We start from the raw sequence: 128,036 nt of genomic DNA on the forward strand, positions 1-128,036 counted from the left end.
TAACTCAAAAGGGTGTAGGAGGGAGAGAAATAGTGAGGCTACAGGCTGAGAGGGAGGGGAAACAGCAAGGCAAAGTGTGGTGTAGTGGTTAGAGTGTTGGACTGGTATTCGGGAGATCTGGGTTCTACTCCCCAGTTGGCCATGAAGCTCACTGGGTGACTTTGGGCCAGTCATTGATTCTCAGCCTAACCTAAAATGGAGAGGAGGAGGATCATGTAAGCTGCCTTGGGTTCCTTGCAAGAGGAAAAAAGGTGGGATATAAATGTAATAAATAAAATTGCAGTGGGGAGGTAGAGGAGAGAGAAGGAGACAGGCTAGAGGCTGAGGGAGGGAGAAACAGCACAGTACAGAGGTGGGGAGAGAAATAGTGAGGCTAACAGCTGGGAGAGAGGGGAAAACAGGAAGGTAAAGAGGTAGACAAAGAGCAAGGCTAGAGGCTAAGAGGGGGAGAAACAGTGATCTAAAGAGGTGTGGGGGGGCGGGGTAGAAATAGCGAGGCTAGAAAGGCAGAAAAGAAGACTGCCCTAACATTTTCCAAGGCTTTATTAAAAATTATTTTTGAAGGGGACAGGGTGTGGAGAGCTTCATGGAGCACCCTTGGCGGTCCCGTTGGGTACCATGGTGCCTGGAGTGCCACGTTGGGGACCCCTGGTCTTGAGGCTACTCCATCCAGCAGACAGCAACCCATTATGGAGCTAGTTTTGTTATCCCGACATCACTTGCTCTTCAAACAAATGCACTCAGAACAACTGGCTGTGGCCAATAGGTCCTGACTTTTTCCAGGACAACATCCCCCTCACTCCCACCCCAAGTCGGGAGCATAGGAAGCTAGCTTATACCGAGTGTTATTTCCTGCCAGTGCTTTTTCTTCTGCAGAATTTTTTCCCCTTAAGTTCATTGGTAACAATGAACAATGTTTTGCCAATTGCAAAAACTATCTTAAGCAAGCCTGGCAGTTTCAAAGTTGTAATTAAGGTTTTTCAGGTGATTATTCCTAGCAAATATGAATGAATATAAGTGTGTGTGTGTGTGTGTGTGTGTGCGTGTGTGTATGATTGATTTGTAACTGGGGGGTGAGGGTTGGGGAATAAAAACAACAAACATTCACCAGGAATGATGACGTATTGTACTGTTTTTTAAGGATTGCACCAGTTGAAATAGATGAGTGGCTATCAGCATATCATGCACAATTCTTTGGGTTGTTAACATGTATTAGTGTGTCAACAGTTTTCAGTATCTTTTTAAACAATGTAAGGGAAGTACCTGCTATTGTCTTCAATTTTTTTACAAATATTCTGATACAATTTCCATATCAGGCCTGGGGAAGTCATTTGGGATGGGCTTGATGGGGTGGGGAAGGCCTGTGCACAATAAAACCACCAAGTACATTATCCACTTGGTGTGTTGGATTTCCCATTGCAGAGGTCATGGGACAGGCAAAGCTGAGCGAGCTGCTGCCTCAGGTGGATCATCCACCTGGTGTATTGGATGGGGTGGTTTCGCCTGTCCTGCGCTTTCTCCCATCTTGGACTCCTTTTCTCGTTAGAGTCGCTTGCCATGGGACCTTTATGATTGTTTTGAGTTTATTAAAATCAGCGTTCCTAAAATCCAGGGTATGCGTTTGACTACACTCGGCTTTTGCTTCCCTTAGAACCAAGTACTCAAGTATAACATGGTCACTTTCCCCAAGAGTTCCCGTAACTGCTACTTTATCCACTAAGTCATCTCTCTTGGTTAGGATCAGGTCAAGGATAGCCAGTCCTCTAGTTCCTTCTTTCTGTAGGAGGAAGTTATCCGCCACACAAGTCAGGAATTTCCTGGAGGGGTCACGTTTTGCAGAATTTGTCTCCCAACAAATATTGGGGAAATTGAAGTCCCCCATTACTACTACATCATGCTTCCTTGAAACACTGGCTATTTGCTTTTCAAAAGTTTCATCCTCGTCTTCTCCTTGATTGGGTGGCCGGTAGTAGACTCCGACCACCATGTTCCTTTTATTCTTTGCTGCATTTATTTTAACCCAGATGTTCTCGATGGGGCTACCAAGCTCATCCTCCTGTATTTCTGTGCAGAGATATGTATTTTTCACATTTAGTGCAACCCCACCCCCCTCTCTGTTCCTCCTGTTCTTTTTGAACAAGTTATATCCTTCAGTTGCTGTATTCCAGTTATGAGATTCATCCCACCAAGTCTCAGTTACACCTATCAAGTCATAATTTCCCTCCTGTATTAAGAGTTCAAGTTCGTTCTGTTTGTTTCCCATACTCTGGGCATTAATATATAGACATCGAAGACCATGTGCTTCATAATCTGGCTTTCTTCCTACATTTTCCCCATCCCTGTTCTGCATAATATAACATTTAAATCACATGAAGGGTGCAGTCCTATGCATGTATAGACAGAAAAAAGGCCATGCTGGCTGGGGCATGCTGGGAGTTGTGGGCCTTTTTTTTCGGTCTAAACATGCATAGGATTGTACCTGAAGTCTGTTTTAATTTTTTAATTGTTTTAATCCCCCCTCAGATATGTACTTGTGTACTGAGACAAAATATTAATACAGCTTTTTTGTTTATTAGATACAAGTAAAGTAAACATGCTAAATTATTAGATAACTCTCTAGGGCACCAGAAAAATGTCCGATGCAAACGGAAAACATTCCAATGCAAATTACCTCATACAAATTGGCCTATTTAGCTGCCAGTTCAATTTCTTTGCCCCTGGAAAACCCACATCATTGTTTTTTACACCAACTGGCAACCACTTTCCAGAGTTTTACGCAGGGGTCTTTATTTCCCAGCCCTCCCTGGATATGCCAGAGATTCAGCCTGGTACTTAATGCATTCAAAGCATGCACTGTGACGCTGAGCTATGGGCCTTCACTAATGAAGCAGCCTGGTGTGTATTAATAGCCTGTGGGTTTCGCATCAGTCCAAGAGGCATGAGATAGGTCTGATTCTTTGCATATCCTCCATCTGAGAGCTAAAAGTGGGTACATTACACAAAATGTATGGAGCATACTGGCTAATTTCAGGCGAATCAAGCAGCTACACATCACCCCAAAGAGTTGCCTTCTAGGTGGTTTTAACTATCTTGTGTGCATGTCTGTTTGTGTGTGTTGACAGATATTTTCCCCTCACTCTTTTCCTCAGGGTGCTGGTGGTTGTACAAGGATTTGGAATTAGCGGTGTGGGGGGACACACAGGGAAATTCAGCTGCATCTCTGCATTGGGTGTGAATGGATTGTTCAATCGCTCTTGTTATGGTGATGCAAGTGAATTACCTGTTTGTTTGTTTAAAAGAAGAGGCTGCCTCTTTTATGTCTGTGTGAGTCATTGCTCCAGTCAGAAGTCATGCCCCATCAGTGACTCATACAAAAACGCTTGAGTTGAACATAGGTAGCTGCATTGTAGTAGCAGTTCAGACTATTTGTCCATCTAGTCCAGTATTGTCTGCACTTTCCCAACACCTGCTACCTGAGCCTTCCAAGTGGAGGTGCCAGGGACTGAAGCTGGGCCTTTTTGCCAGGAAAGCAGATGCTAGGCTGCTGAGCCATAGCAATGCTGTGGCACCTCTGATGTTAGGTAAGTCTTGCTCTTCAACATGAAAAGGTTTCTTTCTGGAGTGTGTTGTGAGTAAATAACCTGTTCATTTAATTCAGAAAAACGTGTGCCAGCTATCTGAAGCTTGGGAAACACTGAGAGTCAGGATTTTGGAGAAGGAGGGGAATATGAGGCTCACAATCTATAGCAGTAATTAAAATGAGCTGTTGGTCCTTAGTCCTGACTCAGACTTTTATCTTCTGATCTAGCAGCCTTGTCTGTTAACCCCAAGTGGGTGACATGGGCTGAAGCTATTCAGACACAAGAGAAATTTACTCTGGATATGCTTAGAGGCATTCTTTATTACTTCTCATGTTACTTCACATGAACTGAGGACCAGTAGTAAAAATACGCTCCAGGGGGGGTGGGGTAGGGACACACACACGACACTCTCATCTTCTGAGACTGAACTTATAGTTCAGATTAAGCTGCCATAAAGCTCCTGCCATATATTCTTAAAGTAAAAAGGATATCATGTATAAAGTACTGTCTCCCGGTTTAAAATATATACATCATAGTTAATGAGTTGGTGATCCTGAAGAGTCACCCTGCGCAGTATCCAGTGATGTCTTTCTGCTAACGCAAATTACTTTGTGCCAGCGTAAGAGACCTCTAGTGCCAAAAGTAGGATTAGCTTGTGCAATGGGTTTCCCATCCCATTAACTTTTTTGAAAGACTGGCTTAATTCTTTTGTATATATTTATTTTGCAACAACCAACCTTACAGTTGGAAGTCATGCCTTGCTACCTTGCTTGCCCAGAATGTAAACTGGAAGCATTGAAAGACCAGTCATACAGCCTGGTTGGCTGGTTCTAAGCAGATGGATGTCTCCTGGCTGCTTCATGTACAATGCAGTGTAGTGCTAAATCGAGGGCATCAGCTGTAGACCTCAGAGAAGCATGACAGAAGAGAGTGCTTTGACTTTATGGTAAATGTGCAACATGGGGTTCCACTGATGGTAAGAAATCCTAGCAATGTGTAGTGCTATACTATCCCACTCTATAACTTCTCAGTGCTGCTTACTGCTTCTGTGCTTGGATTAAAGCTGTAGCAGGAACACACATCCATTCTTGGAATTTTCTACATGAGGCATTTATTGTGCATTCCCTACTTACAGGTTCTTTAGATGATGTCGTGACCCTCCTGTTTTGCTTCTGTTTTTAAACAGCACTTTCAGCGAATTCTTTTAGAGCAGGGAAAATGTGGTATTATTTGTGAAAGTGAAAGAGAATGCTTTCTCCACTTGGGCAATTGCACTATTCTGCTATACTACAGTGCCACCTAGAGGTTATGTAGCAGTTATGTAGTGGAAAAGCAGGAAAGGAAACACTCTTCATGTAGTGCTCAGATCTCAAATCTCCGATAAAACCGGAAGTAGATACAGCAGATTAACAGCCTTGTGTGGAAAAACTCTAAATCAAAAGGCTGATTTGACAGCATGCCCTCCAAGGCCACAGAGCAAGCTGTAGCTGCAACTTCTACAACCTCAGTCTTTCCAGGAAAGATCATTCTTTAGTGTGACCTCATAGGATGATTTATATGCTGCTGCCCTTACCTGTCTTGGACAAGTAATGAGAAAGGCAGAAAGTTCCTTCACATGAAGTTCGTAATAGATAATAGCTAAATTCATTCCTATGAAGCAAATTGAGATTTATTTTTAAGTATCTCTATATAATATTTATTGAATGAATCTATGAAAAACCACATCTGCTTTAGCAACCCCACCCCCCAAATTTAAGGGACTAGATTTAGTAGATAGGGTCCCGGAAGAACTATGGACAGAAGTTCGCAACATTGTTCAGGAGGCGGCAACAAAAAACGTCCCAAAGAAAAAGAAAGCCAAGAAGGCAAGATGGCTGTCTGCTGAGTCACTGGAAGTAGCCCAAGAAAGAAGGAAAGCAAAAGGCAACAGTGATCAGGGGAGATATGCCCAATTAAATGCAAAATTCCAGAGGTTAGCCAGAAGAGATAAGGAATTATTTTTAAACAAGCAATGCACGGAAGTGGAAGAAGGTAATAGAATAGGAAGGACAAGAGACCTCTTCCAGAAAAGTAGAAACATTGGAGGTAAATTCCAGGCAAAAATGGGTATGATCAAAAACAAAGATGGCAAGGACCTAACAGAAGCAGAAGAGATCAAGAAAAGGTGGCAAGAATATACGGAAGGTCTGTACAGGAAGGATAATAATATCAGGGATAGATTTGATGGTGTGGTCAGTGAGTTAGAGCCAGACATCCTGAAGAGTGAGGTTGAAATGGGCCTTAAGAAGCATTGCTAATAACAAGGCAGCAGGAGACGACGGTATCCCCGCTGAACTGTTTAAAATCTTGCAAGATGATGCTGTCAAGGTGATGCATGCCATATGCCAGCAAATTTGGAAAACACAAGAATGGCCACCAGATTGGAAAAAATCAACTTGTATCCCCATACCAAAAAAGGGAAACACTAAAGAATGTTCAAACTATCAAACAGTGGCACTTATTTCACTTGCCAGTAAGGTAATGCTCCAGATCTTGCAAGGGAGACTCCAGCAATTCATGGAACAAGAATTGCCAGATGTACAAGCTGGGTTTAGAAAAGGCAGAGGAACTAGAGACCAAATTGCCAATATCCGTTGGATAATGGAGAAAGCCAGGAAGTTTCAGAAAAACATCTATTTCTGTTTTATTGACTATTCTAAAGTCTTTGACTGTGTGGATCATAACAAATTGTGGCAAGTTCTTGCGGGTATGGGGATACCAAGTCATCTTGTCTGCCTCCTGAGGAATCTGTATAACGACCAAGTAGCAACGGTAAGAACAGACCACAGAACAACGGACTGGTTTAAGATTGGGAAAGGAGTACGGCAGGGTTGTATACTCTCACCCTAACTATTCAACCTGTACGCAGAACACATCTTGTGACATGCTGGGCTTGATGAAGCCAAGGCTGGAGTTAAAATCGCTGGAAGAAACAGTAACAATCTCAGATATGCAGATGATGCCACTTTGATGGCTGAAAGCGAGGAGGAGCTGATGAACCTTCTGACGAAGGTGAAAGAAGGAAGTACAAAAGCTGGGTTGCAGTTCAACCTCAAAAAAACCAAGATTATGGCAACCAGCTTGATTGATAACTGGCAAATAGAGGGAGAAAACGTGGAGGCAGTGACAGACTTTGTCTTTCTAGGCGCAAAGATTACTGCAGACGCTGACTGCAGCCAGGAAATCAGAAGACTTTTTAGTTCTTGGGAGGAGAGCAATGACAAATCTTGATAAAATAGTGAAGAGCAGAGACATCACTCTGACAACAAAGGTCCTCATAGTTAAAGCAATGGTATTCCCCGTAGTAACCTATGGTTGCGAGAGCTGGACCATAAGGAAGGCTGCGCGAAGGAAGATAAATGCTTTTGAACTGTGGTGCTGGAGGAAAATTCTGAGAGTGCCTTGGACTGCAAGAAGATCAAACCAGTCCATACTCCAGGAAATAAGGCCAGACTGCTCACTTGAGGGAAGGATATTAAAGGCAAAACTGAAGTACTTTGGCCACATAATGAGAAGACAGGATACCCTGGAGAAGATGCTGGTGCTTGGGCAGGTGGAAGGCAAAAGGAAGAGGGGCCGACCAAGGGCAAGATGGATGGATGATATTCTGGAGGTGATGGACTCCACCCTGGGGGAGCTGGGGGTGGCGAGAGCCGACAGGAAGCTCTGGCATGGGCTGGTCCATGAAGTCACGAAGAGTCGGAAGCGACTGAACGAATAAACAACAACCCCCAAAATTGGGATTTACTCAGTGGCTAGCTAGGAAAATTCTTTGTATGCTCAGAGGCATCTGCTTCCTTAGTAGAATTTAATATGTTCCAGGGCAGCCATGCTAGCTCAGGGTTGTGGGAGTTGTAGTCCAACACATCTGGCAGGTGCCAGGTTGGGGAACACTGTGCTAACCTATTTCAGAGATATCAGAATTTCCAGAATTACTGAAAATATTGGACAAAAACTATTAAGACTCACAATTAAAAAAATAAGTAAGAAAATTAAGCAAGAATAAAAAGACACAATAATGATATCAATAATTGGAAAATATGGTTAAACAGTGGTCATGCAGCAAAATTAAATTAAAATTACTTTGGCTGCAATCTTGATAGAGTAAGGGAGCAATCCTATGGCCACTAGACGCTGTCTAAAGGGCCATAGGATATGCCCATTTCCAGGAACCGACCTTGGATCCTGTGCTCCGAGGTTGGTTCCCAGAAAACTGACCTCCCTCCTCATCCGCGCTGCCTTGGAGGCAGTGTGGCGAAGCCCCGTCCTCCACTCTTGGAAGAGGAGTGCAGAGCAACTAAAAAGGGGTGTTCCGGGGGGCATTCCAGGGCGGAGAGAGCGGAGCTGCGCGTATGACACATCCAATGTGTCATATGGCAATTTCCTCTCCTGGTTGCCCACCCCCCCGCAGCTAGACATTCGAAAACTGCTGTCTAGTGAAAAATAGCAGGGCAGGAGAGGCGCAGAGGGAAAGATCCCCCCTCCCCGTGTCTCTCCTGCCTTTGGATAGACCAAGAGGTCGGAGGCAGCCGCCTATCTTGACAGGATTGCGCCCTGGGGCTGCTTAGGTCCACCTAAAGTCAATGCAATTTAAATAGCCTACTTGTGTGCAGGATTGTAGCCTTTGTGAATAATGAAGTTCTTAGAAGTCCACATTTCCTTGGAAGAAGGGTGTGATACAAATGCAATAAAGAAAATTTGGTTTATCAAGGTTTGTATAACCCACAACTGCTTCATTTATGTAGGTTTTAGGAGGGTTTCAGGGAATCTGTTAAAAAATGGCTTAATTTCTTTCTTTTCCACTGCTTATCATTTAGATTTTTCATTAAAGCAGCTTCCCATGAAGGAGCTGATCAAAAGGTTACAGTGGCTAAACTTAGACTGACTCAAGTTTAAAATACCTAATTAGGGAGTTGGATGATAAATAGCTTTATGACCTCATGCAGGCAAGATACTGTTATGTAACTTCTGGACAGAACTTTGTAACCATTAACCAATCATATCTTTGACAGACCAACATACAGGTTTGTCAGCAATCCTTTGTCGGCTGGAAGAATAATATATGCTTCTAATAAAAATGGCTGGTGAATCCCTGGGAGAATCATTTGGATGAACAATCTAGAAGACCTTTTAGAGTTTGATGGTGAGATTTACCATATGGCCTTCTGTCAAACTGGAGATTTATTGATTCCCATTCTCTTGATGTAATTTAATTTCATTTACACCATTTATATTGATTATTTATTTATTTATTTATTTAAATATTCAAAATATTTATATACTGCCCTTCATTACCAAATCACAGGGCAGTGTACAAAACTCATTAGGACAACAATTAAAATACAATGCAAAGATAAAAACAAACCCCAAAATAAACCCAAAATCTATTAGGGTGCAATCCTATCCAGATTGGCGGCCGCCTCCAAAGTCAGAGGCGACTGCCTATCCAAAGCAGGGCAGGAGAAGCACGGAGGGAGGCATTTCCACTTTCCCCGCCCTGGAATGCCCCCAGCCATGCCCCTTTCTGGCTGCTCCATGCTCCTCTTGCGAGCGTGGAGAACGGGGCTGTTCTGTGCTGCCTCTGAGGCAGCATAGAAGTGCAGGGAGCTCAGTTCTCCGGGAACTGACCATGTAGCGCAGGCTCCGAGGTCGGTTTCCAGATAGCATGATATCCTATGGCTGTCTAGCCACTGTCTAGTGGCTATAGGAGTGCTCACTAATCTAGGTATTAAAATGAGCAAATGTTTGTATAAACAGATGCATTTTCAACAGGTGCCAGAACACCATTAAAGATGGCACCCATTCACATTGTTTCCCTCCAAACCAAGTTTCCAAGGTGGCTTACAGAATAAAACAGTTAAAATTTACAAAAAGAAAAAAAAATTAAAATAAGAGCTCCACAAAACTTGGCAGAATATGAATCAGTTTCACTTGCTTCTGAAAGGAGACAAATGAGCCAGATGGTGCATGCCATAGTTTGGGGCCACTGCAGAATTAAAGCTTCATATTTTAACTTCAAAACTTCTCAACTGATTTTTTAATCTTAGAACAGAATTTCTGAAAATATGCCATGGTATTCTTCCAGGGAGCCTGGCAGGAATGGTCTCGGAGTCAACTGTTTATGGTTGCTCCAGTCATTCCTTAAGGGTAAGATGGTGCTGTGAGGGTTGGGTGTGGGGAGGATTGCCACTGATCCCTGTTGAACTCTGGAAACCCATTAACTTATGGGTTTCCAGAGATTTCCATCTAAACTGTTGGGAGAGATTGTCCAGAGTTGGTTGCTGATGATACCCAGGCCAAATCTACACTGCCAATTTAGTGCTGAGCAGGGGAATTACTAGGTTCTTAAAAGATCTGGGGCAGAGGCCCATAACACAAATTTGCGCGCGCATGCACGCACGTACGCACGCGCGCGCGCACACACACACACACACACATATATAATCATAGAATCATAGAATAGTAGGATTGGAAGGGGCTTACAAGGCCATTGAGTCCAAACCCCTGCTCAATGCAGGAATCCAAGTCAGAGCGTCCCCGACAGATGGCTGTCCAGCCTCATCTTGAATGCCTCCAGTGTGGGAGAGCCCACTACCTCCCTAGGTAATTGGTTCCATCGTCATATTACTCTAATGAGGAAGTTTTTCCTGATGTTCAGCCAGAATCTGGCTTCCTGAAACTTGAGCCCATTAGTCTGTGTCCTGCACTCTGGGATGATTGAGAAGAGATCCTGGCCTCCCTCTCTGTGACAACCTTTCACGTACTTGAAGAGCGCTATCATTTCTTCCATCAGTCTTCTCTATTCAAGCCTAAACATGCCCAGTTCTTTCAGTCTCTCCTTGCTTGTAGGGCTTTGTTTCCAGTCCACTGATCATCTTCAGTGCCCTCCTCTGAAATCTCTCCAGTTTGCATCCTTCTTAAAGTGTGGTGCCCAGAACTGAACACAGTAATTAAGAAGAGGCCTAACCAGTGCTGAGTAGAGAGGAACTAGTACTTCACGTGATTTGGAAGCTATACTTCTATTAATGCAGCCAAAAATAGCATTTGCCTTTTTTTTGCAGCCACATCACATTGTTGGCTCATATTCAGCTTGTGATCGACAACCATCCTAAGATCCTTCTCACTTGTAGTATTGTTGAGCCAAGTATCACCCTTCTTGTAACTGTGCATTTGGTTTCTTTTTCCTAGGTGCAGAACTTGGCATTCATCCCTATTAAATGTCATTCTGTTGTTTTCTGCCCAGCGCTCCAGCCTATCAAGATCACTTTGAATTCTGTTTCTGTCTTCCAGGGTATTAACTATCCCACCCAATTTTGTGTCATCTGCAAATCTGATTAGCATTCCCTGCACCGTCTCATCCAAGTCATTAATAAAAATGATGAAGAGCACTGGGCCCAGGACTGAGCCCTGCGGTACCCTGCTCGTTACCTCTCCCTAGTTGGAGAAGATCCCATTGATAAGCAATCTTTGAGTTGGATTCTGTAGCCAACCGTGGATCCACCGGATCGTTGTTTCATCTAGCCCACTTTGAGCTAGTTTGCTCATCAGGATATCATGGGGCACTTTGTCGAAAGCTTTGCTGAAGTCGAGGTATATGATGTCCACAGCATTCCCACAGTCCACAAGGGAGGTGACCTGATCAAAAAATGAGATCAGATTCGTCTGGCAGGATTTGTTCTTGACAAATCCATGTTGGCTTGGAGTAATCACTGCATTGTTTTCAAGGTGCTTACAGATGGATTGCTTTATAATCTGCTCCAGAATTTTCCCAGGGATTGATGTCAGACTAACTGGTCTGTAGTTGTGTATATACATACATGAGTCTAAGCGCATGTCTAATATATGTGTGTGCGTGTGCGTGCGTGCATGCAGTGTGCTTGCATGTGTGTATAGATTACATATATAGATACATACATACATAAGGCATGTGCACTGACCCCCCACCCCACTTCAACTCAGACCCCGATTCAGCATTTTGGAAAACATCCCGCTTCTGCTCTGGCCAATTTGTAGCTTCAGCTCAGCACCTAACCTGAGTCAAGGTTTGGAAAAATGAGTCTTTATGCTTCCTGTTGACTACCATGGGGAATTAGAAAAAAACTGTAATTTTTTTTCTTTTGGTCAGAACTGGATGATAATTTCAAGCATAGTAGCCCCCTAGAAGGGGATTGCACCTGCCCAATGTCAGAAAAATAGATGCAGAGTTTAGATTTTGTTTTTCTTTTAAAAGGACCTGCCAACAACATATTAATTCCTTGGAAGAATTAGATAAGTATTTCAGGATTCATTGCCCCATCAGAGGAGAGCATGTCTGCAAATTTTCAGAATGCTAGCCACAAGGGTTTTTATGCACGGGTGGCCTAGACATTTTGAGGTCTCCAAAAGAGGACATACTTCTGTCCCTATTTTCCTTGTGGACCATTGTTCTGAAAATTACAGACAGCCTAGAGTTGTCCCTAAGTAAGAAACCAGCAACGTTTCAGAAGGATAGGTGCAGCAATTCATGTGGAAGGGGAGTTCTCCAATTTGGGGGAGGGAGTGATTTGCTTTCCCCTCCATTTACCCCTTCCCTAATAGTTTTTGGGTACATTTGTATGAAAATGCACAGGTCATAAGAGGTGTCCCCCAGGCAAGAAACCTGCAAAGTTTCTAAAGGATATACATGCATTCTAATTTAGAATTACTAGAATTTATTTACATTTCACCAGTGTTAGCAGCAGGGGAACATGGGTGGGAATGTTCTTAAATATAGAGTACCTCTGAGCATGTGCAGAATGTTTTTCTTTCACCACTGAGCACTTACATTCTCCCCCTACCAATTCTATTCCCTTCCATACAACCATCCCTCCTCATCCTACCACTCTCCAGCAACTCTTCATCAAAACAGATGTCTTGTTTTGTGCAACTCCTCTCTACCTCCTCCTTGTTAGGCACAGAGCTCTCACCTTCCTCCCCATAACTTCATTTGTGCCAAGACTTCACCAGGATTCAGCCAATGAGTCTGTTTTCAAAACTACAGCTAAGTTATGGGTAAATTCTGGGCATGTACTAAGTGCCTTTCCCTCACCACTGAAGCTAGAGTTCATGCAAAAAAAAAACCCCCAGACCCACAAATGACAAAATATGCATAGGACTGAGCTGAAAGGGTAGTCAATTCATTGGACGGAATTGGGTAGGCACTGTATTAAGCTTGCAGTACCATGCTCACAACTCAGGACTTATTTCTGAGTAAACATGCCGAACATCAAGGTGCAAACCTCCCTGGAAAAGTAACTTGTGCTGGAATCCTATGCACGCTTTCCTGAGGGTAAGCCTCATTAAACATAATGGGACTTCTCAGTAGGCATACGTAGGATTGCATAAATTAGCAATATTTATTTCCCCTCCACTTAAAAAACAACCCAAAACTTCCTATTTTTTTAATTAAAGCTTTCTGTTCATAGGAACATAGGAAGCTGCCTTATACTGAGTCAGACCCTGGGTCCATCTAGCACAGAATTGTTGACACTGACTGGCAGCAGCAGCTCTCCAAATTTCAGGCAGGATTCTTTAGTTAGCCCTACCTGGAGATGCTGGGGATTGAACCTGGGACCTTCTGCATGCCAAGCATGTGCTCTACCACTGAGCTGCATCCCTTCCTGTTGCTGGATAATGGCAACTGACAAAAAAAACAGACCCAGATTTGTTTCTCTGCAACCATGTGAACCCACTCTTTTCAAAGACCTGAGTGAGGAGAAGGAGAAAAACCAACCCCTTTGTCTGTTTGTATAAAGTCAAATACAGTCCAGAACTTTTCTTGCCTGCCAAAGAGAATTATCTTTAAGAATTCCCCAAGATAGTCTCTGGGTGGAATAAAGAAGAGAAAGAACAGGATAGGGAAGGGAAAAAGAAAAGAAGAATGGTGATTGGAAATGTGTATGGGGGTGGGGGGTAGAGAGAATTCCCTAAGCCAAGTGGCTCCTCTCAGAGAGGTAGTACTTCAGAGGAATTTAGGAGGCTGTGTAGGGTTTTCAAGGATTGCACGTACTTAAATGAACTTTATGAGGTGAGGTGGCTGAGGGCTTTTTCTAGCTTTTTTAAAACTGTAGAACCTATTTAAAAGCCCCAGCAGTTTCTCGATCACAACACCACATAGTCCTAACCCTCCCTTTGAGATTATTTGAGTACTACAGCTATTTAGGAGAAATTAAAGTGGAGGGGGAGAAAGAAGTTTGTGGAGGCTGACTGGATCCTTTGCTGTACTGAAGCTACTAAACTTCTGCAGAAACCAAAGGTTCAAGTTGGGGCAGTAAAATCAGATGCTGTGTGAAATACCAGTATTTCACATGGAGCTCTTTCTTCCCTTCCTTCTCCCTCTTCAAAATTTCATTGCAGGCAAGCTCCCAACAGTGGGCATGGAAGAGCAGAAAAGAAAAGTAGGGGGAGAGAGGTTTTTTGCACCTAAAAAAACCCTACACCAGAGATTAGAGATAGTGCCCTCCTAATGGTCACCTTAAACACCTTCTGATTGGGATCTCTAATTAGGGATGTACGAAAGTCACTTACCTTTTCGAAGGGTGACATTCGTGGGGGGGGAGGCGCTCCGTCCCTCCCCCCGAAATTCTGGCTGGGGGGGGAGGCGCTCCGTCCCTCCCCCCCCGAAATTCTGGCCGGGGGGGAGGTGCTCCGTCCCTCCCCCCCCCCGAATCCTGGCCGGCCGGCTCCGCAAATGGTGGCGGCCGTAGCCGCCGCCGTTTGCATCCCTGCAGTCAGCCATGATAGGCTACGTAAATGTTTATGTAGCCTATCACGGCTGATATAAAAGAAAAAAAAATGCATGTATGCAAATGGTGGCGCCCATGGGCGCCGCCATTTCTGTTCCTTATTTTGGCACGTCTTAGTCTACGTAAACATTTACGTAGACTAAGACGGCGAAAATAAGGGCAACGCAAATAGCGTAGATTCTATGCTATTTGTGTTCCCCTTATTTTCGCCCTCTTGGTCTATGTAAACATTTACGTAGACTAAGATGGTGAAAACAAGGGCAACGCAAATAGCGTAGACGCTACGCTATTTGTGTTCCCCTTATTTTCGCCATCTTATGTAGACTAAGACGGCGAAAATAAGGGCAACGCAAATAGCGTAGGATCTACGCTATTTGCGTTCCCCTTATTTTCGCTGTCTTAGTCTACGTAAATGTTTATGTAGACTAAGATGTGCCAAAATAAGGAACGCAAATGGCGGCGCCCGTGCATGTTTTTTTTTCTTTTAAATCAGCCGTGATAGGCTACGTAAACATTTACGTAGCCTATCACAGTGGTTTTTTAAAATCTAGCCATGATAGGCTATGTAAATCTTTACACAGCCTATCATGTTTTTTTGTTTTGTTTTGTTTTTAACTGGAAATGGCGGTGGTGGCCACTGCCGCCGCACCGCCACCGGAGCTGCCGCCGCCAGGAAGATCCGCCCAAGGTAAGTCCTATCCCGGGGGGGTGGGGGGGTGGCAGACCGTTCCGCCACTGATTTCAGGGTACTGAATGCGCTGGCATTCGGCCTCCCCAAGATTCGTGGCGAAATTCTCTGACACCCCTATCTCCAATCCCTGGGTGACTTGACAGTTTTTACTTGTTGTTTTAGACTTCAAGAAAAGGAAATTTTATGCATGTCTAGCGCAAAAGCCACTGGATGTAACTGTCAGAAATTTGGTAGGTTCAGTCAGCTCCATAGGGCCTGTTTAGGTCCCCAAATTCCATGAATTTATGTTGAATCACAAAAAAAATTACAGCTCTTTGCTTTGACATTTTCTCGGAAAAAGCAAATTTTACCTGTGGCTAGCACAAAAGCCACTAGACCTAACTGTCTGATCTTTGACAGGCTCAGTCATCTCTATAGGGGCTGACAGGTTCCCAAATTCCATGCATGTATGTTGAAGCACACAAAAAATATATAGCTGTTTGCTTTGGCACATTTTCTTGAAAATAGCAAACTTTACCTGTGACTAGCACAAAAGCCACTGGACCTAACTCCTGAAATGTTTCATATTCAATCAGCTCCATGGGGACTACCAAGCCTCATGTAGTGTCATGTTTTTATCATACAAGTGCCATGTATTTATCATACAAACTAAAAAAGTTATGGCCATTTTTGTTTTCCAGTGCCAGTCAATGGGAAAATGTAAAAAAAAAAAAGCAATTAGTACAGCTCAAAAGATACGGGGCACAGCTCAAAAGATCTGGGGTCCGTGCCCAGGTGAGCCTCTCCTAACGACGCTCCTGGTGCTGAGTGACAGCACATCAGGGTCTTTCATGACAGATGACAGGGTCACCAATCTTCAGCAACCCTGCACTTCCCTATGGAAGAGACACATTTTTGGAAAGTGCGTCTTTTTTCCTTAAACGTGGCTCACGCGTGATTCCGCTACACTGTGCCCCATCCCCCTGCATTTAATTCTGGGCATGCCTATTTCTGTGACCAGGCAGTGACCTGATCAAAGGGTGGGGCATCCGCCTCCCCCCCACCCCATTCCCTCTTTTTCCCCATCCATAGTAGGGCTGCTTTCCCATTCACAATATCTAGTCTCTTTTTCCCATTCATAGTATCCAAGTATTCAAACAATAGTGTTTCAAGCATTCACAATAGCTCAGTAGCTGGTTTCCTATTCACCATATGTAGCCTGTTTTTCCCATTCAGAAGAGCAGTAGCACTGTTTCAGGCATTTACAAGAGCGCAGTCACTGTTCTCCCTATTCACAGTATGTAGCCTGTTTTTTTCCATTCACAGTAGTGCAGTATCTTTTAATCTTTCACAGTATCCCAGTGGTGGATGAGAGGGGAGAAGTGTTAGGTAAACTACAGAGGCTTAATTCAGCACTTCCAGTACTTCCCTGAACAGGGGAATGTGGACAGAGGCAGGGAACAAGCCTCTCTCATTCGCTGAGGAGCACCTATGTGGTTAATGATGTTCAGTTCACCCACCCAACCCCAAAGTATGGTGATTTCAAGTGCTGTGTGACCTGTGAAAGCAGGGTTTTAGATAGTGTATACTCCACTTTTCTTGCTTCGTGTGCCCCTGATGGACCAAAGCGATTTCATATAAATCCAGATATAACCAGAAAGTGCTTCTCATTCCATTTCCATGTAGATGGAGCCCTAGCTCTGCTTCTCCTTTCTGCCAGATTTCAGTGAGGTGACAAACATCCTGAGCTGTTGTTTAGGATCATTGAGAGACTGGATGTGGCAAATAGGCTGAGATGGAGGTTCTGTTGGTGTGACATACAGTCAGCTTGGGAATAGATGTTCAGATGGTGTTGGATAGGGTTGCACTCTTCCTTAAAGCCCAGGTTCATAGCTTGTAAGTGAACTTGGGTCTGGCTTTGCTCTCACATAAACAGGTAGCAGCTGTGTCCACCAAGGTGCTTTTGCACAGCTACAGTTAGTGTATCAACTGCAGTTTTTCCTTGTGAAGATGGAGCTTGCCTTGGTTACTTACTTCCTGCTTAGACTGCTTTAATGTGCTGTATGTGGAGCTGCCTTTGAAAAGTGTCCAGAAACATCAGGTGGGGCAAAATGCAGCAGAATGCTGACTGGAGTGGAGAGACCAAGGTTCAAATCTCCATTCAGCAATGAAGCTCCCTGGATGACCTTGGGCCAGTAACTATCTCTGTCTAAGTCTAACTTATCTTGAAGGGTTGTTGTAAGGATAAAATGATGAGAGGAAAGAACCATGTATAACACTATGCACTCCTTGGAGAAAAGGGGGAACTAAATACAAAATTTAGACCCAGGGTTTCTCCACACCAAGCTTTTTATCCAGCAGCTTACCGGGCTTCTGCTTCTGGGTTCTTCGCAGGATTAGGATCAGCTCCATACACGGGCTGACACGGGCTTTTTTCCAGGACTTCCAGTTCTGCATGTTTTATTGTACAGCCACTAGATAGCACTGTGTTATAGCAGAACTGTGCAATTTCACACAGCCATTAAATCAGATTAACATTTATTACTGCAGTATCCCTTATCTTTTAAAAACTGGGATAAAGGTCAGAAAGCGCAGGAGATGCTTTGGAGGTTGACGTTGTCGTGTAAAGGACCCACAAACTTGCATGGGTGACCAATCACAAGCGTGCAATAAAAGCCTCATGTAGAAATGCTCCCAGTTTGCAAGTCACAACAACCCATGGTTTGTTAAACTGTGCGTTGTTGAGAATGAAGTGGAACCTTCATGCTAGTTCTTGCAACCCAGTTTCTCCAGCTGCAGCTGGGTGTAGCTAAACAACCCACGGTTGCTCCATGGTTTGTTCTTCAGTTACAAGTATGGGTCGTTCCTCTGCCAACAACCTCCAATTCCACGTTTGGACATTACAATAAACAACACAAGGACAGAATGTCTCTGGGTTCTTTAGCTCAGTGGGACTGGGTGGACAGCCATGAGCTAGTCTGCTAACTCACTCCTGCTCATTCACAACTACCCAAGGTTTGATATGTGAACTGGACCTGGTAATCCCCCCCACCCCCAGTCAATGCATTGTTTAATTAATCAAACCAGTGGTTTCAAATGTACAACAGTTTGGTCCATCTAAGTCTTTTGCTGCTTTATCACAGTGATGGTCTTTTCCAAAAGAACTGGTTTTGTGCCAACTTTTTGTTGGCACAAAATATTTGTCAAAGTAACTAGTTCTACTGCTAGATGCTAGTTCGTTTATTAGCGATAACAGCAGCACCAACCATCATAGGGGAGTTGTCAGGCCCCCAGCACCCTGTCAGGCCCCACTGCTAATGCCAGCCCTGCCCATCCCCTTGCTGAGTCTGCAAGCTGCTCACCATTAGTTTTCCACAATGCCCTGAAGCAATGGCTATGCAATTAAGATGGTGGCTGTCTCACAGCTGCACATGCAGATTGTAGCACCGCTGCTGCCTGCCAACAGCAGGAAAGCCCACCTGGAGCTGACCCTGAAACTTATCTATGACTTAAAACAGGTGTTCAGAACTCTTTCAGTCTGAGGGCTGAATTTCCATTTCAGGGAAACTTTGGGGGGCTGCATTCCAGTGGTGGGCAGGGCTGATGAGAAAAGGGGTGGAGCCAAAATACCAAAGTATCTAGCTTGAAGCTTGTCCTGCCAGTAACTCAGCTTTAGGACAGGCATTTCAACCTTTTAGAATAGGGAAAAAACTGCACAAAAGCCAGGAAACCACCAAATGATTGGTGGCTGGCGGAAAGGGGGTGGGACCAGGGAAGGGGGCTGGATTTGGAGCCCAGGGCTGAGGTTCTGCACCCCTGACTTAAAAGCACAACTGGCACAGGGCTATCATACTAGGAAACCTCATAGATCTTGAACATGATATGTGTGTCATTCCTAGCAGATTTGCAACACTGTTCAAACCAAACGTGGGAATAGTTCAGTGTTTCCATCTCTCCCCTTGTCTATTATTCTTGTTGCACTGAATTCTACTTTTCTGAAAATTTTTCACAATATGAACATGATATGGGGCAAAGTCAAGGTCTGAATGAGACCACAAGTCAGCAAAAGAGGAAACTGACCCCAAACTGATGTGTGAATACAAGAGGCATAAGGAAACTTGCTGGAAACAAGCATACTGTGATATACAAGCGTATCAACTCAATGCCCTTTAAAAGCAAAGATAGCCCAAACCTCAGCCATCTCCAGTGCTCCAGTTCCTCTTGTGTCTATTAGCAACTGCTGTGTTGAGCTTGTTTCTGTTGCGAAATGAATTGGTCACAGTGCATTGAGCTTAATCCCTTCCTGCACATGGCACCCTATGCCAGAAGCCAGTGTAGTGTTGGACTTGGAGTAAGGGGACCTGGGTTAAAACACCTGCTCAGCTACAGAAGCTCACTTGGTGATCCAGGGGCAGTCACCATCTCCCAAATGTAACCCACTTCACAAAGTTGTTGTGAAAATAAAACAGGTTAACAGCTATGTATGCTGACCTGAGTTCTTTGAAATATAATGATCATGGTGGGAAGACTCCGGCGGTGGGAATGGATTTTGTCATTTGTGTAAAAAATGTGACGTGAGCAGGTGTCCACTTGTGCAACAGGAGTTCCACTTACCCTCTTCCCTTATGCAGCCCACATGCATACCCTCCAAGGTCCCCCGACCCTCAAGAGCAAATTTGGGGAGTGGGGATTCGATCCACCAGTGGTATGTCCATTCCATTGGTGGAAGGACACTGCTGGATACAACCCACAGTGTCTCCAAGTGTATGAACTTGGCCCATTACCTTACCTGCCAACAAAATTGACAAAACTAATAGCCATTACATAAGAAGACCAGATGTGTTGTAATGTCTAATTGCTTTTCAAGACAGGAAGTGGAGATGAATGCTTTAGCTGGCAGAAGCAAGAGAGGATGAATCCCAAGAATGTTTCTGACCTTATGGTATCATGACTTAAATGCTCCTAGAATAGCAATGACTTAATGGCACCAAAGACTAGCAGGAGCTGACATGGAGAATGTGAGCTGACAGTGCTGAGCCCAAAATACCCTTTCCTCTGTCAAGGTTTTTTTTTGCTCCTAACATATCCTAGCTGTTAAACTCTGCAGGACTGGCAACAATAGGTTTCAGGAAAGGAATGCATTGCATCAGAAACCTCTGACTGAGGAAAGGCATATGCTGTTAGATGTATGCACACACACACAGGACTTGCAGCAAAATGTTGTGGAGTGTGGAATGCTCCTAGCCAGGGTTCCAGTGTGTCAGGCATGTCCACTTCCAGGAGATGCCATTCCATTCCCCCTGCAACTGTCATTCAGCATGCTGTGGTCACGTAGCATGTTTAGTCCACCTTGTGCTGTTTATTTCTTGGGGGCAGGGAGTGGGTTCCTTTCCTTAGGGTGCAATCTTATGCATGTTTAGGCAGAAAAAGTCATACAACTCTCTTGCATAGGATTGCACCCTTAAGTTTTTTTTCCTAAAGATTTTTTTTGTACTTCTGCAAACCATGGGGTTCCCCCAGTCAAGCCTGCTGATACCTCCCTTGTGTGTGGGTGGTGCCATTTTGGCTACATATGGATCCATACTTGCCTCTAAACATAGGTAATAGAGGGAACAAGTGAAACCCCTCTATGTTGCTATGTATCATGTTGGTGTGCAGGCATTAGGAACACAGAAAGCTGTCACACTGAGTCAGACCATTGGTCTATATAGCCCGTATTGTCAACACGGACTGGTAGCAGCTCCCCTGGGTTCCAGGCAGGATTCGTTCCTCACCTTCCCTGGAGACGCTGGGGATCGAACCTGGGACCTTCTGCATGAAAAGCAGGTACTCTGAGCTACAACTGAACTACAGCCCCTCTCAACTGTTATTTGAGTCTACAGCTGAGAGGGTTGAAAACTAGAGTTAGCATCAAAGACAGGAATCCCTGCTCTTACGTCAGGTGCAAAAGATTTCTTTTTCGTTTCTGAACAATTAAAAATGCAACCAATCTGCATGCAAATCAGCAGAACATGAAGCTTCTCCATGTAACTGAGTACTTGCTTTGGCTTGGGAGGAGGTGTGGGGGACAATTTAAGTAGGTCCACCTTTGACTAGCAATATTAACAGTGGACTACATTGTAACGCTGCTGTATGCTACTCTCTCTTGGCACAGGCCTTCAACCTGTGCAGTAGGGGTACAACTGAACTATACTACATGATTGTATAATTCAGTGAAGCCAGATTCTGGCTGAACATCAGGAAAAACTTCCTGACTGTTAGAGCAATACGACAATGGAACCAATTCCCTAGGGAGGTGGTGGGCTCTCCCACACTGGAGGCATTCAAGATGAGGCTGGACAGCCATCTGTTGAGGATGCTCTGACCTGTATTCCTGCATTGAGCAGGGGGTTGGACTCGATGGCCTTATAGGCCCCTTCCAACCCTACTATTCTATGATTCTATGACACTCTCAGCCCAACCAGCAATGGACAGCACTGAAGACACATGGGCATCTGTTCATAGGGGCAAGGGGGTGCAACTGCCCCCTGCCCCCGGATTCCAGTCATGACATCATTGTGACAGCGGCTGGTCATGCTGCGCCTGCTCCGTCTACCTCTACTTTCAGTTTCCAGCCTTATGGCTCAGGACAGGAGATCAGTAATTAAACACGTGGCGCAGGGGTGGGGGGGATGCCCTGGAGTTTAACCGGAACTGTAGGATCACCTCCTCGTAAGGCAAAGGGGTAGTCGCAGGCAGCAGCACAACCAGGCTTCTCCACACCGAAGTAGCTCCATTCTGGGAGCGGCAATAGCACCTTGTGCTGTGCACACCTGTCCCATCTATCTCTACTCTCCAGTTCCTCACAGCATGGACGGGCGAGGCCTAGCCAGGGGAGGTCAGTAAATTAAACCTGGGGGGCAGGGGGTGGGATTTCGTTGAGCTCAATTGAGGGGGGCTGCAATTGAAATGGTAGAATGTGGACCTGAAAGGGGCAGTGAGGCTGGCTTTCTGGCAGGCCCAGCTAGGCAACACCATGGCCTGTTAAGCCTTTGGTTTGGTAGTCTCTGGGAGCATTTGCCTCGTAAAGTATCCCTCGCTGACTGTGACTGTGGAAATAACTGAGTTCCTGTCCTGTTCCACTTGGCATTGGCCCCTAGCTGAGTTCACTTTCATTGAAAGTGAAAGAATGAGTTGTTTTCCGGCACACAGGTGAGGTAAGGTTGAGGAAAAACACAGGAACATTGCCCATCTGTGGAGGGGAGGGGATTTGCTTGTAAGGACAATCCCGGCCAGTCCCAAAATCACAACGGAAAATGCACTCCTTATTTACACTTGCCTTTTGTGGCTTAACCCCCGACCCCTGTAAACAGGCATAGGATTGGCTGCGAGGGGGAGCGGGTGGGGAGCTCGGATTCCTGAGTCTGAAGTCAGAGCACTGTCTCCAGCCTCGGATCCAGGAATCCGAGATATTCTATGGCCCCCCAGACTCTATCTAGGGGGCCATAGGATTGCTCCCTTACGTTCTTATACCAAATTAATGGCAGCAATTCAAAACTATTCAATAGATGCGCCATCCCTCATAAAGGGATCATATGCTGGGTTGTCATTAGAAGATAACTGCTATGAATAAGACATCATAACAAGCTGGACAGTTTTGGCAGGAGGGAATTTGATTTGGCATACAGTTGCATTACACTCAGTCTTGCAGTTAACCGCTGGCTCACTCATCTGTACCAAGTAGTTATTCCTTCTGAGAGATTAATATGCCACATTCCACTGCACAAACCATATGGCAACAGATTAGAGAAGCACAACAGCAGATGTGCTGGTGGGCTGGCAGTGCATCTGTATGGCCAGACGAGCCTTGTGCATCTGTATGGCCAGACGAGGTTTTGATTACAATTTTTGATTACTATCCTTATCATCTGTAGCAAAGGGCACCACCAGGGTCTTCTTGTCTACTTTTCAGAATCCTTCCCCTAGCTCAGGGGTAGGCAATGTGGTGCTGGCAGGCACCAATGCACTGCTGGACACATTTGTTGGCCCCCTCCAAGGTGCCCTACCTCTTCCAGGTTTTTTTGTTTTTGTCTTACTGGCAGCTGGGATCGCTTCAAAGCAACATGAGGATCTCCTGCTGCTGCCATCTTCATTTCCTATGAATGCCTCTGGGCTACATGTTAGGGCTCAGAGACATTCTTAGGAAATGAAGATGGTGGCAGGCCATAGCAGCCATTTCATGGTGGTGCTCAGGACAGACAGATTGCCAAATGTGCCTACAGACCGCAAATGGTTGCCTATCCCTGTCCTAGCTGTACAGTTCAGTAAGAACTAGGACTACAGCATCCTTCACTCCCATCCCAGTTTCACTGTGGTTTAATAGAAGAGGGGCTCATCTCCTTCTCAAACGAACCTCTTTCATCTAAAGCAGACCTCCCATTCTGGAGATGATGTCTGGCTCTGGCATAGCTCCCCCCCACCTGGACTGGCATCATGGCTCTTCTGGATGGTGCTAGTAGAGCCTCTGAATCTTATGATTCTAGCCCCAGCAAGGAAGAGCAGCTGGTTTACTTTCCTTCACTTGGCTCAGTCATTAGAGTTGGTGCTGCTTTCCCTGTTTTGTTGTTGTGGGTAGGGCATATCCATACAGTTCCATTTCCTGCTCCATTTCTGTCTGCTACTGCCACCCCTCGGTCCCCATTATGTCTGTGGGAGGCTAGTGTATATGGTAGATAGTACGCAGACTTGGACCTAGAAAAGCCTAGGTTCAAATTCACACTCTGCCATAGAAGTGAAAGATCCCAGTCCCTCAGCCTCAGTGCCATCTTGTAAAATGAAGGTAATCATAATTCAGAATTATTGTATTGATGAATAAATAATGGGTGATAAAGCAGTCTGCACACTGAAATTACTGATGTTTGCAAGATTCCATATTGCACTGTACATACAAACAAGTGCAATGTTATGCACATTTACTTGGAGGTAAGTCCCACTGAGTCCAGTGAAGTTAATTAAGTGGGCACAGGACTGCAAACTTAGGGCGCAATGCTATGCATGTTTAGATTGAAAAAAGTCCTACAACTCCCAGCGTTCCCCGGGGAATGCTGGCAGTTGTAGGAGTTTTTTTTGGTCTAAACATGCATAGGATTGTGCCTTTAATCTGTTACTAGCCCAAGATTTCACAAACTGACACCATCTGCTGTGCTATTGCACAGATGGTTAATTTTATGTTGCTGCCACTTGTGACTAAAAAGCTATCTGAGGATGAAAAATAGAGCTAATAATTACACTGCCTGCTAAATATTTCTAATTTATAAATGAGCAGGGGACAAAGTCAAAGTATCTGCCACTTGGATAAATTTTGAGAGAGAAAGCAATCCTTATGGTGAATATTAAACACAAAATGGCACGGGTTTTGAGAAAATTCAGTACAAGTGGCAAACATTATTGGGAGATCCTGACAGTTTGAAAGAAAAAATAATTTATTAGTGTTTTTTAAAAAAAAAATTACAGGGCTGATACCGTCCCTCCTTGATTTATCTCCCCCCAACCCCGTATCTGGTTGTGTGGTGTTAAGATAAAAGTTAGCCTACCCTTGAGAAAAATAGTAAAGATAAAATGTATGATCAACCAAACATTCCAAGGGATTGTAGATTTATTTGATCTGCATCATGACTATGAGGTGGATTCACACTCTACTGTTAGTGTACACATAAGCAGTCGTGATCCATCTGGAACGTATGCATCCATACACCAGCCAAAAGAAGTGCACTGTGTGGTGATCACTGATATGGCTGGCAAGCATTTCTGCAATCTTAGAGGTGCTTTTCTGCACCATCTGGACTGCTTACATGTACAAGAACAGATTTCATGTATGAAAAAGTCCTTAAAATATTAGTTTAACAAGAGTGTTAGGTGATGTTTAGTGGTATCTTAAATGTCAGAATCAGAAACTAAGAGGTTCACCACATGAGGCTGAAATCCTGCATCTTTACCAGGGCTTTCTACTTCCAGATTCTTTGTGGGATTACAACCAGCTCCTTTACACGGGCGGACACATGGTTTGAATCGAGGAAAGTCCTTCCTCAGCAAATTCTATATGTTTCTATATGTTTCATTTTACAGCCACTAGATAGCGCTGTGATAATGGCGCTGTGCCGTCATTACACACAGCTGATAGAACGGATTAACTTCCCTTGTCGCTTTATCTCTGATCTTTTTGAAAGCAGGATAAAGGTAAGAAGCACGGGAGATGTCCTGGGGGCTGACAATGTCATGTAAAGGACCTGCAATCTTATGTGAGTGGCCAATCATAAGCGTGCAATAAATTTATTGTGCAGAAATGCTCTAAGGAGGGAAGAGTAAGGATGCTTCCACCAAGGAAGCATCATGCCAGTGCCCGGACTCTTTCAGATTTTTACAGGGAGTCCAGACGATGTCATCTTCATCTTTGTAACCCTCCTGTTTTCCCACTGCTTCTTCCATCTTTTTTCTTTCCACAAAGGGTGCTTTCAGATGGAAGTCTCCTAGTGCTATCAGTCAAAAGACACTGTGCAGTTAAGACACTGTGCAGCTATTCTGAAAAAAGACAGAAGCGGCAGTGTGAAAACACAGGAAGGTTACATGACATTGGCTGGACACACACACACACACACACCCTCCTATAAAATTCCATTAATGGGGCAGGGCAACTGCATGATAAAAGCCTATTCTGGGAGCACCCAAAAAAATCAGTTGAGGAAAAGACGGAATAGCTGCACAGTGGGTGCTTCCAGATGAGGTATTTATTGCATCACCACCCAGCCTCATTCACAGACTTGGGGGGGGGGGGGGCAAACGTCTGCTTCCACTTCCTGCTGCTCCTTCCGTCCCTTTTTTCTTACTGCAGAAAATCTGTTAAGCAGAACAAGATGGAATACCTGCGTGATGCTTTCCTATTGGTAGAACTAGGAGCCCTCGTCTGGAAGCTCCATCAGATGATGTAGCCACAACCCCATGCAGACCTTAAGAGCAGCGCTGTGCGGCTTTAGTCAAAAGTAAGCCCCACTGTGTGCAGTGTGAGTTACTCCCAAGTAAGTGCGTATACGGTTGCAGCCGTAAGGAGTAAACCACACTGGAATAAATGACAGACGTTGGAGTAAACACGACTAGCTTCTCTTCTGTATTTCCTCCTACTGCTGGCGTCTAGAAGAAACTGGGACCAGCTTTATCATCATCATCAAGGCATCCCCCCACCACTCCTGTTGAATCCCACTTTTTAAGCGCTACGTTGCCCCTCTTATCTCTGAGAGATAACGCAGAATGCTTTCTCTCCGGCAGGAGACAAGCAATCAGCCCGCGAGGCACTGATGCTGTAATAGCAATCATTTTGTAGAAATTACGCATGATGGGGTTGAATCATGGACCTGTACAGAAGAGGAATCTCGTACGGAGTAAAGTTACATTCCTCCCACAGACGCTCTGTCTATCCCTGTTCATCTCTCCCCCACCACCTCCTCTCCCTTCACAGGGCAGTAATCGCGGCGGCGGCGGCAAGTAGACAGAACGTTCTGCTCCTTTCTCTCCTTCCGGGTGGCGCTCCATTCCATTCTCCGAGCAGCAGGAGCGAACGAGCGCGCCTGTGGCGGGCTTTGTCCCTAGACGCGCTCCGTACTACCGATGCTCCCGGCTTTGCTCCTCTCGGAGCCTCTTTTCAAGATGGCGGCCGCACGGCTGGCTCTGCGCGGCAGCGTCTCTGCAGCCGGGTCGTGAGTGATACCTCCGGCCTCGCTTTCTGGACTCCCCGCGCGCGCTCTCCCGCTCGCCGGACCGGGCTGCAGAAGAGCTCCTGCTGACGCTATGCTAGGATTGGTGCACGCATGAGAGACGCCGCCGCCGCCGCCGCCGGAGCCATGGAGGAGCCGGAGCCGGAGTGCAGCTCCTCGGCCAGCAGGTCAGACTTCGAGGGGGCTTCCCCAAAGCAGCGCGTTGGCGGGGACCAGGGGTGAGAGGGGTGGTTACTCACGTCTCTCCCATCCACACCCCTCGTTTAAGTTGCAGCTGCCGCGCGGCCGGCGCTTTGCCCGGCAGGAGGTTGCTGCATCTCCTGCCTTCACAATAGGCACCGCTGCTGCAGCTTCCGCCTACCCTGCTGTTTCTGCAAGGGATCTTTCTCTGAATGCTGCTGCATCGGCTGGAAAAGCAGGGTGGGTGGGTGGCTGCCCGATGTTCAGCTTCACCACCACTACTGCTGTCGCCGACCCACACTCCAGCAGCCCGTTTGATTTTAGTTGGATTGCCTCTGGAGGAATTGGGTCGGTACGTCCTGTTTTTTGCCCTTAGAGATCAGTAATGCTAAAAACGAGGGGCAGCCGCTGATCACATTTCTCTTTTTGTTTTGTTTTGGACTTGGTGTAAGGGAGCATCTCAAAAGTTTTATGTTCTGGATTAAGGGACATTTATTAAAACACTAAGGTTAATCCAGATACATGGTGTGCTGGGTTTTTTCTTCTTCTTTCCCCAGAATATCCTTTTCAGGCCCCTTCTTCCACGGCTCAGATGAGAAACAAAATGTATACATGCAACAGCCAGGTGCTATGCATATATTCTAAAATGGTCATAGAATTGCAGCCAAAGTTCCTGTCATCCTTTAGTGTGAAAACCGTTGCAGCCCCTGCTGCTGTTTCAGCCCCTTTTCCCTACAGGAGAAAGTGTGGAGGCAATACTTTTCTGATAGCTGTTGCAGCTGTTGATGTAACAATGAGAATAGCAGCAGTATGACTGAGCTTTTTTTTTAACATTGGTGTAAGTATGTGGTCATTATTGTACTGAATGCATGAAGGCTTTTAGTTGAATTCTTTAGTTCCAAAGTGCTTCTGAGTACCCTAAGAGGTAGATTAACAGAATTGTTTTTTTTTAAATAAATAAACAAGGCTACATTGGTCTCTACTTATTGATTTCTGTCTCAATACTAGATCGGAATGTAGAGTGCAACTAGCAGTTGTAATTTAAATATAAATGACAAAGATCTTGTGCGCTTTTGTACAAAATCATAGTATCTCAGTGATTATCTTTTTTTTTCTGAAGCTCTTCTGCTGTTGGCAGTGATGACCCGTTCATTGCTGCTTCCTGAATATGTTGACATTCTGTCTTTCAAAGTATCCCCCAGATATTTATTGTTGGCCCTGTAGAGTGAGGGTTTTGGTTTAACTTGCCCATTCATCATTCGATTTGTTCATAAGTTCGTTTAATGAGAATTCCGCTGAGAACTGGGATAGCAGAATTAAGTTTTGGATACACATTCAGAGCACAATTTTGCATTTCAAGTTCAAACAACAATTTAAGCCCCCTCCATCCAATTTCAAATGTGAGAAGGAAAATGCAAAACACAATGCACTGTTTTATCTTCCTTGAATATTGATAGATTTAAATGAAAACAGGTGTGCATATTCAAAACACAGCTCTACTGTTCACTTTCAAAGTCTTGCACGCTTGTTTTGAAATGGAGGTGATACAGACTAGATTGGATGTTGCATTACAAATTGAGGCCCCTCCAACACTGTGCTTTACTAGTTTATTTAGGGTGCAATCCTATGCATGTTTAGACAGAAAAAAGTCCTGCAACTCTGGCTAGGGAATGCTGGGAATTGTCTAAACATGCATAGGATTGTGCCTTTCAACAGGAAAGAAATTTAATTGAAAGAAATGAAGACAGTAAGTGCAAGGCAAGACTAGGCTTGCCCTGCTCTCTACTTTTGGACACTCACTATCCTGACCTGGATCCCTAAATCTGTCCCTCCTCCACCTATGTTTCCTGGGAGCAATGTACACCACTTCACTGCGTATCTCTTCGCCTGTAACTCCAAACTTTCTTCAGTAAAAATAATAATCTATTATCTCATGTTATCCTTTGAACAGTCATGTTATCCTGTGAACAGCCATTGGATAGAGTGATAAATCTGAGAAATAATGGCTTTCCCTAGGCAACTCAGTGAACATTAATGGATGAAGAGTGAAATAGAACATCCAACCCTAGAATCAGTTATGCCTCCTGAAGCTTACTAGAGGGATGTGAAATTGACAACATAACCCTCTGTACATGGAGAATGAAAGTTTCAGTACCATTGGGATAGGTGAGGTTGCCTTGTCTGAAATTATCCTTTTTTTTTTATAGAGTCCACATATAATTGCAAACTTCATATGATAATTGCATTGCATAACCATAATTACATTAGTGGGAATTGATCTTTAAAGGTGGGAATGAAAATAGCTTCATGGGTCCTGTCAGGTTTCCAGCTGACTGTCAGACTACTGCATAACTCTTAGTAATTCTCAAGCAATTATTTCTCTTGCTTAGATAACATCCTGTTGATTCATTTTACTTCTCACCAGTAGGCATTCAGGAAATGCCTCCTTTAAAAAAATATAGCAGTGTGTACTATCACTACAAGATGGATAAAGTACAAGAAACTCAATTTTAGCATCTGGAGGGAAAAGCTAGATCCACATTTACAAAATTCACCTTCAGTGACAATGAAAGTCCCCTTTGTCAAGTGCTGAAATAGAAGTCATGATTTGTTTTTCTGGTAGGTTGAAGCCTTTTATTGATTGAGCTGGTGTGAACATTCCAACTTCTTAGGGAATAATGGCGTCATAATGTTTGCAGACCTGCTTCTGTGAAGAAAGGGGGAATTGTCAGTTTAGCTGGAATTAAACATCACACAGGCTCTAGGGAATCTAGTGCTTGTGTGGGGACAGTTGAGGACTGGGAAGAGGCCCCAGGATGTAGAGAAGAAAGCGTGTGTGCGTGGGGGGGCAGAGGCAAGTTTCAGCTTTCCTAACCTGGTGCCCTCCAGATGTTTTGGATGGCAATTCCCAGGACTCCTGACCATTGGCCATGCTTGCTGGGGCAGATGGGACCAGGTTGGGGAAGGCTGGTCAAGATCCCAGCATCACTGCTGTAGCTGTAAGAGTTACATAGACGGGGAATTGTGGCCTCTGCTATTTTTGTAGCATTGTGATCCAGCAACCCTAAGGGGGTAAAGGTGAGGACTCAAAAGCAGGGGTTTCGGGAATGGAATGTGGATTTCACATTCTGATATAAACTGACCAACATATTCCTTGGATACAGGCTTCTAGCTAGCCTTCGTACTTCTGCTCACACAACTGGAGTTTCGTGCTAATATTTTTGTAGCAAACTGTCTTCATTTTAAAGTCTTCTTAGGCCAATCTGCATGTTCTGCTTCTTTATTATAAAAACACTAAATTATTTAATGGTATAACAGGCAACATAATTTATATGATGGTAGTTTAAATGTAGAAGTGTGGCAACAAACACTGTGTCTACATGAACATGCAATACTATTTATTATCAATACATGCAACCCTCAGGGCTTACAGTATTAAGTGCTTAATGCTGCTCAGGTGATAGTGATTTACATATTGGATTTAATGAAATAAGTATGAAAACTTCTAAACTTTTAAACAGAACCCAGCAACTTTGACCCAAGCCTTCAGCAGCAGTGGTATTATCCGATGCTTATGTGCTAGACAGCCCTGTCCTGAATTTGTTTATTCAGAAGTAAGTATTAGTGAATTGGGCCTTAATTGCAGCCTTAGTGAGACAAGTGAAACAGAACAGTTTAGTCCTTCCCTCCTGCCTCTGAAAATCCCTCTAAGCCTTTGTTATGCCACTTCCAGAGGGATGTAGCTGCTCTGAGGATCCTATGCACAGCAGCAACATGAGAGCGTAAGTCAGCCCTGTTAAATCAAATAAAGGGATCTATCTAGTCTTGCATCCTATTCCCAACAGCAACCAGCCACCTGCTTCTGAGAAGCCCACAAGCAGAGCATAAAGGCAGTAGCCCCCGCCGCCATTGTCACTCCAAACAACAACTGATATTCACTGGCATACTGTCTCTGAACGTGGACGTTTCACGTAGTTATGTCTAGTACCCATTGGTGGACCTATCCTTCATGAACTAAATTAAGCTACTGGCATCATATCTTGTGGCAGTGAACACCATACATTAATTATCCCTTGCTTGTGTGAAGAAGGGTTTAATTTTGTCTGTCCTAAAACTTGTGTAAATCAGTTTTACTGGGTGATCCCAGGTTCTAGTATTTAGTGCACCTAAACCCTGAAAGACATGCACAGATGTGCTCAGTATTGTGACTGACCCAGAGTAGGGGTGGAGCTAGCTGGCATAAGATACCATGTTGCAGTTGCCTAGCATAGTATGGAATCAACCCAGTGATTCAGCTTTCCCTAATGCCGTGCTCTCCAGCTGTTTTGAACCACAACTCTCATCAGCCCCAGTCAGCATGTCCCGTGGTCAGGGTGGCATTTGTAGGAGGGCACCAGGTTGGGGAAAACTGAATTACTCAATGGTTGCTTTTGAAGGTAAGAAGTACTAATATGAAAACTTGATTTATAGGTCCTGAGTGGTTTCATTCCTAAGGATTTAGACCTCGATAAATCTAGTGAAACCCATAATTGGTGGTTATGTACTTGCAAATTGGGAATGTAAATTAAGTGCATGTATGTGCACACTTACTATAGAAGTTTTTTTTTCCTTATGTAAATCATTATCCATATTGCGTACCAGGCAATTTGTTTTTCAGTGGTGTGTGATAGTGGCACAAAGCAAAAGGACAAACCTGTGTGTTTCCACTGTCTTACAAGTGGAATACTTGATCAAGGGCTCTTTTTGTGCTACCATTCTACATTATGGGTGAAGTAGACCCATGCATTTTCTGTTTAAGATTACTTCTTAATATATTGGTATATTGGATCTTGCTTATAAATAATCTGTGATTTGAATATGGATGTTGGTGTGGTGGTAATTGATTTTCAACAAATAAAAATGAATGCTTCAATTAGTTTTTTCAGGGTGAGCATTGTGGGTGGTTTTTCAAAACAATTGAGGTCGTAGTCTATGTTGTAGATGCTTTGTTGTCTTTGTTGTAATTTGTATGTACCTATGCTTTAAATATGGATTTGTCATCGTTTCTAGAATATGCAAGTTAAGTAGACAGGGGGGTTGTCTGTACTGTTCTTGTACTGTGCTCTTATTTATGAGATGCAACTGGGAATCAGTGAAGAAGATCCTGCATAATTTTACCCAGAACAACCTTGTTGGACAAGTGGTGAAATCATGGCGCCTCGCATAAAACCCGTTGTGAGACTGGCAACAAGGGAAGAGGGCTCTTGCCTTTTGCCCTGCTTGCGGGTTTCCAAAAGGCATCTGATTGGCCACTGTAGGAAGCAGGCTGCTGGACTCAATGGCGCTTTGGTCTGATCCAGCAGGGCTGCTCTTATGTCCTTATGACTGTGGACTTAGTTTCTAAAAGCAGGAAATTTGAAATGACTCTCTGTGCATTATTAATAATTTAGTTTAGAAGCTGAGTGTTTTATGTATAGTATTTTGGAGATTGTTTTGTCACGAATGGCAGGAGTTGATAATCTATAATGATATCAAGGGGACATTAGTAAAGGTCAGGGGTGCGTTCACTGTTTCAGTTTACACTGGAGTCTTATAAGGGAATTCATGGCATTCATATTCCAGACCTAGCATCAGGCTAGCATCCTCCTTAACTACCAAAAGAAACAAACAAACAAAACCCTCATGTGCTGTCAGTGTTGAAGCATTTTTTAGCATGTGCATTCTACTACATGCATTTTTTCAGAATTCTGTCCATATTGTTATATGGGTGTAATTCTCAACTGCTGATATGAAAGTGTTTGCCATATAATTTTTGAAACTGGTTTTAGCGCAGGATAAATGTGATTATAGGACTGGAGAAAGAGAACAAAGCTGATTATGTAAATTAGACATCAGCCTTGGAATTTAATAACTTGTACAGTTGAAAAGGTGTTCCTGATACATTCTTCTTCTCTCTCTCTCTCTCTCTTTCTTTCTTGCCATATACCAATATGTATATTATGCATATTGGTATTATATACCAATTCAGAAATTTGGCAGATGCTGTACTGAAACATTTGGTTGCAATTTGTGAGTTTTTACTAAAAATGCCTAATCCCTTTCATTTCAGGTTTGACACTCCCACCTCCACCCCAGTGGCTGCTTGTAACCTATCTCCATATTCAGGAAACTAATTTTGGGCTGTCATTAGTGGCTAAGCCAAAAATTTAAGTCACCAGGTTTGTGCTCCTTCTCTCCTGACTTGGCAGGAAAGGGGGGTGGGAGGCTTGCTGGTTTGGCTCTGCAAGGCTGAAATGCTGTGGGCAACTTGGCTGCAAATAACCAAATAACTCCCAGCCTTTCTCCCAACCTTGCAGGTGGGGAGGGGGCAGGGATCACAACTCAACTACTGGGATGATCCCTATCTGCCTCTGCAGCTTCATGTCATGCTCTCGTCACGCCAACCAGAGGATGATGGCACAGTTGCATTATGTTTTTAAGGACAGGCATTATGTTTTTATGCACTGCAGTCTGTTGTAGACGTGTGCAGTATTAGAAGAATGCTTTTCTGCTCAGTGAGAAACACATGGAGGGCTGCCTGATATGCGTTCAGTAGTCATAGCAAAATGGATTACTTTGCATTATGTGGCTGCCTCAGTTGTTTTCATGTATGTTAATTAGTGCTTTCAGTCTCAAGGCTGCATATATTGTTATGTAATGCAGCAATATTGGCCCTTCTGGAATGTTGACTACACTGTGGTGACAAAACAGTCTCTCTCACTACGTTCAAGGAAAAGATTTGGGTGAATGTTGGTAGAATTTTATACTTAGGAGCAAATGGTGTAACTGTAATTGAAGGTGTTCCGACACTTTGCCCTATCGAATTGCATACAACTTAAAAAATATGCTTTTGGTAGTTGTAATGGGTTGGATCCAGGGTAAGTTATTTGTACTTGTCCTGCTGAAATCAATGTAAAAAGTTAGTCATGACTAGTTGAAGTCCCATTAATTTCAGTAGGAGCTGTTCAATTAACCTAGTCTGTAAATCCAACCCAATATGTCTTAAACTAAAATTGTTCTAGGTTTGCTTACTATTGGGCAACATGCAAATAAAGTGTGAATAAATGTGAGTAAGCATTGGTTTTTTCTATTCAGAAAAGTTGCTTCCTAGTGGAAGACAGTGGAAATGTAGGTAACAGATTACTGATAAACATTTGGTAAGAAACACAGTCTCCTAAGCTGCTGGAAGAAGAATGAATGGTTAAAGTTCTAGGATGTTTATTTTGTATATTTATAGGCTACCCTATAAAGTTCTCAGGGCATCCTGGCCTGGCATCTGACTCCCATAATTTTTGTGTGGTTTTTTTGTTTTTCCTTTAAAGTCATCATGGAGCAACTTCACCACATTGTGTGGGAAAGCCTTTGTTTGAAATAGCCCTATGTGAAATATGCAGAAATTGCCACAATGGAAAGCGTTGCTAATTTTCTCTGCATGATACCTTTTCATAGAATCATAGAATAGTAGGGTTGGAAGGGGCCTACAAGACCATCGAGTCCAACCCCCTGCTCAATGCAGGAATCCAGGTCAGAGCATCCCCGACAGATGGCTGTCCAGTGTCACCTTGAATGCCTCCGGTATGGGAGAGCCCACTACCACCCTAGGGAATTGGTTCCATTGTTGTATTGTTCTAACACTCAGGAATTTTCTCCTGATGTTTAGCCGGAACCTGGCTTCCTGTAACTTGAGCCCATGATTCCGTGTCCTGCATTCTGGGATGACTGAGAAGAGATGCTGGCCTTCCTCTCTGTGACAACCTTTCATGTACTTGAAGAGCACTATCATCTCTCCCCTCAGTCTTTTCTTCTCAAAGCTAAGCATGCCCAGTTCTTTCAGTCTCTCTTCATAGGGCTTTGTTTCCAGTCCCCTGATCAACTTTTAGAATCCAAAAAAGAATTGGATTCATCCCAGAATCCAAATCTCTCTCGTCAGCACTACCTTCGTAGCCAGTCATTCACCTGGAGTATTTTTCCTTCCCTTTCTATCCCTCTTCTAACTACTGGAAGGATGGATGAGAAAACTATTTGGGCCCCAAAGTTCTTGAAGTTCCTTCCCAAAGCTTCAACATCTGACGTGATTTCTTCCTAGCTCCGCTTGGCGGTATCATTTGTTCCCACATGGATGAGAAGAAAGAGATACCTGTCAGTGGGCTTTATGAGTGCAGGCAATCCTTCAGTCACGTCTCTAATCCGTCCTCTTGGGAGACAGCATACCTGGCGAGTCCACGGGTCTTTCTGACATACTTGGATTTCGATCCCACGCAGCAAGGGGTCTCCTACTACTCTTCATGTTGTTGTAGGCCTTGGTTTCATCGCTTCTCCTTGGCTGACCTTCAGCCTCTTGCTTGCTCTCACACAGGTTCCCCTGTAATTCTTCCTCTGCAGGCTGTCCTCCAGTCTCATCCTCAAGTACCTGGAAACGGTTCCCTAGTTCCACTGCCTCCACTGGTGCCGAGTGTCTTCTAGTTCTTCTGCTCCTGTCACCCTTTTCCAAGGAGTATCCTCTACTGCGTTTTTCCTCACCTCAGCAGTTTCCTCTTCTGCCACAGCTTGCTGCTGCTGTTCTGTACTTCGCTTTGCTGCTGTAGTTCCACCACTCTGTCCAAGAACTCTTTGTGTTCTCTTATTCCCTGAAGGATCGCCACTTGCCACTCCAGTCCTCTTACTTTTTCTTCCAGCAGTGTGATCAACTTGCACTTGTTGCATGTGTAGGCCATGTTGTTCTTGGGCAAGAAAACAAACATGGCACACACCTTGCAGGTCACCACCACTGGAGAGTCTTTTCCTTCCATAGTCTCTATTCCCTTTTTGTGTCTAGCTTTCTGGTTGTTCTAGAGTAGCCTGTGCCTGGTCCTCTACTCACTGCAGGTTAAAAACAGAGTCCCACTGGTATGGAAGTGTGTGTAACAAGACAATTAAAAAAAATGAAAAAAAAGTTAAAACAAAACAATGAATAAATAAAAAATTAAAAAATGTTAGGGGCCTCCCCCTTGAGCTCCCCTGCAGAACTCCCCTGGCCAGCTCCTGTTTGCTCTCTCTGATTGCTTGCTTCTGTAGTGCCTGGACCAGCTGGAACAGCTTCCTCTGCTCTGCTCAGCTGGGAGGCAGGAAACATTTTCATTTTTCATGTAGAAAACATATGGTATTATTGCCAAAATTGGTTGATGTAATGCCAAATCATGGTTCTGTGCTCCCTCCTCCCCTCATATACTCAGATTTTTCCCCTGACTTCTCATTCATGGCAAACTGTAGTGTGCCATTGCATCTTACCAGGTCAAACAAGGGTTTGTGCAAACCATAGTATTCCTTCAAATCATCATTGCCAACCACAGTTTGAGCATAATTTCCAATTCTGGTTTGCAGGCAAATTATGATTTGTTCAAACTGTCATTTTTCTGGTTCCAGATATAATGGCAAATTATGGTTTGCTGCTAAATTGGAAATTGGGGTACAAGGGAATGTGGGAGCTCATGAGGCCAAGTTAATTCTTGTAATGGCAAAGCATAATTTGTATTAAGTCTGAACAAAGTCACTGAGTGAGGCCTCTGTCTATTTGGTTTTGGCTAAAGGGTCAAGTCTTTTCACATCATCAATATGTATACGTTTGGACATTCCATTCTGTTGTAATTATTTTCTCATAGTTAAAAGTAATCAGTCCACCCAGTTTTCATGCTTCAGAAAAAAACTTGAGGACTTCTGTTTTCCAGGTCTGTCCTCTTGGATCTAGCTGGTGCCTTTTCATGTTGTGCCAGGCTTGATTTCTTCCTTTCGGGTTGTCTTCTGTGGTTTTACCACTGGTTTTGTACAACTACAAAATGAAATGTTGCTAATAGCTGAATATAGGAAATCAAAACTACTTGGGGAAAAAACCATGGGTTCCATTCCATCCAAAGTCACGTGAGTAGACTTTCACTTGCACAATGGGACTTCCCCCTTCCTCTCACCCCTCTGCAACCCTGTCCCCCGCTCTGGCCCTTTGGAGCAGAATTTTGGGAACCTGCAGGGGCAGAGGGAATCTGTTCCACCAGTGGTGCCAATTCTGTTGGCATGGGATGAAATACCATTGGATTTCATACCATGTTTGAGTGCACAATCAAGAAGGCAAGATGTACAGATTGGCGCACAATGGGTTTTTCTGCCTACTTGTATTTTTTATCCCATAAAATTGTGCTTATGAACTGATATTTTAATTGGAAGGAAGAAAGAAAGTGTGGAAGGAAGGAAGCATACATGTGCTGTCTCTTCTGTTATATCCTAAAAATCTCAGGAGGAGGAGAAAGAGGAGGGTCTGTAGTCAGAAAAATGGAAAGTCAACAAGTAAGAGTTCCCAACAAAGCACCCTTGGGAGTGACTTTCCTGCTGTTGCCTAACCCTAGTGAACCCTGTTCTGTACAGAGAATTGGCTCTATAGTGGGAATGGATATACTAATATAATGAGATCCTTGGTCCCTTCTTACCATCCACTGTGCAAGAAAGAGAGCTCAATTTCTCCACAAATCATTTTGTTAACCCATTGAAAGGTTTGTCCTATATTTTTAAGAATAACATTGAAACTTTATTTTCAGGTCATTCCCCCACCACCACCCTTGATCTGTTTTCATCTTATATAATCTTTTTTTCTCAAGTTCATAGGCAAGTGCTGATCTGTATGTAGCCAAAACAGCACCAGTGGTACAAGAGGGAGGCACTGGCAGGCTCAGGGGAACCCCAGGGTCTGTACAAATACAGCTCTCCCCCGTGGGGGGATCCCCCAAACAACCCAGTGGGACTCGGGGAGCACAGAGTGAACAGAATGGACTATCATGGAGGAGAGTATGGCTGGCTGGCTGGAACAGTGAACAAGCATACTTGGCACTGGAACATTTTGTTGCAGGTCCCATTTGTTAATACAACAGTTTTAAATAATTGGCTAAATTATAGGGGGCAGTGGGTTGAATCTGGTGCTGAACTTCTACCAAAACAATGGACACTTCTGTTAGCAGAATGTTTGAGGGCGCACGGGGAAGGAAGGGAAACGTCTGTTTTTCAAGCAAATGTCCATTCGTGTAACGGATTTAGCCCTGTATAAATGGAATAATATAACTATGGTGTAGGTAATTCTGTAAGAACATTGGCTGGATATGAGTTGATAATAGATACTGTGAAGATTCTATGTTGTGACTAGTTCACATTTTTGTACAGTGTCTGTATAAACTGGAATAGGTTTGTGAATGGTGCCAAAAAGGTGTTGTTATGAAAAAAGGAAAGTCAACAAGTAACAGTTCCCAACAAAGCACTCTTGGGATTGACTTTCCTGCTGTTGCCTAACCCTGCAGAACTCTGTGCTGTACAGAGAATTGTACAGCAATTCATGCCTTGTACAAAATGCTGCTTAGAGTTGGATAGGCAATAGTTCACAACTTGGAGAAAAAACAAGTATACAACACAGAGGCATGAAGGCCAAACTGCCCCTGTCAGCTTTTAAGCCATGTCATCAAGAGGCCTAGAAGGTTGAGAAATATCTGGTAGTGAAAGGGTTTGAGAAATGCATCCACCAGTTCTGCTTCTCCTGCAGTTACAGCTGATGCTCTGTTTTATGATCACTAGTTGCTACAACCTGAACTGTGGTGTTGGAGGAAAATTCTGAGAGTGCCTTGGACTGCAAGAAGATCAAACCAGTCCATACTCCAGGAAATAAAGCCAGACTGCTCACTTGAGGGAATGATATTAAAGGCAAAACTGAAGTACTTTGGCCACATAATGAGAAGACAGGTTATCCTGGAGAAGATGCTGATGCCAGGGAAAGTAGAGGGCAAAAGGAAGAGGGGCCGACCAAGGGCAAGATGGATGGATGATATTTTGGAGGTGACGGACTTGACCTTGGGGGAGCTGGGGCTGGTGACGGCCAACAGGAAGCTCTGGTGTGGGCTGGTCCATGAAGTCACGAAGGGTCGGAAGCGACTGAACGAATAAACAAGAAAGTTGCTACAACCACCTTTCTTTTGAGGAGGATTTGTAGCTGTAAATCAGTTGGTCAATTATTGCAATTATTATTATAATACAATTATTATAAGTGTTTTTTTAAATGGTGATGTGGAAAATGGATATAAGTCTTCTTTTTCCTTTTGTTTGTTACATTATTGTATGGTTCACTACTAGCTTTTCCATCAATCTCAAAATATTAAATCTTTTGTTTGCTGTTTAAACTAAAGTTCATGTCTGTATTAAAAATTTAATATGGAGAAATTTATATCTATCAGTTTCTAATTGTGCCAGTTAAAGAGAACTAAGAGTTCTGATTATATTCTTCTGTTGTGAGAACATGAAGAGCTGCCAAAAATGTTAAAGGGCTGTATTTATTTAGCTGGTGCTCTCAGAGGCACGGAAGTCTGGTAAGTGCTTAAGTAATTTTAAAATTTTGCTTATGGCAAGAATTGGGGCAAATTTCTTTTTTCCTCCTTTTCCCCACTTGTATTCAAGCAGAAAGTATTCATTCTCATTGACCACTTCTGTTGCCATGTCACTTTGTAATGACCTTTGGTTCCCCTAATCATATATCTTGCATTTCTTTTCCAGCTGCCAATTTTGAGGGGTTTTTTTTAAAAAAAGAATGGACTGTCAGTAATACAGTAAAATAGCTATAATGACATCCAGATTTAAGAGCAATTAATTTGGATTTTTAAAAACACAAGCTGCTTATTTATTTATTGGCATTTCTTATGCTACCTTTAAATTATCTAAGACAGTTTTAAAAATGCAGTGTTAAAAATATTGGAACAAAAAATATATAACATAAACTATGTAGCAGCAGCATAATATCAATTTATATTTGCCTCAAAGACTTTTATAAGCAGCCATGTTTTGACTATTCATTGGACAGGTTTGCACAGTCACGGAAGGAAAATAAGTGATAGTGGCTTATTTTCCCTCCTCACATGTGCCAGTTGCGAGTTGCCTAATTAGCATAATTCCCTCACTCAGTGCGTGTTGTGGTGCTGTTCAACCCTGTTGGTGGTGGGTGGCTGGGGTGGTTTACAAACCACCCTGAAACCTAGCCAGCCACCCACCCTTGCTGGGTTCAGACATCTGAGCTCTTCACACAACATGCTAACCCACACTCAGTGGTTGAGTATGTGTTGTTTGTTGAACTGTGAGTTGTTTGTTGAGCTGTGGGTTAGTATGTTGTCTGAACCCAGGACATTTTCTGCAAGGTGGCTTGTTAACCATGCACTGTGGCTTATTTTCTTGAACAAGCCACCTTGAGAACCCATGGTTTGTTGCTGGGTTGTTCAGGCTGGTTAACAAGTCACATTGCATGGTAAACAAGCCACCCTGTGGAAATGTCCTGGAGCGTAGTGTATTTTCACCCATCCTACAATCAATACATATTCTTCCAACCAATCCTTCATTCCATCCATTCACCCTGATTTTCCTGTAGAAGTTAAGTTTCATTTCTTCGTGATTTTTTTTAGATTCTCTGTTACAACTAACTACTTAGGCAGTGTCTCTTTCCTTCTCCCTGATCCCACCCCTCATTTTGGATGTAGTTCTATAGGTTTTATTTTGAATCAAGTTTTGTGTTCTTCCCTTGCCAAAAACAACTTTGGTGGCACCTAGCAGAAAAGCCCCTGCACCCATCCTTTTGTAATTTGACAGGTTTCTTACCAAAAAGAAGTCTTAAGTATTAGTGAGGCAGGATTTGCCTTTGCACAAGCCATGCTGATTCTTCTTTAGCAAGAAATGTTCTTCTATATGCTTGATGGTTTTCTCTTTAATTATGCTTAGAAGACAAGCTAACCAGCCTGTAATTTTCTGGATGCCTTCTGGATCCCCTTTTAAGGGCACAATCCTATTGAGATAGGTGGCTGCCTCCGAACTCGGAGACGACCGCCTATCCAAAGCAGGGCAGGAGAAGCACGGAGAGGATTGTTCCCTCCACGCTTCTCTTGCCCTGCTTTTTCGGCTAGACAGCTGATTGTGGCTGTGTAGCAGCAGGAGCGGGGAGGGTGGCTGCTGTACCATACATTGGATGTGTTGTACAGGCAGCTACGCTGACCCTGCCCCGGAATGCCCCCAGCCACACCCCTTTCCAGCCTCTCCGTGCTCCTCTTGCAAGTGTGTAGGATGGGGCTGTACCGTGCTGCCTCGGAGCCAGCGTGGAAGTTGGGGGACATTGGTTCTTCGGGAACCGACCATGGAATGCGGGCTCCAAGGTCGGTTCCCGGAAAACAGCATATCCAATGGCCGTCTAGCTGCTGTCTAGCGGCCGTAGGATTGCTCCCTTCAAGTACGTTGCGTTGGCTACTTTTCAGTCCTCTGATATTTTATTGAAAAGTTATATATTTTTGTTAGAAGATCAGCAGTTTCATATTTGTGTTCTTTAAGAAATCTCAAGAGAATGTTGTCCAGACCTGATAATTTAATTTTTGTTGTTGAGCTGTAGATCTTTATCTCTTGCTTCTCTATTTGACTCAGGATGTTTCCAGACAAGGCAGTTTTAGTGCCATCACCCTTCCTCATCCTCAGATTTTTATAGGGGAGCCAGATATCGTCGTCTTCCACTTAAATCTCTTGTGTTTTCCCACTGCTGCTTCTTGTCTTTTTTCTTACTACAGAAAATCAGTTAAAGAAAAAAAGACATAATGGCTGCACAATGCCTTCTAATTGGTAATGGTAGGAGGCCTCCATCTAGGAACACCCTCATTTTTGACCTTCCCTGAAAAAGTCTGTTCAAGCTTGTGTATGTCCTACAGATTTTGCAGTGAAGGAAGGTGGAAATAATTCATTTCGGCTTCCCTGAATTTTTTTGTGTCCTCCTTTAGCACACCTTTCATTGCATTGTCATCTAACAGGCATTCAATGACTTATCTGGAAGGTTCCCTTTTCTGAATAAATAATTGTTTATTGTTGAATTGGTCTTAAACTTCAATTTTTTCTTCTGCTTTATTGTCAACATTTTATTTTGCCAGAGTGTTCCTTTTTGTTCTCATTTGGGCAGTACTTCCCTCCTTGACTCAGCTCAACCTATAAATGATCCTTCAAAGAAGACTGGGGAAATGGTCAGTGGTCACATGGTGTTTTGTATAGGAGCTATTTTCATGTTCACCCTGTTGTGCTGTCTTTTTGCCCTGGTAGAGTCGGAGTTGTGTAATAGCAGGGGGTAAATTTTACACTGTTGGTCCTTCATGATTCCTTCATGTTCTTTTGGACACATACTGCAATGCATTGTGTTGAGCAGCCAGATTTGCGGTGAAACTTAATTTGCAGAATCTCATTTCCCATTCTGGAAATTACTAGTTCCTTTAGAACTGACGTCTTTATTTTTCAGAGCAGCCTGTTTCTAAGCTGTAAATATCCTCTGTTGTTCTACATTCTTATCGCTTCAGAGCTGACATTATCATGACAGAGGAGAGGATTGTTCCTCCCTTCCTCATTAGCCTGACAGATGGTGACATTATAAGTCAGTTCATTTTTCCTCAGACATAAAATAAGCAATTGCTCTTTTATTCGTTTCCTTGGCTTAGACTGAATGATACCTTAAATGTCAATTGTGGTGTTTTACTAGGATTGCAAAGTATGTATTGGTGATATTTAGAATAACCTCTTAAGGTTTTTACAGGAGAGAGACATTCTGTACTAAACTAATCACCAGTTAAAGTCTAATAAACTGTGAAATCTCGTCTAAACACTAAAAAAAACCTTATTTTGAGCACTGCTTGACCTAGAATTTTTCTTTTAATCAAATAAATAAATCCTAGGAATTCCAGAGTAGGGTTATATGTTGACCAAAGATGGTTTCTTTCTTTATCAGAATGCATTATAATATAGCTCAAAATGATACTATAAACTATCTACAATATTTATTACAGGTATTTCCCCCTGGTAAATAAAAACACAAGTGAAATCAATTATTTTGTTCTTTTCAGTTCTTTGAATTATGCAACTGACATCCATTTAGTGTCGCTCCTGTTGTCGTTTTATAGTATATTGTTGCTCACATTCTTTTCTCATTAAGATAACTTGTCTTGTTAGTTGATCTGCAGAGAAATACTCATTTTGGTAATTGAAGATGATAGGTTTTATCGAAACAGTGCCCTTAATATGATTAGGACATCCTACCGTTAGTGTGGGTATACAATTCTGTTGTGGGTGTGCTATTCATATTTCATCATGTCATGTTTATGTAACGTATGTATTTTGTCTCTGGGAAAGTTCTGCAACTACCTAAAAGGTATACTCTAGTATACTCAGTCTTGTATTGTTCCTGCTGCGCTTGCTGCAACACTGTGTCTCAGCAACGGAAACCTTCTCTTCTCTTCTCTTCTCTTCTCTTCTCTTCTCTTCTCTTCTCCTTAACTGTTACCTGATGCTGAGCTGCGTAATTCCATAGCTTTATGTGCCCATACTTTTGCTTCAACTACGGTATAAACAGGTCTGGGGCTGCAGCCAAACACATGGTTTCTGTGGTCTCACAGCCACAACAGGTGTAGTAGCGGACAGTGTACCACTTTGTCCACATATCAGCTTTTGCTGTCCTTGCTGAAATTGCTGCAGCTAAGCTGGTAGGCCATGATGACATCTGTGTTCCTAGTTTCAACAGTGGGAAGTAATACCTGATGTGTACTAGAAATACTTCTTTTCTAATGCAGCTATTACAGTAGCTTTTCTATTGTCTTCTGTTGGCTTTTTTTATTGCAGAAGCTACTGAAGACAGCATGAGCTTAGATTCTTGTTTGCCAATCATAATAGCTGCTACTGTAAATCTCTTTATTCATAAATAAGGTCGCTAATGGTCCCTGGAGAGAAATCAGTGTGACATTTTAATTTTCATAAATTATTGTCCAGTAAAGCAGTGAATACCAGGCTAATTTTATTTTAAATTACTGATATATATTCCGCAACTCTAGTTAACTGTTTCTCATTTTTTTGGCCCAGCTTTTAACTTATGCTGGACTCACTGACCTGGCTCACACATAACAACAGCCCATGGGTTAAACAAACCATGGGGATGAGTGGGAGAGATCGGGCTTACTGCCTGCAGCACGCCACTCACTTCTGCTTTTAATTAACAACCTACAATGCTCATTCGTAAGTTGTTAAGCATGATGTGCTAACTCAACAACAAGACATGGGTTAACCGCTAGATTGTTTAAGCCCTGAACAACCCATTGGTCTGGGTTCACACGTCAAGCTCAATAACTATGAATAAGCCAATCATAGGTTGCTGAGTAAAAGCAGAAGAGGTAGGCACACAGGAGGCAGCACACTCGGTCTCTCCCTCTCCAGCTCTCCGATGGGTTGTCATTATGTGTGAACTAGGTCATTGACGCTGCCATAAGTTAAAAGCAGGGCCAAAAAAGTGTGAAACAACTAGCTAGAGTTAAAAAGAAAAATAAAAGTACACGAGTAGCTGGAAGCCTGCCAGAATATGACAGAGTAATTAGAGCAGTGAGGTATGTGGCACAGAGCTAAACACACAATATTGCCGTGCAACTAAATTATTTATTTTGGTTTATATGCATAAGGGTGCTAGGAAGTGACTAAAGTCTAAATAATTCCATGTGAGTGCTAAGTCAAATGAAACATGACAAAGTGAAACTTAGTGTAGAAGATGTTTTACATGGCAAGTTAAAGAGTAGTATGAATCCGGGTCAGTTTTCATGATTTTGGTTCTCAAATGTGAAATATTGGAAGCATGAAAATATCCTGCTGAAGTTTCACAAAGTCTTTAGCTACTTGCAGCTGAATAACTTCATATTGCATATATTGCTGCATGATCAATATTTGCCCCAAATACTATGTATGTATTTCTATATGGGTATAAAATGCCATGCCTGAGAGCTTGTCCCAGAATCAAATTGGGCAATAACCTTTGTTTTAATGAATTGGATTGACCTTTATTTCTTGCTGTATATAAGCTAAAGAAGGCTATCATTAGCATTAAGTATTAGTGTCCAGGAGACCTAATTACATTAGGGTTTCAGTTTGTCATCTTTGCAGTTGAAGGCTTTGAATGTCGTAGGAAACAAGACCAAGTTCCCAACTTTTCACAGATAGCCTCTTTTCAACAGTTCTGGCCTCTCCAAGCATTTCACCCCCACCCCTGTCTGCTTCACAGTGAGGGAGGGGCCAGTACGTATGAGGCTGCCTCATACTGGACGTGTTCAGATGATCAGCGAGGGAAGCAATGCAGTGTCAATTGTTTCTTGCATGTGTGCTGGTCGCACAACTGGGATTACCCTAATTACCTGTGTCACATTCTCTGAACCCAGCTCATGGTGCAAGCGTAGTGCATTTTCACCCAGCCTACAATCCATCCTGCAAGTTGTGGAATGTAGGATGGGTGAAAATGTACTACGCTTGTGCTGGGCACCGGGTTCAGACGGCATGGCAACCTGTAATGCACCACAGGTAATTAGGGTAATCCTGGTCATGCGATCGGTTTGTGGGGAGAAGGGGACACAACCGACACCACACTGTTTCCCCCACTGATCATCCTAACCCAGACACTGCGTCAGACTGTTGATCTATCTATTGTCTCAGGATCTCTTGATCTGGCACTCTGCTTCAGATCCCCCAGCCTCCTGAATCTAGGCAGGCAGTAAAAACTGGACCCTTCTCTGTGGTTACACCCACTTTGTGGAATGGCTTGCTAACCAAGGTTTGTCAGACCCTGATACTGTACTGTTTTAGGCGGCTGGTTTAAGAAGGCATTTGGCTTAAACTTTTAATAACCCTTGGGTGTTTTTTGAGCCCTTATAGTTTGTGTTTTTGCAAACTTCTTTATTCATCTGGATTTTTAAGATTGTTGTCTGAATAAGGGTTGTCAGTCAATTTAAATATTCTTGATTGTAGATGAATCCAGTTAGTTTGTTCCACTGATAGAACTACTTCTGTGAACCAGGAAGGAGGTGATGTCCCATTCCCCCTTGCAGAGCCCCCCCCCCCTCAAAATCTGCTCTGGAGGGTTTGGGGACTTGCCTGGGCCAGATTTTCAGGCAGCCTGCAGGGGTGGAGGAGAGAAGAAGAAAGTCCCATCATGTAAACAAAAGTCTATTCACACAACATTGGATTCTGCCCTTTGTCTATCTGCTACCTTGAGTTCCCTCCCTGGGAAATAACTGTGATATAAGCTTTTTAATCAGAATTGGATTTGAATATTCTATATGTCTGCAATATATACAAAAAATCATCTATTAATGCTGTAGTTTATCTTACATAAAATCTTCATTATGTACATTTGGAGTGAGTAAAACCTTGTCTTAAAAAAATTTTTTTTCATTCCAAAAGAGAAATTTTTTCATGGCTGTCTCCCCCCCCCCCCCAGTATTCCCAAGAAAAAGTGGGTGGGGGGACACATACTTCCCCAGAATTTTTCCAGGGTTTTTCTGTTTAAGGGCCTTCATATCTTTATGTAAGAGATGATCATTTTTCTTTCATAGTGAGTATCTGCTATCCTTTCAGTCAGGCAAGGGGTCTGTATAGCATATACATGGAAATCGGTGCCTGTGAATGATTCGGTGGTGCACTACATATCTCTCTGCATGTGTGAATGCCCTTACTAAGGCAGCACACATAATCTGTGGGGTTATGCTTGTTTCAACACATGCAATACAATAATGTTTATCTGTGTTTGTCTTGTGCTACAGAAACCTGTGTTATTCACTACTTTATGGACACAAGACTATATGTGGTCTTACCCTGAAGTTCTAAGAATATTGCTACTTCTAGCTTTCTGTTTGCTGGCAAGTGGTGAGTGAAAACTCACACAAACAGAATTTAATACACAGCCTTTCCCAATAAAAGTCGGGAAAGCAGTGTCCTACCAGAACCTGGAAAAAATCTGCTTTTTTGGGAGAATTTCTGTATATCACATGGGAGTGGCAAGAGTACAGAAAGTTCACAGTGTTGGGGTGGAGACACATTAATGGGCTGCCTTTTCTAAACTGACCTCTGTATCTTAATTCCTTTTACTGCTTAGGCAAGAGTGCAGGTCTGAAGATGTCACTTGCAAGATCTCCGAATCTGATCCTGAGGAGTTATCCGATGAAGCAAGTACTGAAGCTTTCTATGGAACCTCTCCTCCTAGCACACCGCGGCAGATGAAACGTATGTTTAGGAAGCACCTGAAAAATAATGTTGGGGGGAGACCTACCAGTCGTTATGCTTTGAAAGGTATGTGTGAGAATTTGCTATATGTTTGTTGTGTTCAAAAGACCAGAGAAGCCAGGAGTAATTTTGCATTCCTCTAGTGTTCTTCATTTAAGTGGTACTGGAAATCTATTTTCTGCACTGTCATTTCTCTAAGTTTATATTGGACAGTTAAGTGGAAGCTGCCATTATGTACTACTTTCTAGCAATTCAATGTAGCAGAGGCTGGGAAATGGGATGTTAGCATTTTGTAAGCTGGGAGGAGGATGAAGAGGTGTAGCAAGTCATCCTTCTTTTCTGCTGAGTGATGGTCACCATACATCTGCTACCTTGGACTGAAACCTTCGACTGTACCCTCACATACAGCATCAGATGGCTCAAGTCTCCATCCTCAAAGCCTACTTTTCCTCCCAAATCTGCCGAGGGTGGTGTGGAATGGCTGCTACTGGACGCTTCAGTGGGGAGGATGAGAGGGCCTCAGGTTGCTGTGCTGCGGCCTATCGTGTTCCAGTGCACCTGGCACAGTAGAGCAGGGAGAATGTGAGGTCTGATTGATGGCCATAGTTACCAAGTGTATTAATAGTAATAATAGACGTTCAGTTAGAAGTGCAAAAATAGTAGGAGCATTGAAAGGTGCATTCTACCAGATCGGAGTATTTACCTATCTAGCTCAGTACTGTCTAATCTGAATTGTAGCAGCTTCCAGAATTGTCTCAGGTAGAGAAAGCCCATTCCTGTCACCTCTGTGAACCACTGGGATTGATGCCATACCAGGTATTGAACCTGAACCTTCTGCATGCAAGGCATCCTTGTCCTATGGCTTTTCCCCTTCTAGTAACTCTGATAGTGGCTGAGGAACAGGCTTGAATCTCGGGTACCTGTATATCATATTGGCCAAAAGTGTCCGAGTACTCCCATGAGGATTAGGGAGAGCCTTTTATCTGTAGATTTTTGTAGTAATACCTCATATTTGGGTACTTTTTCCAAAAAGAGTATTGGAAGGTTGTGAGTATAGAACATCTTTTTCACTGCTGTGTGAGTCCATGTGCACAGCATTAGTATTGACAGCTTTTTCTGTGTTGTGCCGTATAACATGATATTGATGGTACTGCCTAAATATCATATTGTTCTTCATACTGATACATCAGTAATGCTAAAGGCATTATTGTATAATATGTAGAGTGGGTGTTTGTGTAGAATGATGTATAAAGCACAGAGTGGGTGTTTCATGACTGCAGCAATGAAGTTTAAACTATATAGAAGCTTCAGGAAGCCAAAAAGGAGGTGTGAGGTGGGATGATCTTGTACTGCACTGAAACCTCTTTTCCCTGAAGAGCATTACAGCAGTACAACTGAACTCAAGGGTTGGAGAAATTGCGACAACAATTTCCTCCATCCCTTGCAGGCTAGTAATGCCCTTGAGAAGGCAATGGACCTGGTACAGCTATAGCTGTGTATCCATTTACAGTCCTATGAATAAGTTTGATAGTGTATAAAAAGAATTGCTAGAAGTAACCCTTTTCGGATAAAATTTATCTATCTATCTATATATATGCAGTACCATCATTTTCCAGGTTTAAAAATGTCTAACGTTGGATGTGTTTTTAATACCATACAATCAGGGGCCGAAGAACTGACATCCTTCATCTCCATTCATTCCATCAGGCCGTGTGCTCTCTGGATTGCTGCTTAGTCACTGATTCCAACTGCCATGTGCAGCAAAAGGGATAATTATAATGCAAAGTCAATTCTTATAATTACAATTAGTACAACAGAATGTTTCCATTAGCATAGTTTCAGAGTTAAACCTATTATTTAAAAAGCTCCCCAGTGTAATTATGACTGCCTTTTGTTACAGAGTGACTCAGCATTGTCTTGATTTTTGTGAGTGAAATGGGTCTCAGGGTTTTCACCCGTGATGATCAATTATTACTATTAAATCATTCATGACTATTCAGTAAAATATGCATTTTTGAGATTTAATGGTAGATTGTAGTTTAAGTTCAACAGCTAGGAAGAGAAAACACACAAATAGTTTGAGATACCTGTATTATTTTGACAAGATTTTAGGAGTACAAAGTTGTAGGTTAAGGGAAAAGTTCATTTAGAGAGTGATTGTAGAGTAGGTGGAACTTAGCGAATCAGAGTTTCACAAATGTAGCCATTGAGAATTTTTGGTATGGCCCCTGAGATACCATTGTTTAATTATGTGGGATATGGCTGTACAATTGCCTTGCCAAAATAGTATTTAACTTTATCTGTTAAATACTATTTTGCAAATCACTGTTTTTAATATGTTGATTATTATAATGAACTTGAAAACATAAGGGCAGAGTGTTTGAATGACACTTGTGTTATGTTTGAAATCTATTGATTTCTAAACCCTTTACATAATTTTAAGGGACTGTCATGAATATGAACTTTGACGAGTTTGTGCTATGTGCATTTAGCATGTCACAGAACTGAAAGCTTCTATGAATGGAAGGGAGAAAGAAAATGGGGTATAAGTAGCTTTTTTAAAAAGTGAATTCTTATTTCTGGTGCAAAAAAAAATGCTTTGTGTTTATGACTTTCAGAGAAGATGAGCTCACCAAACCAGCTGTCTAACAAAGACAGTGTCAAAACCCTAGAGAACACAGAAGAGCACAGCTATAAGCAGGGGAAAAAGATCCGAGCCACCCTAAGGACGACTGAGAGGGATCACAAAAAAAACGTGCAGTGCTCATTCATGTTGGACTCAGTCGGTGGGTCCTTGCCAAAAAAGTCAATTCCAGATGTTGATCTCAATAAGCCTTACCTCAGCCTTGGCTGCAGCAATGCTAAGCCTCCAGTATCTGTACCTGTGCCTATAGCCAAAACTACACGCCAGACTTCTCGTACTGATTACCCAGCAGACCGCTTAAAGTTCTTTGAAACCCTGCGGCTTTTGTTAAAGCTTACCTCAGTTTCTAAGAAAAAAGACAAGGAGCAAAAAGGGCAGGAGAGCACTTCGTCCGTTGAGTTAAACCGATCCAATGAACTGATCTGGCTTGAATTGCAGGCTTGGCATGCAGGTCGGACTATTAAGGACCAAGACTTCTATTTGTACACAGCCCGTCAAGCCATCCCAGATATTGTCAATGAAATCCTTACTTTCAAAGTTAACTATGGGAACCTCTCCTGTGCAGGAAATGGAGCTAGTCTTAATGGTACATTAGGAGGACAGTGTAAAGCAGCCCATGGAGCTAGTGCTACGGGCTACTCAAGCTACCATGAACACCTCCATCGCCAGCGGGTCTCGTTTGAACAGGTAAAGCGGATAATGGAGCTGCTAGAATATGTAGAAGCACTTTATCCATCTCTGAAGGCCCTTCAAAGTGACTATGAAAAATATGCTGCCAGGGATTTTCAGGACAGGGTGCAGGCACTCTGTCTCTGGCTAAACATTACAAAAGACTTAAACCAGAAACTAAGGATTATGGGAACTGTTTTGGGCATCGAGGATCTCTCTGACATTGGCTGGCCAGTGTTTGAAATCCCTTCTCCTCGGCCATTTAGGGACAATAATCCAGAGGATGAGGATGATGAAAGGGAAACCTCGGGGGCATGCACAGAGGAAAGTGAAGATGAAGAACAAATCTCTGAGGAAAATGTGGAGGAACTCAGACAAGCCATCCAGAATAATTTTGCCAATAAGCCAAATTTTTACTTTGAGGCACAGGACCATTTGTCAAGAAAGCCTGACAGGCTTGAATCTGAGGATGACTCAACCTGCTGGGCCGTTACAGAGTGCAGCGGTGAGGCAGGCTGCAGCAGGCACTGTTTGACCTCTATTTATAGGCCGTTTGTAGACAAAGCACTGAAACAAATGGGGTTGCGAAAGCTAATTTTAAGACTGCACAAGTTAATGCATGGTTCCTTGCAAAGGGCCCGAATGGCATTGATAAAGAGTGACCAGCAGTTGGAGGTAGGTTTGGGGAGGTGGTTGGGGTGGTTGGTTTGCTTTTGCTGGTCAATGGTTTTGAAACAACAGTTCCTTTTATTCAAATTCTCTTTTCAAGAACAATTCTTTTGGGGAGGGGGTGCGTACGTTTGTATGCACACGCACGCACACACACACACACACACCTGTGAAATACAATACCTTGTTAATGAGTCATCTAAATTACTGTAATGTGTGGAGGGAAGTATCATATATAAAAACACAGTGTGGAACTCCTATGTCACACACACTGGACTTGAAGTATGCATATGTCCTGACGCTACAGAGAAGCCATAATGCATCCTTTATTGGTTCCCTGAGGTGCTGGTCCCTGAATTGCTACTGCAATTGGTGGAAGAGTAGAGGGATGACAAAGGGTTCTCTACCCAGCTCCCCACCACCCTGGATCATCAGTCAACTTTCCTCCTGCTTCCCCTGCCTGCTTGGCTAGTAGCCGATGCTGGCTATATAATGGATCATGGTCTTGTTACTAATACTGGTGGACAGAATCTTGAAATGAAGGTTAGACATTCAGAATGGGATGCTTTATTTGCTACTGTATTGTCTTAACGATGTTGGTTTCTGATGAATTCATACACTGCAGATTTCAAGGCACAGTGCAACAAAAATGAAAAAGAAACTTTCCAGTAAGTGTAGGGTACCAAAGCCCCCATGGGAGTCCCTACAAGAGCCAGAACAGAATGTACCATATACATAGAATCTGTTCAGTTTTCAAAATTGGATTGGCACAAAGAAATTTGAGTAATTACTACATTTGTATTCTGCCTTTCCTCTGAGGAGCTCAGAGAGGCATGCATGGATTTATCTCCCCCATTTCTCCTTGCTATTATCATGTGCAGTAGGCTGGGCTGAGAGATGGTGGCAGGCCCACATTCACCCAGTTTGTTTCATAGCTGAATGGAGATTTGAACTCGAGATTCCCCGGTCCTAGTCCAACACTTGAACCACAACACACCTCATCCCCATTTATTTAAATTCTTCTGTGACTATACAAGCACCTTTCAAAATACACCAGTATTTATTTGTTCCCACTGAATGGTGGGAATTACCTTCAAATGTTAAAGAAGTGTGTTTCTTGGGAATATGTTATGTCTAAGAGTGGATAAATTTGACATTTGAGAGAAAACTGTTGGTTTTTCTTTTAAAATATGAATTTTAGCATATTTATTTATAAAACTTACATGGTTATGGTATTGTAAATGTACATACCATGAATGCCTTATGAGGTCATGTATATCAAATTGCTTTTTCTGAAAGACTGTAGTGTAGTTTCAAATCAATTTGAAAGTCATAAAATAGACTGATATTGAAAGGCACTATAAGGCCAATCCTTGCCTTGAGACAAGATTTTCCCTGTCTCAAGGCAAGTCTACCATAGCTTCTTTCTGAAATAGCCCAATGAAGGTTCTGCAACTTGTTCCATGGGCAAAATAACATCTCATTTAGAAAGTTTTTCCTAATAGTTAATCTGCTTTCCTGTAATTCAGATTTTTTGAAATGTACGTGTGAGGAGATGATTATTGCAGTTGTTTTAACCATTCAATGATAACATAAGGTATCTACTTACATTTTATAGATTGTTATGTTTTTCTGCTGTTTTTATAAAGAATCACAACAACTTTTCGAAATGAAATTACATGGGATTTTAAGAAGCCCATCTTGGAAACTGGGGTGTGGAGGTGAAAAGTGAGGTTTTAAAAACAGTGAGGTTCTGAACTGGATCCATGTTCCAAAATAACACACCACTGTGCCTGGGGTTGGGATGGAAAACTTTCATTGTTTTCACAATCTGATATTAAAAAGGGCTGTTTAATTGAGAGGTTTCCAATCCAGGTAAGTCTACTCTTCTTTCTTATGCAGTGCTTGCTGTCTAGAAAATACTAATCTAGGCTTTACATACTGTTCTGTGCATGTCAGCTAATGAATGTTGGATGAAGTTCACCTTTTAGCAGTGGTATATATTTCATAGTATATCCATTCCTGAAATCTGATTCTGTGGTCTGAAATTATACTGTGATGAGGAGCAATCATTTAACTGTCAGTGCATAAAGCAAATGTCAGAAGTGTGTGTTTGTGTGCTCACGTTGGGAAGGTATAAAGAAAAACAATTGATGCAGACATGTTTTGAAACCTAAGACACTGAGTATATTTAAAGTTCTGTATTAGTATACTCACATCTCTCCAGCTCATTTGTGTCTTGTCTGTTTCTAAGTCCAGAAAGATAAGAGAGAGAAAACTGAGAGATGCTAATCATAATGTTTATTACTTAAATTGAATATGCTCAAATGCCACAATATGATTTCAAAACTAGAAAGGGGCTATCTTCACATGAAGCCTGGTATCAGCACTTGGCATCCTAGGGAAGTTTCTGTAGCCCCAGTGCCCTAGCAGAGCCCGCTAGCACTTACACCCGCCACACTGGGCAGCCCAGTCTGCAAGCTTCTGTTTTAATTTCCCACAGTGCCTGGAGTGACACTATGTCAGGTGCCCTATGGCATTGTGGGAAATTATCGTGGTACCTCCTGGCTGTCCTTGTAGTGGTGACGGGGCCTACCAAAGGGCAGTTTGCTGAAGGCCCTTTGAAACCTGGAACCAGACCTTATTTACATGTTTAACAGTCTAAGGCAGCCTTCCCCAAGTCGGTGCCCTCCAGATGTGTTGGACTACAACTCCCATCATCTCCAGCTAGCAGTTGGGAGTTGTAGTCCAACACATCTGGAGGACACCATCTTGGGGAAGGCTGAGGTATTATGCCCTCTCAATTCTATCCCTATATGAGACTCATTTGTCTATGCATTTCTGTACTTCCGTGTTATTGCCATGTTGGTTCCATAGGATTAAGCATAAAATAGGCAGTAGGGTTCAGAATCCTGTGATTTCCCCTCCCCTCTCACTTCAAACTGTGGACACAAACTTAATAACAGTCATACGCACATGCACTTAATCACATGTTATATCTCTTCCCCAGTGATGGAATATTTTTATTTATCAAATTCATAGACTGCAATTTTCTAAAAATTCAAAAAGTAACCATTTTATTGGATTGCACGCATTTCTCAAATATTGGAGTTTAAAATTAATAGACAAAGCCTATTGAAAGTGGCACTTTTAACACATAAGTGTTTTGACAATCGATATCACTATTCCTTTAGCGAATTAACATTTAACACTGCATGCAGTCCTATATAATCCACTTCCTTCTAGTGACACTTGGCAGATCTCCTTTGGACATTGTTAGAAGTTAGGAAAGCTGCAGATTAGAATTATGCTTTGTGTTCTACATGCATGTGGCTACTTCCTATGTTCTTGTTCATTCCATTATTGCTGTTTTCTGGGGAAACTTGTTATATTTTTAAAAATTTCCTCAGTTCCCAAACTAGATATTATAGATATACCCCAAGTGCTTTCACACAGCTAATGGCTTGCATGCAGCTTAATGGGACTTTGGATTTTTTTGGTGCTTTGAATCAGCATTTTGTACTGTATTGCAAGGTGTTTTTTTTTTTTTAAGTACACCCACCTTTAAAAGCAGGCTTGCTAAGCAGCATGGGATGATACATTTTTGAGGATGTTCAAATGCCCTGCTGGGTATGCAAATTTACTGTGTGACTCTCTGGATTGTGGCCTCCATCTAAAACCATAGTGCTGCAATTTTGAGAGAACTTCTTTGGGCTTCCAACGAAGTTGTTATTAAGGTGGTGATTGGGGGTTTACACTTGATAAGTTACTAACCTGGTGGGAGGAAGCAAGACTTTCAAATTGTTTTGTTATATAGTATTTATTTTTTGTTAGTTTTCAGAGTACCCAGATCCCATTTTATGTTCAGATTACGTGCAGTTGTCAAATTCTCCGACTTCTTCAGATCAAAAATGCAGTACTGTGTCATGGGAAGAGCTGAAATCTATGGATTTACCATCTTTTGAGCCTGCATTTCTAGTTCTTTGCCGGGTCCTTCTCAATGTTATCCATGAGTGTCTCAAATTAAGGTTGGAACAGCGGCCTGCTGGGGAGCCATCTCTCTTGAGTATTAAGCAGGTTTGCCTGATGTCTTTTATTTTTCCCCTGTCCTTTGTAGTAGAGTTAATCCCACAGAAGAATGTACAGTCTGTGTTTTGATTGTTGGTAATATTCTCCAGTAGCATGAAAAGACACTTAGAGTGCAATCCTATGCATGTTTAGTCAGAAAAAAGTCCTATAACTCCCAGCAGACCCCAGCCAGCAATGCTGGGGAACGTTGGGGGTTGTAGGACTTTTTTTTTTGGTCTAAACATGCATAGGATTGCACCCTTAAATGATCATAAATGAAGGGATTATCTGTTGGATAATTACAGCTCTTCAAAAATAATTCCTTGCTCTTCCCAAAAGTTACCATGATGCTGTTTTTATTTCTCGTAAGAACGGGTACTGTTACTGAGGATTCTGCGGAGCATCTCTTGATCATTTGCCAACTAAATGAAAGTGGCTTATTAGTTAATGAAATTTAAGGATCAATCCTATTTATTTAATGAGATTAACATCCCACGTTATTTCAGGGGATTGAGTTACTGTATAATACCCTGTCCAGAAGTTTTACAATCTTAATTACCCATAAACTCTAACTCATTCTTTGACTGGGTTCACATGACACAACAACCCACCTGGGTTGTCATGTGAAACAAGCCATGGTGGGTCGTCATGTCATTCAAACCCAGACTGCTTCCCTCAAGGTGGCTTGGGGTTTTTTTGCCAACAAGCCATCCTGACAACCCATGGCTTATTCTAGGGGTAGTTTTACCCACAATGGGTGGTCGTGTCATCCAAACCCAACAGAGCCAATCCATTGTGAGTTGTGGCAGTTGGGCACAGAGCCACTTGGCAAGAGCGGCACCCCCCCCCCCCGCTGTTCTTCTGGATTGTGCCCACTTGAACTGCCTCAAGCCTCCCTTGCCAGTGACAGCCCCTCCAACAGTGCCGAAACGGCACTTTGGAGGGCCTGTCACTCATTCGCCAACCCCTTTTTAAAAATTATTTTTTCAGAGGCCTATATATATATTCCGGACCCAGGAATTTGCACAAATATGCTAATAATTTCTTTATTTTTTTGTTGGTGTTTCGCTGTTGCAGAAGTTCACACTTGTGGCTGTCAAATATATATAGCCTTGCCTTGTAAATGCCCTTGTATGTTTCAGTTGTTAAAGGGAATGAAGCGTGTATGAAACAAACAAGAAAATTAACAAGATGAGACTGCATATAGGCTAATTCCACAGCCGTTGACAGTGACAGGTCAGGAAAAGGGGACAAGATTGCCCATTTAGCAAGGTGATCCTCGGGGTTTTAAGTGCTGATCTGACACGTGTGGGTGCTCTGCCTCAATTCCACACTTCCCTGAGTCTCCAGCAAGTCCTTTTAAGAATCTTTAAAAATCTAGGGTCCACCCCTTTTCACGGCTCCGATTCGGAGCAGTTACTGCCAGAGCAGTTTGACAGCTGTATGTGCTCACTTGGATAATTATGGAAAACTGACAAAACATTTTTATGAACATATTTGCACAAATTCCTGGGGCTGAATCTCTTTCTGTCTCTCTCAGCCTCATTTGTACAAATTTGGGGGGGCAAAGTTTTTTTTTTTTTTTTTTAAAGCCACGGAATGAAAAGGGGTCATGATCAGAGGGGGGAGGGGGAAGAGGCGGGCAGACAAGATGGGTTCTGCCAGGCAGGACCCTGTGATTCCGGGTGGAGGACTGAGGGGGAAGGAGGGGGAGAACAACCCATGATGAGCCCAGTTGTCTGTCGGGCGCACTGTGGGTTGTTCTGAAAATAACCCACACCATGTAGCCAGGGTGGGTTGTTGTGTCACTCAGCCTTTAACTCTGAAGCTGTGGTGCTCCGCATCTGGTCCTTAAGACATTTATAGCTTCTGAGAATGTGCAAAGCCAGCTGGTTATAGTTAAGTTCATTTATTTATTTGATTTATATCCCATCTTTCTGCCAAAAAATTGGTGCTCATGGTGGCTAACAAAATCCAAATTCTCTAAAGTGGCTTTCATTTAAATACACAGCCATTGTATTAAATACACATTTACATACACAAGCCCCACTTTCCCCACAGTTCAAGCAGACAAGCTTGACAATACAAAGGCAAGTTTGGGAGATTTTAAAAAAAATCTTACTACATTACAAACTTTCAACAATGATTAGGGTGTGAGATTTGTGCAAAGAACTGGCTTCAGATATTAGCACTGGTATTCGCTGTTTGTGGCATTTATTAGAATAAGAGTAGATCTTTGTCAGAGGATCAATGGGAGGATGAGAAAAAGGTTGTAATGAAGCAGAGTTAATGGTAGAGTTAATGATCTGTAGAAATCAACTATGATCAACCAGCTAATCTACCATTGTAGATTTTGTGTTGCTTGATCCTTTTATCTCATGAACCAGCAGGTTTTAAGATTATAGAGGGCCACAGAATCTATTAAAATGTCTAGAGAACTTTTGCATTTCTAAATTTGAAAACACCAGATTGATCGCTGTTTATGGACTGTTTCCTTGCAGCTAGTGCGAGAGTGTAAAGAGGTCCTGAAGGGTGGTCTGCTAATGAAGCAATATTATCAGTTTATGTTACGTGAGGTTTTAGATGACTTACAGAAGAACAACTGCAACATTGATTCTTTTGAGGAAGACCTGCATAAGATGTTAATGGTAAGTAGCAATTAATCATAACTTAGTGGTTTAAGTCTATAAGCTTGTCCAGCTGACACTGAATAGTCTGTTTTCAGTGTATTTTCATTAGCCAAGAGCTTCTCTAGACTGCAGAAACTGTTTTTTAATCACATGCCATATAATGGGGAATCCTGTGTTGTGATTGCAAATGGAATATGCTCCATACTGTAGGATATGGAGAACCGTTACCACTACTGAACTTGGGTGACTCTGAACCTATTGCTTTGCAAGTAAAACAGGGCCACCCCAAAATAAGCTGGTGTTTTCTACATATTTGGGAGATTTCCTAGGTACACAGTAGTATATTAGTAAATTAACTCTGTTACCCTGGGACTGCAGAGCTAAAGGGAGACGTACTCTGGCCTCTTCCACTGCCAGGATACTAAGGGTCACCAGGGGCTGCACCCCCTACCTCCCAGGAAGGACATCATGGCCAGGGGGAAACCAACCTGGTTCCATCCATCGGCCAGAGAAGGAGCAGCTGCAGGGAGCTTGCTTCCCCACCCCCTGCCACCACCAGAAAGAATACTCTGCTCCAAATGCAAGTTATCCTGGAACTGCAGAGCTGAAAGGAGGTACGCTCTGGCCTCTGCCACTGGCCAGGAGACCAAGGACCACTGGGAGGCTGAACCCTTTGCCTCTCAGGAAGATCAAACTGGCAAGGGGGAGACCAGTGTGGCCCCATTCATCAGCCAGTGGAGATGCAGTGCCTGCTTTTCTGTTCCCTCCCTGTTCCTTTTTCCATTTGTTTCATACTGATTAGACTGTCAGGAGGGTCTGTATTTTTAATATCTGTACAGCACTTAGGAAATGTAGGTACTTTATTAAAAGCAAAGTTTATATTAAACTTCCAAAAAAGACCTTTGAGCTCCTAGGGCCTATGGAATGTTGAGGGCAGTTGAGCCACAGAAGTTTGAAGGTGTCAGTAAAAAAAGAAAAGAAAGGAAAATAAAGGTGAGAAGACACAGGGGGACTATGTACAAGGAAAGGTTCATGTTCTAGGCTCTGGGGCTAGTTTGTTGCAGGTTCCCACTTGTCTCATTTTAATGTCTATTTTTTTAAACTCTAACCTTTATAGGTGCATGTCCAGTTTCTGTTAATGTTCTTAGAAATGAAAGGGTTGTGTGTTAAAAAGGATGGATTACTTCAGTCAACAAAGTTCCTGAGACCTCCTTTTTTTTTACTCGTAGAATGTGTATGTTTTGGCTGCGTAGTCTTGGAAGTTCATTTCAGCTCTACTGCACATGGTGGGTTTTAGGCTCCCGCCTAAAAGTCACCCCTGCCGCACGCCCAGTTTGGACGACATGCCAACCTGCACTGCATCATGGGGGATTATGCAGATGGCAGGGGCTGGGGAGAGAAGCCACAATGGCTTTTTTCCCCATCGCGGTCATCTGAACCCAGTCACTATATGTACATTTGGGTTGGGGCACCTCTGTTTATAAAATCATATACAGTGAGGATAAAAAAGTAAATACTATTAATATTACAAGTTTGCCTTCTTCTAACTATTGCTTATGATTAACAGGTTTTGTCTCCCCTGGTCTTGTCATGAGTACAGGTCAGTTCTTCTTTGTGGTCCCTGTGCATCACACATATGGGCTCTGCGCCTGCATGAAACTTCCAAGCTGCAGAGTGTTTTGGCAGGAACCCCTCCCCCACCGCCTGTGGCATATATAGTGTGGGTTCCCGCCTTCCCCTCAGCTCCTTTTCGACCGCCTTAGCGTTACTTCGTGGGAAACATTTCGACATTCTGTCACGCTGCATTTCTATCTTATCTAAAACCGCTTTTCTTCCATTACCTTATTCTTCTTCCTTATCTTATAACGAGAGAGAGAGCGCAGAAATAGAGAGACAGAGAAAGCATCAATTGTCGACAGTGTTGGAGAGCGTCGTCTGCCTCAGCGGTGACATGTTTTTTCTCCTTCGGAGTATGGCCCCAAAGCCTCCGTTCAGAAGGTGCACGGCTTGTGGCAGTAAGGTACCATCTTCGGACGGCCACTCTTTGTGTCTTATTTGCTTGAGAGAAACCCACAAGCTTGAATCTTGCCACCACTGCCAATCGCTATCGAAGCAGGCTCGCAAGAATAGAGCTGATCGACTAACAGCGATCTTGTGGCAATGGGCCCTTCAGGCGGTTGACATGCCTAAGGCCCAAACTCCCAGGGACCAGCCTGTCGTGGCCCCCTCCAGAAGTGCAGAGGAGGCACCTGCGATTCAGTCTTCTCCCCCGCTAACTGCTGAGCTGGTTCGGGTAGATCCACCCACTCCAGGAAGGAGCCTGGCCATATCAGCTGCAAAAAACCTCTCAAAATGGGCAAAACACCCTAAACCGGTGGCGGACGCACCAGAAACGAAGAGGAAAAAGAAATCCTCCAAACAATAGGAAAAGGAGCGGGACCTACCACCTCCTCCTCTTCTTCTGATTTTCCTATTCATGTTGTGCCCCCCACGCACAACGTTACTCTGGACCCGACCTCCACGGTATCAGAGAGTGAGTTGAGGGACACGCTAACCCCACCACCTTGTCCAGCTGTAATAGCCCCGAAACAGAGATCCAGGTCTCCAGCACCGTGTTGCTCTGACATCCAGTCTCCCCGGTATCGACCTGTATTTTCACCTCGACAGCTTCCTTGATACCGATCTTCTGATCGATACCGTCAGCATCGTTGGCCAGCGCAATAAGACTGTGATCGCTCACGCTCACCATCCCGAGATTGGGACCGTTTCTCAGCCTCGTCATCTCCCCACTGACAGCACTCAGATACAGACAGGAGGCTCTGGAGGGACCGCGACCTCTTCCTTGATCAATCCTGTTACTTAGGAGCTACTTCTCCATTGCCTGCTCCCTTTCAGCCTGGACAACACTCTGGTATTCGACACTCAGGATATTTTCTGTCCTCCTCCTCCGGTACCGAGGCGCTCTACGTCCTTAGCATTATAACAACCCAGCCGGGACCATCAACCGCACCACCTCCAATTCCACCTCATGCACCTGATGTGGCACCACGCCCTGCCCATTCGCAGGAATCCAGGGAGGACTACCAATCAGACGACTCCTCCTATTCCTCCATTCCCCCATCAACCTCATCACCAGACAATGTCATTGGGACATGGGATAGAGCCTCGCCTTCTGAAGACATGGGTCATTTCTCTGAGCAGGTGCTTAGATTGGCTCAGTTGTTGGGCATCGAGGTACAACAATCTCCACAGCAACTCCATGATCAGGTATTCGATGCCGTCTCGATGGACCTGTCCACCCCAGTGGCCATCCCCTTTCTTCCAGCCCAGAAGAAAGTGCAGTCCAGCAGACGTGGAAAGCGCCTTCATCCTTGACCCTGACATCCAAGAGGCTGGAATCGATGTACAGGGTTCAAGAGACAGACGCGTTTTTCCTCTTCTCACATCCTAAACTGAACTCCATAATAGTGGAGTCTGCTGAAGGTCGCTCACAGGAAGCATATGTCTCACCTGTGGATAAGGAGGGCTGTAAACTTGATCTCGTCGGACATTGCCTTTACTCTTCAGTGGCATTGGGACTTAGAATCTCCAACCACCAGGCGATGATGGCCTGGTATCAACTCTTCCTCTGGGAGAAAATGGATTCCCTTATCGTGTACCTCCCTGAGGATCAACACGACTTAGCCAGGATGTTTCATGCGGAGGCATCCAAACTATCTCGTCAGCAGATCAGTACTGCCTATCATCAGGCAGACTGCAATGCCAAGGGCATGATGGGCTCTGTTGCCCTGAGGCAACATGCCTGGCTCCGCTGTGCGGGCCTAGCCCCTGAAGCTCGCTCGTGGATAGAAAATCTGCCCTTCGACAGGCAAGGGTTTATTCATTGCAAAAATGGATGAGCAGATGGACTCTGTACAGAAAGCCAGAATGACTGCTCGTAAGATGGGCATCGGCCAGTCCCAGCAACAACAACAGCAATACTCTCCGTACCGTCAATGCCGCTGGTACCGACACCTGACCTACCTACCTCGGCAGTCTGGGGACCGGACACCCAGATACCTTCAACACAGAAAAAACTACTCTCTCCCCAGGTTCCAACAAAAGGTGAAGGGCGAGGGATTCTCTAAATGTTGTCTTTGACTTCAACTCATCTCCCCTCCATACCAACCTGTGCAAACCTCCCTTTGGAGGCCTTCTGAACAAATTTTATTCGGCCTGGACAAGAGTGACATCCAACAACTGGGTGCTTGCTATTGTCCGTCGCGGATACAAAATAGAATTCAACACTCTACCGCCTCTGGGCCCAGTCCGGACCACTCCACCTTCGGAGGTCCTTCACAAGGAAACCCAATCTCTCCTACGAAAGGGCGCCATCCAGCGCGTTCTTCCAAACCCTGGTATGTTGGAGTTCTTCTCCAGGTACTTCACGGTACCAAAACAGGACAGAGGCCTCTGCCCATTCTAGACCTTCAAGACCTGAACAAGTTTATCACCCCCAAGAAGTTCAGGATGACAACCCTAGCCACAGTTCTCCCACTCCTTCGGAAGGGCTCTTGGTTTGACACGATTGACCTCGAGGATGCATACTTGCACGTAGCCATAGAACACTCACACAGAAAATTCCTCCGCTTTGCGATCGGAGAACTTTTCCAGTTCAACGTTCTGCTGTTTGGTCTTTCAACAGCCCTGCACGTGTTCACCAAGTGCATGGCTGTGGTCTGCGCTTACCTCCTCCTCAAGGGAGTGGAGATCTACCCGTATCTCGACAATTGGCTACTAGTGGACTCCTCTCCAGAAGCCTTATTGCACACTACCGTGGACGTCTTAAACTTTCTTTGGGCACTGGGACTATGGATCAACAAGGAAAAGTCTCATTTGACCTCCGCACGAACAGTTCAATTCATAGGGGCCGTCCTTGATTCCAGAATGGGCTGGGCGTACCTTCCGATGAACTATATCACAAATCTCATCGCACAAGCCAATTCGATATTTATCACTTGCTGGGTCATGGCACACGACATCCAATGCCGACTTGGCCACGTGGCAGCAACCATGTTGGTTGTGGAATGGGCCCAACTATGGATGAGGCCACTACAAAACTGGTTCATCCAACCTTCGATCTGACTCGCAACCCCCTTTTTGTCACACTCCTGGTACCGGAGGAGGTTGCTCTCAGCCTGAAGTAGTAGATGGACTCCAAGCACTTGACCCAGGGGATGCCTTTCCTTCCCGCTCCTCCATCCAGGGTTCTGACCACGGATGACTCCCTCCTAGGTTGGGGGGCATATTGTGGCCTCCTGCGAGCTCAGGGTCTCTGGTCCTCCAAAGAAAGACTGTACCACATACATTTCTTGGAGTTGATGGCAGTTCAGAAAGCTCTCCGAACCTTTGAACTGTACCTCCGATGTCGACACATCCAGATCCTCACAGACAACACCACAGTTCTCTGATCCCTAAACAAGCAGGGTGGAACGCACTCCTCCCGTCTTCTCTCTACACCTTTACAACTGGGTCATTGCCAAGGACATTTGCTTGACCACTCTCCATATTGCAGGACAAGACAACCTGTTGGCAGACTCTCTCAGCCGCCTCCTTCGGTGCTGTTACGAATGGCAGTTGGCCAAGATAGTTCTGCAACTAATTTTCAACCAGTGGGGCCAACCAGAGATCGATCCCTTTGCGACTCCAGTGAACACAGCCTGTGGACAGTTCTGCTCCAGAGCCAAAGTTGGCCATGGGTCAACTTTCGATTTGGAAAGGCGGCTCCACACTCTAGATGTGTCCAGAGAGCCCTGGCTTTTATAGGTCTCGGACAGAGCCTTTCCGCAACCCGCAATGGCTCTTCCTCTTCTACGGAGGACACAACAAAGGCAATCCAGTCTCCTCTCAGAGACTGGCCTCCTGGATAGTACAAGCCATCCGACTGGCATACGAAGTCTCTGGGAAGGACTTACCGACCCGAATTTGGGCTCATTCGATGAGGGGAGTGTCTACTCCACAGCTTTTACAAGCGGTGTCCCTCTTGTAGACTTATACAAGGCGGCTACCTTGTCTAAGCCTTCTGGTTTCATAAAGCACTACAGATTGGACGTTCGAGCTTGAGCGGACTGTGCCTTTGGCAGGGCTGTGCTTTCATCGGAACTACATTGAGACCACCTCCAGTAAGTTAGCTGATTGTGCCGTCCATCGATAGTGTAGTAGGGCACCGACCCAGCTCCGTTGTAAGTAAGCGTGTTACTCACCCATAGGTATGATGCACAGAGACCATGAAGCAGAAAGCCAGGATGCTTACCTGTAACTGTGGTTCTTCGAGTGCATTCACACAAGCCTCCCACCGTCCCCACTTCGGTGTCAACAGTGTCTTGGTACTGAGGTGTTCTTCTCCTCGGTCCAGGACTCTTGCAGTCTCAAGGAACTGAGGGGAAGGCGGGAATCCACGCTATATATGCCACAGGTGGTGGGGAGGGGTTCCCACCAAAAAACTCTGCAGCTTGGCAGTTTCCCGAATGAGTCTCTGCACAGAGCCCATATGTGTGAATGCACAGATGACCACTCGAAGAACCACAGTTACAGGTAAGCAACCTGACTATTTAGGATACAGCCCCTTACATGGATAGACCTTGTTTTTCTGAATCAAAAAATGAGGGCCTTTCTACAGTTACATTTTATTTGAGGTCTTACTCCTACTTTGCTTTTTTTGTGACTGCAATCATGTGTCTAGTTGTCTCCATCCAAAGCTGATAAAAGGTTTGGCAAGAAGAAATGGCAGAATGTAAACGATTTCCCATTTTATGAAGGGGTGGGTACTTTGCTGCAGCATTTTGTGAGTGTGCAAGCATGTTATAAAACATCTGTTTAAATTGCTTTTTCTCCTATTTCAAGGTTTATTTTGATTATATGCGAAGCTGGATCCAAATGCTACAGCAGTTACCTCAAGCATCTCATAGTTTAAAAAATCTCTTGGAAGAAGAATGGAATTTCACCAAAGAAATAACTCCTTATATACGGGGCGGTGAAGCTCAAGCTGGAAAATTGTTCTGGTAGAACTCCTTATTACTGTGATTCTCTTGTCCATTTTGCTCAGAATTAAATGTTATTGATTGGAAACGTAATGCCATTCGAAAATATTCTTGGTATGAAGTTCCAGTATTTGTTCAAAAAATAAAATTATGTTTTCCTAATATTACAGTTCCCTTAAACACTCCAGTAAATTCTTAACAAGTTACTTTTGTGTCTTCCAATTTTCTGTTTTGTCAAAACAAAAGTTGATCTTATTAAATAACTAGTAGAAGTTGAATATTAAGCAGGGCATGTGTGAACAATTTCAAAGGAACGTGGAGGTTTAGCTAAAATATACCTGACCAATGTCAGTCTTATCCTGTACTGTGCTGGTGTAGCCTCTTTATCCACCACTCCACATGTTGGATGGGGCAGGTCCTGGACTAGCATGGGCCGAGCATTCTGCCTGGCAGGGGTGATGCTTTCACCTGTCATGCCTTGTCATTTACAAAAAGCTTGCTTTTCCTGTGCTTTAGGCAAACGTTCCAAATAGAGAGCAGACTAGCCTGTCATGTCATTGTGGCCAAATATTTCCTTGCATGTACAGCAACCTGAAAGTATATCTGAAGACGTGGTTCTCACATCTGGCCTCCTTGTCTTGTTGTTGTTGTTGTTGTTGTTGTTGTTGTTGTTCAATAATAAAAGAAGAAAGTCTTGACGCAGTACACATCTGTGGAATATTTGACTCCTGTGTAAATGTGATATTTTGTGGTACATGGTTTTGTATTCTTACATATGTGCTGTGTTTGCCTGGTACATTTTATGTAGGTGCTGGTTATAGTTTTATACTGGTTTGTTTTAAACCATTATACAACAGATATTTGAAAATTGTTTTAGTGAATACAATAGCAATTTCTAAAGATATATGAAAAATCAAACACTGTTGAAGTCACTGCATCAGAAATGTTTGATCCTTGCTTATAGAGAAATGAGAAAAATGAATTTATTTCTTTTCCCACTGTGAAAAATGACAATAAGAATTCAGTATGCTGTGCTTTTGCCTGAATTAGTTTGCCTTACTGTATTAATTAATTAATTAATTAATTAATTAGATTTATTAGCTGCCCATCTGGCTGGCTACCCAGCCACTCTAGGCAGCGTACAATACTAATAACAAATTTACATAATACTTTCATATCAGTGGTCCTGTAACCTTGTAGTGCTTTGGAAGTTTTGATGCACAAACTTTTGTCTGCATTGTTCACAGGAGTGACAGTCGTTTCCATTTTTTATAGTGACATTGCAGGAGTGCTGCTAAAATCAACAGGTATCTTTTTGGACTCTGGCTTACAAGACAGCTGTGATGAGTTTTGGGCTAGTGCTGATGACAGCTCCGCTTCAGATGAAATCAGGTACTACGGAATCCTCATGGTTTCTCTCTTGTTGTTATGCTCTTTCAGTTCCTGTTCAAGACACACTACAACATTACAGATGTCTTTGCAAGTAGCAATTTTTTAAATTTCAGCCAAAATTGTTTATGTATAGTAATGCCTAATAATGCTTGTAGTTAAAGGTATGAGAACAATGTTTGTGCATTGTTCCTTTAACTTGGTTTTGTATTTTTATGTAGAATGTGTCACCTTAGCGATCCCAGGAACATTTTTAGCTCGTTGTTTGTACATATTTGCATTCCAAAACCGCACCATGTGGTGGTGTTCTTTCACACATTTGAATACATGTGTGAAAGCATATTGAAATGACTGCATTCTGTTCAATTTTTGTAGGAGGTCTGTTATAGAGACCAGCCGGGCACTGAAAGAGCTGTTTCATGAAGCCAGAGAGAGAGCGTCCAAAGCTCTTGGCTTTGCTAAGAGATTAAGAAAGGTAAAAAGAAGAAGAGATTCTAAATAATGTACCAAATTCAGTTGCATTGACATACTTAACAGTTTAACTGGTTGCCATACATCCTCCCCCACATGTACACCTTGCCAAGCAAGTTTCACGTGTACACAGAATGTAGGATATAAAAGGACCTTGCCAAAGGTGTGGTGCACACATGGCAGGTTTTTGTACTACACTCTTATTCAAATGGGGAATGACTGCTTCTAAGTTTGGAGAACATGGGTCACACAGACTTAATTCAGGGAAAGTAGCTCACACACTCTCACTGGGTTCAAATAAAGAACAAGATTTATTTTTGCTAAGGTTGTTCTCAAGCACACACATATGCAAACATTATACCAGAGAAAAATGGCTTGATTAGTATACCTTGCCCCCTAGCACATGAGGTGGTATACCTAATTTGTTGTTGTTGTTGTTCAGTCGTTCAGTCGTGTCCGACTCTTCGTGACCCCATGGACCATAGCACGCCAGGCCTTCCTGTCCTGCGCTCTCAAGTCTGCGTGCTCAAGTTCATATTCATTGCATCCGTTATGCTATCTAGCCATCTCATCCTCTGCCGTCCCCTTCTCCTTTTGCCTTCAGTCTTTCCCAGCATCAGGGTCTTTTCCAGGGAGTTTTCTCTTCGCATTAGGTGGCCAAAATATTGGAGCTTCAGCTTCAGTATCTGTCCTTCCAATGAGCAGTCAGGGTTGATTTCCTTTAGGATTGACTGATTTGACCTCCTTGCAGTCCAGGGGACTCGTAAGAGTCTTCTCCAGCACCACAGTTCGAAAGCATCAATTCTTCGGCGCTCAGCCTTCCTTATAGTCCAGCTCTCACAGCCATACATTACTACTGGGAAAACCATAGCTTTGATTAGACGGACCTTTGTCGGCAAGGTGATGTCTCTGCTTCTTACTATGCTGTCTAGCTTGGCCATAGCTTTCCTCCCAAGGAGCAAGCGTCTTTTAATTTCATGGCTACAGTCACCGTCTGCGGTGATCTTGGAGCCCAAGAAAGTAAAATCTGTCACTGCTTCCATTTCTTCCCCTTCTATATGCCAGGAAGTGATAGGGCCAGATGACATGATCTTAGTTTTTTTAATGTTGAGTTTCAAACCAGCTTTTGCACTCTCCTCTTTCACCCTCAACAAGAGGCTCTTGAGATCCTCTTCGCTGACTAATAGATAGAAAAATGTAGATTAGAGAAATTAGCCTTGCCAAATACGGAGGGGAGATGGCTATAGGGAAATAGTGAAGAAGGGGATTGGAGGCCTCTACACCATGGGAGGCATGGATGCTGGTGAAATGGGGGGACTGCGGGGGTGGAAATGGATAGATTTAGAAGAGAAGGGAAAAGAAATAAAGTATGAGATGGCTATAATTACCTGACTGAGGACAAAGGGAAACTAGAGAACATCGTTTCTGGATTGGGTCACCAAAAGTTGTAAAAAGTGCTGTGAACACAGACCACTCTTGGATGTCCCAGTTTTAGTTTACAAAATATAGGGTGCTAGCCTCAGGCCCCTTGGTCACTCTTGAGAACAATGTTATCCAGGAAAAGCAGCATCCAGTGGTAATCTAGGCGTAACAAGTGCTTGTGAAGATAAGGAGATTTAATGGACGCTAAGTCGTTATTAGGGATCCCGGAGCCACAACAATTTGGTCAAAAATAGATGAGAGCTTTGCCAATAGGGCTTCTCCTGGATGTTCCCAATTAGATTAAAGAGTTAGTGCTTCTTGAGACTGTTTAGAAACTGTTTCTCAACACCTTAAGCTCACTTCTCGACCACAAAAATAACACGATTGTCCTAGAGAAGAGCAGCTCATATGTTGGATACAAGCCCCCACAAAGCACCAAAAGGAATGCAAGGAGCTGGCAGGAACATCTGTGTTGCATAAGGAACCTGGCCAGGGGTTAAAGCTCTCTGTCTGTCTCAGAATGTGAGGCAAATGGGTCTTTCTAGGATGAAGAGGTGATTTAGAACAAAAGCATATAAGGGACTCCTGGCCCGGAAATGGTGGGTTGGCACCTAGGTAGGAAAGAGTGCTACAAAAAAGTCACAAGGGCAATATGGAAAGCCTATTAATATTCTGGAGGTGTTCGGACAATCATATCAGGAAAAGAAGCCATTGTGGGTTCTTCCCCTGCACACGCTGCACGCGCAACTGCCCTTTACATAATTCCCCACGATGCAGCGTGGGTTGGTGTGTTGTCCAAAACTGGCACAGTGGGGTGGGGGCGGCTTCGTACCCACCGTACAACCCCTACTGCAAGTTGTGGTTTCTTTTCCCATTGTGATTGTCCGAACCCAATCTCTGAGTTCACTCTTGGAGGCAAATCAGTGTGGTCCAAGCAGACAGCATCGAGTGAAAGAGTGAACAATGACTGCCCAAACGCCAAGGCAGCTACAGCGCCTTGCACAAAGAATATAGGCTCTTGATTGCTCAGGAGCTGGAAACAGGATGGGTCATAACAAAGGGAACAAAGGTTTTGTTCCCACTTCTAAATAGGAGATGCAGAGAGGATCTCCACTTCTTGATTAATTTTACCTCTGGCTAGCTATTCAAGGTAACCTAGCCCAGTATTTAGAACAAAAGGAGTACTTAAGGATGGTTAGACTATAGGTGCCTGGGCTTTGACCTCATTGATCTGGTAGTGAGGTGAGGACTCTTCAGAATTGGATCATTTTTCCTGCTAGGGCATTTAATTGGCTCATTCAAAGGTACCTTCGTGGATAGTTGGCTGGGTGATGACAAGGTAACCACGCATACATTCACAAGCGTTTTCTGGTCATAGGCACAGTCGTGTATTCAAGGTGGCTCTTCACTGTGCAGCATCCCAGAGCCCAGTTATCATTTCTGGCATCTATACCAGCCTTGCCTTCCAGAACAAAATGGATTTTAGAGCCAAGGTATCAGGGCATTGTCCAATACATCTAAGAGCACAACCGACAGCACATCTGGATCTCCTCTGTGACAAACTTGATTTTTTAAAAATCCTTTTCTCTCCTTATTTTTAGGACCTTGAAATAGCAGCAGAGTTCACATTATCTGCCTCTGTGCAGGAGTTCCTCAGTGCCCTAAAAGCTCAACAGTACATGAAGGTAAAATCGCACTAGGGTCTTAATGGCATTGAAATGCTAATAGCATGTTTATTTGGAAGTAATGCTCACTGGCGCATTACTTTGGCGCACACTCCAAAGTAAGTGTGCGTAGGATTCCAACCTAAATGCGTTACATGGGAAGATAAACCAAATGTATGAAATATGGATTTTGTGCATGTTTCACTACTAAGGCTGGGATCCAAATGCATGAGTGGGGAATCTCAGACCTGCGGGCCAGATCTGGCCTTCGGGGGTTCCCCAAATAGCCATGCCCCCTTTCACCTGACTGCTGATCATTTGGTGGTTTTCCAGCTTCTGCACATTTCTCCCCATTCTGAAAGGTTGAAATGACTCTGCTAAAACTTAGTTACTGTCAGTAAGAGCTCTAAGCTAATATATACTGGGTTTTTTGTATTTTGGCCATATCCCATTTCGCCTTTGGACCTGCCAACCATTGGAATGCAGCCCCCAACAGTTTCTCCGAAACTGAATTCAGCCCTCGGGCTGGAGGAGGTTCCCCTCCCCTGGGTTAATGGGAGCGTTATTGTCATTGAGGTGATAAGGCTGTATCTGGGCTGTATCACTTCAAATTGCCTGTGGATATTCATATGATGGGATGCTGCTCCCTACAAAAAACTCCCTACACACATAGAAAACAACTAGTATGTCAGGAAGAAGACGTCTAGCCTGACCATCTCCCTGATATGCAAAAGTGTTCACCCATTGTGATAGAAGAGATGGGAAGGGGATGCATTCCTGCTTTGGCAAGGTGCTGCACTGCTGCAACTTCATTGCCCTGCAAGGCAGGGAATGTGTCACTTTGTTGCTGAGATAAGCAGCAGGTGTTCCGGTCTTCCTGTGCTATGTGGGTGGGTAGCATGTTAAGACAAATTCACCTGGTTGGTTCCGCACCATAGGGATGAATTCTCCCGACTCCTTGGGACGAGAGTAATGCTGCTTTGTTTGCATTCAGTGTCAACACTATGTAATCTTGCTCACTATGTGATCCCTGATTGGCTGAGGTCATGCAGTGAGGGAGAAGAAAATGGAGACAGAGTAGCAGCGTGTGTGTGTGTGTGTGTCATGGGAGACAGTAGCTGCAACCCTTTTTCATGATGCATAAAGGTACATATGGGTGTTGTTTTTTTTTCCCCTGGGGCCCCCTAGCATTTCATTTGTGAAAATTTGATGCAGCTCTAAGTTTTAATAATTTGGGCCACATTGGTTTATTCTTCAGGTACAAATCCCTGGACTTGAAAACTTACAGATCTTTGTGCCAGCTAGCCTTGCAGGGGAAAAGTCTGTTATCTTGCAGTTGCTTAATACAGCTGCAGGAAAGGACTGTTCAAAAGATTCTGATGAAGTTGCAGGTGAACCGTTTCTACTTATGACAAAGCATAGTGATAAAGATCATGAAGTTGATGACAATTGGAGCACTTGGGAAGGACAGCCTGTCAAAATAGTCCCTCAGGTGGAAACTATTGATACACTGAGAAGTATGCAGGTAAAGATTTTCTATATTAATATTTGAAGTTCTTCTGATTAATAATGGTGTATGGACTCCAGAAGTTAAGAGATGATCTGTTTTTTCACAGCTAAATTAGAAATATTACTTGCATAGGATCATGGGCACTTGAGAATTTGGCCTTCTGTTTTTAGGAATACTTTAAAGGGATTAATTTACAAAAAAATCCCATGTTGCAAGAAGAAGAAGAAGAAAAGGTTTGTTTCTGAAGCTTTGCACTAAACAGTGGCAAATCATGGGTTAATTAACCCATGATTTGCCATGGCACATGCCAGGCTTCCTGCAGGCTTTTCGAATATTCAGCCCCTGGTCGAGGTGTTTGGGAGTTGATATATAAAGTCCAAACCCAGACATTACAGGTTAATTGGGGGTTAAACAATCCACGCTTAACCTAATTACTAATTGTAGTTTAACTGTGGGTTGTTCAAGTCATGATTAACCTATAGTATCTGATTCAGACATCATGTAACATCACAATTGGAAGTAGAATATTCAAAATGGCTGTGAAACGTGCCTGGCATGCACCACAGCAAATCGTGGGTTAACTAATCTACACTTTGCCGCTGCTAGGTGCGAACCAGGTCTCTGTCTCAAAATGGGTGCCAAATAAATTGTCATTATATACTTAGAACAGATTAGAGGCTGTGTGTGAGTGCATGCGTGTGTGAGCGAGAGAGAGAGAGACTGAGGCCACTAGTACTGTTGTCATTAGCAACATGCATTAAGTTCAGGTGTGCATGTTTTTTAGTTTCCTTGAGCAACAAAGTCTGAAGCAACATAAACTTAACTGAAAATGTAATATTGTTATGATGTTGATAGGTTCATGGACCTATTGACATGGTCCTGAGGATTCTTCCTCCTCAGCTAGAAGCCTCAAGTACAGCTTGCCCCAACCTGCTGCCCTCCAGATGCTTTCAGCTACAATTCCCAGGATTCCTAACCATTGGCTATGCTGGCTGGGGCTGATGAGAGTTGAAGTCCAAGCCATCTGGAGGGCACCGGGTAGGGGAAGTCTGCTCTAGTGCATATAATGGGGCTAACCATGCAAATCTGTTTTTCCATCTGGGATTGTCACTTAATGGATCATGCTGAGTGTTGAAGAGACCTCCTTAGAAAATCCAAAATTGTAATTGTAAACATTTTCCATACAATTGGCAATGTGTGGGGAAGTAAAGAAGTCCTATTTTAAATATTTCAGGGTTAAGGAAGTACTTTAAATTTCAAAATAGCCATTACTGAATTCACCAGTACAACATTAAGAGGTAGTTTTCAGCAACACCACAGGTTAACCTTGTATTCCTAGGTTGATAACCTCCTCCTTGTAGTCATGCAGCCTGTTCATCTTTTGAACCAGAGAAAAACTTTCCAACAGTTTTTTGAAGGGCTGATCTCTTTGCATCAGGAGCAAACATCCAGCCAGCCTGTCATTGCCACAGCTTTGCAGCAGTTGAAGGTATACGCCTTTCTTATTTATCATCTTCTGGCTTGTTGGTCATTCTAAGCTGCGTGTTGTTACAAAACATATAACAACCCAGTGAGGCCTGCTATTCACAAAGTGAACAGAAAAAGATGGTTTGCAATTGCAACTGCAGTTTGATACAAATAAGTTGAGTATAGTATTTGCGAAACGCTTTGTGAATTGTATGTATTGATTAGGAAGACATATGTTTATACTTCAATAGATGTGGAACAATTTCCCAAAAAACTGAATTGTAAATGCAAAGTCCTGTATTGGACTGGTATGGCATAACACTGAAATGTAATGGTGGAGGGAGCCTTTCTCTAAAGGGGCTTTATTATGTGAGGGTTATGATAATTGCTGTGGTTACAAGTTTCATAGATGTTTGGCACAGTGGTCTAGATTTCTAGAAGTTCTTCTTCGTGGTCTGTCTGCATCACATGTATGGGCTCTGATTCCTGAGCCTCGATTCGGGAAACTTCTAAAGCTGAGGAAATTTTGACAGGAACCCTTCCCCTACCGTCCAGTGTGCATATTCCTAGTGGGTTCCTGCCTCCCCACACAGTTCTCTTCGACTGCCATGGCATGCGCCTTGTGGGGACCTTCTCTCTCTTTGTCTCTGGCAAAGTGACCTTAAAATATATAAAAAATGCTGAGGTTTTATTCGGTCTTATTCTTTTTTATCGTTTTTCTGTCTATCTAGTTTTTAAAAAATTGGTTCTGTTCACACCTTGCGCGATTGCCCTCACGGGCGTATGGCCCTCTGGGCACCCTTCAAGAAGTGCACCCGTTATGGGGCGAAGCTCCCGCACAAAGACAGACACAATATTTGTCTTTTTTGCTTAGGAGAAGGGCATAGTGTAGAAACCTGCCATCACTGCAGCGCCTTCTCTAAAGAAACGAGGAAAAATCACTCTGATCGGCTTAAAGCCGCTTTGTGGAAAAAAGCGTTAGAGTCCATCGAGGGCCCTAGCAAAATGGCTGAGGCTGTTGCTACTTAGCCGGCGATATTGCAGCCCTTAGCATCGGGATCCAAATCCCCTCAACACCATGCTTTGCTGTTGCCGTTGGCAAAAAGACTTTTTAAAAAAGCGAAGGTTTAGAAAAAGTCTGCCCTGTCGACTTCTGAACATAAGAAAAAGAAGTCGGGCAAAAAAGTTTCTGACACCACTTGGGATTGAGTGAAAGCAATTCATTCAGAATTGTTGCCTCAGGGGCATTCATTACCACCATTGGGCATGCCAGTTCAAGATGAGCCTCCTGCTCCCATCCTGACGACACCTTGGGATCGACACACGAGAGTACAGACTTCAACGGTACAGCCGTCCATACCGTCGCTGCCGCTTCTGTCGTCTCCTATTCAGATGGCGTTGGCACCACAGATGGAACCCCCTTTAACATCTACATCAGAGGGTGAGATTATGGACTGTTCCCCTTTTCAGCCCCCTCCAGGTTTGCCTCGGCTGAGGCATGAACTTTATGAACCAGGATGGGATAGGCGTCCATGTTCCCCTGAATCCATATATTCCATGGCATCTTACCATAGGTCTTATGGATTGAGCAGACGAGACTGTCGTTGGTACCGAGATCGCTCTAGGTCACGACATTCTGAATGGGACAGACCTCAGTATCACTATGGTTCTTTAGGACCAAGACAATGGGTTGAGTATGACGACAGTAGGAGGCGCTATTCTTCCTTGATGAAGCACCCGAGATGGGAAGAGAGGCATCCTACTGTATCGACGGTCCAAAAGAGCCTTTACTGCCTTCGGCAGGATCAGTGCAGCCCTTTCCACAGGTTGATTTGCCTCCTCCTGTGCATAGGTTTCCTCTGATTTGACCTCCGGCACCAGAACAACAGGATCTAGTCCAAAGCTTGTTTCAACCGGTACTGCCTCCGACAATTATGGTACCTCAACCGGCTCCTAAGTCACCATTGCGCATGTCGGAGACAGAGGGCTATGAGCCTGACTCATCTTCTCAGTCGTCCAGACCATTGTTTCTTTCTTCCCCAGATACTCTGGTGGGAACCAATGAATCCATTTCCCCCCTGGACAATTTGGGTCAATTTGCTCACCAGGTTCTTAGAATGGCACAAGCTCTGGGACTTGAAACGCAGCAAGCAGCACCTTCAACCCAGGATCCTGTATTTGATGCCGTAAATACAAATGCACATAGGCTGGTGGCTATTCCATTGCTTCCTACTATCAATGACACCATAAAACAATAATGGAATACTCCTTTGTATTGCCCCTGCACTAGGCTTTGAACTCTTAATTTAGAAGTGCCAAGTTAGTGATAAATCAGATCCAGGTTTACTTACAAGGAGATACTTTATTGAGTACAGTCAGCACACAGGCGTACCCAATGGTTGGATCTGACAGCTTGTCTGAACCCAGAGCCATGGGGTAAAATGGGTCTTATACCATACATGTTAGCAGTGAGGCAGCATGACAACAGCAAGCGCCAACTAGCATTCATTCCCAGCATAGACTAGCAGTGCTTGGTTCTCAGCACAGCCACCTGCAGCTTTAAGAGAAACAAACTTCACTTCCCAGGCCCATCTTGATAGTATGGAATATGCCGAGGCTGCTATCAACCTTTAACTCATCTCGCATGCTCAGAGGCCAACTAGCAAGGGAATTGCACTAATAACCTAAGCAAAGCATTATAGTTCTCTAGGCCCCTCTAACACTACAGGTAACTTGGTTACAGGCCTGGGGCCAATACACCCTTCCACGGTACCTCTGGTATCGAAGTGCTTGGAGGGTATGTACTGTCTGCAGGACGCTAATGCAGAATATCTGTTCAAGCACCCTGCACCTAACTATGGTGGTGGAAGCTGCACAGGGCAGGTCAAAGAAAGCACATTCGTCTTCCACCGATAGAGGGATGAAGACTTGATTTATTCAGCGGGAGACTTTACACATCTGCTTCGATGGGTTTGAAAATCGCTATCAAGCAGCTATGTCGGGTTACCAATTCCTCCTGTGGGATAAAGTGGGCAAGCTCCTAGATTTTTTGCTAGATGATAAAAAGGAGCTGGGTCACCTTTTTTGAACTGAAGCTTTCAAATTATCAAGGCAGCAGATAAATACATCTTGCCATCAAACAGACCATAACTCAAAGTTCTGGTAAGCTCAGTCGCTCTTAGATGCCATGCTTGGCTTTGATCCTCTGGCCTCCAGCAGGAAATGCAGGCAAGGATAGAAGATCTACCATTTGACGGGCTGGGTCTCTTTAACTCTAAAACAGACAAATTGTTGGACATATTTATTTGTTTGTTTGTTTGTTTGTTTGGGGTTCTTACTGCAACAACAGCACCAGCAATAACATCCTCGGTATTAACGCTGGTACCAGTCTTCCACTCCTCGATACCAACCATGCAACACTGGAGTAGGTCAACAGCATCCACAGCCTAGCAGACAAGGAAAGCCTTTTCAGCTCTCCAGATCCTGCGATTACCGTAGGAAACTGGACAACAGAGGTAAATGGCATCTTTGACTTTCTGCTGGTTCATCTTCATCTTCAGACTTTGTTTTTTGGAACGTGCTTGGCGTGCTACCATCACATGTGGCACGACATCACAAGGGACGCTTGGGTGTTGACTGTAGTTTGAGAAGGTTATTGGATCGAATTCAACACCATCCCTCCACTTGGTACTGTGAAGGTTACCGCTTTGTCTATATCTCTTCTTGCAGAGGTTCGGACGCTTCTGGACAAAGGAGCAATCTAACTCATACCAACCAACCATCCAACCAACTGATGGATGGATTTTTCTCCTGGTACTTCACAGTACCGAAAAGGGATGATGGCTTTTGACTGATAATGGACTTGAGGCAGATCGACAGTTACATCTCACCTCAAAAATTCCGCATGGTTACACTGATGTGTATTCTTCCCCTCCTCTCTCGAGAAGTCTGGTTTGCCTCTATCGATCTCAAAGATGCTTACTTCGATATTGCAATAGAGCATTCCCATCAGCGTTACCTGTGCTTCGCCATCGGTACCCATGCTTACCAATTCAGGTAATTCAGGGTTCTCCCCTTCGGCCTCGCCATTGCTCCAAGGGTCTTCACCAAGTGCATGGCAGTCGTATGTGCCCATCTTCGATTGAGAGGCGTAGAAGTCTACCCTTATATTGATGACTGGCTCCTAGTAGCTTCAATGAGGTTGCAACTGGTACAGTCAATAGAGGTGACCTGTGGTCTCCTCAACTCTTTAGATATACATCAACGTAGAGAAATCTCAACTGACCCCTACTCAGAGGTTAACATTCTTAGGGGCACTGTTGAACTCAGAACTGGGAAGAGCTTTCTTGCCCATCACCAGGGTGGAGACATTAGTCGCCTTTGCTTCAAACATATTGGACAGCAAGGTTACGTTAGCATACAAGACGCAACGGTTGCTGGGCTTCATGGCAGCAATGACAGCAGTCATGAGGTATGCACAGTTATGGATGAGGCTCTTACAAGGTTGGTTTATCCGTCATTTCAACAACAAGTTGGATGCTCACCAAGTATGGCTAACGCTTCCACCACCAGTCAGGGACACGCTGCGATGGTGGTTAGTACTGACCAATTTAAACCAATTTGAGCCTCTCGCTACTGTGGACTTGCGCTTACTTTCTTGGAAGGTGGAGTTTCTGGTCGTCATAATATCAGCACGTCGTGCTAGTGGGCTCTGTGTGCTCAGGGTTGACCAGTCATATCTTCAATTTCATCAAGATGAGGTTGTGCTTCGACCTGACCCAGTTTTTCTTCCCAAGGCTGTTTCGGAGTTTCATTTAAATCAGGACGTTGTGTTACCAGCTTTTTTTGCCTCCCCGTCTACTCCTTTGGAATCGACCTTGCACACACTTGATGTGTGCCTCATGCTTTGGCCTTTTACAAGGTGAGGACTGAACAATTCCGACTGTTGCCTTGTCTTTTTGTCTATTATGGCAGTAAACAGAAGGCTGAACCTCTGTCCGCACAATGCCTTGCTTCCTGGATCATCCAGACTGTTGAGCTTTCGTGTGTCTCAAGCTTTCTGCCCTGATTAGAGCTCATTCCACTCGTGCTATAACGACATCTGTCATGTTCGACAGAGAGGTTTCTGTTCCTGAGTTCTGTTGTGCAGCTACGTGGTCGACACCATCCACCTTTGCCAAGCATTACAGGATGGACATTTGGGCAAGAGCTAACTGTGCCTTTGGTCATGCCATCCTTTCATCGATATTGTAGTAGGACACCGACCCACCTCCGTTGTAAGTAAGCTTGTTAATCGCTCATATGTGTGATGCAGAGAGACCACGAAGAACAAAGACAGGTTGCCACCTGTAACTGCAGTTCTTCAAGTGGTCATTTGTGCATTCACACAACCTGCCCACCATCCCCGCTTCCGTGTCATACTCGAGTTCAGTGTTGGGTACCGAAGTGTACACTTCTCTCAGTTATGAGGCCGCAATTTTAGTCTCAAGGAACTGAGGAAGGAGGTGGGAATCTGCTAGGAATATGCACGCTGGACAGGATAAAATTTCCTCAGCTTTAGAAGTTTCCTGAATTGAGGCTCCACACAGGCGCAGAGCCCATATGTGTGAATGCACAGATGACCACCTGAAGAACTACAGTTACAGGTGGCAGCCTGTCTTTACCAGCACATTCTTGGGAGCCAGTCTAGTCCAGGACAAAATATTACATTTTATTTATTTATTTGCTACTTTTTATATACCAGCCAGTAGGCAAAGCTCTCTGGGTGGTTCAAAAAAGGTAAAACCCCAAAAATACAACACGGGGGTATGCAACATTATACATGAGGTATAATTTGGGTCTTAATGATCTTTGTGTAGAGGGTGTGGACAACTACCCAATGGTAGTTGGGTATATGTGCTGGGAAGAAGCTTGTGATGAAATACGGTCTTCTTAAAAGCTCATGCTACAATCCATTATAGTCTTTAACTGTGCACTCCTACATGTCTACTCAGAAGTAAGTCCCTTTGAGTTCAGTGATGTTTACTCCTGGGAAAACGGTATAGGATTGCAGCCTGATGTATCCCGATATCTTGGTTACTTGTTTGCATAGCAAGAAGTAGTCATTTAGGATTATCATAAAGTTCCCGCAGAATCATGTGTCTTTATAGTAATAACACTTCAGCCGAGATTTTTATGTGTTTTCCAGAGTGATGCTTTGCAGTTATGCAATAAGATAAGCTGTGCAATTGACAGAGTTGATCAAATGTTCACATCTGAATTTGATGCAGAGGTTGATGAATCAGAATCTGCCACCTTGCAGCAATATTATCGGGAAGCCATGATTCAGTGTTACAACTTCGGTTTTGAGGTAAATTCAGGAGAAATTTCTTGCCTAGTTTTTCACAGTGCAAGGTTAGTTGAAACATAGCATTGCCTGGTTGAGAGCAGAAGAGTGTGTAAAATCAATACAACTGCCACCATTTTGTGCAAAAAAACCCAGAAACAGAACCTATCTTGCTGAGAACATTTGTTGTGTTGAAAGTTTAAGCTTTGAGTTCACAAGTCAGTATTGGAGACTGTGTAGCAAGAGCACCAAAATGAAAGAGAGAAGAGAACCAAACCCATGTGTTTGGGCAGAGACTGCAGCCTCGTCCACCAATCACAATTCATCTCTAAATACCATATACAAGGGCTCCATTGCTGTGAGAGCTGTCTTACTCTTCTTCTGTTGGTTGGCTGTTAGAAGCACTCTAGAGTGGCAGAGCGATTCCAGCAGTTTATACTTTTTCAGTTGAGCATGGCCTCTTAAAGGATGGTGATCCTCCTTTTATGGTTGCATTTTATCTGACTTTACAGTTTTATTTTGCTGTGGATATGAATAGGCTTTGTATGCAAGTTTTGCACAGACATAACACATTATTCCCCCTTCATGGATCACTGCCTTGTTGGGGCGAAGGGGCTTGCGTAACTCAGTGAAGCCATAAGCTATGCCGTGCAAGGCCACCCAAGATGGACAGGTCATGGCGGAGAGTTCTCACAAAATGTGGTCCACTGGAAAAGGAAATGGCAACCCACTCCAGTATTCCTGCAAAGAAAACCCCATGGAACATATCACAAGGCTAAAAGATATGAAGCTGGAAGATGAGCCCCTCAGGTCGGAAGGTGTCCAATATACTACTGCAGAAGAGCAGAGGGAATTTCCAAGTAGCACCAGAAAGAGTGAAGCGGCTACGCCAAAGCCTAAAGGAAGGGATATGACCTAAATCATATCCCTTATGAATATACAGTGGAGGTGAGGAATAGATTTAAGGGATTAGACCTGATAGACAGAGTGCCTGAGGAACTATGGACGGAGGTCCGTAACATTGTTCAGGAGGCAGCAACGAAATCCATCCCAAAGAAAAAGCAATGCAAGAAAGCAAAGTGGCTGTCTGATGAGGCTTTACAAGTAGCTGAGGAAAGAAGGCAAGCGAAAAGCAAGGGAGAAAGGGGAAGATATATCCAACTGAGTGCAGATTTCCAGAGAATAGCAAGGAGAGACAAGAAGGCCTTCTTAAATGAACAATGCAAAGAAATCGAGGAAAACAGTAGAATGGGAAAGGCTAGAGATCTTTTCAAGAAAATCGGAGATCTCAGGGGAACGTTTTGTGCAAAGACGGGCACGATAAAGGACAAAGAAGGCGGGGACCTAACAGAAGCAGATGAGATTAAGAAGAGGTGGAAAAAATACACAGAAGAACTATACAGGAAAGATCTGAATGTCCCTGATAGCCATGATAGTGCGGTCACTGAACTTGAGCCGGACATCCTCGAGAGTGAAGTCAAGTGGGCCTTAGGAAGCATTACTAACAACAAAGCTAACAGAGATGACAGTCTTCCAGCTGAGCTCTTTAAAATCCTAAAAGATGATGCTGTTAAAGTGCTGCACTCAATATGCCAACACATTTGGAACACTCAACAGTGGCCACAAGACTGGAAAAGGTCAGTTTACATTCCAATTCCAAAGAAGGGCAATGCCAAAGAGTGTTCAAACTACTGTACAATTGCGCTTATTTCACATGCCAGCAAGGTGATGCTCAAAATCCTACAAGCTAGGCTTCAGCAGCATGTGAACCGAGAACTACCAGAAGTACAAGCTGGGTTTCGAAGAGGCAGAGGAACTAGAGATCAAATCGCCAACATTCGCTGGATCATGGAGAAAGCAAGAGAATTCCAGAAAAACATCTATTTCTGCTTCATTGACTACTCTAAAGCCTTTGATTGTGTGGATCACAACAAACTGTGGCAAATCCTTAAAGAGATGGGAGTACCAGACCACCTTACCTGTCTCCTGGGAAATGGAAGCAGTGACAGATTTTATTTTCTTGGGCTCCAAGATCACTGCAGACGGTGACTGTAGCCATGAAATTAAAAGACGCTTGCTCCTTGGGAGGAAAGCTATGGCACACCTAGACAGCATAGTAAGAAGCAGAGACATCACCTTGCCAACAAAGGTCCGTATAATCAAAGCTATGGTTTTCCCAGTAGCAATGTATGGCTTTGAGAGCTGGACTATAAGGAAGGCTGAGCGCCGAAGAATTGATGCTTTTGAACTGTGGTGCTGGAGAAGACTCTTATGAGTCCCCTGGACTGCAAGGAGGTCAAATCAATCCATCCTAAAGGAAATCAACCCTGAGTGCTCATTGGAAGGACAGATACTGAAGCTGAAATATTTTGGCCACCTAATGCGAAGAGAAAACTCCCTGGAAAAGACCGTGATGCTGGGAAAGATTAAAGGCAAAAGAAGAAGGGGACGGCAGAGGATAAGAAGGCTAGATAGCATCACCGATGCAATGAATAAGGACTTGAGCACACTCCGGGAGAGAGCAGAGGACAGGAAGGCCTGGCATGCTATGGTCCATGGGGTCACGAAGAGTCGGACACGACTTAACGACTGAATAACAACAACAACAACACATTATTCTGTTACTGGTTTCTTGGAGGAACTGTATCATGCTTATTATTGCTCTTTAGTTGGGTTATTTTGAGCATTTGTGAATCAAGATACAGAATTTTGTGGGATAAAAATGCTGTTGCAGCATGCAGCTATTCTAATGGTTGAAAATAGCAATATTTATTTCAATGCCTTGAAGGATAATTTTAATGCATTGTAGTACCATAAAGAAGTCATTCGCTTGATGTCTGGAGAATTCAGACAGAAAATCGGAGACCAGTACATCAGTTTTGCAAGGAAGTGGATGAATTATGTCCTTACCAAATGTGAGAGTGGTCGAGGCACCAGACCCAGGTAACAATTCAATGGACTCTTTTTTGTATTTTTGATCCCTTTCATTTCAGAGATCTTGTATATTCACTAGGGATGTACGAAAGTCACTTTACCTTTTCGCGGAATTGATGCGCGGGGGGGGAAAGCGCTCTGTCCCTCCCCCTGGAATCCTCGATGGGGGGGAGGTGATCTGGTCCTCCCCCCCCGGAATCCTGCCTGGCCGGCTCCGCTCTGCAGCGGCTCCGCAGAGCAGCCGGCCAGGCTCGTCCGCAGCTGGAGTTCCGGCTGCGGACGGGCTGCTGCGGATGCAAATGGCGGCCGCCGTAGTGGCCGCCATTTGTGTCCAGCCAGGCTTCTGTGATAGGCTACGTAAGTATTTACGTAGCCTATCATGGCTGGGCAAAAAAACAAACAAAAAACAGCGTATGCAAATGGCGGCGGCTACAGCGGCCACCATTTGCGTTCCCTATTTTTTGCCATTTTAGCCTACGAAAATATTTATGTAGGCTATTACGGCGAAAAAAATGGGGAACGCAATTAGCGTAGTGGGCGCTATTTGTGTTCCTTTTTTTCCCCGCCGTAATAGCTTGTGTAAATATTTACGTAGGCTAAAACGGCAAAAAAAAAGGAACGCAAATAGCGCCCACTATGCTATTTGCATTCCCCTTTTTTTCGCCGTAGTATCCTACGTAAATATTTATGTAGACTATAACGGCGAAAAATAGGGAATGCAAATGGCGGCCACAGTAGCCACCGCCATTTGCGTACGCCGTTTTTTTTTTTTTTTGGCTTGGCTTGCCGTGATAGGCTACATAAATACGTACGTAGCCTATCATGGCAAAGACCAGGATGCAAATGGCGGCCGCGGCAGCCAGTTGAAAGATTTGCCGGAGGCGCCGCCAGAGGTGCCGCTGTCCAGAACATCCGCCCCAGGTAAGCCTCATCCCGGGGGGAATCTGTGGGGGGGGCAGGCCATTCCGCCACGGATTTCGGGGGGCCGAATGCCAGTGCATTTGGTCTCACTGAAATCCGTGGCAGAATTCTCCACCATCCCTAATATTCACAAGGAGTGTTACTCTCTAGATCACTTTTAGGGATGTTATTAATGCTAAATATCACAACATTTAGGTAAGAATAAGATACCTTAGATAATCCAAAACCCAGAGTATTCAAAGGTTTCCAGATAAATAAGACTGTCATGGTAACAAAACAAGGATAGGATTAAGGCTTGTCACACAATTTAGTTAGTCTTACTCATTTGCAAGGCCCAAATAGGGAATGTGGTGTTGATCATGTCACTCTTTGTGTAATGACCTGATGAAACTCAAATAACTGCACGTGAATGTCTTGCCATATAGAGCATGCTGTGCCCATGTACATCTGAAACAATCTTCCCCAACGTGGTGTCCTCCAAATGTGTTGGACGACAACTCCCATCATTCCCAGCCAGCATGGCAATGAAATGATGGGAGTTGCAGCCTAACATGTTTGAAGGGACCAGATTGGGGAAAAACTGATCTAAAGCAGCCATCACAAATCTTGTTTCATAGAATCATAGAATAGTAGGGTTGGAAGGGGCCTATAAGACCATAGAGTCCAACCCCCTGCTCAATGCAGGAATCCAAATTAAAGCATCCATGAGAGATGGCTGTCCAGCCTCATCTTGAATGCCTCCAGTGTGGGAGAGCCCACTACCTCTCTAGGGAATTGGTTCCATTGTCGTATTGCTCCAGCAGTCAGGAGGTTTTTCCTGATGTTCAGCCGGAATCTGGCTTCCTGTAACTTGAGCCCATTATTCCGTGTCCTGCACTCCGGGATGATGGAAAAGAGATGCTGGCCTTCCTCTTTGTGAACCTTTCAAGTACTTGAAGACCACTATCATCTCTCCCCTCAGGCTTCTCTTCTCAAGGCTAAACATGCCCAGTTCTTTCAGTCTCTCCTCATAGGGCTTTGTTTCCAGGCCCCTGATCATCTTCAGTGCCCTCCTCTGAACCCTCTCCAGTTTGTCTGCATCCTTCTTAAAATGTGGTGCCCAGAACTGGACACAGTACTCCAGATGAGACCTAATCAGTGCAGAGTAGAGGGGAACTAGTACTTCCCAGGATTTGGAAGCTATGCTTCTATGAATGCAGCCCAAAATGGCATTTGCCTTTTTTGCAGCCACATCACATTGTTGGCTCATATTCATCTTGTGATCAACAACAATTCCAAGATCCGTCTGGCTTGTAGTGTTGTTGAGCCAAGTATCCCCCATCTTGTAACTGTGCATTTGGTGTCTTTTTCCTAGGTGCAGAACTTGGCATTTATCCCTATTAAATTTCATTCTGTTGTTTTCTGCTCAGCTCTCCAGCCTATCAAGATCACTTTGAATCTTGTTTCTGTCTTCCAGAGTATTAGCTATCCCACCCAATTTTGTGTCATCTGCAAATTTGATCAGCATTTCCTGTACCTCCTCCTCCAAGTCATTAATAAAAATGTTGAAGAGCACTGGGCCCAGGACTGACCCTTGCGATACTTCGCTCGTTACCTCTGCCCAGTTTGAGAAGATCCCATTGATAAGCACTCGTTGAGTCCGATTCTGTAACCAACTGTGGATCCACCGGATCGTTGTTCCATCTAGCCCACTTTGAGCTAGTTTGCTCATCAGGATATCATGGGGCACTTTGTCGAAAGCTTTGCTGAAGTCGAGGTATATGATGTCCACAGTATTCCCACAGTCTACAAGGGAGGTGACCTGATCAAAAAATGAGATGAGATTCGTCTGGCAGGATTTGTTCTTGACAAATCCATGTTGGCTTTGAGTAATCACTGCATTGTTTTCAAGGTGCTTCCAGATGGATTGCTTTATCATCTGCTCCAGAGTTTTCCCAGGGATTGATGTCAGACTGACTGGTCTGTAGTTCCCAAGTTCCTCCTTTTTGCCCTTTTTGAAGATAGGGACCACATTAGCCCTCCTCCAGTCATCTGGTACTTCACCTGTCCTCCATGATTTCTCAAAGAGACAGTGGTTCTGAGAGTTCTTCTGCCAGTTCCTTTATTACTCTAGGATGCAGTTCATCTGGCCCTGGGGATTTGAACTCATTCATAGTAATTAGGTGTTCCTTGACCATATGCCTCTCGATCTGAAGCTGCAATCCTGCCCCTTCAGCTTGTACTTTGCCTTTGCCAAGGGGGATCATAGACCCTCTTTTGGGAGAAGACTGAGCTCAAGTAGGAATTGAGCACTTCTGCCTTTTCTTTGTCATCTGTTATCTTTTTGCTTATTTAATAGTTAAACCACCATTTCTTTCTTCAGTGTTTTACTATGCATGTATCTGAAGAAAGTCTTTTTGTTGCTTTTAGCATCCCTTGCTAACCTCAGCTCATTCTCAGCTTTAGCTTTCCTGATGACATCTCTGCAGTTCTGTGCAACCTGCCTGTACTCTTCCTTCATAGCTTGGCCTTCCTTCCACTTCCTATATTGTCCTTTTTTTGTTTTCAGGTCATCTTTAAACTTTTTGTGAAGCCAATTTGGCTTCTTCTGTTGTCTTCCGCCTTTTTTTCTTGTTGGAATTGTTTGTAATGGTGTCTTTAGAATTTCCTTTTTTAAAAACTCCCACCTATCTTGGACTCCTTTTCTCATTAGAGTCGCTTGCCATGGGACCTTACTTATCATTGTTCTAAGTTTATTAAAATTGGCTTTCCTAAAATCTAGGGTATGCATTTGGCTACACTTGGCTTTTGCTTCCTTTAGAACCGAGAACAAGTATGACATGGTCACTTTCCCCCAGAGTTCCCATAACTGCTACTTTATCCACTAAGTCATCTCTGTTGGTTAGGATCAAGTCAAGGATAGCCGATCCTCTAGTTCCTTCCTACACTTTCTGTAGGAGGAAGTTATCAGCAACACAAGTCAAGAATTTCTTGGAGTGGCCATGTTTTGCAGAATTTGTCTCCCAACAAATATTGGGAAATGGAAGTCCCCCATTACTACTACATCTTGCTTCCTTGAAACACTGGCAATTTGCTTTTCAAAAGTTTCATCCTCGTCTTCTCCTTGATTGGGTGGCCGGTAGTAGACTCCGACCATCATGTTCCTTTTATTCTTTGCTCTATTTATTTTCACACAGATGCTCTCGATGGGGCAACCAAGCTCATCCTCCTGTAGTGCAGAGATATGTAATTTTAACATATAGTGCAACTCCACTTCCCTTTCTGTTCCTTCAGTTCTTTGAGAGCAAGTTATATCCTTCAATTGCAATATTCCAGTCATGGGAGTCATCCCACCAAGTTTCAGTCACACCTATCAAGTCATAATTTCCCTCCTGTATTAAGAGTTCAAGTTCATTCTGTTTCTTTCCCATGCTCTGGGCATTAGTATATAGATATCGAAGACCATGTGCTTTATAGTCTGGCTTTCTTCCTACATGTTTTTGAAGACTATTATTGGGTGCTATTAGAGCTGTTCTCTCCATTGTGGTGCATGAGTCTTCGTCCATTGTTACCCCCAACTTTATGTCTCCCTCCCCCCTAGGATTCAGTTTAAAGCCCTCCTGATGAAGTTCTTCATGCGGTGGCTAAACACATTCTTCCTAGCCCTTGTAAGGTGCAACCCATCCCTTGCCAACAGTGTCCATCTTCCAAGAAGTATAGCTCATAGTCCCAGAATCCAAATTTTATATGAATTGGCTCATATTGATTTGCTCAAGGCCGTCCAGTGAGACATAATTTGAGCCTGGGCCTTCCCTTTCCAAATCTGGCTTTGCCTCTCCAATCATTATTACTGGTAACTTCTCTAGTACTTTCCAATCTTGTTTTGCAGTTCTTATCTCTTTGTGTACACAGAAAACCCAACCTTACGAGATTGGATTGAGGGACAGTGACTTGCAGGATCACCTGATTTCTTTAGGAGTACCTCTAATTAAGAGTGGTGGGATTACAGTATTCTTTCCTACAAATATCCATAAAACTATAGCTTAAGGGAACAAAGTCTTGCACACGCTTTGTTTTATATTTGTATAATGTTTAGAGAGGCAAGATTTTTATGTAGCATAGCAACAGAGATGGTTTCTCTCAATAAATAGAAATTCTTATATAAGTATTCCGGGTTAACAAATAACTTCTTTCTGCTCAACAGGTGGGCAACGCAGGGATTTGATTTTCTTCAAGCCATTGAGCCAGCCTTTATTTCAGCTCTGCCTGAAGATGACTTCTTGGTATGTCATTAGCCATTCTTACATTTTAAGTTAACAAGCATTATTGGCTATATTTGAGACCAGTTACTAGCACCTACTGGGAAAGAAGGGCTGTATGTTGATGGTTCATCAGCATTCATTATTCTTGACTAATATGTGTTCCTGAGTTATACATTTCAGTGGATTAACGATACAGCAGGTACCACTTAAAATGTGTGTTTTTTTTTGTTTCAATGCTACTTGTTTTCTGTTTTCTAGAATTTACAGGCACTGATGAATGAATGTATTGGCCACGTCATTGGAAAGCCTCACAGTCCTGTTACAGGTTTGTACCTTGGTAAGGCAGCAGTTACAGTCTCTTCCTCTGGAACTTTACAGCTATAATTTATAGAAATGTGAACATTTAATTGTAAGTGAACTAAGTTTGTTAATCTAAAACACTTAAGGGTTACAACAAAATGCACGCACGTGTGCGTGTGTGTGTTTATTTATTTATTTAAAGCATTTCTATTTTGCCTTTTTGTCTCAGTATGAGGCACTCAAGGCGGCTAATAGTGAGACCAAAAAGCCATCATCGATTAAAAATACAATTTAAAAAACCTTCAAAAATATAATGAGCACCAGATAATAAACTTAAAAATATAAGCAAGGAAGCAGTTGTTGTTGTTGTTGTTCAGTCGTTCAGTCGTGTCCGACTCTTCGTGACCCCATGGACCATAGCACGCCAGGCCTTCCTGTCCTGCGCTCTCCCCCAGATCGTGCTCAAGTTCATATTCATTGCATCGGTGATGCTATCTAGCCATCTCATCCTCTGCCGTCCCCTTCTCCTTTTGCCTTCAGTCTTTCCCAGCATCAGGGTCTTTTCCAGGGAGTTTTCTCTTCGCATTAGGTGGCCAAAATATTGGAGCTTCAGCTTCAGTATCTGTCCTTCCAATGAGCACTCAGGGTTGATTTCCTTTAGGATGGACTGATTTGACCTCCTTGCAGTCCAGGAAGCAGACAGGATGAGAAAGATACAAATCCAATGGGCCAAAGCTTGCCAGAACAGAGAGGTTTTAACTTTTGCTTGGAATGTTGTCAAGTAGGAAGCCAGGCAGCTTTCCTGGTATATGGTATTTTAAAGTCTGGATACAGCAAGTGAGAAGGCCCTTTCGCACATTTCTGCCAACTGAGCCTTGGAAATTGGTGGGATATGCAACAGGGCCTTTCCAGATGACTTCAGAGAATGCAGGTTTGTTTGTTTGTTTGTTTGTTTGTTTAGAATTATTTTATACTGTCTTTTAGTCAAAGACTCTTGAGGCAGTGTACAATACAGTATTTAAAACTTCAACCCACAGAATTTAGCTTAAAAGCAGATTAGATTGGTGAGAGAGCCAATCTAATCCCCCTGGGAAGGGAGTTGCAGAGACAGGATGTCACCACAGAAAAGATCCTGTCCCATTCCTACCAACCTGTGTGATGGTCGGATGGAGAGCAGGGCCTCAGATGATGATCATAAGGCACAGGCAGGCTCATATTATAGCAGGAGGTTCTTCATATGGTAGGAAGTAGTACTTTAGGTATCCTGGCGCTATCATTTAGGGCCCAAAAGGTAATAATCAGCACTTTTGATTGAGCCCAGAAACTTAACTGGAAGCCAGTGAAGATGGTACAACCGTGGAGTCACATGCTCCAGTTAACTGGCTCCAGTCAATGGCTTCACAGCTACATTCTGTATGAACTGAAGTTTCTGCACACTCTTCAAAGGCAGCCCCATGTAGATCACATTACAGCAATCCACCCTTGATCTAACTAAGGCATATGTGATCATGGGCAAATCTATCCTTTCCTGAAACATGGTGAGCAAACTAGAAATACATGAGGAGCTATCTTAAAGAGAGTTACCTCAATAGTCTGTCTTAAATACAGCTCTTTCTGGTAGCAGTTTTTCAAACGAGCTCTTCGGGTAGTTGCATACATGCCTTTCCTGGGCCTTCTGTCAGAAATTCTTTCGCTTAAGCCTGCACCCCTTATGGCCTGCCAAGCCAAGCACAGCCCATCAGCCATTTATTGTGTATATCCCAAGTGCCTGATAGACTCCCCATTCCCATCACTTTCTTGGCAAGGAGCTGGCAAGAAGCTAAAACAATTAAATCCTGGGTGGGTGGGGTTCATTGGCCTGGGTGGGTCGCAACATCTGCAAGCCTGCATGCAGTCAAACCTGGAGTCTTGTGTCGCATACAGTATGTGCGCCACAATTGGCTGTGGCTTCTCCTGCAGAAAAATGTATAAACAAGAGAGTTGCTTTTGTTGAGAAATGCCAATTTTACTGTGATATGTACAGCTATAAAGCAAAATCATTAAAATGACAGAAACTGTTCCAGTGAGATTAACTGATGTTCTTTCTCGCTACTTGTGGCTGAGCTTGAATGGCTCCTAATGGATCTTTGTCTAGTATACTGAAGAATTAATGGCTACACTGGGAGATGAAAAGAAGGAAACTTAAAACTGTGTTGTACTTGGTCATCAAAGATGGACTGGAAGAGTGAGTGATTTCAGTTCAAACAAGTCTAGGTTCATTATGAAAGTATACGTCTGTAGTCAAGCTAAACATTTGAATATACAGAACAAGTCTTCCATGCTGGAGTTTTCTTGCAGCTTTTTACTTTTGTCAGCTTTTTTTCTAATTTTCTATGCCACATGACCTTAAAAAATAGAAATAACTTGCTTAGTGGTGCTGCTTTTTCATGGCTCACTACATCTCCAGACAGCTAGTCTGCATAGGCTGAGCTGATCCAGTTCATTCAGTCCACCTATCATGATCTGGCAGTTAATTTGAACTCAGAGACCTGGTTCGAATGTAATGGCAAGCCACCGTGCGTGGATTTCTCTGCGGGGCTTGTCATTTGCATTTTGAAAATTCAAGCCATGCTGGGGGCCTACCAGAGCTTGTCATTACATGCCAACCAGGTGCGAGTGGGTTGTTGAGGTGGTTAACAAGCCACCCAGCCCCCTGGCCTGTGTTAGAGTTGTAGGCGGCCTGTTAACCACCCCAACAACCCACCCTTGCCAGGTTTACATGTAACAACAAGCTGTGGCATGCCTGCGCTGTGGCTTGAATTTTCAAAATGGCAGCCAGCGCCACACCAAGAAGCCCCGCGGGGAAATTCACTCCTGGCGGCCTCTCATTACATGTGAACCGGCTCACAGTGAACCAGTGCAGTTTCTTCCACTTCAAACAGATTGTATGAACTGGACCTCAGTAACAATGCTCCTGCATCTCTCTGGCATGCATCTGTTCGGTGTTGCCTTAAACCATCTGAATGATCTCTTTCTGTTTGTAGCTATTCATCGGAATAGTCCCCGTCCTGTGAAAGTACCTCGATGCCATAGTGATCCCCCAAATCCTCACCTCATCATCCCAACGCCTGAAGGGTTCAGGTATTAAGAGCTTATGCAAACCTTTATTGCTTATGGTCTAGGGCAGAGGTAAGAAACCTGGCACTCTCTAGATAAACATTGGAGGGGGGGAGGCCCTAGGCTGCATACCCCTGGTCTAGAGAAAGTAACATTTCTTTCCATTTTGAATGCTGTGTGAAATGTGGCTGCCTCTAGTTGGATAGTGTCTGTGAGATCACTTAATGATGAGTGATACAAGTCCTCCCCCTCCTCCCCTATGCTTGAACCATTTTGTAAACTTTTATTTTGTTCATTACTCTTTATTTTTACTGCTTTTTTTGTTCCCCATGGTATGTGATTTGCCAATATGCTGCTACAGTGCTTACCCAGGGGTTTTGTGTTTTTGCCTTCTAATTTATAAAAAGCAGCAAGGGTGAAGCAGCTCTTCTCTTCCCACTCCTCAGCCCACCACCATATTTTCCTACCATTCTGGGACCTTTCTTCTTTTTCATTTCTACCCTGACTATGCTTTCTTTCCTCCTCCGAAGGTTGCAAACAGCAGCATGTCTATTTCCCAAGCAGAAGTACCCTCCTAAATCTCTTAATGAGGGCAGGATACCATGTTAATGATGCTGTATTAGTACTAGCACTAGTATAAAGCTACTGATAAAAAATAGTTTTCTTAATAGTCAGGATCCACAGAGAACTGAGATGCAAAAATGGAGCTTCTCTTGTGCTGCTTTCGCTTCTCGTTTTTAATATGCGGGTATGTGCGTGCATATACCTGTGATATTGCTGCTTCTCTGTAGATTATGAAAGTTAGCTGAATATGGTGACATATCATTATCTTAGAAATCAGAACATTGCCAAACTAATGTCTATGAACATTGTCACTTCACGTCTATAAAGATTTTTGCTTTAAAATTAAATGAAAAAGTTCCTTACAAGCTTGTCATGCTATGTGTTGTTACTCATAAATAAAATTAACAAAGCACTTCTGAAGGGGCTCATGCCCTTCATTATATTTTTTTTCCTTTCCATTCTTGTTTTCAATACTCTGTATTATAGATAGATCATCTCTTGCATGCTGGACACCATCTAAATTCTCAGTTGCAAACATAATTTTAGAGAGTAATCTAGAAATGAGATCTGCTACTAAATCTGTTTTTGGCTCAAATCATTTTTTGTTTTTGTTTTAAAAAATTAATGGTTCACAAGATTTTTCAGACTGCTGTTTTAAGTCACCATGTTTTAAAAATCCATTTAAAAATAGACCTAAGACCCTTTTCCTGAAGCTCTTCTTCTCACTGCAGCACAAGGAATGTCTCATGTGATGTTCGGAACCATTGCAGCCCTGCTCTTAGTCGCCCCACTCCCATCGGTGGTGACTCAACTCAGCCAAAACCTGTCAGCAGTGCAAATGATATCAGGTAGCTCCACTCCACAACATAGCAGACTCATTCCTGTTCACGTCACTCATATAAACTGCTTGCACTTAGATCCCAGTAGTTCCTTTTGGTTCCATTGTGTGTTCCCCATTACTTTCTTGGTTCTATTCAAGTTGTGAAAAAATGTAAAACTTGTACTAAGTGCTTGTTTTATATTCAACTATTTTCTAAAAAAATCATGGTTTTGACCGTGCATGTTTGCGAACAAATTATAGGTTTATTTTTTTAGTATCATTAACATTTGCAATTCATTCCCTCTAGTTCCTTTGCCGTTTTATAGTAGCTAGTTGTGACTGAACTCATATTGAACTGAGAGGCTATAATATGTACCGTAGTTAAAAGTTAATTTTATAAAATTCTTCCCATGAGCACTGTGTGTGCGCACATGCGTGCAGACACAAACATTTAGTAAAAAACCTTTAAAACACTTAAACCTTTTAAAAAAAGTACTGGTGACAAATCTACCATAAGATGTGTGTTTGGAGTACTAAAATGCACAGTGCATATATACTACCATAATTCATTTAATATTTTTTCTAGCACTGCATATTTAAGATAGAAAAAGGAACAAAAGTAAAACAATTTTGTCTGGAACATTAATAGTGTCATCTTAGAATTATTTGTTTCTCTGGAACTTTTTAAGTTAATTTCCAAAGGCATAACATTATCACATTTCTGATTCTCTCTCCATATAGATTTATAAGAGAGAGAGAATGTACAGAAAGAGAGAGAGATGAAGTGTGCATTACCCCGTCATTTTCTCCAATTTCAATTTGTGTGTCTGGCTCTGATATGGCATGTGGCTCCAAAGAACTTGGGTCACCACCTTCTAAAAGTGTTTTTGACTGGTTTATTACATGTAAATGCACCTGACAGTACATTTATGCTCAATGGTTCCTTTGTATATTACCAAATATGAGTAGCAGCTTTTCTGAAAGAAGAAAAATCAGATTATTTGAGGATAGGTATAGATGATGATGATGATGATGATATTGATATTTATACCCGCCTTTTTCCCAGTACTATACAATTAAAACATATGAAAATATACAAAAGTTAAAATATAAATTAAACAACAATACAACTAAATATATTAAAACATTAAAACAGCATTTTAAAACAGCATTTTAGCAGCTTACCCCCAGGTTCTAACTATGTCCCAAAGGCCTGCTGGAACAAGAATGTTTTAGCCTGCCTCTGGAAACACATCAAGGAGGGAGCCATCCTAGCCTCCCTGGGAAGGGGGTTCCACAGCCGTGGGGCAGCCACTGAGAAGGCCTTCTCCCGGATTCCCACCAAACGTGCCAGTGACAGTGGCTATTATAAAATTATAATATAGATTATAAAAGTTTTGTTTGCTTTCCTAATATGTGGCTTTAATTAACATACTGGGTCATGGCTACTTTCACTTTATTTAAGCTTCCAGTAATGTGACACTTTAGAAAAGCGGGAAGTGGAAGTCCTAATTAATGTAGCAGTGGTGTGTGTTCTTTTTAAACAGGGGTTCAAGCGTCCCTGAAAATGATCGACTGGCTTCAATCGCCGCTGAACTGCAGTTTAGGTCATTAAGCCGCCACTCAAGTCCCACTGAAGAACGAGAAGGTGATTGCTATGAGAATTGTAATACTACTTTTATGCATTTCCTCCCAAAGTAACTTACCATTTTACTTTGAAATAAGCGTTCTGCTTATCTGTCAGTATGGCCTTCTCATTCCAAAATGCATATGGGGAACCGGACAGCTTAGAAACTAGTTCTATGTACATGACTTTTATGGTAGAAAGCTTTCCAGAAGAACTTATATGAGGTCCAAAACATGTTGGAACAGTTACACTGTTCGGAATAAAACACTTCTTTTATCTGCCTCGTAAAATCAGTCAAACAACCAGTCAAATCATATGAGGAGCTGTAAAACTGGAGAGCCACCAGTTAATTAGTTGTTCTGGTGATTAAAAGGGTCTTAACGAAATCATAAAAGGCAAAAAGTGATGGAAACCAAATAGACTTCCTGAGGAGATTATATCTGTAGAATAAATATAAGCACCAATACTGAGAAAGCTGTACATGATTACCTCAAATATTTTGGCAAATAGATTAAAAACAAACTCACTTCCAGGAAAGAATTGAATATGGGAAATTGCTCTTATTTGGATGACTTCAACCTGTTCATATGACCAGTCCAGAAATGGTCAGTTCTCAATTTGCTCATGTATTCTAAGGCTCACCACTTAAAAAGGCAGCTGTCCCTACTCCTACATCTGGACAAGGGCAAATCAATTAACAAAAGGTTCATTGAAATACAGCATTAAGCATGAGTAACCAAACCCAGCAGAGTATCATAAACAGACAATATCAGTGAGTCCTTCATAGGTAACCAAGCACAATCACCTGAATGGCTTAGCAAAATTTCTCAGAAATCCATGGATGGGTTGGCCACAGTTGTCCTAAACCAGAGTAGTAGCTTTACAAAAAACAAATGATAATCACTCTAAGCATTGGCTCAGGGCTAACCAGCCATTGGACTCCTGCTCTGTAGAAGCCTCCAACTCCTGGTCTGTAAAATCAGTTCTGGCTCCTTCAGGACTGGTCTCTTAGCTCCTCCTCAACATGCAAACCAGTTCCTGCCCTAGGCAGGATTAAAAGTATTTACTTCACATTATACATTCACCTTCATACTTTTACTAACCAAGCAAACTTAAAATATGCAAACTAATTCCCCTCAGCCTTTATGGGCTTCTTTTTTCCTAGTTAATATATTTCACTTGATGGCAAACTTCTGAGACTTGGTCTGATACACATTAAAGGGAAACGGAACATTTCAGGTCAACACACCCTTTTTAGGTTATTTCAGACAATCATTTTGCTTTTCATCTTTTTTTTAAATGGAAGTTACAACTAATAATTCTTCATTATACTGTTTTTTTGTGGGCTGTTACTTTTTTGTGTTTAGCCTTAAATTTCTGTAAAATGAATGCTGTATAGTACTGCCCAGTCAGTTTTTTTCCCTGATTATGCCATTCATTTAAATTCATTCAACCTTGCCTCATGCGGAAAAAAGGAAGTCATTGGGTTGGATCCAAAGGTTCCAAAGACATTTCCACTCATGGTGAGGGGACATGATTTTAAGTAAACCCCCTCCATCCTTAGTCCATGACATCATGTCCTGCACTATTCCTAGGGTCCCCTGATTGTCAACAGAGTCTTTTGAGGGGGTATTGGGGGCTGCAGTGCAGAGGAGGGGGCAGGAAAGTCCTGTTCCATGAGTGGTTCTCTGGACCCAACCCACTGATTCCAGTGCTAAGAGTAGAGCATGAGGGACTCAAGTCCTGTTTTTAACAGTATTGTCCCCTTCCTTCACCTGGTGCAGCAGACCTGATGCTCATTTCTACCCTCAGAGTAACTATATAGATTGTGAACTCTTTAGGGCAGAGTTGCTCCATTTGTTATGAATAGTATCCCCCACTGTGGGTCCATAATAATATCTTCATATCCTAGCTAATTTCTCCATATCTTAACATAAATAGGAACACTGCTGAAAAACAAGTGAAAAATCAGTTTGCAATTTGTTTTTGGTGCCATCAGTTTTTCATAGTATTTTTTTTTTCCTAGAGCCGTCTTATCCAAAAGGAGACTCAAGTGGGTCAGCCCGAAGAAGTTGGGAGCTTCGGACTCTTATCAGTCAGACCAAAGGTAAAAGATATGAGGCAGTTACTTTACTAAGAGTTGCATTTAAATTACCATTAATATTAGCTATGATTTTAGGAATTCTCTAACTACCAGTTGCTTTTCTTGTAAACTGTCACTAAACTATAACATTCTCATTATGGGTGCCGGAACAAATCAACACAATTAAAGAATACTTTTATTCGCCACGTCAAACTGCTCAGTCTCAAAGAAACCTACTCTCTGGCATGGTAGGTTTCTTCTGGGGGCAAAGTCAAAACAAGTGCCTCTCCACATAAAACTTGACGTGGTATAGTTGGTGCATACAGATTTTCAGATTTATACGCTGAAAGTTCAACAGGAAGCAAACATATCTAATTCCTATCTAATCACATTGATGGCCTGAATTTAAATCAGGGATGGGGAACCTTCAATCCGTGGACCTGATAAGGCCCATTTGAGTTACCCATCCAGCTTTTCCCTGTTTTGCATTGAAAAGGGATCCCTTTCTTGGTGCTAAGCAAAGGAAAGCACTTATCTCTGATCAGCTGCTGATCAGAGATAAGAACATTTCCCTGTGGAGCAGAGGGGGCGGGGCAAGGAAAAAAAGCTGCTGAGTGATTCAGTCCTGCTTTCTGAACTTGCCTTGCAGAGGCATGTCCTGCTGAGTGGTCATGCAGAGACATACTTGTGAGTAGACGTGCTCATGCTTCTTAGTAGAAATGTTATTTCAAAGTGTTGCTGAGTGATTCAGTCCTACTCCCTTCTGAGCCTTCTTCTGCTGAGGCTTTTCCTGCTTACTTGTGAGTGGACGTGATGCTCATGCTTGTTTCTGAATAGATATGCGGAGGCTTGATATTTGGGATGCTGCTTGAAAGTACTGCAGAGTTAATTAGTCTTGCTTAGTTCTGAGTAAAAATGCAGGAGCTTATCCTTTATGTTTGTGAGTAGTCATGCTGCTCATGCTTACTTCTGAGTAGACATGCTTCCTACTATAAATGATTAACAATTGAAATGGTGGGGGGGCAGGAGTTTTTCATCCCCACCTACCCCACCCCGAGAGCTTCTCCAAAATGGAATGTGGCCTGCAGGCCAAAAATGGTTCCCCACCTCTGATTTAAAGGGTAACAAGAATTCTCATTGGATTTGTCAGTACTGCAGCTTACCACATCTTAAACACATTAAGTAATGGTTTTATATGCCCTGTTTGCTTGTTTCGTCTAAATGTCCCCTTCTAACTGCAATTGATATGTTAGGCTATTCCGAGCAGTTGGGTGCATGACACTGACCTATACTGAGTCAGACTATCTAGGCTAGTACTTGCAACTCTGATTGGCAACAGCTCTTCAAGTTTTCATGTTAAGGTCTTTCCCAGCCCTGCTACCTAAGATCCTTTTAACTGAAGGTGCTGGGGAATGAACCTGGGAGACCCGTGCAAAGCATGTGTTCTAACCACTAAGTCCGCCTTCCCCAACCTGACATGCCTTGGGCAGAATTGTAGCCCAGCACATCTGGAGGGGACCAGATTGGGGAAGGGTGCACTAAGCTAGAGCCCTTCATTGAGTAGTCCCAAGTACAGGGATGACTGAGTGCATTCGGGCTTTTAGGTAATGGGCAGAGGAAACGCCTGCCTCAGTTCACAGAGGTACAATATGTAACACAATGTTCTTACCCAGGTTACTCCCCCCAGAAGCCCTGCAAGTGAGCTGCTGATTCAGTCAACTGCAGCTCCTGGTATTTCACCTCTTAATCATTCCCAGATTTTGTGTCCCCACCCTGCTTTGATGTAGTCTAGGTAGGCCTTTATCCTTTCTGTAGACCTGTATCATTTATTTATGTTCAGTTACAACCCGTTATATAAAGATGGGGCCAGAATTGCCTGACATTCAAGCATCCATTGCAGTAACTCAGTTGGCTCCAGAATATGTCTCCTGTGCACGTAAGGGGGACCCTCCAAAACAGTGGGGGAGGTGGTGCTGGGGAATGCAGTGGTAGGGAGGAATCGGCCAAGCTTGCCTGCCCCTCTTTCCAGCTGTGGGAGCATGTGCGTGGAGTTCTGCTCAGGGAATGCTTCCCCTCGTAGAAAGGAAGGTGGGTCCAATCTTTTGTTCCTTCCCTTGATCCTTTGTTCTGTTTTCCTCTAAACTGTTTTGTGTAGCCTGATACATAAGAGCAGGTTGGTAGGGGAGTGATGAGAAAGGATTGTATTCAAAATATGTTACCTTTCACCTATAAAATAATAATCAGCTTAAGCCCAACAAGTGATTTGAAGTAAGCTCATTACATAGACACATTGGGGCTGTTCACACAACATGCTAACTCACACTCAGTGGTTGAGTGTGGGTTGTTTTGAACCATGGGTTGTTTGTTGAACTGTGGGTTAGCATGTTCTCTGAATGGAGCCAGGGTGGCTTATTAACCATGCAGTGTGGCTTGTGCAGGAAAATAACCCACACTACATGGTTAACAAGCCATCTGGCTGCATTCAGACAACACGATAACCCACAGTTCCGCAAATAACCGATGATTCAAAACAACCCACAGTCAACCACTGTGGGTTAGCATGTTGTGTGAACAGCCCCATTCTATAACGCATCCTTAATAACATTATATTCCATTTTAGTAGTACAGGAGCAAGATTGCCGTGTATGTGCAGTTGATGTTATAATAACAGTACTTGTTTGTGATTTTGTCTTTTTCTCTTTGTTTCTAGACACTGCTTCCAGGCAGGGACCCATGGAAGCAGTTCAGAAATCTGTCATGTTGTTTGAAGAAAAGAGGTACCTAGAAATGAGGCAGAAAAATATTATTGGCCAAGTCTGTGACACTCCTAAATCTTACGATAACGTCATGCATGTAGGCTTGAGAAAGGTGACTTTTAAGTGGCAGAGAGGAAACAAGATTGGTGAGTTCCTGGTACACTGTCTCGTGATGTTTCAATAAATGGAGGGATAAATCTGGTTATCTTAAGAGATTTTTGCCCTGATCCAGCTCTAGTTGCACATAAGTATGGTATATGCATGTTTCTAGTTAAGCCGGAACGAATGCGAGTTTGTACATTAGGAGAAGGAATGCAGTGCAAAGCTGCATTTGGGTGCACATCCAAATACCATTGGATTTACACCTGTGGTTCCTGATCCAGAAAATGATCCTGATCTCCTTATCTGGAGATCTTTGTTGTTGTTGTTTTATTATCAACCTGTGTATTCATCATACAGCAGTCAGCCCTGCTTCTTCTGGTCCCCCTTCATGGATCACTGCCTTGTTGTGGCGATGGGGCTTGCGTAACTCAGTGAAGCCATAAGCTATGCCGTGCAGGGCCACCCAAGACGGACAGGTCATGGTGGAGAGTTCTGACAAAATGTGGGCCGCTGGAGAAGGAAATGGCAACCCCCTCCAGTATTCTTGCCAAGAAAACCCCATGGAACGTATCACAAGGTGAAAAGATATGACGCCGGAAGATGAGCCCCTCAGGTCGGAAGGGGTCCAATATACTACCAGGGAAGAGCAGAGAGTATTTCCAAGTAGCGCCAGAAAGAGTGAAGCGGCTGGGCCAAAGCCGAAAGGACACTCAGCTGTGGATGTGTCTGGTGGTGAGAAGAAAATCCGATGCTGTAAAGAACAATATCGTTTAGGAACCTGGAATGTAAGATCAATGAATCAAGGTCAGCTGGAGGTGGTCAAACATGAGATGGCAAGATTGAACATCGACATCTTGGGAATCAGCGAACTAAAATGGACAAGCATGGGCGAATTTAATTCAGGTGACCATTATATCTACTACTGTGGGCAAGAATCCCCTAGAAGAAATGGAGTGGCACTCATAGTCAACAAAAGGGTGGGAAAAGCAGTACTGGGGTACAATCTCAAAAACGATAGAATGATCTCAGAACGAATCCAAGGCAAACCATTCAACATCACAGTAATTCAAGTCTATGCCCCACCACTGAGGCCGAAGAAGCTGAGGTTGATTGGTTCTATGAAGACCTACAACACCTTCTAGAACTAACACCAAAAAAAGATGTCCTCTTCATCATAGGGGATTGGAATGCCAAAGTAGGAAGTCAAGAAAGCACTGGGATAACAGGCAAGCATGGCCTTGGTGTCCGAAATGAAGTAGGACAAAGGCTAATCAAGTTTTGCCAAGAGAACACGCTGATCATAGCAAACACTCTTTTCCGACAGCGCAAGAGGCGACTCTACACATGGACATCACCAGATGGTCAATACTGAAATCAGATTGATTATGTCCTTTGCAGCCAAAGATGGAGAAGCTCCATACAGTCAGTAAAAACAAGACCTGGAGCTGACTGTGGCTCAGATCATGAGCTGCTTGTTGCAAAATTTCGGCTGAAATTGAAGAACATAGGGGAAACCACTAAACCATTCAGGTATGACCTAAATCATATCCCTTAGGAATATACAGTGGAGGTGAGGAATAGATTTCAGGGATTAGACCTGATAGACAGAGTGCCTGAGGAACTATGGACGGAGGTCCGTAACATTGTTCAGGAGGCAGCAACGAAATCCATCCCAAAGAAAAAGCAATGCAAGAAAGCAAAGTGGCTGTCTGATGAGGCTTTACAAGTAGCTGAGGAAAGAAGGCAAGCAAAAAGCAAGGGAGAAAGGGGAAGATATATCCAACTGAATGCAGAGTTCCAGAGAATAGCAAGGAGAGACAAGAAGGCCTTCTTAAATGAACAATGCAAAGAAATCGAGGAAAACAATAGAATGGGAAAGACTAGAGATCTCTTCAAGAAAATCGGAGATCTCAAGGGAACGTGTTGTGCGAAGACCGGCATGATAAAGGACAAAGAAGGCAGGGACCTAACAGAAGCAGATGAGATTAAGAAGAGGTGGAAAGAAAAACTATATGGGAAAGATCTGAATGTCCCTGATAGCCATGATAGTGCGGTCATTGAACTTGAGCTGGACATCCTCGAGAGTGAAGTCAAGTGGGCCTTAGGAAGCATTACTAACAACAAAACTAGCAGAGATGACAGTCTTCCAGCTGAGCTATTTAAAATCCTAAAAGATGATGCTGTTAAAGTGCTGCACTCAATATGCCAACAAATTTGGCACACTCAACAGTGGCCACAAGACTGGAAAAGGTTAGTTTACATTCCAGTTCCAAAGAAGGGCAATGCCAAAGAGTGTTCAAACTACCGCACAATTGCGCTCATTTCACATGCCAGCAAGGTGATGCTCAAAATCCTACAAGCTAGGCTTCAGCAGCATGTGAACCGAGAACTACCGGAAGTACAAGCTGGGTTTCGAAGAGGCAGAGGAACTAGAGATCAAATCGCCAACATTCGCTGGATCATGGAGAAAGCAAGAGAATTCCAGAAAAACGTCTATTTCTGCTTCATTGACTACTCTAAAGCCTTTGATTGTATGGATCACAACAAACTATGGCAAATTCTGAAAGAGATGGGAGTACCAGACCACCTTACCTGTCTCCTGAGAAACCTGTATGAGGGTTAAGAAGCAACAGTAAGAACCAGACATGGAACAACCGATTGGTTCAAAATTGGGAGAGGAGTACAACAAGGCTGCATATTGTCGCCCTGCTTATTTAACTTATATGCAGAGTACATCATGAGAAACGCCAGGTTGGATGAATCAGACGTCGGAATTAAGATTGCTGGGAGAATTATCAACAACCTCAGATACACAGATGATACCACCCTAATAGCAGAAAGCGAAGAGGATCTAAAGAGCCTCTTGTTGAGGGAGAAAGAGGAGAGTGCAAAAGCTGGTTTGAAACTCAGCATTAAAAAAAACGAAGATCATGGCATCTGGCCCCATCACTTCCTGGCATATAGAAGGGGAAAAAATGGAAGCAGTGACAGATTTTACTTTCTTGGGCTCCAAGATCACCGCAGACGGTGACTGTAGCCATGAAATTAAAAGACGCTTGCTCCTTGGGAGGAAAGCTATGGGAAACCTAGACAGCATAGTAAGAAGCAGAGACATCACCTTGCTGACAAAGGTCTGTATAATCAAAGCTATGGTTTTCCCAGTAGTAATGTATGGCTGTGAGAGCTGGACTATAAGGAAGGCTGAGCACCAAAGAATGGATGCTTTCAAACCGTGGTGCTGGAGAAGACTCTTATGAGTCCCCTGGACTGCAAGGAGGTCAAATCAGTCCATCCTAAAGGAAATCAACCCTGAGTGCTCATTGGAAGGACAGATACTGAAACTGAAGCTCAAGTATTTTGGCCACCTAATGCGAAGAGAAAACTCCCTGGAAGAGACCCTGATGCTGGGAAAGATTGAAGGCAAAAGGAGAAGGGGACGGCAGAGGATGAGATGGCTAGATAGCATCACCGATGCAATGCATATGAACTTGAGCATGCTCCAGGAGAGAGCAGAGGACAGGAAGGCCTGGCGTGCTGTGGTCCATGGGGTCACGAAGAGTCGGACACGACTTAATGACTGAACAACAACAATAAACAGGTCAATTTCTAAGTGACCAGCAATAATTTGTACTCATGAGAAACTACCAGCAACAGTATACTGCATTTAACATGTTCCAAGCTTCCTTGTATTGTAAAATGAACAGCAACTTGCCCCCACCCCATGGAAAATCATCTTTGTGTAGGAGAAAAGGTGTATAAGCATAACCTGATATTCCATTTCTGCATAATCAGAAGCAGGGATGTCCAAATCACTCCTTATCCAGTCTGTGTCAGCTTTGTATGTATTCAATCACAATTCTATTCTATCTTAATTTCTGCATGACTCTGCAAAACTTTTTTTTAAATAACTGCACAAAAAGTCACATTTTCATATGCAACTTTTATTTATTTAAAATTATTTTTAGGCCAGCTTTAAGGGATAGTACCCTAACTTTCCCTCACATACACATTCTGTATTCATCTTCCTCTAATATATGCATTTTTGTGCATATCTTTCCCTAACACACTTTATGTATATATTTGTCCATAATATACACATTTTTGTACAGAATATTTGAGCTGATAATGGCATCACAAAATCTTGAGAAGTGTGGAATCCGAAGGTTAGCTATGTTCCAATCCACATATTAGTCTGGGAGGTGCAAATTTGGTCAGTTCACTTAAAAACGCAGACTGAACGAAATTCTCCAACATCTCTAATCACAAGCTTGTTTTAGTTAATAGATAGAATATTGGTGAACTTCACAGATGCGCTCTTACACAATCTGCATTCATTATAATGGGGCTTTCATGTGAACTGTTCCTGGGGAGACTTTATCCAAATCGCTTTCTGTGTATAGAAGGACTATCAAATTGAATGCCACTTTCCCAGAGTTTCCGTTTCAGTTCATACCGTTAGTGCCTAAACGTAGAAAAGGTGCATTGGAATTGGTCATCCACACACATGCGTTTAGGGGCTGTTCTGCAGTAGATAAGACAGAACTGGTCCATTTTTTCATATTGACAGAATGTGAACAGTAATTGACAGAACAAGCAGTATTTTCAGAGTGCTAAGACCATTTTTCTTCTTGTAATTCTGCAGGAGAAGGCCAGTATGGGAAAGTGTATACATGTATCAGTGTTGACACTGGTGAATTGATGGCCATGAAAGAAGTAAGTGCCGTGCTTGTAAAACACAATATATTTTGCTTTTTAAAAACAACTACTGTTAATTTTATTTCTAACGATCTCAGGGCAAGGTGCATCGTAAAAACAATGCAATATAAAACCACAACAATATAAACTCATATTAATAACCCATGCAACTGAATCAAAACAGCTATAGTCAATAAGACTCAATAAGACTGAATCACTCAGATCTTAACTTGGCGCCAGAACAAAGCCAGCGTCAGCACCAGCTGGGCTTCCTAGGGGAGAGCATGCCGTAAATCGCACCACATTCAAGAATGTGTCGCTCTCTTGTGTTGCTGCACAATGTATAGCTTCCAGTAGTGGGATGCAGAGCCCACTCAGCAGATCTTAATTCTTGGGCAGTTGTATACAGGGAGAGGCACTTCCTCAAACATTGAACTCTCAAGCCATTTAGGGCTTTAAACACCATCGTGAACAAGTTGACCTCAGTCCGGAAGCTTACTGGCAGCCAGTGGAGATCGTTTTAAACTGAGTGTGTTATGATTTCTATAAGCTATTCTCAGCAACAATATTTCTGCTGCATTCTGTGGTAGATGTAGCTTCCATGTCATCCTCAACAGCAGTCCCACATAGAGCACAGTGCAGTACTCTAAGTAAGTTGGAGTTCCTTCTTCAGACCTGAGGAATTGCCTCCTCCAGCACCAACCTGCCTGCCCCCTAAGATCAGAAAGAGAGGCATTTCCCTGTATCCCATGTAGAGAAGGAGGAAAGACTGATGGTGACAAGAGATAGGGCCTTCTAAGTGGTTGAACCAACATAGAAGAACGGCTTGCCCTGTGAAGCATGGGGATCCCTCTCCATTTTGCCGGATGGTAAAGACATTTTTATTTTGGCAGGTCCTTGCTTAGTTCCTGTGTTGTATTTAAAGGCTGTGTTTTGTTTGTGGTACCTGCCTCTATTATATTTCTATTAAATGCATTGTTTTATATGATGTGGTGATTTTAAATTGTTGTAGGCTGCCCTTAGTAGTGCATATAGGCACTAGAACCACAGGATAGAAATTACTTTCTAAATAAATACAATTGACTGTGAATCCTCTTAGCTGTTCTGTTCCTGGAAGTATCTAAAGAGATGTGTAGGTGGCTTACTGGTTGTTTTTCTCATTTTTGCTGTTCTGTGCTTAGTATTAGCAACAATATTCAAGAAGAACTTCTACTTTTTGCAGATAAGATTTCAACCAAATGATCACAAAACAATCAAAGAAACTGCAGATGAATTGAAAATTTTTGAGGGCATTAAGCACCCTAACCTGGTTCGGTACTTTGGTGTAGAGCTCCACAGGGTAAGCAAGCATTGGTCACTGAAACAAATAGGTTCAACCTACAAGTTATAATCAGTTTAATGAATAGGAATGCACAGAATCTTTCTGCCCTGTTTAATGTTACAAATTAATGTTGTCACATTGCATTCCATCATACCTGTTGTGTGTGTGATCTGTGCAAGTAGTTGATACGTGATGAATGACATTTGCTACTTAAGGGCCAAACTAGATGTGAAGTGGGGGTTTCATGATCCTGTCTGTCTGTCTGTCTGTCTGTCTGTCTGTCTGTCTATCTATCTATCTATCTATCTATCTATCTATCTATCTATCTATTTAAAAACATTTGTATCCCACCCTATACCATTAAGATCTCAGGGTGGCGTACAGATAAGCGTCTTCCCAGCGTCTTCTTTTTTTTTTTTTGCTGTGGTGGGCTGGGATTCAGGATGAGCAAGGATTGATCTTTTCCCCCCTGCATAGGGGCGCGGGGGAACACAAGTATAATATGGGCATCCATGTTGTTTTTCTTCCCTCCGCAATTATTAGCAGCTTGGAATGAGTAGCAACTTCCCTCCTCTTACTAGTTAGAGTAGTCCCATGTTGTTGTTTTTTCTGATATATGTAGTAACCATATTCATAGTCCATCACAGCAAACAGTTGCCATGTTTTCCCAATGTAAGTTGCTGTCTATAGAGAACAGTTCTGATACAAGTGTATTGCACTGTATAAATATTGTATACAAAAATTCAGTAATGTTTAAGGGTTCATCGCTTCCTGGAACATGCCTATTTGAAAGACTCATATCCTACATACTGAAGATGCAGCAAGACCAAGTTACACTGTTTGCTCCCTAACTACAGGAAGAAATGTACATCTTCATGGAATACTGTGATGAGGGAACTCTGGAAGAAGTGTCAAGACTGGGCCTCCAGGAACACGTCATTAGGCTTTACACGAAGCAGATCACGACCGCCATCAATGTGCTCCATGAACATGGCATAGTGCATCGAGATATCAAAGGTAAAAAGATGCAAATTCCGCAGATTTGCATTTAAAACCAAATACAAAAATGAACTTTCAGAACATAAGAAAACAGAATAAAGTCACACAAAATCCACAAAAGTATCCCAAATAACATGCTGTGTCATTATCAGCCTTCTTCCATTCCTCCTGTCTACTTCAAATAGGGAGGTTTTAATGCTTCCAGAAGATAACTCTGGCTTTTTCTTTTCTGGAACTGTAATGTACCATTGGCAGTGGTTTGCACAGTTGTGAGCTGCTGCCAAGATTGCACCTGGCTGATGTCAAGGGTGCTCGGGGGGTAATCTAGAGCTTGTATTCAGATATATTCAGACACGAGGCATTCAAGACGAGGCTGGACAGCTATCTGTCGGGATGCTCTGACTTGGATTCCTGCATTGAGCAGGGGGTTGGACTCGATGGTCTTATAGGCCCCTTCCAACCCTACTGTTCTATGATATGAAAGATGAATGTTCTTCGAGATTATGACATGACATAGGGCAGAAAGTGATCTCTAAAGGTACAAATGGTGTAAGTTCTTTAGAACTTTAGATGTCAACCCATCATGATGATGGACAATGTCCATAGTTTGGTGAATGTTGATGTTTACCAGCAATTACTAATAGGAAGCCAGTAGGAAATGTCAAAAAACTCTGATGCTTTCCAGTAAATCTCAAGGGCAACTTTGGCCTTTGGCTGTGAGTACATTTCTTCTACCTTTCCATCCTTTACTGATAAAAGATGCTGCTTAACAAGCTTTCTAAGAATAATTTTGGACTCTCCATAAGCACATATAGAAGAAAACTCTGAGGAAAATAGTATCTATTCTGGCTGTAGGAGATTGCATACAGAAAGAGAATATAAGCAGGCAGCCATGCTTATCTACATGGCTTTGATTGTTGATCCCACCATTTGGAATGAAAGTCCCCATTTGAGCTAAGTTTTGAATATGGCTAATCATGAACTAAGGTTTGGAAAGAACAGTCAGATGGAGCTGTCTGGATGCTTTCTGGCTTGCTTTCTCTCTCTGCCTGCCTGCCTGCCTGCCTGCCCCTCTCATAGTGAGAGGAGGAGGAAATACAAGGCCAGTGGTATTTAGTTGCCATCCCAGTGCTATGCAGGCCTCCTGCAGGCTGAGGTTCTTTCTCTCTTTCCAACTGAAGTCTTTAAGCCTAGAAAGAAGAAAGGGAGCCAGCTGCCATTAGCATTGTGGCATGGCGAAAGAGTGCTATGCAAATAAAAGCTTCCCTTATTGGCCCCTCCCTTCTAAGAGTGTGTGGGGGCAGGGGGGACACAGCAGCTCCCTCCCTGTTTTTGTAGAGTGCTGGCGCACTGGGTCAGAGGCAGAGCTCAGGCAAATGAATGAAGGGATGGATGAACGCCCTCCCCTGATTATGTGCAAGAATGTTGAGCCTAAAATAAAATGTTTGAGTTTCCATAAGGTTGTATGTGGATGTGCTGGTTTGCCTAGCCCTCCTGACCAGGAATGTAAACTGTTCATATGTCTCTAATAAAAGATCAATTTGTTAATCAAGGCTGATCACTTTGTAATACATGGTCTCCTTTAGGCTTAAAATCTTATCTAGTTTTCACTTAAGCATCAGTCATTTTTTTTTCTTCAGGAGCAAACATCTTTCTTACTTCATCAGGGCTGATTAAGCTGGGAGACTTTGGCTGCTCAGTAAAATTAAAGAATAATACACAGACCATGCCTGGTGAGGTGAATAGTACTCTGGGGACTGCAGGTAAGACATCCCAGAAAAGTTTCTTTGTGTGTAGTGCTCACTAGTTAGCAATGAAATACTCCGCGGTAGCCCATTGCACTGCTGCATTACTTTTACTATGGGAATATGAGCTCTGATCTGCACACACATACCAGCCCTGCCCATGCAGCGTTCCCCACGCACTTCAATAGATGCAGCTTCCTTTGTGCATGTGAATCAGCTCCCTCTCAAATGAATGGGGCTGCCTGTATCTGCAAGAGATCCATATGAGCATCTTGAATCAATTTAGACTGGGGCAGGGGGATCAGAGGAGAAAAATACTCAGAGCAACTGTCTCAGAGGATTAAACTACGATGCATCTTAGACAAATGCTTCATACCCAGCATTGTGTGGCATCACTATGTGGATCTATAAATACAAATTACAAAATGAAATCTGAAGATATTATTCTCTGAGTTGCTTTACAATGATGCATTTTAACCTTCTCTGCCTTTGAAAAATACCCGGGTATTTCACCCCACGTGGCTCATGTTTGTACATGTGTATAGTGATATCCTCTGGCTGAAAGTGTCTAAACATCATCTAATCTATTCCCCTGTTCTCCGTACAAGATTCTTCTTCAGATTATCCCCCGCTAACCCCTTATGCAGATTTAATCTGCATGAAAAAGCATTCTAGGGAGAGTGATGGGTTTGTCTAGAGCTCTCATACATAGACATGTGAGAGTATGCATGGTCAAGTTTTTGGAGCGAACTTGGACACAGCCCTCTTGAGCACTTTGATAATTCTATTAAGAGTGTGTCAGCAATTGTTATGCCATTGTTAGCACACTAGTGGGTGCAAGAGACTTTTATCTCACACATAAAATATACACCGAACATGCATGGTGATCCTGTTTAGTGTTGCTAAATAGTAACACAACTGGAGAGGGATGTATGAGCGTTTCCAGAACTTCTGTACAGGAGTGCCTAAGAGATTGAGGTGTAAATTGGGAAGTTCCTGGTTGAGATACCACCTCTGCCATGAATTCAGTAAGTGGCTTTAGGCAAGGTTCTCTCTCTAGATTAAATGCAAAGTTTATCTTAATGAAATAAGCATGTACTCAGTGTTAGAGTGCATGGTCTGCATGCAGAAGATCTCAGGTTCAACCCCTGGTATCTCGCAGTTTAAAGGCGCAGATAGCAACTGATGGCAAAGGCCTCTGCTTGAGACCCTGCAGAACCACTGTGTGTCAGAGTAGAGAGAGCATGGACAGTATGTGAGATAGCATGGCGCAGCTCGGGCAGGTACCCCATCCAGTTTTCCTTGCAGCCTAGCTCATCAGCAACCATGATTGGGGAGCAGAGCGGGAGGCCCCCAGTGACCCCAAAGCAGTTGGGACAGCTACGTTGCCACCATTAATGGCGGTGGGAAAGCAGCAATCTCAGTCGGGGTTGCTGGATGGAGAGGCAGCTTTTGCCTCTTCCCTTTCCCAGTGACCCTGAACCTGCTGGGGAACTGATCATCATCCATTAAGCATCTTGTGCATGCTAGGAAGGAAAAACCCATAGGCAACTTAATATTGAGCTGTTGACCATGATTTGGTTTCTTGGATTAATCCCTTTGTTTAGAAGCCTCCTGTTCCTTTTGTTGCATAAACTGATGTGATCATGTATGTTGTTTCAAAGCATACATGGCTCCTGAAGTGATTACTAGAGCTAAAGGAGAAGGCCATGGGCGTGCAGCTGACATCTGGAGTCTAGGCTGTGTTGTGATTGAAATGGTCACAGGGAAGGTAAGCATATTGCATGAGATTAAGCCAACCTCAGATACTTACAAAGCTGAATGGTAGTCTAAAACGTCTTTTGACTGATTTTTTGAAGAGGAATTGTACTTTAAACTTTTGATGACTTGAATATTTGTTGTTTGGTTGCACTATTAAAGGCCATGGGTGGGAGAAGGGGAGACATTCTGGGCTCCTACAAAGCTTTGACCCATTTGCTTAGTGCAGTCTCCTCTATTTATCACACAGAGGCTTGCTTCAGATGTATATATCTTGGCTTAATAAGCTAAAATATTAATGGTCCTTATGCCCACCCACAGTGCCCCTTTCCTCCTCCTTTCTTGGCACAGCACAATAATTCAGGAAGTTTTCAATTAACCATAGTTTCTTGTTATATCTGAACCGGGAAATCATGTTTACCAGATTTGGAATAAGGCAGAATCTTAAATCAACTTCAAATTGTGGTTTAAGATCCTGGCTTGTTCTGAAATTGGTAACTATACTTTCCCAGTTTGGATGTTACAGGAAACTATGGTTAATTGAAGACTGGACTATTGTTCCGAGGAGGGAAGGGGCAAAAACTGAGTGCAGGCTCAAAGACTCATGTTTACCTTGGCTTATTATCCCATCCCATCTTTGCAATCTGTTAGCATAGACAGAGCATGAATGGTGGGACAAATGTTTGGCTGTTGTATCAGATCAGATTTAATTCTTATGTAGAAAATTGTGGTTTATAAAGCAGCTCTCATTCTTTTCATCAGGCTCTGTTGGTTACAACTTGGAATGCAACAATTGCTTTTTTGTTATGCATTAAGGAAACAGCGAGTATACTCTGAGCTGTGGGAAATAGAAATGTTGTGAGGGCAGAATGTTTTGTTTGCTGCTATTGGCAGATCTAAGAAATATAGAAAGCACTCTGCTTCTCAATACTAAGCATCTGATAACTGCTGTGTGGAATCAAAATGTATTTCCCATCTGTTATAAACATTTGTTGGGGGATTATATTGTAACGTAATTATATCCCAACATGTTCATTTACTGATGTAATGTTACTAATTTTACAGTTTTCCTCAGCCTCTAATGCATTTTATGTAAAGAATAAAGGGATTTATTCTTTACATAAAAGAATAAGGCTGCAATCCTGTGGCCGCTAGACAACCATAGGATTGGTCGGTTTCTGGCTACCACCTCCCTGCCCCCTCCCCCCCCACCTCATAAGACGCGTGGTTTGCTCCAGCCTCGTAAGAGCAGTGCGGAGCGGGGCAAAAAGGGGCGTTCCTGGGAGCGGGGAGTGCAGAAGTGATGGTACAACGCTTCCTATGCATTGTCTGGCCTCCCCGCTGCTGCTCGGAGGTCCTGCAGCTAGGCAGCTGAAATTGGCCCTCTAGCTGCAGGTGCAGGGTGGCCGGAGCATGGAGAAGATCCCCTCTGCACTCCGCCCGCCTTGCATTGGGTCGCTTCCAAGTTCGGAGGTAGCTGCCTCACCACATTCGCCTTCCGAATGCTTCTGTCATTTCGTAACTGCCATCCTTTGCTTGGGACATTACGTTGTTCCTTATTTCATTTTTTTGCTTTATTCCCCGTTTTGGCCAAAGTACAGCAGGGTGGGGAACCTCAGGCCTGGGTGCCAAATCCAGTCTTCCTGGGGTGCCAGCCCTGGCCCTCTGGGGCTCCCCAGATGACACTGCCCCCTTTTCTTGTCACCACCCCTTTCCCACAGCCACCAGTCGTTTGGTGATTTCCCAGCTGTTGTGCAGTTTTCCCCCCATTTTAAAAGGTTGAAATGCCTCCCCTGAGGCTTAGTTCCTTGGCAATAAGAGCTTTAAGTTACAATGTGCCGCTATGTTTTGTGTTTTGGTTGTACCCCTGTGGCCTTCAGCCCCACCCACCACTGGAATGTTCTGCACCCCAAGAGCTTCTCCCACCCCTGATCTGCGGTGTGTCTGTGTGTGTAGGATTTATGCAAATGAGCCTTCTATGCCAGCTGAGTTTTTGACTCAAGTTATACTTCTGGCTACCAGAGAGATCTTCTCTGGCTAAATAGGGATTTTTATGTAAAGCTGTCTGGTGTACAATTTGGTTAAGGGGATTTAATGGAATAGGAAGATAGCTATGTTTTTACATACTGACTGAGATTCAGTCCAAAAGAATGTGCTTTTAATCTGTGCATATCTGAAGCCAGACTTACTCATTATGCTTATTAAGGGTTTAGTGCTATCTGAGGAGAAATGAAGCGTTGAGCATATGTTAACCTATCCATTTGCCAGCTCAACCTTTCAACACTCTCATTTTGTTGCAGCGGCCCTGGCATGAATTTGAACACAATTTCCAGATCATGTATAGGGTAGGAATGGGTCATAAACCTCCTATACCAGAAAGGATAAGCCCAGAAGGGAAAGACTTCCTTTCTCACTGCCTAGAAAGTGATCCAAAGATGAGATGGACAGCTAGCCAGCTCTTCGACCATCCGTTTGTCAAGGTTGGTTAAGCTCTTTTGTTTCTTGTTGTTTTGAATATGATGAGGCAGCCCACTCCACAAACCCATTTAGCTGGGAATTGGATGTAACAGAAATAAATCAGTTTAAGTTCAAGTAAGCTGTGGGTTTCAGCTCTGGTCACCATAAGCTGTTTCTATGTACAGTTTTCAGGGACAACAAAAATGCTATTTCTGAAATGGCAAAGACAGTTTTGGAGGCCAACTTGTATGCAAACGTCATTAGCATATGACAGTCAACTAAATTGGATTTGAAGAACTTGGTTCCACTCATACTTCACTATGAGAAGGAGGAAGTGTACAGTCAGCCACCTGCCTTGCTCTGGAAGAGGAGTACTAACATGGGGGCCAGGATGCTGTGGGGGGAAGGAAGCATTTCTGCACTGCTTGCGTCATGGGCTGTGCACATGGACTGTTGCTGAGAGGCCTGCTTGGAATTTCTTTGCCTTGCCTATGGTGTGGTCCCAGCTGTTCGTGGAACTTGCCCATTCATTTCTGTTCTCTAGGACTGCCAGTACAGTGATGTTGGGAGGCAATGCTTATCATTCCCTATATTTCTGATGTTCAGGCTTTAAGCACCTTTGCTTATGTAGCCAAAATTGCATCACCCATGCACAAGAGGGAGGAATTGTCAGGCTTGGGGGAACCCCACAGTTTGCAGAAGTGCAAAAGACCTAAAAAAAAAATAAGGGTGGGTGGGTGGGTGGGTGGGGATTCAAAACAGTCCAGTGAGGACTGAGCATGCTCGATGGCCATAGAATGCTGACTGACCAGGAGGGGATGGGGAGCAACTGGAGGTAGGTAATGGAATGAAGTGGCTGGGCTTCTGAACGTTCCCAACTGCAACATTTTATTGCAGGTCCCATTTATCCTAGTCCAAAACAGTTTTTTAGAAGGATTCCTCTCAGCTTTTTGGAACTGTTAGGATCATTAAATGTCTTCTATCAATCAATGCACAAATCCTGGAGTTGTTGTGAATCTCAGCTCACTGGTTAACAGGACAGGGAGCATATTACCCAGTTCTTCCACATTAGATATTGAGAAGCTGGAGTATGTACCTTTCTGTCATAAGAGTAGAAGTTGCTTCCTGATTTTGGCCCAGCATTTTTGGTGACAGAGTCGTCCTTACAAGGCCACAGTCCTACACCTGTGGTGTGGTCCCAGCTGTTCATGGGACCTCTGTGATGGATCTGGGGGTAAAACCCATTGAACATAATGTGACTTCTGTGGAGACATGTATAGGATTGCGCTATAAGGGATCGCATAGTTGTAAGTTTATGTGGAGAGAAAGGAGCAGGAAGAGACGGAATGCTCACTGAAACAGTTCTTTTTAACACTTAGAATTATCTCTTTGCTCTTCTAGGAACTGAGCATTCAGACCAGCCTGTGCCTGGGAGAATGTGCACACAAGTTCAGAGCTAGCTTCCCTTTCCATTTCTACCACACAGGTTCTAATAAGTTTGTTGTGCTGCTTTATACACTGTTATTTCATCCTTGAGTTTCAGAAAACATTTGTGAGGAAAAGTAATTAAGAAACTGTTCATGCTTGAGAAAAATTGTAATTCCATTGTTGTTGTTGTTGTTCAGTCGTTAAGTTGTGTCCGACTCTTCGTGACCCCATGGACCATAGCACGCCAGGCCTTCCTGTCCTCCGCTCTCTCCTGGAGTGTGCTCAAGTCCATATTCATTGCATCGGTGATGCTATCTAGCCATCTCATCCTCTGCCGTCCCCTTCTCCTTTTGCCTTCAGTCTTTCCCAGCATCAGGGTCTTTTCCAGGGAGTTTTCTCTTCGCATTAGGTGGCCAAAATATTTGAGCTTCAGCTTCAGTATCTGTCCTTCCACTGAGCAGTCAGGGTTGATTTCCTTTAGGATGGACTGATTTGACCTCCTTGCAGTCCAGGGGACTCATAAGAGTCTTCTCCAGCACCACAGTTCGAAGGCATCAGTTCTTCGGTGCTCAGCCTTCCTTATAGTCCAGCTCTCACAGCCATACGTTGCTACTGGGAAAACCATAGCTTTGATTAGACGGACCTTTGTCGGCAAGGTGATGTCTCTGCTTCTTACTATGCTGTCTAGGTTTCCCATAGCTTACCTCCCAAGGAGCAAGCGTCTTTTAATTTCATGGCTACGGTCACCGTCTGCGGTGATCTTGGAGCCCAAGAAAATAAAATCTGTCACTGCTTCCATTTCTTCCCCTTCTATATGCCAGGAAGTGATGGGGCCAGATGCCATGATCTTCGTTTTTTTAATGTTGAGTTTCAAACTAGCTTTTGCACTCTCCTCTTTCACCCTCAACAAGAGGCTCTTTAGATCTTCTTCGCTTTCTGCCATTAGGGTGGTATCGTCTGCGTATCTGAGGTTGTGGATAATTCTCCTGGCAACCTTAATTGCGACCTGTGATTCATCCAACCTGGCGTTTCTCATGATGTATTCTGCATATAAGTTAAATAAGCAGGGCGACAATATGCAGCCTTGTCGTACTCCTTTCCCAATTTTGAACCAATCGATTGTTCCATGTCTGGTTCTTACTGTTGCTTCTTGACCCTCGTACAGGTTTCTCAGGAGACAGGTAAGGTGGTCTGGTACTCCCATCTCTTTCAGAATTTGCCACAGTTTGTTGTGTTCCACACAAACAAAGGCTTTAGCATAGTCAATGAAGCAGAAATAGACGTTTTTCTGGAATTCTCTTGCTTTCTCCATGATCCAGTGAATGTTGGCGATTTGATCTCTAGTTCCTCTGCCTCTTCGAAACCCAGCTTGTACTTTCAGTAGTTCTCGGTTCACATGCTGCTGAAGCCTAGCTTGTAGGATTTTGAGCATCACCTTGCTGGCATGTGAAATGAGCGCAATTGTACGGTAGTTTGAACACTCTTTGGTTTTGCCCTTCTTTGGAACTGGAATGTAAACTGACCTTTTCCAGTCTTGTGGCCACTGTTGAGTGTTCCACATTTGTTGGCATACTGAGTGCAGCACTTTAACAGCATCATCTTTTAGGATTTTAAATAGCTCAGCTGGAAGACTGTCATCTCCGCTAGCTTTGTTGTTAGTAATGCTTCCTAAGGCCCACTTGACTTCACCCTCTAGGATGTCCGGCTCAAGTTCAGTGACCGCACTATCATGGCTATAAGGGACATTCAGATCTTTCCTGTATAGTTCTTCTGTGTATTCTTGCCACCTCTTCTTAATCTCATCTGCTTCTGTTAGGTCCCTGCCTTTTTTGTCCTTTATCATGCCCGTCTTCGCACAAAACGTTCCCTTGAGATCTCCGATTTTCTTGAAGAGATCGCTAGTCTTTCCCATTCTGTTGTTTTCCTCGATTTCTTTGCATTGTTCATTTAAGAAGGCCTTCTTGTCTCTCCTTGCTATTCCCTGGAAATCTGCATTCAGTTGGATTTCCCCTTTCTCCCTTGCTTTTTGCTTGCCTTCTTTCCTCAGCTACTTGTAAAGCCTCATCAGACAGCCACTTTGCTTTCTTGCATTGCTTTTTCTTTGGGATGGATTTCGTTGCTGCCTCCTGAACAATGTTACAGACCTCCGTCCATAGTTCCTCAGGCACTCTGTCTATCAGGTCTAATCCCTGAAATCTATTCCTCACCTCCACTGTATATTCCTAAGTGATATGATTTAGGTCATGCCTGAATGGTTTAGTGGTTTTCCCTATGTTCTTCAATTTAAGCTGAAATTTTGCAATAAGAAGCTCATGATCTGAGCCACAGTCAGCTCCAGGTCTTGTTTTTACTGACTGTATAGAGCTTCTCCATCTTTGGCTGCAAAGGACATAATCAATCTGATTTCGATACTGACCATCTGGTGATGTCCATGTGTAGAGTTGCCTCTTGTGCTGTTGGAAAAGAGAGTTTGCTATGATCAGCGTGTTCTCTTGGCAAAACTATTAGCCTTTGTCCTGCTTCATTTTGTACACCAAGGCCATGCATGCCTGTTATCCCAGTGATTTCTTGACTTCCTAATTTAGCATTCCAATCCCCTGTGATGAAGAGGACATCTTTTTTTGGTGTTAGTTCTAGAAGGTGTTGTAGGTCTTCATAGAACCGATCAACCTCAGCTTCTTCAGCCTCAGTGGTTGGGGCATAGACTTGAATTGGGCGGGATAGCTAATACTCAAAATTGGGCGGGATAGCTAATACTCTGGAAGACAGAAACAAAATTCAGAGTGATCTGGATAGACTGGAGCGCTGGGCAGAAAACAACAGAATGACATTTAATAGGGATAAATGCCAAGTTCTGCACCTAGGAAAAAGAAACCAAATGCACAGTTACAAGATGGGGGATACGTGGCTCAACAACACTACAAGTGAAAAGGATCTTGGAATTGTTGTCGATCACAAGCTGAATATGAGCCAACAATGTGATGTGGCTGCAAAAAAGGCAAATGCTCTTTTGGGCTGCATTCATAGAAGCATAGCTTCCAAGTCCCGGGAAGTACTAGTTCCCCCCTACTCAGCACTGGTTAGGCCTCATCTGGACTACTGTGTCCAGTTCTGGGCACCACACTTTAAGAAGGATGCAGACATACTGGAGAGGGTTCAGAGGAGGGCAACAAGATGATCAGGGGACTGGAAACAAAGCCCTATGAGGAGAGACTGAAAGAACTGGGTATGTTTAGCCTTGAGAAGAGAAGACTAAGGGGAGATACGATAGCACTCTTCAAGTACTTGAAAGGTTGTCACAGAGAAGAAGGCCAGGATCTCTTCTTGATCATCCCAGACTGCAGGACACGGAATAATGGGCTCAAGTTACAGGAAGCCAGATTCCGGCTGAACATCAGGAAAAACTTCCTGACTGCTGGAGCAATACGACAATGGAATCAATTACCTGGGGAGGTGGTGGGCTCTCCCACACTGGAGGCCTTCAAGACGAGGCTGGACAGCCATTTGTCAGGGATGCTCTGACTTGGATTCCTGCATTGAGCAGGGGGTTGGACTCGATGGCCTTGTAGGCCCCTTCCAATCCTACTATTCTATGATTCTATGAATTACCGTGATGTTGAATGGTTTGCCTTGGATTCGTACTGAGATCATTCTATCGTTTTTGAGATTGTACCCCAGTACTGCTTTTCCCACTGTTATTGACTGTGAGCACTACTCCATTTCTTCTAAGGGATTCTTGCCCACAGTAGTAGATATAATGGTCACCTGAATTAAATTCGCCCATGCTTGTCCATTTCAGTTCGCTGATTCCCAAGATGTCGATGTTCAGTCTTGCCATCTCATGTTTGACCACCTCCAGCTTACCTTGATTCATTGATCTTACATTCCGGGTTCCTAAACAATATTGTTCTTTACAGCATCGGACTTTCTTTTCACCACCAGACACATACACAGCTGAGTGTCCTTTCGGCTTTGGCCCAGCCGCTTCACTCTTTCTGGCGCTACTCTGCTCTTCCCTGGTAGTATATTGGACACCTTCTGACTTGAGGGGCTCATCTTCCGACGTCATATCTTTTCGCCTTGTGATACATTCCATGGGGTTTTCTTGGCAAGAATACTGGAGTGGGTTGCCATTTCCTTCTCCAGTGGACCACATTTTGTCAGAACTCTCCGCCATGACCTGTCTGTCTTGGGTGGCCCTGCACGGCATAGTTTATGGCTTCACTGAGTTACGCAAGCCCCTTCACCACAACAAGGCAGTGATCCATGAAGGGGTGTAATTCCATAGGCCCATGCAAATAGGCATGTTTATATCCAAAAGATGCATTAACACATCCGTTGTGAGCTGGGAAAAGTAATATAGGACTTGCCTATAAATGAAGGTCTTGGTAAATACCTCCAAGCCTGATAAGTGTAGAAAAAGCCCTGGTTGTGTCACTCCAAATGTTAATTTATAGCAACCTGATGAATTTATGACACTCGCAAACCTGTACAGGATTTGGGCTAGGTTGGTTTCCTCCTATGCTGTAAACTGTGCATAGCCCAGTTAGTTCACACATTTGAAGAAATTCTCCATGTGCTCAAGGACCCTAATCTTCAAAAATAAAAATGGTATGACTTAATTTTATGAAGGTATTTATACTGTTTGTCTTGTGGATGTACAGTGGGAGATGTCTTATGGTCAGGGTCAGTGAACGAGCAGCACCACCTTCAAGGAGGGTTGCATAGCTCGTCAGACCCCTGGTTGGATCTGTGCACAACTGATGAATGTGTTCTCTTTTTCCCTGTTTCTTCAACCCATCCAGGTGTGCACAGATGAAGAATGAAGTTATAAACAAGTGGCCTCTTGTACTCTGGCAAAGTATCTCTTTAATCACTACTGTATGTAATATTTACATAAAAGACTGTGTTGAGACACAGAATACAACTCAAAACTTACCATGACTGAAGACTGCACAAGTGACTGGTGTCACTTCTACTGCTGCTCATATTCGTTCCCCTTGGCACACGTTGCTCCTGTGACAGCACCCATGAGTTTAAAGAAGCTGCATGTTTCAGTGAAAGTGCCATTACTACTGTATAATGGACCATGACCGTATTTTTGTCCCTTCTGCGTTTCTCATATGATTGAGAACTGTAATGTTAATATGTAGTATTTTTGACCTTTCTAGGTTCGATACAAGCAAAGGTTAGTGTTATATCAGGCATTCTGGACCTTGTTTTTAATCTCCTGTTTGTGAGTGCACTGACTGTGAACTTCTACCTTTTTTTTGGTTTTTTGTTTTGTTTTGTTTTTTAATTGGCCAGCTTCAGATTTGTTATGCGAAGGCTGATTGATGAACTTTAAAAGCTTTTCTCAATAAATGGTTTATTTTAGGAAGCCTTTTATCCCTTATTTCATTGCTGAAGCCATTAATGTGTTAACTTCATCAGGATATTCAAGGAGGGCAGTTTTACATCCCTTCTGTGTGTGTTTTTTTAAGTTTAGCTTATCACATTTGTCTAAAGATATTACAAAATGTCACCAGGGACTTTGATGTCTACTGAGAAGGTAAGTAGCACTTTTAGGGTTTGTTCACAATAGTGACTTACACCTGCTCCAAGTTTACTGTCCAGGCTCAACTGAAGTGTTGAACCCAGACGCTCAGAAGTAACTGGCTTTTGCATACCAATCCTGAAGCACATTTCATGTCTAAGTATGAGCCCCATTTATTTTTGAGTCCACCTTTCCACCCAAAAAGTGGCATTCAAAGCGGCTAACAATGCTGACACCAAGCTTAATATAAAATTTAGTTAAAATAATCATAAAAACAAATAGATAAAAAACACAAGAAATGAAAATAGAACCAAACCCACTGGAACCAACTTCAGCAACTTAGCAGCTCACAGAAGGATACATTGTCTATTCTTAAAATGGATGAAAACTGAATGTATTGTATGGAATCAAACGTTTTATCATTTTTCTATGGTTTTCAAGCTGAAACCTTTGCTAAAATATTAGTGTGTGTGTCTTAAATAATAAAAAAGCAAAACAGATATTGGATCTCTGATAGTTTAATAGAAATTACAAACTCAGCAGTGTTTTAATTTGTCTTTATTTTCATATAAACAAACTTTAGTTAAGGCAATTTTAAAACATACACTTGCTCATGGGGAATAAACATTGATACTTAACAAGACAATACGGAATTGTTTTAATACACCAAACCAGGGTTAGATCTAATTATTTTGGCAAGTACCTTTTCACTCTTGGATAATTTCTCCTTACGTACCCAGTTTTGGAGGAGTTGATATTCAGTGTTTTCTCAGAGGTGCAGGTCCAAATTTTATAAGTATTTTTACAATGGTAAAATAGATATCAATGATCATTATTGAAAGGCCACAAACCCCAGACAGTTTGTGTGCCTCTGACTCTCACAGCAAGTGGAAGGAATTGAGGTGTGCAGAATGATTCAGATATGAAAGTAATGTAAGTCTTCTATAGAGAGCTGTTCCAAAAGGATATACTGGAGCAGCCATGTTGAGTCAAAGTAGGTTGAGTTTGTTTGTGATTGCCAGGTTATTTTTTTATACAGTGCCATACATGTACAAGACCTCATACAGAGTTACTCATGCAAAAAATAGAGCGGTGTTCCTTTTAGCAGCCCAATCACTCTATTCTCTACCATTGGCTTCTAAAATGTTAGGGACACTATAAATCTTAGGATAGAGCATCCTGAGCATTGCATCTATAAGTTAAATAGTTGCTGAAGCACCTGGCTTTTCCAAGGATTTGTGACTGGGTCTTTTGGCATCTGTTGTCAGTCTTCTGCAACCAGGTGCCCTTCGTGGTTTTAAACATCAGCTCCTATCAGCCCAAATCCAAAAAATCTGGAGGTTTGGGAAGACTTGGGAATGATCCAAAGGCACGTGCCTTGCACCAAAATTTGTGGAGGCATTTTCCCATCAGCAACTCTCTGGTACAATGCCAAACTGCTCTTTAAACTTCCTGATGTTTAAAATTAAATTATTTTAGGAGCTTAGCACAAAATACTGATAGGGAAATTGCCTCAGGTGCCTGGAAAAGAATAGCATGCAAAAACTATAGCAGCAGCACCTGTGCCAATTTATACGCGAACTTGGGAAACCTGGTGGCATGTGGGGCGAGGAGGTATCCTAAAATGTTAGGATAGATTCTGATACTGCTTTGCATATGCATCCACTGAGGGCTTATGGTAATGTCTCTTGAGAACCATTGAAGTGCCTATTTCACAGGTGGTTTTGTTTAGCCAAGAAGCCCCCCTCACCGCACTCTTATATTTAAAATGTTGGTGCTGCCCTTCAATATAATATTCTCAAGGTAGCTTACATATATTTTTTTTAAAAAAATAAATTTGTTAATTAAAATGTAATTTTCTTGAGATTAATTCTTGAGCTATAGGATTGGGTGTTTTGTTTTTTTGCAATATGGCCCTTATGAATGCAATGATGTTCTAGGCCCAAGAATCACCTTGCTCTTCGGAATAAGATGCATCCATATAGAATCAGGCTTCAAGTGGAGACAATATTGTCAGCTTAACAGAGCAGTTTAAATGGGACAGATGAAGTACACGCTTACACATTTGCTTGTTACTGACTGCTTGTGGATCAAAGTAGTATCTTGCAAGTATAAATATGCATCACTTGTAGCAGCTTTGCAAATTGTGTTCCCAAACACAAACATTTACCCTCCTATTTGCATATGAAATACATGCCTTTTCTAAACATGATTGTACTTCTACAGGAAAGTAATGCATGAAGCAGTTTTAATAGGCTTAAGCTATATGTAATTCTGAACATGCCGAGTATATGGCAACTACCAGATGCTTCTTTACTGGATCGGTAGTATCCGAGAGCCTACCTACCGCATGTGTGTTTGGAAACACGTATATTCTACAATTGCACTGTTCAAGATCTGGATTGGCTGTAGCTCAGGCTAGGGTCACATACGCTGGGTACATCATTTGATTTCGCTGCGCTTCATGGCTATTGGATATATAAACAGACTCCTGTTGGTGCTTTGTTAGAAGTTGTGGGCTGGATTTGTTGTCTTGCTACTCTTGTGCCACAGTTCTGATAAAGAGCAGGCATTTTCTTTCATGCTGCAATAGCTTTGGCTTTAAGGCATGAGGGAGAGGGGGCTCTGATCTGGGTATTTTGGGAAAAATTCACTAATTTGAGGAGCAGTTTGGGTAGCAACAGACTTTTGGGGGGGGCATTTTGCCTCCTCCCTCTCCATAGCTATAGCAATAGGGCTTCATCCCATGGCATATGAGTGCACCTCCTTGCCCCTGCACTCCTAAAATCTGTTCTGGAAGTCCCCCAAGCTCTGAAGCAGATTTGGAGGTATGCAGTGGGGAAGGAAAATCTGTTCTGCCAATGGGTCCAGTCCGCCCGTAGATGGACACTGTTGGATTTCATATACAGGTCCCAGAGAGTTTTTTTACACAATTCTCAACTTAATGCAACATAGATCCCACCCACCCACCTCCACCCCGACATGCAAAATTTAATGAGAGGAGCTGCTGAGATTTATTTACTGCTTCTGGGGCTTTTATGATAATATAGACCACCCAATCACAGATTGCCTCATAAGTTAGCGCAATGCTTTTTGCTCTTGTGATAGGATTAGGAACCTTATACAGTAAGCAGAAGCATTAAACCTCTTCCTGGATTGTATCACTTCAGGTTACAAGTAGTGAGGTGTACATTAAAATGCTTTCCCATCACAATATTCGATTTGTAAGGAAAAGCAGATCCTTCACCCTGCCCTGCCTATTTTCTATTTAATGTATTTTTAAAAAAATTCTAAACCACATCTTCATCCAAATACCAATACAAACTTAAAACAATAAAAAACCAAAACATAATAACATTTGGGAGGTAATAAAACAGTTAAAACCAGCTAAAACTATACATTAAGTTTAAATGTCTGGGGAAATAAAAAATTTTTCATCTAGCACCCAAAAGAGTACAATCATGGTGCCAGTCTTACCTCCTTTGGGAGGGTATTGCAAAGTCAGGGAGCCACCACTGAAAAGGCCTTTGTAGATGTGTAATGTACCTCTCCTGCAGATGGAACCTGAAGAAGGGTCTCATTTGATGATCTTAACGCACAAGCGGGTTAGTATGGGAGGCACTCCTCCTGATATTTAAGTGCCAAACCACTCTATGTACAGATAGAGTACAGGAGGGTACAAGCTTCTCAGCCTTCAGCTTCCTAAACGCACTATCATTTCAAATAGCTTCCAGAGGTGGTTGGTCTCCAGGACATGTGAAGGTTAGGTGTTACCTCTGGTTTACTGCAAATGTACTTGTTAGCTAATGGGAAAGCTCAAGAAGCACTGATCTTAAAATGCTAGAGCCATGTGCACCTCCTTGGAATGGATATATAAAAGGAAAGTAAAATCTGCATATTAATAGCAGTTCAAATCTGAACATCAGCTGTTCAGCTCATGGAGTTTGGCAGTAAAAAGACCAGTGATTACAACGTATCTCTAGCCAAAATATGTTTATCGTTAATACAGAACTTAAGTTAGCTCCAAAATCCCAGAAGAATGTGACTGACTATCGGATGGGCCTTCTGTTATTATATCCCAACATGTACACCTACTTTCAGTGTAGAAACAGACTATTTTGTCAGTGAAAATGCTGTAGGGAAAAAAAAATCCTAATTCTCCTTTTCATTATCTCCCTAATTCTCTTTTTCATTATCTTCTCCACTTCAGCTAGGAAACACAAGGAAGAAAACATCTGTACAAGTTCCAACTATTTACTTTTAGTGGACATAGATATTTAAGTCTAAATAAAACAGCTATGTAATTTACTTGACCTCAACAAGAGACTGCTGCTACTTATCCCATTTCCTCACGCACCCCAGCATGAGGCCTTTCAACACCTATTATAAATGTTTTTTTTTGGGGGGGGGGAGCTTAGCAAGTTCATCTCTTCAGACTTGGAGCATCTAAAAAACTATATACAAATTATATTAAATCAAAGCAGAGAGAGGAAAAATGGCATGATTAACAAGGACACGCTCTAGCCAAAATTAAGCACTTTTGAGTCCAATTGATTTCACACACATGCTTAACTTTCACCAATTGAAAGTGCTTAACTTTGGACAGGTCATGTCCTTTGCACATAGGAGGCTCTTGTGCCCATTAAAGGCAGGCATAGCTGCTTCCCATACAACACTGCGCTCACCACCCTCCACACAAGTTTCTAAAGGCACTGGCAATGCTACTGTGCAATCCACCAACATTGGTAGGCTTACATGTAAAGTAAATACATTTAGCATTAGGGTCCATAGTTTTTAAAACAGCAGCATTTCTAGCAGTTTAGACTACTTAATTCCTCAGCGCTAGTCCACTTTGTTGACGATATGATGAAGACTACATTTGTATCTTGACATTTGTACAGCTACTATGGCAATAGACAAAACTACACAGAGATGTCACCCACAAAATCCTGAGTCCCCACTCCAATGGAACAGATCCTTTACTCCTTATATGGCAAAACAGTGAAGTCCACCAGTTGTGTTTTACTACAGGATGTCACCTCTGCCTCCCCCCCATGCATTGTACAATGAAATTTGGCGGGAAAGCTACTTAAAATGTGGCATCCTTTGGCAAAGCTTAACTTCCCAATTAATTTAACAGGGACGTTTTGCCACTATCAGACATTAACTTCTAGTTTTTAAACATGGCTCTCCTAACCTAACTGGCTGCAGCAGATGTTGGGGGAAGCTAGCCAGGAGTATAAAAGTAAGGCAATCTTGGGAAAGAACCCTGCTCTACAAGCAAGGGGATAGCTGATGAAATGTCTCAGCCCCAGTGACAGCTCATCAAGGTAAACAAGTGGGCAGGTGAATTAAGCACCCAGGAGAGTTTAGCAACAAGGCAAGGAGGCCAGGGCACTAAACCCCCCATTTTTTATCTTGGGAATCCCAACTTTCCAAGTAAACAGGCCAACAAACAATACACATTGTTTATGAAGATAGAAAACCAGCAGGGGTTTTCCAGTGTTGTACCCAGTGTCACATGTACAACTGTCTACTTGCTGGTCAGCAGTCACATGTGTTCAGTGCAATGAGCTCCCTTGATGCCAGCTAACATGGAGAAGCTGAGAGTTTGGGAGACAAGGTCTTCATGGACATGATAATGGCACCTCCTTCCCAGCTGTCATAAGCATGAGGATCTCAGGGAAGGAGGGTATCACACTGAGGAAGAGGAGTGTAGTCTCTTAGGCGGGACCCTCTCCTTGGGGAATGAACTGATATGCTCTCATACCAAGGACACATTTCCAGGGGCTCCTAGTAGTGGGCAATTTGATCATTAGAAATGCAGGGAGATGGCTTTGTGATGGGTGTGTAGAGCATATGGCGAGTTACCTACCTGATGCAAAGGTTGTGGATGTCATACTTCAGCTAGATATGCTAGTAGCACTAGTGAGGAATCGGCAGTCATGGTGCATGCTGGCACCAATCATGTAAAGCCCTGGAAACAAACTTTAGGTTGCTAGGTAGGAAATTAAAATCTAGGATGTGGTAGCCTTCTCTGAGATGCGGCCTGTCCGACATATAGGGCCAGCAAGACAGGCAGAGCTGAGGGCTCTCAATGCATGGATGAGAGAGTGGTGTAGGGATTTGTTAGGCAGTGGCAAATGTCCGGGGACAAGCCAGGCCTATACAAAAGGAATGGACTCTAGTTGAACTGGAATGGAACTAGACAGCAGGTACAGAATATCAAAACGGTGGTTGTTGTTCAGTCGTTCAGTCGTGTCCGACTCTTCGTGACCCCATGGACCATAGCACGCCAGGCCTTCCTGTCCTTCGCTCTCTCTCGGAATGTGCTCAAGTTCATATTCATTGCATCGGTGATGCTATCTAGCCATCTCATCCTCTGCCGTCCCCTTCTCCTTTTGCCTTCGATCTTTCCCAGCATCAGGGTCTTTTCCAGTGAGTTTTCTCTTCACATTAGCTTCAGCTTCAATATCTGTCCCTCCAATGAGCAGTCAGGGTTGATTTCCTTTAGGATTGAATCAAAACAGTACAAAGCAGCTATTAAACTGACCCCTGGGAGAAGTCAACAGGAACTGGGGAGCAGCCAGTTTAGGCTGAATCATTCCTAGAGGATCAGGGCGAAAATGTTTCCGATGGTCCAAGTGGGAATGGGGTAGAACTAGGCAATGAGCATACAGTAGGCCATGATAGCCAAAGGGGAAATGCAAGAGACATTTAGAATGGGACACTGTATAGGTGTTTATATGTTGATGCTGGAAGTCTTAAAGCCAAGATGAGGGAGTTGGAGTGCTTGGTATTACATAAGAGCATAGATATGGTAGGCATAACAAAATCCTGGCGGCATGGAGAGAACCAGTGAGATACAGCTCTCTTTGGCTACAAACTCCACTGGAAGGTTGTGCTGTGTGTGTGTGTGGGGGGGTGTTCCTCTGTTTATATCTATGTTCTCTTTGACATACAAACAAATGTGAACTATGTAATTTACATATTTTAATATTTGCATTTTGTGTGTTTTTTTCCTTCTTGTGTGGTGCAGGTATTTATGTATTTTATAAATTTAATTAATAATGTAAAAATGGCATTTGAGCCCAGCCGTGTCAGGAAAAAAAGAAAGAAATCTCATATGAGGGAGACTCCTCCACAGTATCACTGCGGGTGGTGATTCCAGGTCCGAAAAGTAATTTAGTACTGAGGATATATAGCCTTCAGACCAAAATACTTAGGGTGATTTTGAGATGGAGAATAAAATCAGGGAGGCATTCAAAGGAGGAAATATTGTAGTAATCACATAGGTAAATGTATGTTCTGTTTATAACTAAGATGGAAACTTTCTAGATACCCTAAATGATGGTGACCAGGAACAGTTGGTCATGAAACTGACCAGAGGGGTAGTGACCTTGGACCTAGGTCATGGCCATTTAAGATTAATGCAAGAGATAGACATAAGTGATGTTGGACCAATGAGGAACAGTGCCACAGTGCTCTCAAGAAAGTCCAGCACAATCACATTTGACAGCAAAAGAGGACACTGGTAAAAAAAAAGCAACAAAAAAAGGAAGTTCAGAACATGGGTTGTGGGTTAGTCAAAACCACCACAACAAATACTCAGCTGGAATGTATATTGCAGATCAAGAAAGTCACCAGCACCACATCTAAGAGGAAGCCCACTGTGGTTACCGAGCCAAGTCAAGTTATAAGAGGCAAGAAGGCTTCCTTCAGAAAGTAAAAATCTTGTTAAAAGGGAGAGAACAAAAAGGAAAACAAACTTGCATATACACATGCAATGCAAGCATACAATTAAGGATTAAAAAAACAATTTGAGGAGCCTATTGCTAAATATATCAGAAGCAGGGAACCACCTAGGGAGGTGGTTTGAATGTTGGATGACAAGAGAGTCAAAAAGTGGGCTCCAGGAGGACAGAGAAATTGCAGAAAAGCTGAATGAATTCTTTGCATCTGCCTTCAGTGCAAAAGGTGTAGGGCAAATGCCCCTGCCTGCCTTTTTCAGGAAAAGAGTCTGAAGAACTGCGCTCAATAGCGGTGGATGACATTGTAGGCATTACTGGCAAATTAAAAATTTGACAGAGTAGCAGGTCTGGGTGGTATCATTTCAGAAGTTCTTAACTCAAATATGAAAATGCTGATCGTCTGACAAAAATGATCAATATCTGTAATAGAGGACTGCAAAGCAGCCAATGTAACACCAGTTTTTGAAGGGGGAATGATCCAGGAAATTACAGGCCAGTTAGCTAAAAAGTCTATTCTGCTGGAAACATTATTAAAGATAGTTATCAGGCATATAGAACAGGGATAGGGAACATTTTTAGGCCAGAGGGCCGGATTTGATTTTGGAGGAGTTCTTGGGGGCTGCATTCCAATGGTAAGCAGAAGTAAGTGGGGCTGAAAACTCAACCCCACTCCCCAATTCCATTGTTACCAATTTATAATAGGAAGCATGCCTACTCAGAAGTAAGCATAATACCTACTCACAAATACACAGGACAAGCTTCTGTGGGACAAGGCTCTGAAGAAACCAGGACCATCACTCAGAAGCTTCCTACACCCTCTGCCCCACAGGGAAAAGCTCCTATCTCTGATCAGCAGCTGATCAGAGATAAGAGCTTCTGCCTCTATGGCAAAGGGGCTGGAGCCAGGAGAAGAAGCTGGCAGGCCAAATGGCTACTCCCCATAGGTTTTATCAGGCCCACAGGCCGAAGGTTCTCCATCCCTGATATAGATAAGTCCTGCTGAAGCAGATTTAACATGGCTTCTGCAAAGATAACTCCTGTCTCACCAAGCTTTTATAGAGTTCTTTGAGGTAATAAGCATGTACATAACGATGATTCAGTTGCTAGCTCGGGCTTTCAAAAAGCTTTCAACAAAATACCTCACCAAGTTCTCCTGTGCAAACTTGATGGGATAAAGTGACAGGTAACTGGTTAAAGAACAGGAAGCACAGAGGAAGAATAAAGGGTCCTTTCTTCCAACAGAGAAATGTAGGAAGTGGGGTTTGCAAAGGATCCATATTGGTACTGGTGCTTTTTAATTTGTCCATACATGATCTAGAATTAGGGGCAAGCAGTGAGGTGGCCACATTTGTGGATGATACTAGGTTATGCAGGATGGTTTAAAATAAAAAAAAGGATTGTGAAAAGCTTCAAAAGGATCTCTAAAATGAGCAAATGGAAATCAACATGGCAAATGCTTTTCAAGGTAAGTGTAAAGTGATACAAAATGAGCAAAACCCCAAACTTCACATAGGCACTGATGGGGTTTCAAGCTGGCAGTGACTTGACAAGGAAAGGGGTCTTGGTTGTGGCAGATAGCTTGATGAAAACAACATCCCAGGATGTGGCAGATGTGAACAAGGCAAATTCCATGTTAGGAATCATTAGGAAAGGGATTGAAAATAAAACTGCCAATATAATTTTATATAAATATATAGTGCAACTACATGTGGAATACTGTGCACAGTTCTGGCTGCCACATCTCAGAAAAAAATATTGTAGAGCTGGAGAAGGTGCAGAAAAGGGCAATCAAGTTGCTGGAGCAACCCAACCCCCCATAAGGAAAGGGTACAACATTTGGGGTTTTTTAGTTAAAAAAAAAAAAAGTTGAGTAAG

General features: G+C 43.2%; 1 protein-coding gene across 7 annotated transcripts; it reads left to right on the plus strand.

Moving 5' to 3' along the window:
• Positions 1 to 26,691: 26,691 nt before the first annotated feature.
• On the plus strand, positions 26,692 to 120,520 carry MAP3K4 (mitogen-activated protein kinase kinase kinase 4). 7 transcript variants are annotated; one of them, XM_084827968.1, is made up of 27 exons: positions 26,692 to 26,964; positions 46,953 to 47,146; positions 49,699 to 51,068; positions 54,897 to 55,139; positions 57,632 to 57,778; positions 64,643 to 64,800; positions 66,055 to 66,171; positions 66,544 to 66,643; positions 69,663 to 69,746; positions 70,984 to 71,250; positions 72,575 to 72,724; positions 78,890 to 79,051; positions 81,837 to 81,970; positions 87,066 to 87,144; positions 87,382 to 87,460; positions 90,447 to 90,543; positions 91,815 to 91,931; positions 93,451 to 93,551; positions 95,557 to 95,637; positions 98,324 to 98,515; positions 103,114 to 103,184; positions 104,389 to 104,505; positions 105,345 to 105,504; positions 107,127 to 107,249; positions 108,896 to 109,002; positions 111,290 to 111,469; positions 117,680 to 120,520. In XM_084827968.1, the coding sequence occupies exons 1-27, from the start codon at positions 26,891 to 26,893 to the stop codon at positions 117,698 to 117,700; spliced, it is 4,725 nt and encodes a 1,574-aa protein (XP_084684094.1). In that variant the 5' UTR covers positions 26,692 to 26,890; the 3' UTR covers positions 117,701 to 120,520. The 7 variants fall into 7 exon arrangements, with proteins under 7 accessions (XP_084684094.1, XP_084684096.1, XP_084684095.1 ...); XM_084827970.1 differs by having other exon boundaries at positions 107,154 to 107,249; XM_084827969.1 differs by having other exon boundaries at positions 87,382 to 87,448.
• Positions 120,521 to 128,036: the final 7,516 nt, after the last annotated feature.

This window comes from Heloderma suspectum, chromosome 1 (assembly GCF_057233095.1).
Source record: "Heloderma suspectum isolate Gila_16-S chromosome 1, 16-S_ref, whole genome shotgun sequence".
Lineage (NCBI taxonomy): Eukaryota > Metazoa > Chordata > Lepidosauria > Squamata > Helodermatidae > Heloderma > Heloderma suspectum.

What these genes read in the sequence shown, in the direction of transcription:
- MAP3K4 (XM_084827968.1), top strand. Translation starts at nt 26,891, where the DNA reads ATGAGAGACGCCGCCGCCGCCGCCGCCGGAGCCATGGAGGAGCCGGAG. An exon ending in TTGCTAAGAGATTAAGAAAG is followed by an intron (nt 66,644 to 69,662) that starts GTAAAAAGAAGA and finishes CCTTATTTTTAG; the next exon opens with GACCTTGAAATAGCAGCAGA. An exon ending in TTGAAATGGTCACAGGGAAG is followed by an intron (nt 109,003 to 111,289) that starts GTAAGCATATTG and finishes ATTTTGTTGCAG; the next exon opens with CGGCCCTGGCATGAATTTGA.